Source organism: Hyla sarda, chromosome 3 (assembly GCF_029499605.1).
Source record: "Hyla sarda isolate aHylSar1 chromosome 3, aHylSar1.hap1, whole genome shotgun sequence".
NCBI classification, from domain to species: Eukaryota; Metazoa; Chordata; class Amphibia; order Anura; family Hylidae; genus Hyla; species Hyla sarda.
This window is the reverse complement of record NC_079191.1, coordinates 209,840,202-209,984,380: the sequence shown is the minus strand read 5'-3', so window position 1 is coordinate 209,984,380 and position 144,179 is coordinate 209,840,202. Positions and strand designations below refer to the sequence as shown.

General features: G+C 42.5%; 1 protein-coding gene across 2 annotated transcripts; it reads left to right on the top strand.

The window, feature by feature from the left end:
• The first annotated feature begins 36,014 nt into the window (after positions 1 to 36,014).
• IBTK (inhibitor of Bruton tyrosine kinase) lies at positions 36,015 to 137,021 on the top strand. 2 transcript variants are annotated; one of them, XM_056565959.1, is made up of 29 exons: positions 36,015 to 36,316; positions 45,387 to 45,993; positions 53,302 to 53,398; positions 63,210 to 63,334; positions 63,469 to 63,579; positions 64,184 to 64,354; positions 65,713 to 65,830; positions 65,912 to 66,092; positions 67,994 to 68,117; positions 68,265 to 68,430; positions 72,140 to 72,293; positions 72,580 to 73,191; positions 74,734 to 74,820; positions 79,637 to 79,719; positions 79,806 to 79,843; positions 90,123 to 90,219; positions 90,722 to 90,823; positions 99,517 to 99,634; positions 99,840 to 99,900; positions 100,240 to 100,367; positions 101,232 to 101,344; positions 102,068 to 102,216; positions 109,387 to 109,547; positions 111,442 to 111,534; positions 113,190 to 113,324; positions 118,040 to 118,186; positions 131,461 to 131,529; positions 131,968 to 132,100; positions 136,390 to 137,021. In XM_056565959.1, exons 2-29 carry the CDS (start codon positions 45,673 to 45,675, stop codon positions 136,513 to 136,515), a joined length of 4,020 nt encoding a protein of 1,339 aa, XP_056421934.1. In that variant the 5' UTR covers positions 36,015 to 36,316; positions 45,387 to 45,672; the 3' UTR covers positions 136,516 to 137,021. The 2 variants fall into 2 exon arrangements, with proteins under 2 accessions (XP_056421934.1, XP_056421935.1); XM_056565960.1 differs by lacking the exon at positions 45,387 to 45,993 and having other exon boundaries at positions 36,016 to 36,316; positions 136,390 to 137,020.
• Positions 137,022 to 144,179: the final 7,158 nt, after the last annotated feature.

Here is a 144,179-nt window from a genome sequence, read left to right as displayed (position 1 = left end):
TGATCCTGAGATTGTTTCTTCGTGACATATTTTACTTTAACATAATGGTAAATTTTCTTCGATACTTGCATAATCTCTTGGTGAAAAATTCCAAAATTTCATGAAATATAAGAAAATGTAGCATTTTTCTAACTTTGAAGCTCTCTGCTTGTAAGGAAAATAGACATACCAAGTCAATTATATATTGATTTACATAAAAAATATGTCTACTTTATGTTTACATCATAAAGTTGACTTTTTTTTACTTTAGGAAGACATCAGAGGGCTTCAAAGTTCAGCAGCAATTTTCAAATTTTTCACAAAATTTTCAAAATCTTAATTTTTCAGAGACCAGTCCAGTTTTGAAGTGGATTTGAGGGGCTTTCATATTAGAAATACCCCATAAATGACCCCATTATAAAAACTGCACCCCTCAAAGTATTCAAAATGACATGCAGAAAGTTTGTTAACCCTTTAGGTGTTTCACAGGAATGGCAGCAAAGTGAAGGAGAAAATTCAAAATCTATTTTTTTCACTAACATGTTCTTGTAGACCCAGTTTTTGAATTTTTACAAGGGGTAAAACGAGAAAAATCCGCCCAAAATGTGTAACCCAATTTCTCTCTAGTAAGGAAATAACTCATATGTGAACGTAAAGTGCTCTGCGGTTGCACTAGAGGGCTCAGATGGGAAGGAGCGACAATGGGATTTTGGAAAGTGAATTTTGCTGAAATGGTTTTTGGGGGGCATGTCGCATTTAGGAAGCCCCCATGGTGCCAGAACAGCAAAAAAAAAAAAAAAACACATGGCATACTATTTTGGAAACTACACCCCTCTTGCCACGTAACAAGGGGTACAGTGAGCCTTAACACCTCACAGGTGTTTGATGACTTTTCGGTAAAGTCGGATGTGTAAATGACATTTTTTTTTTCACTATAATGCTGTTTTTTTCCCAAATTTACAATTTTTACAAAAGGTAATAGCAGAAAATGACCCCCAAAATTTGTAACCTTATTTCTTCTGAGTATGGAAATACCCCATGTGTGGACGTCAAGTGCTTTGCGGGCACACTACAATGCTCAGAAGAGAAGGAGCCACATCTGGCTTTTAGAAAGCAAATTTTGCTGAAATGGTTTTTGGGGGGAATGTCGCATTTAGGAAGCCCCTATGGTGCTAGAACAGCAAAAAAAGCCCCACATGGCACACTATTTGGGAAACACCCCTCAAGGCACGTAACAAGGAGTACTGTGAGCCTTTACACTACACAGGTGTTTGACAAATTTCCGTTAAATTTGGACGTGAAATTGAAAAATTTAATTTTTTTCACTAAAATGCAGGTGTTACCCCAAATTTTTCATTTTCACAAGGGAAATAGGAGAAAAAGCCTCCCAAAATTTTAACCCTGTTTCTTCGAGTATGAAAATACCCCATATGTGGATGTAAAGTGCTTTGCCGGTGAACTACAATGCTCAGAAGAGGAGGAGCGCCATTGAGCTTTTGGAGAGAGAATTTGTTTGGAATGGAAGTTGGGGGCCATGTGCATTTACAAAGCCCCCATGGTGCCAGAACAGTGGACCCCCCACATGTGACCCCATTTTGTAAACTACACCCCTCACGGAATGTAATAAGGGGTGCATTGAGCTTTTACACCCCACTGGCTTTTGACAGATCTTTGGAACAGTGGGCGGTGGAAATGAAAAATGTTATTTCATTTCAATGGATGACTGTTCAAAAAATCTGTCAGACGCCTGTGGGGTGTAAATGCTCACTCCACCCCTTGTTACATTTAATGAGGAGTGTAGTTTCCAAAATGGGGTCACATGTGGGGGGGGGGGGTCCACTGTTCTGGCACCATGGGGGCTTTGTAAACGCACATTGCCTTCAATTCCAGACACATTCTCTCTCCAAAAGCCCAATGGCGCTCCTTCTCTTCTGAGCATTGTAGTTGGCCCGCAGAGCACTTTACATCCACATATGGGGTATTTATATACTCAGAAGAAATGGAGTTACACATTTTGGGGGGCTTTTTTCCTATTACCCCTTGTAAAAATGAAAAATTTGGGATAACACCAGCATTTTAGTGAAAAAATTAAAAAAAATAATTTTCACGTCCAATTTTAACGAAAATTCTTCAAGCACCCGTGGGGTGTTCAGGCTCACTATACCCCTTGGTATGTTCGATGAGTGGTGTAGTTTCCAAAATGGGGTCACATGTGTTTTTTTTTTTTTTTGCGTTTATGTCAGAACCGCTTTAACAATCAGCCACCCCTGTTGAAATCACCTCAAATGTACATGGCACTCTCACTCCTGAGCCGCCTTGTGCGCCCGCAGAGCATTTTATGTCTACATATGGGGTATTTCCATTTGCGTTACAAATTTTGCGGGTCTTTATTTACTTTTACCTAAAATAAAATAAAAAAAATAAAAAGTATGGGGCATCACCAGCATGTTAGTGTAAAAAAATAATTTTTTTACAATAACATGCTGGAGTAGACCCCAACTTTACCTTTTCATAAGGGGTAAAAGGAGAACAAGCCCTCCAAAATGTGTTAGGCAGGTTCTCCCAAGTACAGAAATACCCCATATGTGGCACTAAACTGTTGCATTGAAATACGACAGGGCTCTGAAGTGAGAGAGCACCATGCGCATTTGAGGACTAAATAAGGGGTTTGCAATAGGGACAGACCCAGATGCAAGAATAAGATTTGCCTCTGATACCAAAATTATCCTACGGCAGTGTTTCCAAAACAGGGTGCCTCCAGCTGTTGCAAAACTCCCAGCATGCCTGGACAGCCAATGGCTGTCCGGCAATACTGGGAGTTGTTTTGAAACAGCTGGAGGCTCTGTTTTGGTCTTACAAGACTTTTTTTTTTTTGGGGGGAGGGGGGGGGCTGTGTAGGGGTATATGTATATGTAATGTTTTATGTCAGGGGGCAAAACAAAGATCACTCACATGATATAGATACAGATTATATATATATATATATATATATATATATATATATATATATATATATATAACTGTATCTATAACAAGAGGGCATCCTCCAAGAGCAGGGAGACTATGGAACTCTCTCCCAGAGGAAGTTGCCATGGTAAACTCAATAAAAGTTTCAAAATGGGCCTGGATTTCTGGAAAGTAATAACATGATAATACAGGTTATAGTCACTAGAGTTTAGAGAAGGATTGTTGATCTTCAGATTTATTCTTATCACCACTTGTGGCTCTTTTAAGTCAGGAAGGATTTTTCTCCCCTAAAATGAGGAAACTTGACTTGTACTTTGCATTTCTCTGGATCAACACTATAGGGTTATAGGCTGAACTAGATGGATGGATTTTTTTTTCCAGCCTTACAACTATATAACTGTGTAACTACAGTACAGACCAAAAGTTTGGACACACCTTCTCATTTATTTTCTTTATTTTCATGACTATGAAAATTGTAGATTCACACTGAAGGCATCAAAACTATGAATTAACACATGTGGAATTATAGACATAACAAAAAAGTGTGAAAATATGTCATATTCTAGGTTCTAGCCACATTTTGCTTTGATTACTGGTTTGCACACTCTTGGCATTCTCTTGATGAGATTCAAGAGGTAGTCACCTGAAATGGTCTTCCAACAGTCTTGAAGGAGTTCCCAGAGATGCTTAGCACTTTTTGGCCCTTTTTGCCTTCACTCTGCGGTCCAGCTCACCCCAAACCATCTCGATTGGGTTCAGGTCCGGTGACTGTGGAGGCCAGGTCATCTGGTGCAGCCCCCCATCACTCTCCTTCTTGGTCAAATAGCCCTTACACAGCCTGGAGGTGTGTTTGGGGTCATTGTCCTGTTGAAAAATAAATGATGGTCCAACTAAACGCAAACCGGATGGAATAGCATGCCGCTGCAAGATGCTGTGGTAGCCATGCTGGTTCAGTATGCCTTCAATTTTGAATAAATCCCCAACAGTGTCACCAGCAAAGCCCCCCCACACCATCACACCTCCTCCACCACACCAGCACACCTGTGAAGTGAAAACCATTTCAGGTGACTACCTCTTGAATCTCAACAAGAGAATGCCAAGAGTGTGCAAAGCAGTAATCAAAGCAAAAGGTGTCAAGAACCTAGAACATGACATATTTTCACACTTTTTTGTTTTGAATATAATTCCACATGCCAAGTTGATTCATAGTTTTGATGCCTTCAGTGTGAATTTACAATTTTCATAGTCATGAAAATAAAGAAAACTCTGAACGAGAAGGTGTGTCCAAACTTTTGGTCTGTACTGTATATGACAGCTGAGCAGTATTTCACTTACAGAATAGTCAATTTAAAGAAACTTACAGTCATGAATCCTTAACTTTAGGGAAAGTAACGTCACCATGACACTGCTTTCCCTTGATGTCTGGAATGCACAGCAGGCTTATAAGGTTTAAAGGGAAGAGTATTGTGAACATAAATATGGAATATGCAAATAATAAAGTGTTTCTTGTATCAGACCAAATTTGCTTTTGTCATCTGTTCTGTGTTCCCAATTGTATAAATAAAGTCAATGATCTTCCTACACTTCCTTTTGCCACTGGTTTGTATTGTATATGAGAAGCTTTGCCTCTACGGTGCAAATGAAAAAGACATATTGTGATGCTGCACTTTAGACGTTTTTTTCCAAACAGCAAATAAGAAAAAAAGAAAACATTTTCATGCCAAAAGCTATGACATAGCACACATGGAGGTGAATGTAGGATTGTACAATGCCTGTCCCCAGATTGATTCAGGTTAATAGGTTATACATGACTCAGACACAAGGGCAGACATGCAAATATAAAGAAATGAGAGGAAGGGGGTAGACATGCAAAACCTAACAACCATGCAGAGATAGCTTTAAATAGCAAATGGCAAACAAATCACATACAAGTGCAAACTCCCACTACGACTCAGGAATATGTGGATTATTTTATAGGCATTAACACTGTAAAATTAGGGTATCTGTAGCAGTAAACATGAAAGGTTCTAGTTTACAATAATGCATATGCTGGCATATACTGTATACTCATATATGGACATTTATCAACGGGTTTAGTCAGGTTTTCTTTACTATAATTGTCGCAAAATTGTCGCAACTGCGACTACGCGATTTTTCGTGCGACATTTTGACTGAAAAGCGAGAAAAGCACGTTTTCCAAAAATTAACTACGTAGTAATAATTTTAAAATGGACTACGGGTAGTCAGGTATTTATTAACTGCGACAGTTGCAACTGCGCAAAAAAAATTCGCAACAGGGTTAAAAATTGACTAAATTTACTCCAGCTCAGACATGGAGCAGAAAAAGCTACTACCAAAGTAAAAAAGGAAAAATTGCTTACGTGAAAGAAAATTATCAACAGGCTGAAAGCAGTTGATAAATAAGTCACACATAAGCAAAAAACAAAAGTAAGGAAAAAATTACTAAAAAAAAGAATACATAAGCAAACATTGATAAATGTCCCTAATAGTGAATGCTGATCAAGGAAAAATAAGTCAAAATATTTTGATACGTGGAGTTTGGCTGATTATATATTCTATAAAAATGTTGCAAATTTATGTGCATACATCATCAAAAAGTCACAAAACTAGTGTACCTGCACAAAATGTATTAAATGCCCTGCGACTATTTAGTAAATTTGGTGAACCTACACATTACCAGCACACAAAAAAAGGTGTAAAAAAATCCTTCACTTACACCTACAATGCTAAATGTCCTTTCATTTCCGCTCTACTCAGCTAAAGCAAGCGGTATATGATTGCTAAGGTCCCATAGACTTGCATAGAAACTTCAGCTGAGCGAAATAAGCTAAAGTTTCTATGAGCGACATGATGCCTGGAGTAATGTTCTTCCTGTATTCTTTGTACAGACAAGATAAAAGTGAATGTGAATCAATTGACAGAGAAGTTTCATAGACTATGATAATCTCCAGCAAACATTAGATACCAGAGAGGGACAGGAAGATTCATACAGAGCCTTATGTGTGTGTGTGCGTGCTGTTGCTATCCTGCCTTATCTAGTTCTCCAGCAGTACAACAGAGCTGGCATTAAAGGGGTGCTCCGCCCCTAGACATCTTATCCCCTATCCAAAGGAAAGGGGATAAGATGTCTGATCGCGGGGGGCTCGCCGCTGGGTCCCCCTGCGATCCCCCCTGCAGCAGCCCGGTACCTCAGCAGCCCGGAGCTAAGTTTTCTCCGAGGCTGATGACGGGCAGGCACCATGCCCCCTCCCATAGACTTGTATTGAGGGGGCGGGGCATGATGTCATGAGGGGCGGGTCATGATGTCACAATGCCCCGTCCCCTGCATCTCCCGTCATCAGCCTCGGAGAAGGCGTAGCTCTGGGCTGCTGAGGTACCGGGCTGTTGCAGGGGGGGATCGTGGCGGTTCCCAGCGACAGGCCCCCCACGATCAAACATCTTATCCCCTATCTTTTGGATAGGGGATAAGATGTATAACAGCGGAGAAGCCCTTTAAGCCCTTATGGACACAGCTTATTTTGGCCTTAAGGACACATCATTTTCATTTCTGCATTTCACCTTTTAAGAGATATTACTCTTTTGTTTTCCATCCACAGACCCATATGAGGGCTTGTTTTTTGCATGACCAATTGAAATGACTCCTTTAATGTTTTCATGCAATGCACTATATGGTAAAAAATATATGTTTATTTTATTCTGATGGTCAGTGTGATTAAAGCGATATCCGATTTATACAGTTGTTCTATTACTGTATTACTTTAAAATAAAGTACCCCTGTAACCCCTATAACTTTTCATGGTTCCCTACTTAGGTTTGTATGGGGGATAATTTTTTTCACGCCAAAATCTGTAGTTTTTATTGGCACCTTTTTTGTTTTAATGTGACTTTTATGCTGTTCAGCGTGTGGGATCAGAAAAAATATATTTTATTAGTTTGGATAATTATTCATGTGGCGATACCAAATATATTAATTATTATTAATTTTCTTTGTAAAATAGGAAAAGATGGGTGATTTAATTTTTTGAGAGAATGGACCTTTATATAATTTTAGTTATATATATATATTTTTACACTTTTTAAGTCCACATAGGTGACTTTTATATGCAATTATTAGATTGTATTCAATGTATAATGCTCTGCCTATTGTGCAGTATGATCGGTACCACACTGATACAGCCTGGTTAACCTCTTCAGGACATAGGGCGTATCCATACGCCCGTGGGAATTCCGGCCCCCACCGCTAGCCGGTTGGGGACCGGAGCCGGATGCCTGCTGAAATCGTTCAGCAGGCATCCCGGCATATCGCCCAGGGGGGTCATTATGCCCCCCCATGTCGGCGATCGCCGCAGATCGCTGGACAATTCAGTCCAGCGATCTGCGGCGATTCCGGGTCAATCGGGTCTCCAGTGACCCGGTGACCCGGAATTACTGGCTGTTCGGGGCCGTCTCTGACGGCCCCGAACAGCCAGAGCCTGCAGGGGTGAGGTGGCACTGGTGCCACCTCACGATCGCCCTGATTCGTCGGCCGGATTACCGGCCGACCAATCAGGGCGCCTGCTGCGGGTGTCACTCCCGCACCCGCTCCGCCCCTCTTCTGGAGGACGTGAGCGGGTGCGGGACGTGCACCCCGGGTGCTGGGGACCCCGATCCCCGGCGCCCCTGTTGGGATCGGGGCCCCAGGAGCAGCTGCGGCGGCGGGACTGACCTGCAGCGTCTGGATCGTTGGAGGTGAGTGACAGCCTCCTGCTGTTGCATAGCAACAGCTCCCAGCATGCAAAAAGGGCATGCTGGGAACTGTAGTTATGCAACAGCAGGAGGCAGACCACCACAACTCCCAGCATTCCCTTATGGGCATGCTGGGATTTATGGTTTTTCAACAGCTGGAGGCACATTCTTTCTATGGAAAAGTGTACCTTCAGCTGTTGTCTAACTACAACTCCCAGCTTGCACAAACAGCTAAAGTGCATGCTGGGAGTTGTAGTGGTGCATCTGCTGGTTGCATAACTACAACTCCCAGCATGCCCATTGGCTGTCGGTGACTGCTGAGAGTTGTAGTTTTGCAACAGCTGAAGGCACACTGGTTGTGAAACTCAGAGTTTTTTTTTACCTAACTCAGTGTTTCACGACCGGTGTGCCTCCAGCTGTTGCAAACTACAACTCTCAGCAGTCACCTTACACCATGCACCGTACATGCTGGGAGTTGTAGTTTTGCAACAGCTGGAGGCACACTGGTTGTGAAACACTGAGTTAGGTCACAAACTCAGTGATACATAACCAGTGTGCCTACAGTTGTTGCAAAACTGCAACTCTCAGCAGTCACCGACAGCCAACGGGCATGCTGGGAGTTGTAGTTATGCAACAGCTGGATGTCCCCCCCAATGTGAACGTACAGGGTACACTCACATGGGCGGAGGATTACAGGAAGTATCTGGCTGCAAATTTGAGCTGCCGCAAACTTTCTGCTGCAGCTCAAATTGCCAGCGAGAAACTACTGTGAACCCCCGCCCGTGCGACTGTACCCTAAAAACACTACACTACCACAAAAAATAAAATAAAAAGTAAAAAACACTACATATACACATACCCCTACACAGCCCCCCTCCCCTCCCCAATAAAAATGAAAAACGTCTGGTACGCCACTGTTTCCAGAACGGAGCCTCCAGCTGTTGCAAAACAACTCCCAGTATTGTCGGACAGCCGTTGACTGTCCAGGCATGCTGGGAGTTTTGCAACAGCTGGAGGCACCCTGTTTGGGAATCACTGGCGTAGAATACCCCTATGTCCACCCCTATGCAATCCCTAATTTAGGCCTCAAATGCGCATGGCGCTCTCACTTTGGAGCCCTGTCGTATTTCAAGGCAACAGTTTAGGGTCACATATGGGGTATCGCCGTACTCGGGAGAAATTGTGTTACAAATTTTGGGGGGTATTTTCTGCTTTTACCCTTTTTAAAAATGTTAAATTTTTGGGAAAACAAGCATTTTAGGTAAAAAAAAAAATTTTTTTTTACATATGCAAAAGTCGTGAAACACCTGTGGGGTATAAAGGTTCACTTAACCCCTTGTTACGTTCCCCGAGGGGTCTAGTTTCCAAAATGGTATGCCATGTGGGTTTTTTTTTGCTATCCTGGCACCATAGGGGCTTCCTAAATGCGGCATGCCCCCAGAGAAAAATTTGCGTTCAAAAAGCCAAATGTGACTCCTTCTCTTCCGAGACCTGTAGTGCGCCAGCAGAGCACTTTTCACCCCCATATGGGGTGTTTTCTGAATCGGGAGAAATTGGGCTTCAAATTTTTAGGGGTATTTTCTGCTATTACCCTTTTTAAAAATAAAAAAAATTTGGGAAAACAAGCATTTTAGGTAAAAATTTTTTTTTTTTTTTTACATTTGCAAAAGTCGTGAAACACCTGTGGGGTATTAAGGTTCACTTTATCCCATGTTACATTCCCCGAGGGGTCTAGTTTCCAAAATGGTATGCCATGTGTTTTTTTTTTGCTGTTCTGGCACCATAAGGGCTTCCTAAAGGTAACATGCCCCCCAAAAACCATTTCAGAAAAACGTACTCTCCAAAATCCCCTTGTCGCTCCTTCCCATCTGAGCCCTCTACTGCGCCCGCCGAACACTTTACATAGACATATGAGGTATGTCCTCACTCGAGAAAAATTGGGCTACAAATACAAGTAAAAATTTTGTCCTTTTACCCCTTATAAAAATTAAAAAATTGGGTCTACAAGAACATGTGAGTGTAAAAAATGAAGATTGTGAATTTTCTCCTTCACTTTGCTGCTATTCGTGTGAAACACCTAAAGGGTTAAAACGCTGACTGAATGTCATTTTGAATACTTTGGGGGGTGTAGTTTTTATAATGGGGTCATTTATGGGGTATTTCTAATATGAAGACCCTTCAAATCCACTTCAAACCTGAACTGGTCCCTGAAAAATACTGAGTTTGAAAATTTTGTGAAAAATCTGAAAATTGCTGCTGACCGTTGAAGCCCTCTGGTGTCTTCCAAAAGTAAAAACACGTCAATTTTATGATGCAAACATAAAGTAGACATATTGTATATGTGAACCAAAAAAAAATATATTCGTAATATCCATTTTCCTTACAAGCAGAGAGCTTCAAAGTTAGAAAAATGCAAAATTTTCAAATTTTTCATCAAATTTACGGATTTTTCACCAAGAAAGGATGCAAGTATCGACAAAAATTTACCACTATGTTAAAGTAGAATATGTCACGAAAAAACAATCTCGGAATCAGAATGATAACTAAAAGCATTTCAGAGTTATTAATGTTTAAAGTGACAGTGGTCAGATGTGCAAAAAATGCTCCGGTCCTTAAGGCCAAAATGGGCTCCGTCCTGAAGGGGTTAATCCAGGCTGCATTCTTGGATCGGTGATCTGGTGGCCAGAGGCAGTTAAGGGGACCCTCTTATGCCATTATAGCTCATGTGACCCCCCGCAATATTATCCCGGGTGTCCAATGAGCTTCCTGAACTGCCTGCATGTGGTAATGCTTTATACCCCGTTATTGACATTGATCATGGCATCTAGAGGGGTTAATGAAGGGCAGTGGCAGGATCACCACTGCTTGTCGTTAGTGGTGAATGTCATTTTAATCGTATTAACCCACAGAATAAAGAGAACAAGAGAAAGTTTATTGACTTTTCTCCTTTATTTTTTTGGTGAGCATTAGTATGATCTGCTTCAGTTCAGCGTTCTTTAATCATGAAAAACAGCAACAAAAAGTGTAAAGTGCATTAAATGGATGGGACAGACATACAAACAGTGGCGATAATTCCTGCAGCAACGGTGCCGTTTCACGCCTCAGCGCTTCAACAGGCCAGTTGAAGCACTGCAGCGCGAAACGGCACCAATGCCTGAGGAATTATCCCCATTGTTTGTATGTCTGTCCCATCCATTTAATGCACTTTACACTATCTGTTGCTGTTTTTCATGAATAAAGAACGCTGAACTGAAGCAAATGAAGCCTGGTGAGTGCCCTTAACATTCCTTTCTTCTTGGATTTATTGTTATTGGACAGTAAACCACCATTGGAGATAAGGCTTTTTCATCAAGGGAAGCGTGTTTTGAACTGTGGGCAGTCTTTTATGTGCCTACAGCAGTGCCGAGGCATCTCCTCCTAGAAGTCAATATCAACTAGTATGATGATGTTGCGGGTTATGATGAGGGTAGTTGTCCCTGATGTTTGTATCATGTAGCTGAGAAGAACAATCTTTTCTCTAAATAAAGCCGATCCTGCATACAAAGCCTAGGAAGCACATCTAAAGCCATGGTTCTGGTAACTTTACTGAATGACTCTTTTGCAAATGCAGTGAAATACAAAAACTTAAGTACAAGTTTGGATAGTACGGCTTAGGAGGCAAAAGAATGTAGATTTGGTCACTGTCCCTTTAACTGCAGAAATAAACATGAAAGGTCCTTATTTGCAAACATTGATATCCTGGCATATATATCATATATATATATATATATATATATATATATATATATATATATATATATATATATATACACACATACACACACAGTTGCAAGAAAAAGTATGTGAGCCCTTTGGAATTATATTGATTTCTGCACAAATTGTTCATCTAAGTCACAACAATAGATAATCACAATCTGCTTAAACTAATAACACACAAAGAATTAAATGCTACCATGTTTTTATTGAACACACCATGTAAACATTCACAGTGCAGGTGAAAAAAGTATGTGAACCCCTAGACTAATGACATCTCCAAGAGCTAATTGGAGTGAGGTGTCATCCAACTGAAGTCCAATCAATGAGATGAGATTGGAGGTGTTGGTTACACCTATAAAAACACCCATCAGTTCTGGGTTTGCTTTTCACAAGAAGCATTGCCTGATGTGAGTGATGCCTTGCACAAAATTGCTCTCAGAAGACCTACAATTAAGAATTGTTGACTTGCATAAAGATGGAAAGGGTTATAAAATTATCTCCAAAAGCCTTGCTGTTCATCAGTCCACAGTAAGACAAATTGTCTATAAATGGAGAAAGTTCAGCACTGCTGCCAATCTCCCTAGGAGTGGCCATTCTGTAAAGATGACTGCAAGAGCACAGCGCAGACTGCTCAATGAGGTGAAGAAGAATCCTAGAGTGTCTGCTAAAGACATACAAAAGTCTCTGGCATACGATACATAAAACACTAAACAAGAATGGATTTCATGGGAGGATACCACAGAGGAAGCCACTGCTGTCCCAAAAAAAAAAAAACATTGCTGCACGTTTACAGTTTGCACAATAGCACCTGGATGTTCCATAGCAGTACTGGCAAAATATTCTGTGGGCAGATGAAACCATAGTTGAGTTGTTTGGAAGAAACACACAACACTATGTGTGGAGAAAAAGAGGCACAGCACACCAACATCACAACCTCATACCAACTGTGAAGTATGGTGGTGAGGGCATCATGATTTGGGGCAGCTTTGCTGCATCAGGGCCTGGACGGATTGCTATCATCGAAGGAAAAATGAATTCCCAAGTTTATCAAGACATTTTGCTGGAGAACTTAAGGCCATCTGTACACTAGCTGAAGCTCAACAGAAAATGGGTGTTGCAACAGGACAACATCCCAAAGCATATAAGTAAATCAATAACAGAATGGCTTAAACAGAAGAAAATATGCCTTCTGGATTGGCCCAGTCAGAGTCCTGACCTCAACCTAGATTGAAATGCTGTGGCATGATCTCAAGAAAGTGATTCACACCAGACATCCCAAGAATATTGCTGAACTAAAACTGTTCTATAAAGCGGAATGGTCAAGAATTACTCCTGACCATTGTCTGATCTGCAACCACAGGAAACGTTTGGTTGAAGTTATTGCTGCCAAAGGAGGTTCAACCAGTTATTAAATCAATGGGTTCACATACTTTTTCCACCTGCACTGTGAATGTTTACATTGTGTGTTCAATAAAAACATGGTAAGATTAAATTTTTTGTGTTTTATTAGTTTAAGCAGACTGTGATTGTCTATTGTCGTGATCAGATCACATTTTATGCCCAATTTGTGCAGAAATCCATATAATTCCAAAGGGTTCACATACTTTTTCTTGCAACTGTATATATATATATATATATATATATATATATATATATATATACACACTCACAATGCCACTGAAGTTGATCAAGGAAACTGGAGGCTTGAATAAAGTCATGCTTTTTGATGAAGATGAAGTTTTGTTTATTACATATTCTACTAATATGACAATTCACAGACTTGTAAGGTTTCGTTCACACGGACGTTGTCCCCCATTCATATTTTCTCTGTTAATGCCTCCTAAATGGACCATTCTAATAACGGATGCAAACTGATGCAAAGGGATGCCATTTAGTGGCATCCGTTTGCATCAGTTTTTCATCTGTTAGTATCAGCCGCCTCCCATCATGGAACAGACTCCATTCCAGCGTGGAAGTAGTGGTTCCCTGGCTGCGGGAGTCTGCAGGCGGCTGGGGAGGCTACATTAGTGTTTGTACTACTACCCCCATCATGGCCATGTTGGGGGTAGTAGTACAGGGGCTGAGGGATTGATGGCACCAGAGTTCACTTCTGAGACCCGATGCGATCAGCAGTTATAAAGCAGGGGAGCGGGCGGCATGCTCCACTCCTCTGCGATGTATATACTGTGTAAACTTTCATTTTGAAATCCCCCGCCGGGAGCCCTGAATGGCTGGCACCGAGGAGCCATTCAGGGCTCCCGGCAGGGTTTTTAAACTACTACTGTGACCCCAAAATGTATGCCCCCATGCATATTTATAATAATTTATTGGCCCCAGTGGGCATATCCTTATTCCCCCCCAGTGTCCGTATTACCCTTCCTGCTGCCTGCTCCTCATCTTCTTGGAGCAGGTCAGCAGCGGGACATGTCGGGTATCGGCGGCAGTGAATGAATGAAGCTGACATGCCCCGCATGTAGGCTTTATTCATTCATCCACCGCCGCCACCTGATATGTCCCGTTGCTGCCCTGCTCCTAGCACAATCAGAGTGCACCACCGGGACATGTCTATTCTCTGCTGCTCATCTATGGAGATGAGCAGCAGAGAATAGACATGTCCCGGTGATGCACTCTGAATGTCCCGCATGTAGGCTTCATTCATTCACCCCCGCCACCTGAAATGTCCCTGCTGCTGCCCTGCTCCTAGCACAATCAGAGCACACTGCCGGGACATGTCTATTCTCTTCTGCTCATCTCCATAGATGAGCAGCAGAGAATAGACATGTCCCGGTGGTGCACTCTGATTGTGCTAGGAGCAGGGCAGCAACGGGACATATCAGGTGGCGGCGGTGGATGAATAAATAAAGCCTACATGCGGGGCATGTCAGCTTCATTCATTCACTGCCGCCGATACCCGACATGTCCCGCTGCTGACCTGCTCCAAGAAGATGAGGAGCAGGCAGCAGGAAGGGTAATACGGACACTGGGGGGGAATAAGGATATGCCCACTGGGGCCAATAAATTATTATAAATATGCATGGAGACATAAATTTGGGGGTCACAGCAGTAGTGTACAAACCCCACCAGGAGCCCTGAATGGCTCCTCGGTGCCGACCATTCAGGGCTCCCGGCGGGGGATTTCAAAATGAAAGTTTACACAGTATATACATTGCAGGGGTTCCCGCTCCCCTGCTTTATAACTGCTGATCGCATTGGGTCTCAGAAGATATATTTAAATCAGTTGTCATATTATACGTGTGCTGTCAGTTTTACAGATGACCATAGGTAAGTTTTTTTAGTCATTTTAAGTTAAAGGAGTACTCCGGTGGAATTTTTTTTTTTTAAATCAACTGAGGCTAGAAAGTTAAACAGATTTGTAAATTACTTTTATTTAAAAATCTTAATCCTTCCAGTACTCATCAACTGCTGTATACTACAGAGTAAGTTGAGTTGTTCTTTTCTATCTGACTACAGTGCTATCTGCTGACACCTCTGTAAATTGTCAGGAACTGTCCAGAGCAGGAGAGTTTTTGTATGGGGATTTTCTCCTGCTCTGGACAGTTCCTGACATGGACAGCAGAGAGCTCTGTGGTCAGACAGAAAAGAACTTCACAAATTCCTCTGGAGCATACAGCAGGTGATTAGTACTGGAAGGATTACGTTTTTTTATATAGAAGTAATATACAAATCTGTTTAACTTTCTGGCACCAGTTGATTTAAAAAAAAAAATTCCCACCGTCGTACCCCTTTAAACCACTCCCGAATGGGAACGGTTTGAAACACAGATTGGTTGACTCGGTGATGTAGTGGTGTTTAACATGTTTCTAATGTATACCAAATAAAGCAATGTTTTTGAATGGAGAGCTGAAAGTTTTCTTCTTTCATGGCAACTGCAGCTCAACCCCATATACCTGAATAATACTGAAACACTGTTTTCTGCACACCAATCAGATAGGAGCCGAGCTTTTAAAATGCCAGTAGGGTTTTCACCTTTTCAGCCTGATCAGCATATTTTAGCTTTGAGAAAGTTCAGCATAGTATAAATGTTTTTGGCTCTCTCTCTTAATGAGAAATAAATACGTTTAATATTTAATGTAAGATGGCTAAACCCTTTAGGCTAAAAAAAAATCCTATCCCAAAGGCAATGCAGAGAAAGTGATCAAGCTTTATTTTCTATGGATTCTTGTTGAGCAGTCCTGGAGATTAACAGCAGAACTTTATGAGAATATGTAATTTGACATTTGCTTATTATGTTTTATAAATGCCTTTACACAGAGCAGCCCTATAAACCTGCCAGGATGATGCATGCCAAAAGGTTTAGCTGTGAAAACATGAACATATACTGATTTATATGCAGTGTGATAGTTCTCCGGTCATGTGGATAGCCCATGGAGATGTTAATATGCATTTAATTGGTTTCTTACACTTCTTTACACCTTTAGATTCATATGGAATAAAACTATTCCATGTTTAGGATTGATAACAGGCACCACTTTACTCCACTTGAAACACTCGTAATGTAGTTTAGGTGGCTGGTCGCCCTCTATTATTCAGAGCCAAGTTTTAAACAGGAGTTCTTCTTCTGGCGAATGTAATGCATCTGAGTATGGTATGGGCCAACCATTGATTTCAGTGGTACCATGTACTTCTTACGTGGCATCATGGAAACTATTTGTTTTGTGTACTATTTTGAAGTTAAGTTTCTGACATTCTGCCTTCTGATTGTAATGGTTAGTATTATTGGGCAACAACTCAATGTTCGCAAGTCACTACTGCTTGGCATACAACAAAAATAGAGAAACACAGCCGCACATCCACCATTTGTATTTTGATCTACTTGCTTCTTAGCGTGATTTCAAAAACGTACAGGTTGTTAGTATACATTTTGATCAAAAAGTACAAGCCCACTCACCACGTCAAGGCCACCCAGTCCGAGTGGGTCCGTAACCTGACACTGGCGTAGTGCCGGGCAGCGACCACTGCCTCAGAGACACCAAGCCCACTGGGGGAATGACCCAGTGGCCAGGCAGCCCCACTGCTGCCCGACAAGCCCCTGGCTCTGTGCCACACCACCCCGCAGACAAAGCATCACAGAAACAATGGCTGCCACAAAGAACCATACCAGTGTAAACACTTACCATGTGCTCCCTACCAGAGGGCTAGAAGAATTAAGGAGGAGACCCTTATGCAGTCTCCTGCTAATTAAATACGCCCGGGCCGAATGGGTGGAGTGGAGTGCTGGCCATGGAAGAAAGGAGAGACTATAAATGTACAACAAACTTGATCGGCATTCACATTGATGTGAAACAGCTTACAATTGCGTGGTCTGCAATGGCAAGAGATACTCAACCCCAAGTGCAGTTGTGCACCTATATTGGGGTGGAGCTCCTGCACTTGTGGTCCGTTGCTATGGGCAATCCCCAGCATAAAATATGCATACAATGGAGGATGCCTGCAAACGGTCACAAGTACCACAAGGTCATCCTACACATGATAAACGTGTGGATGCATGACATTCAAACATTAGACAAATTCACCGATGTGGTCTAAAATGGCAGATAATCCTCAACCCCAAGTGCAGTTGTGCACTGTAAGCTGGGATAGAGGTTCTGCATTTATGGACCACAATATAGGTTCACTACTGTGGTAGATGTAACAATGACATTAATTCACCCTCAAAACTGATGTTAAAATTGAGACATTAGCCAGTATATCCTTATATTAAGGACATACCTGAGCCCGCACACCAACGCCAAGGTTTCTCAGATGGTACGGGTCCTAACAACTAACCTACCTGTGCATGATAGGCAAAACCAGGAACCAAATTACAGCAGTATTAGGCCTAGGCTTGTAGACTGCTCCCAGGTTAGCTCCAGTGTGACTAGTCACACATACAATGGGAGAGGGAGGGACAGGCTACAAGCCCCACCCTGGTTGGCTAGATATAGTGCCGGCCTCACAGGTGAAACCTTAATGCTACCCAGTATGATGAAAAGGGTGCATTAGTATAAACTTTAGACATGAAACAGCTTACAATTGCGTGGTCTGCAATGGCAAGAGATACTCAACCCCAAGTGCAGTTGTGCACCTATATTGGGGTGGAGCTCCTGCACTTGTGGTCCGTTGCTATGGGCGATCCCCAGCATAAAATATGCATACAATGGAGGATGCCTGCAAACGGTCACAAGTACCACAAGGGCATCCTACACATGATAAACGTGTGGATGCATGACATTCAAACATTAGACAAATTCACCGATGTGGTCTAAAATGGCACTGCGGCGGTCATTGTTACTGTGATGTTTTGTCTGTGAGGTGGTGTGGCCCAGAGCAAGGGGCTTGGTCGGGCAGCAGTGGGGCTGTCTGGCCATTGGGTCACTCCCCCTGTGGGCATGGTGTTGCGGTGGTGGTGGCCGCCACCTGGCGATACGCCAATGTTGGGCTAGGGACCAACTCTAAATAGGTGGCCTTGACGTGGTGAATGGGCTTGTACTTTTTTTTATCAAAATGTATACGAACAACCTGTTATTGTTTGAATTTATTCTGAGAAGCAAGTAGATCAAAATGCAAATTGTGGATGTGCGGCTGTGTTTCTTTTTCTCTATTTTTGTACTACTGCATGACAATGATTCTCTGCAAGTAGTGTAGTACAATAGTAAACTTCAGGTAATGGTTTTAAAAGGTTACTGCTTAGCCCTCAGCACTTTCTCTTTTGTGTTATTTTCCATCTTTAGTTTAATCCAGTACAGATGCACCAAATATGCTTTAATTAAAGGTAAAATTTACATTTGCAACCAATCTTTTTATTGTTTATGTGCATGCAAAATGAAAAAAAAAATTAAGCATGTTTGGCAATATTGGTCTTAATAGCAAATTGCTATTGTTTTATTTCAACAGCTTCTATGGAGATGTATGTATCACTATGGCAACAGACAACAAACTGTGTGTAACAGCTGGCTCTGGCCATGCACGAAAAGTTAAATTATTAGTTGAACTGGAGCTGCTTGGCGCTCACCTGTGTCGTCTCGGTGATGTTCTCAGCTCTGCTACCAATCAGGAAGGTGTATCCCTGATCACTTGCCTATATACGCTAGGAGCAGTGATCAGTTCATTGTCTGTGAAAGGTTATACCTTAGCTGACACCTCCTGTTTACTGGATACCAGTTTGTTTATTGATCTTCGGCTTTTCCCTTGACTCTTCTCTTGCTCTGCGTTCCAGTACTCCGCTATTTCCTGGTACCGACCTCGGCTAGACTGACATTGACATTTGTCGTCGTGGTTGTTGATCCATTACTTAGGGCGGATAGGCAATAAGTAGGGACAGTGGCTGTGGATGAGTTAGGGCTTCCCTGTTCCCTGCCTGCACGTGACACTGTGTAGTCTGATCCTGCAGTCAAATTACTTTTCATCTGTCTATTACTTCTTGTTAATCTACTAAATGTATGTTATTAAGAAGTATGGGACACATGGTGCCGTAGACATGCAATTTTTTTTAGACTCTGGGCAAAGTTGCTGCAACCTTCAACAATATAAAAAATGATTATGAAGATAGACATTACTTTAACCCCACCAGGACACAGGTACGCCCTCATGTCCTGGGACTTAAGGGTGTACCTGTACACCCTGGACATTTGTTCAGCAGGCATCCTGTGCCAACGCCTGGCGAGGCCTGTGACCTCAATTTAGACAAGTCTCCAGTGACCCGTGGTCATACGGGTCTCCGGTGACCCGGATAATTAGCGTGATCGGTGCTGTCCGAGACAGCACCTATCACCCTGAAGGGATAGGAGTGAGGTGGCAGGGGTGCCACCCCTCCTATTCCTGCGATTGATCGATCAGAAGCGACCGACCAATTCCAGAAGGGGGGCGGGGGAGGGGGGGTTAAAGTTTTGTTCCTTCACTCTGCCCCCCCCCCCCCCCCCCCATGGGTGTCCGGGCAGAGTGTGGGAACGGTAGGAGCAGCGGGTGATGATGGCTTACGCGGTCCAGGCGGCAGAGTAATGCAGCAGCGGAGTAATACGGTGGCGGTGATCGGGTGAGTGGCCTAAAAGATTCGGAGGAACATAGTTTGGAGACTACTGTGCAGTGGTCTCTAAACTGTGGCCCTCCAGATCTTGCATAACTACAACTCCCAGCATGCATGAACAGCAAACTGCATGCTGGGAGTCGTAGTTGCGTGCCTCCAGCTGTTACATAACTACAACTCCCAGCATACCTTTCGGCTATCAGTGCATGGGTACATTCACACAGGTGGGGGTTTACAGTGAGTTTCCCGCAGCAAGTTTGAGCTGGGGCAAATTTTCCGCCACAGCTCAAACTCCCAGCAGTTTTGCAGTAGTCGGGAATTTATCAAGTGCTAAAGTCGCACGTAAGCAAAAAAAAGTCGCAAACCCCATACAAAAAGTCGCAAGTGTAAGCCAGGTCAGACCTGGCTTACAAACTTGCCTTTGACAGCAGTTTTTAAAAAGTCACATAAAAAGTCATAACTGCAACTTTTGTGCGACTTTTGCGCAGCTCCACATGACTACAAAACCCAGCATGCCCTTACAGTAAGGACATTCTGGGAGTTGTAGTCGTGCGGCGCGAACAGGTGGGCGGAAGATGTGCAGGCAGGTGACAAGTTTGTCACCCGCCTGCCCATCTCCCGCCTGTGCCGCATGACTACAATTCCCAGCATGCCCTTACTGCAAGGGTATGCTGGGAGTTGTAGTTGTGCGGCGCGTTCAGCAGATGTGCGAGCGGGTGACAAGCTTCTCTGGCTTGCTTGTCACCTGTCATCGCATAACTACAACTCCCAGCATGCCCTTACAGTGAGGACATGCTGGGAGTTGTAGTCACAGCCTGGGCGGGAGATGTGCGGGCAGGTAACGATAAATGTACTAACCTATTTTTCTTCTCATTTCAGATCTGTGCATTCTGTTGACTACTTCAGATTCAGTGGACTACATCGATGACCAGCATTTTTTTGTTTATTGTTAATAAAATGATTAATGTGGACATGTGGGAGTGTTTTTTTTTTTTTTTATAAAATATTTTTTTATGTGTTTTTTTATTTTTTTATTTACATCATAGGCTTAGTAGAGGAAACTGTCTTATAAATGGAGTCCATTACTAAGCCAGGGCTTAGACTAAGCCACAAAAACAGCAATAGCCCCCAATTATTACCCCCGTAATCACTGCCACAGGGGTGTCGGGAAGAGCCGGTAGCAACAGGCAGGCATTATTTAGGCTGGGGACGACCGGTAACAATGGTCCTCGTCCACCCTGTTAACGTCAGGCTGTTGCTACTTGGTTGGTATCTGGCTGAGAATAAAAATAGGGGAACACTCTATGTGTATTTTTTTATATTTAATTACTTATGCAAAAAATGTGTGGGGTTCCCCATATTTTTATTCTCAGCCAGATGTTACCAGGGTGGGTGAGGACCATTGTTACTGGCCCTCCCCAGCCTAGACAACGCCAGCCTGTTACCGCCAAGGCCCAGGAGTGCCATTTTTGACACTCTGGGCCTGTTGGTACGAGCTCATCCCGGCACAATTGTGGCGGTGGGTACCGGGGTAATATTTGGGGGTTAGTCCTAGCAGTTTTGAGTCTAACGCTAAGCCCCAGCTTAGTAATGAACTCCATCTATAAGACGGCTTCCACTTCTGAGACTGTAAAGTAAAAAAAAAAAAAAACTAAATAATAAACATACAGTCATGGCCGTAAATGTTGGCATTTTTCAAGAAAATTAAGTATTTCTTACAGAGAAGGAATGCTTATCCATCACCCGGACTATTCTGCGTTGACACCTTTCATCAATTTTTCTCTTCCGTCCATGCCCAGGGAGATTAGCTACAATGCCATGGGTTGCAAACTTCTTGATAATGTTGCACACTGTGGACAAAGGCAAATTTAGATCTCTGGAGATGGACTTGCAACCTCGAGATAGTTGATATTTTTCCACAATTTTGGTTCTCAAGTCCTCAGACAGTTATCTTCTCCTCTTTCTGTTGTCCATGCTTAGTGTGGCACACACAGACACACAATGCAAAGACTAAGTGAACTTCTCTCCTTTTTATCTGCTTTCAGGGGTGATTTGTATATTGCCCACACCTGTTACTTGCCCCAGGTGAGTTTTGGGTCTTCCAGCAGGACAATGATCCCAAACATACGTCAAAAAGCACCCAGAAATAGATGGCAACAAAGCGCTGGAGAGTTCTGAAGTGGCCAGCAATGAGTCCAGATCTAAATCCCATTGAATACCTGTGGAGAGATCTTAAAATTGCTGTTGGGAAAAGGCGTCCTTCTAATAAGAGAGACCTGAAGCAGTTTGCAAAGGAAGAGTGGTCCAACATTTCGGCTGAGAGGTGTAAGAAGCTTATTGATGGTTATAGGAAGCGACTGATTTCAGTTATTTTTCCAAAGGGTGTGCAACCAAATATTAAGTTAACCCCTTGATGACCCGGGATTTTTCTGCTTTTGCACTTTCATTTTTCCTCCTTACCTTTAAAAAACCATAACTCTTTCAATTTTGAACCTAAAAATCCATACGATGGCTTATTTTTTGCTTATTTATTACTTTGTAATAACATCAGTCATCAGTCATCGAGTAAGGAAATATCTCATATGTGTATGTCAAGTGCTCTGTGGGTGCACTAGAGGCCTCAGAAGGGAAGGAGCGACAATGGGATTTTGGAGAGTGAGTTTTTCTGAATTGGCCCATTTAGGAAGCACCTATGGTGCTAGAACAACAAAAAACACCCAACATGGCATACCATTTTGGAAACTACACCACTCAAGGAACATAACAAGGGGTACAGTGAGCCTTAACACCCCACAGGTGTTTGACGACTTTTTGTTAAAGTTGGATGTGTAAATGAATTTTTTCTTTTTCACTAAAATGCCTGTTTTTCCCCAAATTTTAAATTTTTACAAGGGGTAATAGGAGAAAATGCTCCCCAAAAATTTGTAACTCCATCTCTTCTGAGTATGGAAATACCCCATGTGTGGACGTCAAGTGCACTGCGGGCGCTCTACAATGCTCAGAAGAGAAGAAGTCACTTTTGAAAAGCAAATTTTGCTGAAATGGTTTTTGGGGGGCAGAGAAGCCTCTATGGTGCCAGAACAGAAAAAAAAAACACATGCCATACTATTTTGGAAACTACACCCCTCAAGGAACGTAACAAGGGGTACAGTGAGCTTTAACACCCCACAGGTGCTTGACAAATTTCCGCTAAAGTTGGAAGTGAAAATGAAAAATTAGATTTTTTTCACTAAAATACTGGTTTTACCCCAAATTTTTCATTTTCACAAGGGGTAATTGGAGAAAAAGCCTGCCAAAATTTGTAACCCCATTTCTTCTGAGCATGGAAATACCCCATATATGGATGTAAAGTTTTCTGCAGGCAAACTACAATGCTCAGAAGAGAAGGAGCGCCATTGAGCTTTTGGTGAGAGAATTTGGTTGGTATAGAAGTGGGAGGCCATGTGCATTTACAAAGCCAGAACAGTGGACCCCCCACATGTGACCCCATTTTGGAAATTACACCCCTCACAGAATTTAATAAGGGGTGCAGTGAACATTTACACCCCACTGGCATTTGACAGATCTTTGGAACAGTGGGCTGTGCAAATTAAAAATAAAATTTTTCATTTTCACGGACCATTGTTCCAAAAATCTGTCAGACACCTGTGGGGTGTACATGCTCACTGTACCCCTTATTACAATATGTGAGGGGGGCAGTTTTCAAAATGGGGTCACATGTGGGGGGGGGGGTCCACTGTTCTGGCACTATGGGGGTTTTGTAAACACACGTGGCCTTCAATTTCGGACACATTCTCTCTCCAGAAGCCCAATGGCGCTCCTTCTCTTCTGAGAATTGTAGTTCGCCCACAGAGCACTTTACATCCACATATGGGGTATGTTCTTACTCAGAGGAAATGGGGCTACACATTTTGGGGGGCTTTTTTTCCTATTCTCCCTTGTGAAAATGAAAAATATAGGGTAACACCAGCATTTTACTGAAAATTATTTTTTTTTCATTTTCCCATCCATTTTTAACAGAAATTTGTCAAACACCTGTGGGATGTTAAGGCTCACTATACCCCTTATTACATTACATGAGGGGTGTGGTTTCCAAAATGGGGTCACATCTGGGTATTTATTGTTTTGCGTTTATGTCAGAACCGCTGTAAAATAAGCCACCCCTGTGCAAATCACCAATTTAGACCTCAAATTTACATAGTGTGCTCTCACTCCTGAGCCTTGTTGTGCGTCCGCAGAGCATTTTACACCCACATATGGGGTAGTTCTGTACTCAGGAGAAATTGCATTACAAATTTTGGGAGTTTTTTTTTCCTTTTACCGCTTGTGAAAATTAAAAGTATGGGGCAACATCAGCATGTTAGTGTAAAAATAATTTTTTCCTTTTCATAAGGGGTAAAAGTAGAAAAAGCCCCCCAAAATTTGTAACGCAATTTCTCCCGAGTACGGAGATACCCTATATGTGGCCCTAAACTGTTCTCTTGAAATACGACAGGGCTCCGAAATGAGAGAGCACCATGTGCAGTTGAGGACTAAATTGGGGATTTGAATCCGCCACAAAAATACCCTACGGCAGTGTTTTGCAAACAGGGTGTCTCCAGCTGTTGCAAAACTCCCGGCATGCCTTGACAGTCAGTGGCTATCCGGCAATGCTGGGAGTTGTTGTTTTTCAACAGCTGGAGGCTCCATTTTGGAAATACTGCCATACAATACGTTTTTATTTATTTATTTTTATTGGGGGGGGGGGGGGGGACTGTGTAGGGGTATGTGTATATGTAGTGTTTTACTTTTTATTTTGTGTCGTGTAATGTTTTTAGGGTACATTCACACGGGTGGAGGTTTACAATGTGTTTCTTGCTGGGAGTTTGAGCTGTGGGGGGGAAATTAGCTGCATCTCAAACTTGCAGCAGAACTCGCTGTAAACCTGCCCGTGAGAATGTACCCTGTACATTCACATGGGGGGGGGGGAACCTCTAGCTGTTGCAAAACTACAACTCTCAGCATGCACTGACAGACCATACATGCTGGGAGTTGTAGTTATGCAACAGCTGGGGGCACATTGGTTGCGAAACACAGAGTTTGTTACTTAACTCAGTGTTTTGCAACCAGTGTGCCTCCAGCTGTTGCAAAACTAGAACTCCCAGAATGTACAGTCTCTCAGTGCATGCTGGGAGTTGTAGTTTTGCAACAGCTGGAGGCACACTGGTTGCAACACACTGAGTTAGGTAACAAACTCTGTTTCACAACCAATGTGTCTCCAGCTGTTGCAAAACTGCAACAATCAGCATGCATTGACAGTAGAAGGGCATGCTGGGAGTTGTAGTTTTGCAACAGCTGGAGGCACACTGCTACAACTCTCAGCATGCCCTTTGGTAGTCTGTGCATGCTGGGAGTTGTAGTTATGCAACAGCTGGCTGCACACTTTTTCATAGAAAAAATGTGCCTCCAGCTGTTGCATAACTACAACCCCCAGCATGCACAGACTACCAAAGGGCATGCTGGGAGTTGTATTCGGAACTCCAGCTGTTGCAAAACTACAACTCCCTGCATGCCCTTTGGCTGTGCATGCTGCACAGTTGTTGCTAAGCAACAGCAGGAGGTGAACAGGCCTCACCTCCTGCTGTATCCTGCCACTGGCACCGCGCCGCTGCCGCCACCGATCCCGAGGGGACCCCCGCCGGACATGGGCAAGGTAGGAGACCCCCGCCGGCGCCGATCTCTGCCGTCCCGATCGCCACCCAACAGGGTCGTGATTGGTCGGTCGTTCCGACCGATCAATCACGTGATTATGAGGCGGCACCCGTGCCACCTCACTACTGCTGGGTAAGGGTGAATGGGGCTGTCTCAGACAGCCCCATTCACCCTTTTTTTCCGGGTCACCGGGTCATCGAGCAGACCAGAGGAGAAGAAGACCGATAACACTGATCAGTGCTATGTCCTATACATAGCACTGAACAGTATTAGCAATCGAATGATTGCTATAAATAGTCCCCTATGGGGACTATTAAAGTGTAAAAATAAAAGTTAAAAAAGTAAAAAGAATTAAGTAAAAAAAAATTGAAAAACCCCCTCCCCCCAATAAAAACGTCAATTGTCCCAGTTTCCCTATTTAAAAAAAAACTATATTTTAAATAAATATTTTAAATACATATTTGGTATCGCCGCGTGCGTAAATATCTGAAATATTAAAATAAAATGTTAATGATCCCGTACGGTGAACGGCGTGAACGTAAAAAAAAAAGTCCAAAATTTTTTTTATAACTTTTTATTCCAAAAAAAATTATAAAAAATGTATTAAAAGTTTTATATAAGCAAATATGGTATCAATAAAAAGTACAGATCATGGTGCAAAAAAATGAGCCCTCATATCGCCGCTTATACTGAAAAATGAAAAAGTTATAGGTCTTCAAAATAGGGGATCTTAAACATACTAATTTGGTTAAAAAGTTTGATTTTTTTTTTAAGCGCAACAGTAATAGAAAAGTATATAATAATGGGTATCATTTTAATTGTATTGACCCAAAGAATATAGAACACATGTCATTTTCACTGTAAATTGTACAGCGTGAAAACGAAACCTTCCAAAATTTGCAAAATTGCAGTTTTCTTTTTAATTTCCCCACACAAATAGTAATTTTTTTGGTTGCGCCATACATTTTATGGTAAAGTGAGTGATGGCATTACAACGGACAACTGGTCGTGCAAAAAACAAGCTCTCATACTAGTCTGTGGATGAAAATATAAAGGAGTTATGATTTTTAGAAGGTAAGGAGGAAAAAACGAAAACATAAAAATAAAATTGTCCTTAACCAATTCCCGACCAATGACATACCTGTACGTCATGGGTGGCAAGGTGTTCCCGACCCATGACATACAGGTACGTCATGAACATTTTTGCCGCTACTCGCGGCATCCCGCAGCGCCCCCCCCCCAGCGATCGCTGCTATCAGCTGGTCAAATCTAACTAGCTGATAGCAGCGTTTCGCTATCAGAATACTTAGCAGCGCGGTGTGTGAGTCCCGATCACGGGGATCGGGACACACACCGCTCTGCTAAGTGTCCCTGACCCGTCCCCCGGTGTCACTTACCCGTCCATGCGGCGTCCCGAGCGGTCCCGGTGGTCCCGGCGGCGCTGCGTCCCGGAGGTGAGTTTCTGGCAGCAGTGAGATCGCCATAAAGCGATCTCACTGCTGCCTCTGGGAGTTTCAAAACTGCAACTCCCAGCATGCCCAGATAGCCTTTGGCTTTCTGGGCATGCTGGGAGTTGTAGTTTTGCAACATCTGGAGGTCCACAGTTTGGAGACCACTGTACAATGGTCTCCAATCTGTGCTCTTCCAGATGTTGCAAAACTACAACTCCCAGCATGCTCAGTCTGTCCAGGCATGCTGGCAGTTGTAGTTCTCTAACATCTGAAAGAGCACAGATTGGAGACCATTATACAGTGGTCTCCAAACTGTGGACCTCCAGATGTTGCAAAACTACAACTCCCAGCATGCCCAGACTGCCCAAGCATGTTGGAAGTTGTAGTTTGGCAACATCTGATCCTTCAGATATTGCCGAACTACAACTTCCAGCATGCCTGGGCAGTCTGGGCATGCTGGGAGTTGTAGTTTTGCAACAACTGGAGGTACACTAGTTGTGAAACATTGTCCGTTTCCTACCTCAGTGCCTCCAGCTGTTGCAATTGTTGCAAAACTATAACTCCCAGCATGCACTGACAGACCATGCATGCTGGGAGTTGTAGTTTTGCAACAGCTGGAGGCACACTGGTTTGGAAACACTAAGTTTGTTTGCAAAACACTTGAAAGTTTATTACTTAACTTAGTGTTTCCAAACCAGTGTGCCTCCAGCTGTTGCAAAACTACAACTCCCAGCATGCACGGACAGCCAAAGGGCATGCTCGGAGTTTGCAACAGCTGGATGTTTGCCCCCTCCCCCCAATGTGAATGTACAGGGTACACTCACATGGGCGGAGGTTCACAGTGAGTGCTGCAAGTTTGAGATGGAGCAAATTTTGCGCTGCAGCTCAAACTCCCAGCTGCAAACTTGCTGTGAACCTCTGCCCATGTGACTGTACCCTAAAAACACTACACTACACTTACACTAACCTAAAATAAAAAGTAAAAAACACTACATATACACATATCCCTACACAGCCCCCCCTCCCCCCCAAAAAATGAAAAACGTCTGGTACGCTACTGTTTCCAAAATGGAGCCTCCAGCTGTTGCAAAATAATAACTCCCAGTATTGCCGGACAGCCATTGACTGTCCAGGCATGCTGGGAGTTTTGCAACAGCTGGAGGCACCCTGTTTGGGAATCATTGGCATAGAATACCCCTATGTCCACCCCTATGCAAATCCCTAATTCAGGCCTCAAATGCGCATGGCGCTCTCTCACTTTGGAGCCCTGTCGTATTTCAGGGCAACAGTTTTGGGACACATATGGGGTATCGCCGTACTCGGAAGAAATTGCCTTACAAATTTTGGGGGGCTTTTTCTTCTTTAACCCCTTATGAAAAGGTGAAGTTGGGGTCCACACCAGCATGTTAGTGTAAAAAAATAAATTTTTTACACTGACATGCTGGTGTTGCCCTATACTTTTCATTTTCACAAGAGGTAAAAGGGAAAAAAGACCCTCTAAATTTGTAATGCAATTTCTCCCGAGTACGGAGATACCCCATATGTGGGCGCAAAGTGCTCTGGGGGCGCACAACAAGGCCCAGAAGGGAGAGTGCACCATGTACATTTGAGGTGATTTGCAGAGGGGTGGCTGATTGTTACAGCAGTTCTGACAAACGCAAAACAATAAATATCCATATGTGACCCCATTTTGGAAACTACACCCCTCACGGAATGTAATAAGGGGTGCAGTGAGCATTTACACCCCACTGGCGTATGACAGATTTTTGGAACAGTGGTCTGTGAAAATGAAAAATAAAATTTTTCATTTGCACAGTCCACCGTTTCAAATATCTGTCAAACGCCAGTGGGGTGTATATGCTCACTGCACCCCTTATTAAATTCCATGAGGGGTATAGTTTCCAAAATGGGGTCAAATGTGGGGGGGTCCACTGTTCTGGCACCATAGGGGCTTCCTAAATGGGACATGCCCCCCAAAAACCCTTTCAGAAAAACTCACTCTCCAAAATCCCATTGTCGCTCCTTCCCTTCTGAGCCCTCTACTGCGCCCGCCGAACACTTTACATACGCATATGAGGTATTTCCTTACTCGAGAGAAATTGGGTTACAAATTTTAGGGTGATTTCTCTCCTTTTACCCCTTGTAAAAATTAAAAAATTGGGTCTACAAGAAAATGCGAGTGTAAAAAATGAAGATTTAGAATTTTCTCCTTCACTTTGCTGCTATTCCTGTGAAACACCTAAAGGGTTAAAACACTTACTGAATGTCATTTTGAATACTTTGGGGGGTGCAGTTTTTATAATGGGGTCATTTATGGGGTATTTCTAATATGAAGACCCTTAAAATCCACTTCCAACCTGAACTGGGCCCTGAAAAATTACGATTTTGAAAATCTTGAGAAAAATGTGAAAATTGCTGCGGAACTTTGAAGCCCTCTGGTGTCTTCCAAAAGTAAAAACTTGTCAATTTTTTTTATGCAAACACAAAGTAGACATATTGTATATGTGAATCAATATGTCATTTATTTGGAATATCCACTTTCCTTTCAAGCACAGACTTTCAAAGTTAGAAAAATGCTACATTTTCAAAATTTTCATGAAATTTTTAGATTTTTTTACCAAGAAAGGATGCAAATATCAGTGAAATTTTACCAATAACATAAAGTAGAATATGTCACGAAAACACAATCTCGGAATCAGAATGATAAGTAAAAGCATTCCAAAGTTATTAATGTTTAAAGTGACAGTGGTCAGATTTTCAAAAAATGCCCAGGTCCTGAAGGTGAAAATGGGCTGGGTCATGAAGGGGTTAAAGGGGTACTCCGGTGAAAAACTTTTTTTTTTTTTTTAAATCAACTGGTGCCAGAAAGTTAAACAGATTTGTAAATTACTTCTATTAAAAAAATCTTAATCCTTCCTGTACTTATTAGCTGCTGAATACTACAGCGGAAATTCTTTTCTTTTTGAAACACAGAACTGTCTGCTAACATCACGAGCACAGTGCTCTCTGCTGACACCTCTGTCCATTTTATGAACAGCATATGTTTGCTATGGGGATTTCCTTTTACCCTGGACAGTTCCTAAACATGGACAGAGATGTCAGCAGAGAGCACTGTGCTCATGATGTCAGCAGAGAGCTCTGTGTTTCAAACGGAAAAGAATTTCCACTGTAGTATTCAGCAGCTAATAAGTACAGGAAGGATTAAGATTTTTTAATAGAAGTAATTTACAAATCTGTTTAACTTTCTGGCACCAGTTGATTAAAAAAAAAAAAAGTTTTTCACCGGAGTACCCCTTTAACCCCTTAAGGACCAAGGACGTACCGGTACGTCCTTGGTCCTGCTCTTCTGATATAACGCGGGGTTACACAGTAACCCCGCGTCATATCATGGCGGGCCCGGCGTCATAGTGAAGCCGGGACCCCCCTCTAATAGCGCGCAGCGCCGATCGCGGCGCCGCGCGCTATTAACCCTTTAGCCGCGCGCTCAAAGCTGAGCCGCGCGGCTAAAAGTGAAAGTGAAAGTTCCCGGCTAGCTCAGTCGGGCTGTTCGGGATAGCCGCGGCTAATCGCGGCATCCCGAACAGCTGACAGGACAGCGGGAGGGTCCCTTCCTGCCTCCTCGCTGTCCGATCGCAGAATGACTGCTCAGTGCCTGAGATCCAGGCATGAGCAGTCATGCGGCAGAATCGTTGATCACTGGTTTCTTATGAGAAACCAGTGATCAACATAGAAGATCAGTGTGTGCAGTGTTATAGGTCCCTATGGGACCTATAACACTGCAAAAAAAAAGTGAAAACAAAAGTGAATAAAGATCATTTAACTCCTCCCCTATTAAAAGTTTGAATCACCCCCCTTTTCCAATAAAAAAAAAAACACAGTGTAAATAAAAATAAAAATAAACATATGTGGTATCACCGCGTGCGGAAATGTCCGAATTATAAAAATATATCATTAATTAAACCGCTCGGTCAATGGCGTGCGCGCAAAAAAATTCCAAAGTCCAAAATAGTGCATTTTTGGTCACTTTTTATATCATTTAAAATTTATATCATTTTAAAAAGTGATCAATAAGTCCTATCAATGCAAAAATGGTACCGTTAAAAACTTCAGATCACGGCGCAAAAAATGAGCCCTCATACCTCCCCATACACGGAAAAATAAAAAAGTTATAGGGGTCAGAAGATGACAATTTTAAACGTATTAATTTTCCTGCATGTAGTTATGATTTTTTCCAGAAGTCCGACAAAATCAAACCTATATAAGTAGGGTATCATTTTAATCGTATGGACCTACAGAATACAAATCAGGTGTCATTTTTACTGAAAAATGTACTACGTAGAAACGGAAGCCCCCAAAAGTTACAAAACAGCGTTTTTTTTTTCAATTTTGTCGCACAATGATTTTTTTTCCTGCTTCACCATAGATTTTTGGGCAAAATGACTGACGTCATTACAAAGTAGAATTGGTGGCGCAAAAAATAAGCCATCATATGGATTTTTAGGTGTAAATTTAAAAGAGTTATGATTTTTTAAAGGCAAGGAGCAAAAAACGAAAATGCAAAAACGGAAAAACCTCCGGTCCTTAAGGGGTTAAGCTCTTAACCTCTTCAGGACATAGGGCGTATGGATACGCCCTGCATTCCGAGTCCTTAAGGACCGAGGGCGTATCCATACGCCCGTGGGAATTCCGGTCCCCACCGCTAGCCGGTTGGGGACCGGAGCCGGATGCCTGCTGAAATCGTTCAGCAGTTATCCCGGCATATCGCCCAGGGAGGTCATTATGCCACAATTCAGTCCAGCGATCTGCGGCGATTCCGGGTCAATCGGGTCTCCAGTGACCCGGTGACCCGGAATCACTGGCTGTTCGGGGCCGTCTCTGACAGCCCCGAACAGCCAGAGCCTGCAGGGGTGAGGTGGCACTGGTGCCACCTCACGATCGCCCTGATTCGTCGGCCAGATTACCGGCCGACCAATCAGGGCGCCTGCTGCAGGTGTCACTCCCGGACCCGCTCCGCCCCTCTTCCGGAGGACGTGAGTGGGTGCGGGACGTGAACTCCGGGTGCTGGGGACCCCGATCCCCGGCGTCAATGTTGGGATCGGGGCCCCAGGAGCAGCGGCGGCGACGACGAGGGACTGACCTCATGCGGCGTGGATCGTTGGAGGTGAGTGATAGCCTCCTGCTGTTGCTTAGCAACACCTCCCAACATGCAAAAAGGGCATGCTGGATGCTGTAGTTATGCAACAGCAGGAGGCAGACCACCACAACTCCCAGCATTCCCTTATGGGCATGCTGGGACTTATGGTTTTGCAACAGCTGGAGGCACATTTTTTCTATGGAAAAGTGTACCTTCAGCTGTTGTATAACTACAACTCCCAGCTTGCACAAACAGCTAAAGTGCATGCTGGGGGTTGTAGTGATGCATCTGCTGGTTGCATAACTACAACTCCCAGCATGCCCGTTGGCTGTCGGTGACTGCTGAGAGTTGTAGTTTTGCAACAGCTGAAGGCACACTGGTTGTGAAACTTAAAGTTTTTTTTTTTTTTACCTAGCTCAGTGTTTCACGACCGGTGCGCCTCCAGCTGTTGCAAACTCCAACTCTCAGCAGTCAATGTACACCATGCACCGTACATGCTGGGAGTTGTAGTTTTGCAACAGCTGGAGGCACACTGGTTTTGAAACACTGAGTTAGGTCACAAACTCAGTGATACATAACCAGTGTGCCTACAGCTGTTGCAAAACTAAAACTCTCAGCATGTACAGTCTGTCAGCGCATGCTGGAAGTTGTAGTTTTACAACAGCTGGATGTCCATCCCCCCCCCCCCCCCCAATGTGAATGTACAGGGTACACTCACATGGGCGGAGGATTACAGTAAGTATCTGGCTGCAAGTTTGAGCTGCCGCAAATTTTCTGCCGCAGCTCAAACTGCCAGCGAGAAACTACTGTGAACCCCCGCCTGTGCGACTGTACCCTAAAAACACTACACTACACTAACACAAAAAATAAAATAAAAAGTAAAAAACACTACATATACACATACCGCTACACATCCCCCCTCCCCTCCCCAATAAAAATGAAAACGTCTGGTACGCCACTGTTTTCAAAACGGAGCCTCCAGCTGTTGCAAAACAACAACTCCCAGTATTGTCGGACAGCCGTTGACTTTCCAGGCATGCTGGGAGTTTTGCAACAGCTGGAGGCACCTTGTTTGGGAATCACTGGAGTAGAATCCCCCTATGTCCACCCCTATGCAAGTCCCTAATTTAGGCCTCAAATGCGCATGGTGCTCTCACTTTGGAGCCCTGTCGTATTTCAAGGCAACAGTTTAGGGTCACATATGGGGTATCGCCGTACTCGGGAGAAATTGTGTTACAAATTTTTTGGGGGTATTTTCTGCTTTTACCCTTTTTAAAAATGTAAAATTTTTGGGAAAACAAGCATTTTAATTTTTTTGTACATATGCAAAAGTCGTGAAACACCTGTAGGGTATAAAGGTTCACTTAACCCCTTGTTACGTTCCCCAAGGGGTCTAGTTTCCAAAATGGTATGCCATGTAGGTTTTTTTTTTTTGCTGTCCTGGCACCATAGGGGCTTCCTAAATGCGGCATGCCCCCAGAGCAAAATTTGCTTTCAAAAAGCCAAATGTGACTCCTTCTCTTCCAAGACCTGTAGTGCGCCAGCAGAGCACTTTCCACCCCCATATGGGGTGTTTTCTGAATCGGGAGAAATTGGGCTTCAAATTTTTAGGGGTATTTTCTGCTATTACCCTTTTTAAAAATGTAAAATTTTTGGGAAAACAAGCATTTTAGGTAAAATGTTTTTTTTTTTTTTTTTTTACATTTGCAAAAGTCGTGAAACACCTGTGTAGTATTAAGGTTCACTTTATCCCATGTTACATTCCCCGAGGGGTCTAGTTTCCAAAATAGTATGCCATGTGTTTTTTTTTTGCTGTTCTGGCACCATAGGGGCTTCCTAAATGCAACATGCCCCCCAAAAACCATTTCAGAAAAACGTACTCTCCAAAATCCCCTTGTCGCTCCTTCCCTTCTGAGCCCTCTACTGCGCCCGCCGAACACTTTACATAGACATATGAGGTATGTGCTTACTCGAGAGAAATTGGGCTACAAATACAAGTAAAAATTTTGTCCTTTTACCCCTTGTAAAAATTCAAAAATTGGGTCTACAAGAACATGTGAGTGTAAAAAATTAAGGTTGTGAATTTTCTCCTTCACTTTGCTGCTATTCGTGTGAAACACCTAAAGGGTTAAAACGCTGACTGAATGTCATTTTGAATACTTTGGGGGGTGTAGTTTTTATAATGAGGGTCATTTATGGGGTATTTCTAATATGAAGACCCTTCAAATCCACTTCAAACCTGAACTGGTCCCTGAAAAATACCGAGTTTGAAAATTTTGTGAAAAATCAGAAAATTGCTGCTGAACTTTGAAGCCCTCTGGTGTCTTCCAAAAGTAAAAACTCGTCAACTTTATGATGGAAACATAAAGTAGACATATTGTATATGTGAACCAAAAAAAAATGTATTCGTAATATCCATTTTCCTTACAAGCAGAAAGCTTCAAAGTTAGAAAAATGCAAAATTTTCAAATTTTTCATCAAATTTACGGATTTTTCACCAAGAAAGGAGGCAAGTATCGACAAAAATTTACCACTATGTTAAAGTAGAATATGTCACGAAAAAACAATCTCGGAATCAGAATGATAACTAAAAGCATTCCAGAGTTATTAATGTTTAAAATGACAGTGGTCAGATGTGCAAAAAACGCTCCGGTCCTTAAGGCCAAAATGGGCTCCGTCCTGAAGGGGTTAAGGACCCAGGACGTATGGGTACGTCCTGGGTCTCGGTCCTGCGATATAACGCAGGGTTACACAGTGACCCCGCATCATATCGCGGCGGTCCCGGCATCATAGTGCAGCTAGGACCCGTCTCTAATAGCGTGCGGCACTGATCGCGGTGCCGCACGCTATTAACCCTTTAGCCGTGCGCTCAAAGCTGAGCCGTGCGGCTAAAAACGAAAGTAAAAGTGCCCGGCATCCCGAACAGCTGTAGCACAGGAGGAGGTCTTCTTACCTTCCTTCCTGCAGTCCGATCGCTGATTGAATGCTTCAAGACTGAGATCCAGGCTTGAGCATTCAATCGCCGAAAACACTGATTGATCCATTCCTATGGAGATGCATCAATCAGTGTAAAAGATCAGTAAATGCAATGTTATAGCCCCCTATAGGACCTATAATATTGCATAAGAAAAGTGTAAAAAAATCATTAACCCTTTCAATTATCCCTTCCCCTAATAAAAGTTTGAATCACCCGGCATTTCTTAAACCGCTTTTTAAACCGCTCGTTCAATGGCGTACGCGCAAAAAAATTCCAAAGTCCAAAATAGCGCATTTTTGATCACTTTTTATACCACAAAAAAGTGAATAAAAAGTGATCAAAAAGTCTGATCAGAACAAAAATGGTACCGCTAAAACCTACATATCACGGCGCAAAAAATTAGCCCTCATAGCGCCCTGAACACAGAAAAATAAAAAGTTATAGGGGTCAGAAGATGACATTTTTAACGTATAAATTTTCCTGCATGTAGTTATGATTTTTTCCAGAAGTGCGACAAAATCAAACCTATATAAGTAGGGTATCATTTTAACCGTATGGAAGAGAATGTGTCATTTTTACCGAAAAATGTACTGTGTAGAAACGGAAGCTTCCAAAAGTTACAAAATAGTGTTTTTTTCATCAATTTTGTCGCACATTGATTTCTTTTCCCGTTTCACCGTAGATTTTTGGGTAAAATGACTGATGTCATTACAAAGTAGAATTAGTGACACAAAAAATAAGCCATCAGACAGAATTTTAGGTGAAAATTTTAAAGGGTTATGATTTTTTTAAATTAAAGAGGAAAATTTGAAAATGAAAAAACCGAAAAAGCCAGGGTCCTTAAAGGGTTAAGAAACAAATGGGCTGAGTCCTTGAGGGGTTAAGGGATAAAAAAAAAAAAAAGCCTCTGAAGAAACTCTCTGATTGGTTGCTATGGACAACTTGTCAACTTTTCCTCCGCACAGTTTTTGATAAATCCCTTGCCTAAAGCGTAAACAAAACCCAGTTTACTGTACGGGTGTATTACACTAACACTACCACTAGATGGTTCAGTAACCAACCTAAATATCGGTGTACGAGCGCCTCCTTGTGGGTGAAACCTGAACTAATACATCCCAACAGCCTACTGTAAGACGCCCGTAAAGCGAGCTCACTGTCCCGCCCTATATAGCACGCATGATCACATTTAGCCAATCAGATTTCGTATCCATATTTGACGACGTCATCACGTTCTGTCATTATCATTACAGTACAGAGCTCTGGGCGATGGGAGGGGGTTGAATTCCGCAATCAGCGGTTCTTGTTTTGATTGACACATCAGTGGACCAATCAGGGAGGAGATAGTAAGACGTCTCCACCAATAATTGAACGAGTGACATTCACGACCCACGCTATTGGCTCCTCCGAGCTCAGACATGTAGTTGTAGTGTGTGGCAGCAGCCAATGGGATGGCCGCTTACTGCCTGTGATCCTCCAGTGCCGTGGCTGCCGGCTGCTGTCCTGTGTGTCTGCTGTGTGTCACCATCATGAAGAGCGTACAGTGTGTCATGTCCCCGTGTGCCCTCACAGCTTCAGTCTTCAACTAGCAACCGGTGAGAGGCGCCACCCACACCGCAGCCCTGTCATCATTGTGCTGCACAGGGGAACAGCTGTCTGCCCTATACATGTCAGGGGAGTGTGTGAGGGGGCATACAGCAATGGCCGGACCTGGGGGCATAGTCTGTACATCACATAGGACAGTGTTTCCCAACCAGGGTGCCTCCAGCTGTTGCAAAACCACAACTCCCAGCATGCCCGGACAGCCTTTGGCTGTCCGGGCATGCTGGGAGTTGTAGTTTTGCAACAGCTGGAGGCACCCTGGTTGGGAAACACTGACCTAGGAGGTCTCCTGTGTGATTCTCCAGCCTACAACTCCCATCATTCCCTGACTGCATGTTACTGGAAGTTGTAGTTTCTGAACAGCTGGAGAGCCACAGGTTGGTGAACAGTGATGTGTGTATACAGGGATCCCCTCTATTAGAGATGAGCAAATTTACAGTAAATTCGATTCGTCACGAACTTCTCGGCTCGGCAGTTGGACTTATCCTGCATAAATTAGTTCAGCTTTCAGGTGCTCCGGTGGGCTGGAAAAGGTGGATACAGTCCTAGGAAAGAGTCTCCTAGGACTGTATCCACCTTTTCCAGCCCACCGGAGCACCTGAAAGCTGAACTAATTTATGCAGGATAAGTCATCAACTGCCGAGCCGAGAAGTTCGTGACGAATCGAATTTACTGTAAATTCGCTCATCTCTACCCTCTATAATACACTGGCATGAAGTAAAGGCTCCCAGGATTGGGGGAACAGTAAGGTCACCTTTAGTAATATGCTGGGGTGTGTAGGCCGAGCCTGTGACCAGGGATGGGGTGCAAAGGGAATGGCCACTTTTAGTGTCACAGAGGGGGACACCCATATGTTATAGTGATATAGGGTGTGCGCTGTGACCCCTGCAGCTTCTACATACATCATGTAAGGCCTCATTCACATGGCCGTATTGTGATGTCTGAATAATTAAGCTATTACCTACAGTTAGGGCTTCCACCTGGCCGCTATTTTGGCCACCCTGTTGGCATTTTTATATAAAAAATACCGGCAATGGCATGGCGGGTATTTATCCAACCAATCCTCCAACTTCCGGAATGTTGCACCATATACTATACCAGTGTTTCCCAACCAGGGTGCCTCCAGCTGTTGCAAAACTCCAACTCCCAGCATGTCCGGACAGCCAACGGCTGTCCGGGCATGCTGGGAGTTGTAGTTTTGCAACAGCCTGAGGCACACTTGGTTGGAAAACACTGACCTGTACTGTATACTACTATATAGTCCAACATGCTGGGAGTTGTAGTTTTCATTTGGAACAGGCTGTATCCGGGCATGCTGGGAGTTGTAGTTAGTAATTAACTGCAACTCCTGAATTTAATAATAATAATATAATAATAATAATAATAATAATAATAATAATAATAATAATAATAATAATAATAATAATAATAATAATGATGATTAATGATCAAAAATTCACATTAAAACAAAAATGGTACTGTTAAAAACTACAGATCAGGGCACAAAAAAATGAGCCCTCACACGTTATAGGGGTCAGGATAGGACATTTCCCTTGCATATGTGTATCCTGTGATGTCACGCATATAATTATTTATGCAAATTAGCATGGCCAGTATTTTATTTTTTTTGCTGGCCACATGAGGCCATCTCCTCCACATAGGAGGCTTTTATAGGATTGCAGCGTCCTAGAATATTAGAGGCCTTTGACATGTCTCAGGCAGCAGACACACTGTGAAGTGCGAGTCGCAGTGTATCCGCACATCCAGCACATCGCGGCCGCTCCCCCGGCTCCCTGAGCTACACAGAGAGCGGCCGCGATGTGTGCGAGTACACTGCAGGGTAACTCGCACATCGCAGTGTTTCTGCTGGTAGCGGCGGATTGCCGCTATTAGCAGGCACAAAGAGGGCAGCACTTTAGGGGCCTTTGTCAGCAGATCCGCAGCTGCGGATCCGCTGACAAATACGCCCGTGTGAATGCACCCTCGGGTGCATTCCCACCTAGCGTATTTTGCTGCGTATTTGCTGCGTATTTGCTAGAAAATACGCAGCAGCAAATATGCAGCAAAATACGCCAGGTGGGAATGCACCCTAAAGAGAGAGCTATCACTACTACATGTCAGTCACTGAGGCTATGTTCACACTATGTTAAGGATCTTCATTTGTCAGATGTGCTAAGTAAAGCTCCCGACATATACATTAAGGGTGCGTTCACACGTACAGGATCCTGTGAAGGATTTGTAACTGCTGATTAGAAGCTGTGCTCAGTCATTTAGGTTACATTAAAATCTGCAGCAGAAAATCCTGCGCATCAAATCTGCGTATGTGTGAACGTTCCCTAAACAGGTTGTGACGGATACCTTATACTGTTACCAAGAATTTCCAGCCCGGCAGCTTCTCTTATGAACTTCCAGCTTTATTGCAATATAAATAATCCAACACACAGGACAGGAGAATGGTGACGCGTTTCGGTCTCTCCACCAGACCTTAGTTACACAGCAATGGATTAACCAGAACCCTATATAGGGAGAGGAAGCTGGCTTGATTCCAAACATCTGTGGAACCCGGTCAGCTTAACCCCTTAAGGACCAGGCCATTTTACACCTTAGGACCAGAGCGTTTTTTGCACATCTGACCACTGTCACTTTAAACATTAATAACTCTGGAATGCTTTTAGTTATCAATCTGATTCCGAGATTGTTTTTTCGTGACATATTCTACTTTAACATAGTGGTAAAATTTTGTGGTAACTTAGCATTTTTCTAACTTTGAAGCTCTCTGCTTGTAAGGAAAATGGATATTCCAAATATTTATTTTATTTTATTCACATTTCCAATATGTCTACTTTGTTTGCATCATAAAATTGACGTGTTTTTACTTTTGGAAGACACCAGAGGGCTTCAAAGTTCAGCAGCAATTTTCCAATTTTTCACAAAATTTTGAACCTCGCTTTTTTTCAGAGACCAGTTCAGGTTTGAAGTGGATTTGAAGGGTCTTCCCATTAGAAATACCCCACAAATGACCCCATTATAAAAACTACACCCCCCAAAGTATTCAAAATGACAATCAGTAAGTGTTTTAACCCTTTAGGTGTTTCACAGGAATAGCAGCAAAGTGAAGGAGAAAATTCACAATCTTTATTTTTTACACTCACATGTTCTTGTAAACCCAATTTTTGAATTTTTACAAGGGGTAAAAGGAGAAAATGTATACTTATATTTGTAGCCCAATTTCTCTCGAGTAAGCACATACCTCATATGTCTATGTAAATTGTTCGGCGGGCGCAGTAGAGGGCTCAGAAGCGAAGGAGCGACAAGGGGATTTTGGAGAGTACGTTTTTCAGAAATGGTTTTTGGGGGGCATGTTGCATTTAGGAAGCCCCTATGGTGCCAGAACAGCAAAAATAACCCACATGGCATACCATTTTGGAAACTAGACCCCTTGGGGAACGTAACAAGGAATAAAGTGAGCCTTAATACCCCACAGGTGTTTCACGACTTTTGCATATGTAAAAAAAATATTTTTTTTTTCCACTAAAATGTGTTTCCCCCCAAATTTCACATTTTTGCAAGGGTTAACAGCAGAAAATACCCCCCAAAATTTGTAACCCCATCTCTTCTGAGTATGGAGGTACCCCATAAGTTGGCATGAAGTGCATTACGGGCAAACTACAATGCTCCGAAGAGAAGGAGTGATATTTGACTTTTTGAGAGCAAATTTTGCTCAGGGGGCATGTCGCATTTAGGAAGCCCCTATGGTGCCAGAACAGCAAAAAAAAAAACACATGGCATACCATTTTGGAAACTAGACCCCTTGAGGAAAGTAACAAGGAATAAAGTGAGCCTTAATACCCCACACGGGTTTCACGACTTTTGCATATGTAAAAAAATATATATATTTTTTTCACTAAAATATGCATTTCCCCCCAAATTTCAAATTTTTGCAAGGGTTAATAGCAGAAAATACCCCCCAAAATTTGTAACCCCATCTCTTCTGAGTATGGAGGTACCCCATAAGTGGACCTGAAGTGCACTACGTGCGAACTACAATGCTCAGAAGAGGAGGAGCACCATTGAGCTTTTGGAAAGAGAATTCGTTTGGAATGGTAGTCAGGGGCCATGTGCATTTACAAAGCCCCCCATGGTGCCAGAACAGTGGACCCCCCCACATGTGACCCCATTTTGGAAACTACACCCCTCACAGAATTTAATAAGTGGTGCAGTGAGCATTTACACCCCACTGGCGTTTGACAGATCTTTGGGACAGTGGGCTGTGCAAATGGAAAATTACATTTTTCATTTTCACGGATCACTGTTCCAAAAATCTGTCAGACACCTGTGGGGCGTAAATGCTCATTGTACCCCTTATTACATTACATGAGGGGTGTAGTTTCCAAAATGGGGTCACATATGGGGGGGTCCATTGTTCTGGTACCATGGGGGCTTTGTAAACACAAGTGGCCTTCAATTCCGGACAAATTTTCTCTTCAAAATCCCAATGGCGCTCCTTCTCTTCTGAGCATTGTAGTGCACCCATAGAGCACTTTACATCCACATATGGGGTATGCTCTTACTCAGAAGAAATTGGGTTACAAATTTTGGGGGGCCTTTTTTTATTTTCCCTTGTGAAAATAAAAAATTTAGGGTGACACCAGCATTTTAGTGAAAAAAAAAATTTTTTTTTCACTTTCCCATCCAACTTTAATGAAAATTTGTGGGGTGTTCAGGCTCACTATACCCCTAGTTACGTTCCGTGAGGGGTGTCGTTTCCAAAATGGGGTCACATGTCTGTATTTATTGTTTTGTGTTTATGTCAGAACCACTGTAAAATCAGCCACCCCTGTGCAAATCACCAATTTAGGCCTCAAATGTACATGGTGCGCTCTCACTCCTGAGCCTTGTTGTGCGTCCGCAGAGCATTTTACGCCCACATATGGGGTATTTCCGTACTCAGGAGAAATTGCGTTACAAATTTTGGTGGTCTTTTTTTCCTTTTACCTCCCGTGAAAATAAAAAGTAAAGGACAACACCAGCATGTTAGTGTAAAAAAAAATTTTTTTTTACACTAACAGGCTGGTGTAGACCCCAACTTTTCTTTTTCATAAGGGGTAAAAGAAAAAAAAGCCCCCAAAATTAGTAACGCAATTTCTCCCGAGTACGGAGATACCACATATGTGGCACTAAACTGTTTCCTTGAAATACGACAGGGCTCCGAAGTGAGAGAGCGCCATGCGCATTTGAGGACTAAATTAGGGATTGCACAGGGGTGGACATAGGGGTATTCTACGCCAGTGATTCCCAAACAGGGTGCCTCCAGCTGTTGCTAAACTCCCAGCATGCCTGGACAGTCAGTGGCTGTCCGGAAATGCTGGGAGTTGTTGTTTTGCAACAGCTGGAGGCTCTGTTTTGGAAACACTGCCGTACAATACGTTTTTTATTTTTTATTAGGGGGACAGTGTAAGGGGGTGTATATGTTGTGTTTTACTCTTTATTATGTGTAGTGTAGTGTTTTTAGGGTACATTCACACTGGCGGGCGTTTACAGTGAATTTACGGCTAGGAGTTTGCGCTGCGGTGAAAAATTTGCCACAGCCCAAACTTGAAGCAGAAAACTTACTGTAAACCCGCCAGTGTGAATGTACCCTGTACGTTCACATGGGGGGGGGGGGGGGGGGGGGCAAACCTCCAGCTGTTTCAAAACTACAACTCCCAGCATGTACTGACAGACCGTGCATGCTGGGAGTTGTACTTTTGCAACAGCTGGAGGTACACTGGTTGGAAAACCTTCAGTTAGGTTCTGTTACCTAACTCAGTATTTTCCAACCAGTGTGCCTCCAGCTGTTGCAAAACTTCAACTCCCAGCATGTACTGATCGCTGAAAGGCATGCTGGGAGATGTAGTTATGCAACAGCTGAAGGGATCGCAACTACAACTCCCAGCATGCAGAGACAGCTGTTTGCTGTTTAGGCTTTCTGGGAGTTGCAGTTTTGCAACATCTGTAGAGCTATAGTTTAGAGACCACTGCATAGTGGTCTCCAAACTGTGGACCTCCAGATGTTGCAAAACTACAACTCCCAGCATACCCAGACAGCAAACTGCTGTCTGGGCATGCTGGGAGTTGTAGTTTTGCAAGATCTGGAGGTGCACAGTATAGAGATCACTTTGCAGTGGTCTTAAACTGTAGACCTCCAGCTGTTGCAAAACTGCAACTCCCAGCAAGCCTAAACAGCTCTCTGGGCATGCTGGGAGTTGTAGTTTTGCAACATCTGGAGGGTTACAGTTTAGAGACCACTATAGTGGTCTCAGACTGTAGCCCTCCAGATGTTGCTAAGTAACTCACCGGCTTCTGCTGGATCCAGGGAGCTGCGTCGCGGTCCTTTTCTTCCGCTGATCGTCGCCGCTGCCGTCGCCGATGGGTAAGTGGACTCCGGCGCCGGTCCCTGTCGGTTTCCCCGTCCTGCCCCGCCTATTGTGGGAGGGCAGGACGGGGAAACCGAAAGTAAACCCCTCCGCCCCCGATCTGCTATTGGTGGTCGCGTCTAGACCACCAATAGCAGAGATAGGAGGGGTGGCAACCCTGCCACCTCACTCCTATCGCTACAGGGGGATCGTGGGTGTCTAGGACACCCGCGATCCCCCTTCTATTCCGGGTCACCATAGACCCGTATGACCCGGAATCGGCGCAAATCGCAAGTGTGAATTCACTTGCGATTTGCGCCGATCCCCGACATGGGGGGGTCTAATGACCCCCCTGGGCATTTGCGCGGGGTGCCTGCTGATAGATATCAGCAGTCACCCCGGCGCGATCCCCGCCAGGCGCGCGGCGGGGACCGAAATTCCCACGGGCGTACAGGTACGCCCTTGGTCCTTAAGTACCAGGGAGCAAAGGCGTACCTGTACGCCCTTGGTCCTTAAGGGGTTAAAGGAGATCTGTAGTGCAATATAACTAGGTATAGGGTATAAGTTATAGATCGCGGGGGGTCCGAGCGCTGGGGTCCCCTGGGATCTCCTGGACAGGGCCGCAGCAGTATGCTGAAAAGGGGGCGTTCCGTCCCCGCATGACACGGCGGCCGACACGCCCTCTCCATGTACCCCATAGAGATACATGGAGGGGGCGTGTCTCTGCCGCCCATGAGATCCCGGGGGGGGGCCCCAGCGCTCGGACCCCCCGCGATCTATAGCTTATCCCGTATCCTTTGGATGGGGGATAAATTATTTTGCTCTGGAATAATCCTTTAACTCTTTACATACTCAATACACAGTGAGTTAAAATCATTCATGTTTTATAAACATAAATAAGGTGTCATTTTAAAAATCACAGGGCAATATATAAGAACACAAATGTAAATGTATAAATGTGTAATGCCCTAGACATATAGCGGGAATATGGAGAGAGACTCACAAATAAACCGCATCAAATCTGTCTGGTGCGAATTGGTGTCAACATCCCATATAAAAGATGATGAGTGACAACCACACACTATGCATGGATGGAAGTGAGACGTCAGGATCGCACATTTATACTGCAAGAAAGAAAAAAGCTGTATATAAGACAGGAAAAACAAAAATAATGCCTTATACTGATCAACTGTAGATTATGTTGGCGAGTGTATAACCTATATGTCATGATGCGTCCAGGGATTCATATGGTGGGTGGATGCCTCTGGCTCCCGTTACCTATCTTTTTATGATGTTTATGATAAATCGATGCCTCTCACATACATTGACATTCATCATCCAAAGATAATGGCAGCCATTTAAAGGATAGGTTTTTAGTATATGATATAGTATACTTTACTTCACCATCACATGCTCAATTTTTGTGGTATACTGACAAATCCCGGCCAATAGGATAATAGGACATCATTAGGCTAATATAACCATGTAGACAAAGTACAGTATCCTTCTGTATTTTTTTCTTTTTTAATTGTCGCACATAAAATAGCAAAGAGCTCGAATGGAAAAAAACTTGTATTTCTTAAGATGATAGGTTGTTACCAATATAAAGTGTATGTTTATGGACTTTAATACTCATGGTCACCATCTTTTTACATCAGTTCTTACAGAACATTCAAGGAGTCTGTGCTTCTAATGTGGGGAACCACATGGTGGACCAGGGGACCACATCACCATCTGTTTATAAACAAAAAATGGTTAACGTGTTACTTTTGTTCAGGGAATCTTGTTTCTATACTATAAATCTGGTCATAAACTTAGAATGATGTCCAACCTGTGAAATTGTCATTTTAGCTGTGAGGCCACTTATTATGTCGAAAACTATAGCGAGAAACTGGTTAAAATCCATCTTCATGCCCTTTTATACACACAAAATTGTTGTCAGATCCCATAGACCCCTGCTCTGTCCAGTGCACAAACTGGTCAGAATGCAGTTGCCATACGAGAAGGCATGTGGGTAGACCCAGTGCTAAGTAAGTGTGGCCTATTTTTACATGCATTCACTTATGTAAACTAAAAGGCATTTGCCTCGGGATACCCTGCACATGCTGGCTCCTTGCATGAACGGTATATGGCAATGGTGATCAGGCACCATCCATTTGATTAGGAACCTGGGGATACCCTGCACATGCTGGCTCCTTGCATGAACGGTATATGGCAATGGTGATCAGGCACCATCCATTTGATTAGGAAAGCTTTACTGGATCCCATACAGTCATTGGCATTTGCCTCGGGATACCCTGCACATGCTGGCTCCTTGCATGAACAGTATATGGCAATGGTGATCAGGCACCATCCATTTGATTAGGAACCTGGGGATACCCTGCACATGCTGGCTCCTTGCATGAACAGTATATGGCAATGGTGATCAGGCACCATCCATTTGATTAGGAAAGCTTTACTGGATCCCATACAGTCATTGGCATTTGCCTCGGGATACCCTGCACATGCTGGCTCCTTGCATGAACAGTATATGGCAATGGTGATCAGGCACCATCCATTTGATTAGGAAAGCTTTACTGGATCCCATACAGTCATTGGCACTAGGTGTACAGCCATCTTCTATCTTTGTGATCTTTCTAATTCTTTTGTTCTTTTTTTTCCCGTACAGGGGGACCGCGCAATTATGGAAGTTTAAAAGAAGGCGAGGTTCCCGGCGTGGGGGGGGGAGACCCCCTCCCTCTGCCCGATCTGTTCTCTTGTTGCTTGACTTATGGCAGGAACTAAATAAAGGACTATATCATAGAGATCTATTTTTCTATACGTTTGTACAAATATTTATAATTGTTGTACAGTGCCAACGGAATTTCCAGTGCTTAGGAAGGAACCTTTTTTGTTCTCCCTTTGAGCCTTACTTTTTTCGGTATATTGTGAAGGATTTCTCAGCAGTGAAGAGAATGGATGTGGTATGGCCAGAGTGTACTGTGCGCTGCCGCTCACTACAGCATGCACTGGATGTCATATCTGCAGTGACCAGGGGAAGCGAACAGCAGATCAAGGCCTTTCTCTCTTCTTATTGTTGCAATGCCACCACCCTCAAGGATGATTTGGGGCGCAATGTTGTTCATATTTCGGCATCCTGTGGTAAAAAAGGTGTACTGGATTGGTTAGCGGCCAAAGGTATTGACCTGACTGTCAAAGACAAAGAATCTGGATGGACAGCTTTACATAGAAGCATCTTCTATGGCCATATAGACTGTGCTCTGACATTGTTAAAGGTAGGTCTATAAAAGCATCATAAAAGGGGTATTACTGGCACAAACATGGATCACTCATGCACTAAATAGGGAATAAGTGGGTAGAATATTTGGCTGTTTTTAACATCTTTGTATTATCCCAGAGGATCAATTTACATGGAGTGTTCAATATCTCTGCAAATACTTTTGGGGAGAATTTATCATCCTTCTTTGCTTGGGTAGGGGCGTAGAAAAGTTGCAAATTTTTATGCCAACATTTTTTGGTAACTTGCATTTTTTATTTTTTTACACCAGCAGTGTTTGTTGTTTGTGGCTTATTAGAAAGCAGGGGTGGCCTCTCACACCTGCTAGATTTACTAAAACAGGCTTATGTTGTTGCCGAATTTAGACAGAGGTGCACGAGGTAGCCACTGATATTCTGGGAAAGGCCACGTTCTCATGTGCAGAACGTATGTGCGAAAAATACAGGCGGACATTCCACACATTTGAATGTTCCAATGGGCACTAGAACCAGAAATGCGCAGGATCGGAAATGCGCTGTCTCATACTTGACTATTTATTTTACGAGAAGACATGTCTATTCTTACTGTGGATATCTCAATATAGGAGAATCTCATTTAAATCAATCGGACTCTGCTACAGCGGAATAATCTCATAAAATTCCACTTGAAAATTCTGCCATGTGAAAGTAGCCAAAGGTTGTCTGTCACTAGCGCTGTGTACGCTGCAAGGCGAGCAGCGATTGCATAGTAATAGCCGATCGCTCTGTCACAGGGCTGCAGTGTACACCGCGCTAGTAAGAGCGCCTTCCACAGTGTAATGCCCAGCTAAAATACATTAGAATTCTCAATACACTAGGGGAGGTTCTCTGTCACTAGTGCTGTGTGCACTGTAGGGACCAAGGCATGAGAAGCCCTGTAGTTCCCAACGCAGACTTTGGTGGCAGCAGAGAGCCAATTATAGCTCTTACTGCTGCTTTAATAATGTTTATATTAGAGAATAATAAAACCTTCTTAAAGCAATGTTTTAAAAATATAACCCCCTAGACCAGTTTTTCCCAAACAGGGTGTCTCCAGCTGTCCTGGCATGCTGGGAATTGTATTTTTGCGTCGGCTGGAGACACCCTGGTTTGGAAATACTGGTCTAGACAGCAGGGCTCCCTCTGTCTCTAGATTTCCATTGCAACTTGAGATTCAGCAACGACTCGCAATAGTACACTGCAATACAGGAGAAGATCACACAGTAAAGACGCATAATAGAGTGAATGAGAAAAAAAATATAAGTTAATAAAATTATTTTTCCTGGTTAAAAAAAAAAATAAAAAATATCCCTCTTTTATGCAACCTGTATTATTATTATTAATTATTTATTAATAACTAGCTGAGTACCCAGCGTTGCCCGGTTTTTCCTTCCTAATCCTTGTTGGGGAGGAAAATAAACAGAGGAGGAAGCTTTTGACTTCATATCCCGTCCTCATATATTGTTGTCATATCCCGACCTCCTATCCCGTCCCCATACCCCGACTTCCTATCTTGACCTCCTATCCTGACCCGGTAATATGTGTACCAGGTATTGAAATATCTCCAGCCGTACGGAAGTTATGTGGGAACATACATTTCCCATTGATTTGCATGGGACTTTAAACAAACCCCGACCCTCACAAATGGGGGTAGTTAATTATTAAATTAACTATCCTATATTTTAAGTGGGCATATAAGTAACATGTGACCAAGTATTATCAAAATATCTCCAGCCGTTTGGAAGTTATGCAGTAACATATATTTCCCATTGACTTGCATGGGACTTTAAACAAAGACCACGCCCCTGGCAAATGGGGTTGAGTAAGGGTTAAATTACCTATCCTATGTTTGTTGTTTACATATAAGTAACATGTGTGCCAAGTTTCATGTTAATATTTTTAGCGGTTTGGACGTGATGCTGGAACATACACACATACATACATACATACATACATACACACATATATACTCGCATATACACACACACACTGAGTTTTATATATATAGATAATTATTAAAAAGGGAATGTTCAGTTGATGATGAAGTTAAATTGGTATTCCAGGAAAAAACTTTTTTATATATATCAACTGGCTCCAGAAAGTTAAACAGATTTGTAAATTACTTCTATAAAATTTTTTTTAAAGGAAAACTGTCACATGTTTGCTCCCGCACTATCCACAGGTACTAATGGATAGTGCGCTAGACGCTGATCCCTATGATCACTACCTCGGCCGGATCCGCCCGGCCGTTCGCCCGTAATATTAGTTTTATTATATCTGGAAATATAGCTGTAACTGGCATGGGCGGAGTTTCTGTAGCTTAACTGGCACTGACGTCACCGCTGCCCGTCCGCAGCGCCACCTGCTTATGAATATTCATCCCCCCCCTCCCTCCAACTCTCCCTCTCTTTGCTGTACCTAACTGGACTTCACTGCGCATGTCAGGAAGTGGTGCATGCACCATGAAGACCAGTTAGGAGCGGTGAAGAAAGGGAGAGCTGGAGGGAGGGGGGGATGAATATTCATAAGCAGGCGGCGCTGCGGACGGACGTCGGTGCCAGATAAGCTACAGAAACCCCGCCCGTGCCAGTTACAGCCAGATTTCCAGGTATAATAAAACTAAGATTACGGGTGAACGGCTGGGCGGATCCGGCCTAGGTAGGGATCGTAGGAATCGGCGTCTCCTGCACTATCCATCAGTACCTGTGGTTAGTGCGTGAGCAAATATGTGACAGTTTTCCTTTAATCCTATTAGTAGTTATGAGTTGCTGAAGTTGAGTTGTTCTTTTCTGTGTAAGTGCTCTCTGATGACATGTGTCTCGGGAACTGTCCAGAATTGAAGTAAATATCCATAGCAAGCCTATTCTGCTTGGTGCAGTTCCCGAGACAGACAGAGATGTCAGCAGAGAGCACTGTTGTCAGACAGAAAAGAACAACTCAACTTCAGAAGCTGATAATTATTAAAAGGATTAAAAAATTTTAATAGAAGTAATTTACAAATCTGTTTAACTTTCTGGAGCCAGATGATATATAAAATATTTTTTTTCCTGGAATCCCCCTTTAAAGCATGTTATCCAGACTTGTTTAGATTGCAGAGGGTGTCAGTCATGCCGTGCGCCTTCCCCAGTCTGAGATCCTGTGCGATCTAAACGTTTGACAAGTTTGGATGACATGTTAAAAGTTTCTGTTAATGACAGTAACGCTTTAAAATATTATTTTATACTACATTGTGCATTCCACAAAGAAATCACAGAAAACAATGGCAGTATTGCTGTTTTTTTCCTATTAATCAAACCTAAAAATGAATAATTTTTTTTTTTACAAGCATTCATACATATGTCAACAAAAAATGGCTCTTTGAATATGGCAAAAAAAACAAAACAAAGAAAAACAACCCTTTGCATTATAAAATATGCAGGGTGCTGAAGGGGTTCATAACATGTCATGTTATTTAGTGTTCAGACAGACTGCTCAGTGCATTGTGGGTGATCGGTTACAGCTGAGCTATACACACTAGATGTAGTACCTGCGGGGTGCAGATAAGCTGCCTACACTTTACAGACCAGCAGGACATTTACTTTCACTACATTGTAAATAAACTATTAAGTTACTTTTACAAAGTTCTATAAGTTTTTTCCAAAGTAGATTTTATCACTGAATTGTTGAAAGTTCTTTATGGAATAACTGTTTGTTCTATCACTTTACCTTTTGTGAACCCCATTCACACAAGACAGTTATATGTACATAAGGCTCTGTTCAGACCTCTTCTTTTCTGTATATGTTAGGAAATGCTCCCCTATATGACCACGAACCTATTCAGTTGTAGTCCATTAGGATGTATATGTTGCCCATTGACTTTTAATGTTGACTTTTCCTATAAAACATATATATATGCCAAAATGGCTGTTCTGTCATGTATCCAGCCTGTTATAGCATATGGACCAGAAGTGTTCTGAACACAAACTAGGGCCTTTATATGAAGCTGAATGGCGGGAAAGAATTAATATTAGTAGCTGCTTTTACAATAATGGGTCCAGCAGTAAGGACCAAAATAATAATGTGAACAAAACTCCCAAAGAAAATAGTGAGAAGACAGGTCTTGCACTAATAATAAGGCAAGAATGGGGAGAGACTAAAACTTAGCTTTTACTGATTATAGATAAACAATCAAATAACAAAACCAAGTGTAACCAAGTGTATAGACCAAAGTCTAAAATGGCCGAGTATATTCAAAAGAAGGCTATAACAGTCCTTCCATGGATATAATTAGTGGACAATGGTTATCCGGAGGCTATAAATCCAGCCTCACCATTGATAACTCTAAAGAATAGTATCAAGAATTATAAACTTCAACATAAGGATGCCCAACGCGTTTCTGTCATAATGTAGTGACGTCATCAGGGGTAAAGCTTATGTAGTGGCCGAACTTAGTGTGGTGCTATAATGCAAAAAGCCGCACGCTTATGTTCGGTCCAAGAACTCAGTATTACATGTGAAAAATACTACTCAATCATAGCATATCCAAGGGGGATGGCAGCCCATGATATCAGGCATGCCTTTTTAAATCTAAGTAAAAAACCCAGCCAGATGGATATATGTTTCAGCCGCGAGACCACAGGAACCTATAGAGGAGAAAAAGAAAGGATACACATATTGTATATGCTCTTCATAATACTCGTTCCTGCAAAAGAAAATCCTCCCCATATTTTATGCATTTACTCACAGCCTTCCATGGGCATGTCAGATTACCTAAAAGGAAAAAATGCAAAAAAGATCCCATTCAGCCAATTGATCCTACTGTAGGAGAGGCAAGGCTAGGGATGGGGGGGAAAACCGCTCAGCGGGGTACTCACGGTCTCTATCTTTCGGCACATATGCGGTGCAGCGCGTACCTGCATTAGCAGGGAGCCGGACTGTTCGGCTTCAGAGCGCTGTCAACTCGTGTCAGCGGCGTCTGACGTAATATCCACTTCCCTTGCTGTGCCGCGTCAGAGCGGTCACACCCCCGTCTGACGTCAGTAAGGAGGGGCGTGGCCCTGTGCTCCGAGTCGCAATCGGTACAGCAAGAGAAGATGCAAAGTAAAACAGTGATTTCTGGCACTCAGTACATAGAGTCCCGTCACTGGAAACACCCATAGCATATCTAATTGTATCAGAGCACCGAACCCACAGTCATAAACATAATGGTAAGTGGATAGGGTGTTAGAAAAATTATTAATTGTATTAATTGTATATATGATGATTTATACAGATTGTAAAGAAAAAAAAAAAAGTTCCTCTTTGCTACCTAATTATTATTATTATTATTAATTTTTTTTTTCCAATCTGAATAAATCATCATATATACAATTAATACAATTAATAATTTTTCTAACACCCTATCCACTTACCATTATGTTTATGACTGTGGGTTCGGTGCTCTGATACAATTAGATATGCTATGGGTGTTTCCAGTGACGGGACTCTATGTACTGAGTGCCAGAAATCACTGTTTTACTTTGCATCTTCTCTTGCTGTACCGAGTGCGGCTCGGAGCACAGGGCCACGCCCCTCCCTTACTGACGTCAGACGGGGGTGTGACTGCTCTGACGCGGCACAGCAAGGGAAGTGGATATTACGTCAGACGCCGCTGACACGAGTTGACAGCGCTCTGAAGCCGAACAGTCCGGCTCCCTGCTAATGCAGGTACGCGCTGCACCGCATATGTGCCGAAAGATAGAGACCGTGAGTACCCCGCTGAGCGGTTTTCCCCCCCATCCCTAGCCTTGCCTCCCCTACAGTAGGATCAATTGGCTGAATTGGATTTTTTTTGCATTTTTTCCTTTTAGGTAATCTGACATGCCCATGGAAGGCTGTGAGTAAATGCATAAAATATGGGGAGGATTTTCTTTTGCAGGAACGAGTATTATGAAGTGCATATACAATATGTGTATCCTTTCTTTTTCTCCTCTATAGGTTCCTGTGGTCTCGCGGCTGAAACATATATCCATCTGGCTGGGTTTTTTACTTAGATTTAAAAAGGCATGCCTGATATCATGGGCTGCCATCCCCCTTGGATATGCTATGATTGAGTAGTATTTTTCACATGTAATACTGAGTTCTTCGACCGAACATAAGTGTGCGGCTTTTTGTATTATAGCACCACACTAAGTTCGGCCACTACATAAGCTTTACCCCCTGATGACGTCACTACATTGTCACAGAAACGCGTTGGGCATCCTTATGTTGAAGTTCATAATTCTTGATACTATTCTTTAGAGTTATCAATGGTGAGGCTGGATTTATAGCCTCCGGATAACCATTGTCCACTAATTATATCCATGGAAGGACTGTTATAGTCTTCTTTTGAATATACTCGGCCATTTTAGACTTTGGTCTATACACTTGGTTACACTTGGTTTTGTTATTTGATTTTTTATCTATAATCAGTAAAAGCTAAGTTTTAGTCTCTCCCCATTCTTGCCTTATTATTAGTGCAAGACCTGTCTTCTCGGGAAAGAATTAAGCCTGTCTTTAAACCATAATTATGTGATGGAAATAGCCCTTTAAGAAAGAATCCCTGCACTGTTGTCTTCAGTAGTCACTTAGAGTATGAATGGTGTGGTACTTGGTCCTCATAAATAGAGGGGAGGGGGACACATTTGAGTGAATAAATCCTTCTAAAAGGGTTGTCTGATTTGGACAGCACATAGAGAATGAATGGAGCCTTACTGCTCCATTCATTCGGGGGACATTTAGACCTTCAAATCATTGGGTGTCCTATCAGTGAGACCCCTAATGATCCATGAGTTATCCCCTATCCTGTTTATCTTGGGATAACCCCTTTAACACACTAGATCCCTCGGCCATGAGCTGGTTGGAGCCATCACCTTATTAATGTGAGTTTGATAGTTGTCACTGGGTTTATTGGGGCATCTGTGTAACACACAATTGCTATTTCCAGAAGGTCGATCTGGTTTATAGACAGAACTTTCCTGTAAGAAAAATCTCTGAATATTCCACATGCAAACATAATCATTCCCTTTTCAGGAAATGTGTAGGATTCCTTGTATTCCTTATGCGATATATTAGAAATGCTGATTTATTTCATACTTTCTGAGGCCACTCTATCATCTGTGTAGTATTGTGTATTCCTTAGCCCGCCCTGAATGTCTTGCCCACATATGCAGGCTGGCATACGTAATAAAGTACCGACTAGCTTAGGAGGAATGATGTGTGCTATATCTTCCCCCTTTTCTATGCCTTGTGTAATGTTCTCTTTGTGTTGCTGTATGCTATAAGAGTTGTCATGTTGTGTTGTTGTCTTCCAGCATGGCAGTAGTCTTTACACTCAGGATGAAGATGGATTCTCTGCACTGGACCTTGTAATGGGGGACCGCCCATCTCATATCGTGTTCCAAGCTAGTGGTAAGGGCCGAATTACATAGGTACAATCTCGACATTTTCACACTGTATTTCCCGGTAATTCACTTAAGTGGAAAGAAGGTTCTTTTTACGGTACGTTCACAAATCTGATGCGGATTTCTACATGTGATAAGAAGGATACTACAGCTTTATAGTAGTATAGTGCACTGCAGGGAATCTTAAAGAGAACTTTTCAGGAGGATTTACCTTATTGACCCGGATTTATACTGTGTCTTCTGTATTGTATTAACACAGCTAAAATTCCAGAATTCATAGTTTCTCTATCGGCTCCATTGTGGGACACAGACCGTGGGTATATGCAGCTGCCTCCTAGTGGCAGTAGCATATACCCATGGTCTGTGTCCCCCAATGGATCCTCCAAGAGAAAGATTTTACGGTAAGCATAAAAATCTCTTTTTCTCTATCTGCTCCATTGGGGGGACACAGACCATGGGTATATGCTGCTGCCACTAGGAGCTTTAAGTAGTCATCAGGCAGGGACCAGGGGGCATGCTGTGATTGACAGGCAAAAGGGCTGTGACATCACATGCTTGCTGGAATCTCACATAAGTGATGATTGCTCCAGGCATGTGCAGAGAATCCTGTACTCTTTGCATTGGTTTTAGTGCAACTGCATCATAGCCTCAAAAAAAGAGGATTGCTGTAGGACGTTCATCTAGATCCTGTATCCTATAGTCATTCCAGGCAGCAGACAAATGTCCTGCGGCAATACAAACGTGCATGCAACAATAAAACTGTATTTTAGCCTTGTGAAACCATACAGAAGACTTGGTATGAATACTTATTTTGGCAGTAATGCCATACCTTCAGTTTAAAGGGTTTACTCCGCCCCTAGACATCTCATCCCCTATCCAAAGGACTCCCTGCACCTGGCGTTAGTTTAGAGAAGCCGGGTGCAGCACCGGAGGCTAGTGATGTCGCAGCGGCTCCCTGCTCGTGATGTCATGGCCACGCCCCCTCAATGCAAGTCTATGGGAGGGGTTGTGACTGCCTACTTAATGCTCATTTTCTATATGACAGGCACAATAAAACTATGAATTCTGGAATTTTAGCTACGTTAATGCAATACGGAAGACAAAGTATGAATCTGGTTCAGTAATGTAAATTATCCTGAAACATGGCCGCTCATCTGGCCGCTTCCCGCTCGTGATGTCACGGCCACGCCCCTTCTCAATGCAAGTTTATGGGGTGGTTGCCAAACTTAGAAAACCATCTTTTATTTCTCAGCAAAGTGTCAAGGAGGTGGGGCCAAACTGCTGCCACAGCCTGACATCCTCATCTCCTATATCCTTCATGACTGACATATAGAGCCCTGTATGTCAGTCAAGGAGAGGCTGGGAAGTGAGCGTGGCGAGCAAGGAGATTTTATGAGTTTGGTAACAGCCATCAGCTCCAAGAAAGGTACAGTTTTCGTTTATATCCGAGCTAGCCAACGGTGCCTACTGCTCTTAGCAGCTAACGGTTTCCCTTTGAATGGGCACTATCATTAAAATTAATGTATGCTATTGCACTCCTTATGGTAAATAAAAAATCTTTAATGTACTTTGTTAAAAAAATGAAGTTTTCTATGTTTTATTTGTGTTTAAAAAAAGCTGCCATTAGGTGTCACCCTACTTGTCCAGAGCAAATTCCCCCACCCATCTCTTGCACAGACTTTGGACTCCTGCTGGACTGGCAGAAGTCCAAAATTAGGAAAAGAAGTCTAGAGTGCTGAGGGGGGGCAGCCTTATCCAATCATAGCTCATCTCACACTGAACTGCTCTGGGCTGTGTGTAGCAGAGTAAGGAAGGAAGTTCTCCCCTGTATGGCTTCAGATGATATCACACCTGCTGGGGAACGCCTCTTCCTATTCTGTGAATCTGACTGAGACTGAGCAGAAAATACAGAGCTATATCAAGGTAGAAAACTAACAAATAATAAAAATAAAGGCAGGGGGTGGTTTATCATGATGGGGGCAGTGAACTGGGAGGATTATAACATTTAAAGGGGTATTCCATTAAAACATTTTTCTTCATATCAACTGGAACCAGAAAATTGAACAGATTTGTAAATTGCTTCTATAAAATAAATCTTAATCCTTCCAGCTGCTGAAGTTGAGTTGTTCTTGTCTGACCACTGTTCTCTCTGCTGACACCTCTGTCTGTCTCAGGAACTGTCCAGAGCAGGAGAGGTTTTTCTATGGGGATTTGCTGCTACTCTGGACAGTTCCTGAGACAGACGGAGGTGTCAGCAGAGAGCGCTGGTGTCTGACAGAAAAGAACAACTAAGTTTCAGCAGCTGATAAGTACTGGTAGGATTAAGATTTTTTTTTAATAGAAGTAATTTTCAAATCTGTTCAACTTTCTGGAGCCAGTTGATATTAATGGACATCTGCAGCGGAAAACACTTATCCCCTATCCACAGGATAGGGGATAAGTGTTTGACCGCGGGGGGTCCAAACTCTGGGACCCCCCTCGATCTCCTGCACGGGGCCACGGCTCTCCTGTGCAGGAGGCGTGCCGACCATAGCATGACGTGGTGGCCGATTACTCCTCCTCCATTTAACTCTATGGGAGAGGAAGGGAGGCAACGTTTGTTCCTCCCCGCCTATACCATGGAACTGTAGGGAGGGGGTGTAAACATTGACCTCTCAGGTCCACGCTCCGTACATTAACGCTCACACTGCGAGCCTGTGGATAGGGGATAAGTGTTTTCCGCTGCAGTTGTCCTTTAAGAAAAATGTTTTTTCATGGAATACCCCTTTAGCAAGAACATGAGAGTTACTATTTTTAACCCCTTAAGGACGCAGGAGGTAAATGTACGTCCTGGTGCGGTGGTACTTAACGCACCAGGACGTACATTTACGTCCTGTGCATAACCGCGGGCATCGGAGCGATGCCCGTGTCATGCGCAGCTGATCCCGGCTGCTGATCGCAGCCAGGGACCCGCCGACAATGATCTCGCGGGCGTCCGCCATTAACCCCTCAAGTGCCGGGATCAATACAGATCCCGGCATCTGCGGCAGTGAGCGATTTCAATGAATGATCGGATCGCCCGCAGCGCTGCTGCGGGGATCCGATCATTCAGAAAGCCGCACGAAGGTCCCCTCACCTGCCTCCTTCCGGCGTCTCCTGCTCTGGTCTGAGATCGAGCAGACCAGAGAAGAAGATAGCCGATAACACTGATCTGTTCTATGTCCTATACATAGAACAGATCAGTATTAGCAATCATGGTAATTTTTTTCCTATTTTACCCCCAAAAAGGGTAAAGTCATTTTTTTCCTATTTTACCCCCAAAAAGCGTAAAAAATAAATATAAAAGACATATTTGGTATCGCCGAGTGCGTAAATGTCCGAACTATTAAATTCAAATGTTACGGTGAACGGCGTGAACGTAAAAAAAAAAAAGTCCAAAATTGCTACTTTTTTAATACATTTTATTAAAAAAAAAATTATAAAAAATTTCAAAGTTTTTTATATGCAAATATGGTATAAAAAAAAGTACAGATCATGGCGCAAAAAATGAGCCCTCATACCGCCGCTTATACGGAAAAATAAAAAAGTTAGAGGTCATCAAAATAAAGGGATTATAAACGTACTAATTTGGTTAAAAAGTTTATGATTTTTTTTAAGCGCAACAATAATAGAAAAGTATGTAATAATGGGTATCATTTTAATCGTATTGACCCTCAGAATAAAGGACACATGTCATTTTTACCGTAAATTGTACGGCGTGAAAACGAAACCTTCCAAAATTAGCAAAATTGCAGTTTTTTCTTTTTAATTTCCCCACAAAAAATTTGTTTTTTGGTTGCGCCATACATTTTATGATATAATGAGTGATGTCATTACAAAGGACAACTGGTCGCGCAAAAAACAAGCCCTCATACTAGTCTGTGGATGAAAATATAAGAGTTATGATTTTTAGAAGGCGAGGAGGAAAAAATGAAAATGTAAAAATTAAATTGTCTGAGTCCTTAAGGCCAAAATGGGCTGAGTCCTTAAGGGGTTAAAGGGAATTCTTTATTTTTTATTTTTGATTCTGGTATCTGGATGGCCCTTTTTAAATAACACTTGTCTGCCCTGCAGATACATCCCTGCTTAGTTTATGAGTGCCTTCTGTCAGTAGACACTGCTGACTGTTGTGCACCTACCTGTGCTTGTATAAGGATCTGCTGGGTGGCCACAAAAAGATCCAGTACTCTTTGTCAAGCTGAAGGCAATATTCTGATCACATTGGGGGGCATTTACTAATCTTTTACTATGTAGTCTGGTTTTTACCCTGTTTTTTTCTACTTCATTTTTGACTATGTGCGACAAATTTACTAAATTGTTGCACGGCATTAATAAATTTGGCACACATAGGCAAAAGTGGTAAATTTACTTTATGTAGTAGAAAAAATAGTCTTCCTTTTTCCTGCTGTCTGAATAGGTTTGGCTGCTGGTTTCCTTCTGGATCTTTTGTTTTTGAGTTTTTTTTTTTAGCTTTTTCACCACATCTAAATAATTCAATAACTACAGTGGTCCCTCAAGTTACAATATTAATTGGTTCCAGGAAAACCATTGTAAGTTGAAACCATTGTATGTTGAGACCATAACTCTATGGAAACAGGGTAATTGGTTCTAAAGGCACCAAAATGTCATCCAAAAATAGGAAAAAGTGACAAAGAAAAATAAGTAGATAACTGATATAGATAAAGCAAATCCCTACATATAAAAGTAATAAAGATCTGCTGGGAGCTGTAAATCACTGTCTATGTCAGTGTTTCCCAAGCAGGGAGCCTCCAGCTGTTGCAAAACTATAACTCCCAGCATGCCTGGACAGCCAAAGGCTGTCCGGGCATGCTGGGAGTTGTAGTTTTGCAAAAAATGGGGCCACCCTGCTTGGCAAACACTGGTCTATGTAGAGGACAGGAGCTTCTTCAGGGGTCCTGTACAGTACAGGCAATGTCCAAAACAAGTAATGGAGTTGCCCTCACCTGGTGTCCAAAAGAGCAGCTAACCCTGATACAGGTAAAGAGTACAGAACATGTAATACCAGACACCAGTCAGTGCATACACTTCAGTAATACAGGGGTTTTACCAGTGAATGCCCATTTTGATTGGTTGGTTCTTCCAGCCATTGACACGTTTTACAGATCTGGACTGTCTGTAGCATTGTATGTTGAGTCTGGTTTCAACTTACGATGGTCCAGAAAAGACCATTGTTTGTTGAAACTATTGTATGTTGAGGCCATTGTAAGTTGAGGGATCACTGTAAATTGTAGTCATGGCTCAGAAGTGGTAAACGGCGTTTAGTGTGTGTGTGTGTGTTTATTACATTTTTTTAACACAGTTTTTTTCTCCCTAAATGTACTTACACTTTTTTTTTTTTTTGGTTACTTCTTCTACAGATCTGTGTATCCTGTGGACTCCTTCGGATTCGGTGGACTACTTCGATGACCAGCGTTTTTCTTTGCTTGATGTTAATAAAATGGTTAACGAGGGCTTGTGGGGGAGTGTTTTTTGTAATAATTTTTTTTTAAAACCTGTTGTGTTTTATTTTTATTTTACTTTACTAGACAGGCTTAGTAGTGGAAGCTGTCTTATAGACTGAGTCCATTACTAACCTGGGCTTAGCGTTAGCCACAAAAACAGCTAGCGCTAACCCCCAATTATTACCCCGGTACCCAACACCACAGGGGTGCCGGGAAGAGCCGGTACCAACAGGCCCGGAGCGTCAAAAATGGCGCTCCTGGGCCTAGGCGGTAACAGGCTGGCGTTATTTAGGTTGGGGAGGGCCAGTAACAATGGTCCTTGCCCACCCTGGTAACGTCAGGCTGTTACTGTTTGGTTGGTATTTGGTTGAGAATAAAAATAGGGGGACCCTATGCGTTTTTTTAATATAATTAATTATTTATTTAAAAAAAAAAAACGCATAGGGTCCCCCCTATTTTCATTCTCAGCCAAATACCAACCAAACAGTAACAGCCTGACGTTCCCAGGGTGGGCGAGGACCATTGTTACTGGCCCTCCCCAGCCTAAATAACGCCAGCCTGTTACCGCCTAGGCCCAGGAGCGCCATTTTTGACGCTCCAGGCCTGTTGGTACCGGCTCTTCCCGGCACCCCTGTGGCGGTGGGTACCGGGGTAATAATAGGGGGTTAGCACTAGCTGTTTTTGTGGCTAACGCTAAGCCCAGGTTAGTAATGGACTCTGTCTATAAGACAGCTTCCACTACTAAGCCTGTCTAGTAAAGTAAGAAAAAAACACAACAGGTTTTAAAAAATTTTTATTACAAAAAACACTCCCCCACAAGCCCTCGTTAACCATTTTATTAAAATCAAACAAAGAAAAACGCTGGTCATCGAAGTAGTCCACCGAATCCGAAGGAGTCCACAGGATAAACGGATCTGAAATGAGAAGAAAACAAAAAAATGGGTTAGTACATTTATTATCACCTGCTCACACATCTCCCGCCCCGCACGACTACAACTGCCAGCATGCCCTTACAGTAAGGACATGCTGGGAGTTGTAGTTGTGTGGTGCAGGAGATGTGTGAGCAGGTGATAATAAATGTGACAAGCTTGTCCCCTGCCCCCAGCTGCAGGACTACAACTCCCAGCATGCCCTTACAGTAAGGTGGGGCGGAGGCCGGGCACAGTGTTTCCCAACCTGGGACTTGTAGTTTTGCAACATCTGGAGGCACCCTGGTTGGGAAACACTGTTTTAGGCCAGTGTTTCCCAACCAGGGTGCCTCCAGATGTTGCAAAACTACAAGTCCCAGCATGCCTGGACATTCAAAGGCTGTCTAGGCATGCTGGGAGTTGTAGTTTTGCAACATCTGGAGGCAACCTGGCTGGGAAACACTGGCCTAAAACAGTGTTTCCCAACCAGGGTGCCTCCAGATGTTGCAAAACTACAAGTCCCAGCATGCCTGGACATTCAAAGGCTGTCTAGGCATGCTGGGAGTTGTAGTTTTGCAACATCTGGAGGCAACCTGGCTGGGAAACACTGGCCTAAAACAGTGTTTCCCAACCAGGGTGCCTCCAGATGTTGCAAAACTACAAGTCCCAGCATGCCTGGACATTCAAAGGCTGTCTAGGCATGCTGGGAGTTGTAGTTTTGCAACATCTGGAGGCAACCTGGCTGGGAAACACTGGCCTAAAACAGTGTTTCCCAACCAGGGTGCCTCCAGATGTTGCAAAACTACAAGTCCCAGCATGCCTGGACATTCAAAGGCTGTCTAGGCATGCTGGGAGTTGTAGTTTTGCAACATCTGGAGGCAACCTGGCTGGGAAACACTGGCCTAAAACAGTGTTTCCCAACCAGGGTGCCTCCAGATGTTGCAAAACTACAAGCCCCAGCATGCCTGGACAGTCAAAGGCTGTCTAGGCATGCTGGGAGTTGTAGTTTTGCAACATCTGGAGGCAACCTGGCTGGGAAACACTGGAATAAAACAGTGTTTCCCAACCAAGGTGCCTCCAGATGTTGCAAAACTACAAGTCCCAGCATGCCTGGACAGTCAAAGGCTGTCTAGGCATGCTGGGAGTTGTAGTTTTGCAACATCTGGAGGCAACCTGGCTGGGAAACACTGGCCTAAAACAGTGTTTCCCAACCAGGGTGCCTCCAGATGTTGCAAAACTACAAGCCCCAGCATGCCTGGACAGTCAAAGGCTGTCCAGGCATGCTGGGAGTTGTAGTCTTGCAACAACTGGAGGCACCCTGGTTGGGAAGCCTGCGCAACTTACCGGCTTCCGTAGGATCCAGCGCTGCACGACACTGCCGCGCGACGATCTCCGACAGCGATCGTCGCTGGAGCCTCGGAAGGGTAAGTGAACCTCTTCGCCGGTCCCCTTCAGCTGTTTAGTTTTGCAACAGCTGGAGGACTACAGTTTACAGACCACAAACCAGGGGTCTGCAAACTGTGGCCCTCCAGCTGTTGCAAAACTACAACTCCCAGCATGCCTGGACAGCCAATGGCTGTCCAGGCATGCTGGGAGTTGTAGTCTTGCAACATCTGGAGGCACCCTGGTTGGGAAACACTGTTTTAGGACAGTGTTTCCCAACAAGGGTGCCTCCAGCTGTTGCAAAACTACAACTCCCAGCATGCCCGGACAGCCAATGGCTGTCCAGGCATGCTGGGAGTTGTAGTCTTGCAACATCTGGAGGCACCCTGGTTGGGAAACACTGTTTTAAGCCAGTGTTTCCCAGCAAGGGTGCCTCCAGCTGTTGCAAAACTACAACTCCCAGCATGCCCGGACAGCCAAAGGGTGTCCAGGCATGCTGGGAGTTGTAGTCTTGCAACATTTGGAGGCACCCTGGTTGGGAAGCTTGCGCAACTTACCGGCTTCCGTAGGATCCAGCGCTGCACGACACTGCCGCGCGACGATCTCCGTCAGCGATCGTCGCTGGAGCCTCGGAAGGGTAAGTGAACTTCTTCGCCGGTCCCCTTCAGCTGTTTAGTTTTGCAACAGCTGGAGGACTACAGTTTACAGACCACACACCAGTGGTCTGCAAACTGTGGCCCTCCAGCTGTTGCAAAACTACAACACCCAGCATGCCCTGACAGCCAAAGCCTATGGCTCTCAGGGCAGGAGCCCGGGCTGACATTACAGTGCAGCCGCCCGGGCTCCTCATACGGTCTCCCCGCTACCCCCCTTGTCTCCCGCCCGGGCTCCTCATACGGCCTCCCCGCTACCCCCCCCCCCCCTTGTCTCCCGCCCGCGCCGCTCAGCTCCCGCTGCTACAAGACTACAACTCCCAGCGTGTCCTCACTGTAAGGCCATGCTGGGACTTGTAGTCTTGCAACAGTAGACAGATGGGAGTTGTGTGGCGCTGGCAGGTGAGAGGGGGGGGGGATATAAATCACTGTAGTGTCCCGGTAGCGCAGTGAGGGTAGCGGGGAGAAAGTATTTCGGAGCCCGGGCGGCAGTAGCTTTTCCTGCTCCATGTTGGAGCTGGAGTAAATTTAGTCAATTTTTATGGCCGTTGCGACAGTTTATTGCGCAACTGCGACTGTCTCAGTTAATAAATTCCTGACCACAAATTAAGCGGGAAAAAAAAATTTGACTTTCTAGCTCTTGCTAGGGAAAGTCGCACAATTTATAGGGTAGGCGCAATTGCGACAATTTTGCGCCAAAAATAGTCAGAAAAAACTGACTAAACCCCTTAGTAAATGCCCCCCATTGTACGTAACAATTGTTAGATTGAGAGATTCCTCCATCATCATTTAGAAGTGTTATCTCATTAAGCGGGTTCCTAGACATCACAGAGAGGCATCTCCCGCTTGGGATCTGTCTATAAGCCAAAGAAAAGAGTTGTTAAGTAAGAGTTGCTTCTGCTCTACTCAGTTTTAGTGAAAAATTGCGCCAGCTCGGAGCTGGCATACATTTCTGAGGCTGCCGTGTAGGACTTGATTTAGGGCTGACTTTATCAAGAGTTGTGTGATCGTATGGAGGCTTACTTACAAATCATAGGTGCTTTCTAAAACAGCACCACTTTTTGTCCTTATTTTGTTTTTGGTATTGCAGCTCTGTTCCATTGAAGTAAATGGTGCACAGCTGTAATACCACTCACATCCTGCTGGGGTGCTGTTTTAGAAGAAAGTAGCTATGGTTTATTCAACCTTTAAGGACCTGTGTGTGAAATGCAGGTTTAGAGGTTATGTAGAGGCTATTACATTATAAGCTGATAAGTTCTACCTGTATGTGACCTCTCATCTTCGCACCATAGGGAGATATGTACAGTTTTGTTGCTATAAATATTATCTTCACTATTATCTTTACAGGGGCTTTTTATACTAGTATCTGCCTTTTTTTTTTTTTTTTTTTTCAGATCCTACAGAACTTTACACTTGGGGAAATAATATAAATTTTACCTTAGGGCATGGCAACCAACAAAGTAAGCATCATCCTGAGCTGGTTGATATGTTTCCTCGCTGTGGCATATATATCAAACAGGTAAAATGACAGCTTGTAATCGGATTTTATTTTTACAATTGATATTTTACAGCCCTTTGAATACTATTAGTCACTTATTTCTCTTATTCTGCAGTAAATTGATGATTTTTAATTCTTATTTTTGTTTAATATAGATGGTACTGTGTAAATTTCACTCAGTCTTCCTGTCTCAGAAAGGCCAGGTCTACACCTGTGGTCATGGTCAGGGGGGCCGACTTGGTCATGGAGATGAGCTAACATGTCTGGTATGTTTATGCACCATCTTATCACATAAGGTTGTCATTTGCAGGTGATCAGTTTTTGTAACACTTAAATAGGACATAGCCTTCTAAATGTATTTGGTTGCTTATAGTAAATGTATTTGTGTGTGTGTGTGTGTGGGGGGGGGGGGGGGGGGATGAGTGTCAGCTAAAATGTGGTGTACTACAGTAGTCAATGACTTTTCACTATAGAATGGGCCATCAGTATGTTATAGCACCCTACCCATCAGCTGTTTGTCAGAGCTACGGCACCCGCATAAACAGAGAAGAGCTGGAAATAAACAGGTCCATACATGTGTAGTGGCCGTGATGAGTTACTGCAGCTCAGCTCCTTTTACATAAAACTGAGTTGAGCTGCACTGGCCCACCAGAGCCAATACACAATGTACAGATCTGTATGCTTCCTGCTCCAATCTCTGTATGTATGGACGCCACTGCTCCTGCACACATCTGATCAAAAGGGGAATGGGAGTACAGTTTGATTTTATACCCTAACAGCAAATACAGCTGACAGCATACCTTTAAAGAGGGATCATTATATGACTGTAAAGGGGTGCTTACTTTTATGGATTTTTGTTTTATTTCAAAGGTACCAAGATTGGTAGAAGGTTTGACCACCCAATCAATCAGTCAAGTAGCGGCGGCCAAGGACCATACTGTGGTACTAACAGAAGATGGATATGTTTACTCCTTTGGCTTAAACACATTTCATCAGCTGGGTATTCTACCTCCTCCTTCAAATTGTAATTTCCCAAGACAGGTATGCCTGAATGGTCATGTATATAATGTATTGTGCCTAAAACTACTGCTACTTCTAACACAACAAATAAACAGTGATGCGTTGTATAGCATGATCTGTCAAATACTGACAATTACAGTTTACTGTCCTTACTAGCGATGTCCTGATACTGAGCATTTGCACGAGTACTTGTACCCATCCTGATAACAGCAGACCATAAAAGTAATAAAAGTCACTCTCACCTCTCCTCTGTTCCTACAATGAGGCCTCTTCATCATTCGTTTTGTTATCCGAAATGGTGCATGACACGCTGGGTGGAATGGCATCATTTCATTGCGTGGTAGGACCTTCATCACTCTTTATAGGGAGAGAAGAGGAAGGTCCTTTACTACTAACAGAGTGGATGATGCAGAGGCCTCAGCGTGGGAATATAGGGAAGATGAGTGGGATCTTTGTTTTTTACTTTTGGGGGAAACTACTTAATGGGGACATCCTAATAGAAGTTTCTTACCTATCTAACTACCTTCCTATTTGGGGTTTCAACCTAATAGGGGGATTTCCCTATTTATCAATCTTCTGGAAGTTTCATCCTGAAACAGGAAGATTCCCTACCTACTGGGGCTTCAACCTATAATGGGGGTTCCCCACTTGCCCAAGGCTTTACTAAGTGTAGAGCCACCTCTGCTGTCAGATGATATAAATAATAATTTAGTAATTGATATGGGTGAGTACTAGAGATGAGCAAACTTACAGTAAATTCGATTCGTCACGAACTTCTCGGCTCGGCGGTTGCTGACTTTTCCTGCATAAATTAGTTCAGCTTTCAGGTGCTCCTGTGGGCTGGAAAAGGTGGATACAGTCCTAGGAGACTCTTTCCAAGGACTGTATCCACCTTTTCCAGCCCACCAGAGCACCGGAAAGCTGAACTAATTTATGCAGGAAAAGTCAGCAACCGCCGAGCTGAGAAGTTCGTGACGAATCGAATTTACTGCAAGTTCGCTCATCTCTAGTGAGTACTTCAGAAGAAGTATCAGTACTCGTACTCAAAAAAAAAATATATTAACTCAATATAAAAATTAACACTCAATAAATAAAAAAATGTAAGTATAATCCAATTACGCTCCAACGGCAGGATATCTTTTTGCAGCACCTTTGTAGCCTGAAATTGCAGCGATCGGGATATGAATTTGGGACTTCTACCAAAGTCTATAGGACTTCCACCAAATTGATATCCTGATCGCTGTAGTCTGGGGCTACTAAGGTGCGCTAAGAATTTTAAGATATCCTGCCGCTGATGCGTAACTGGAGTTACTCTTTAAATATAAAGTGTAATTAATACGGTACCTAAGATTTATAAAACTTTTTTTCTTCCTGTACAGGTTCAGGCCAAAACTTTGAAAGGTAAATCTGTGATAGGGGTTTCTGCTGGAAGGTTTCACACGGTACTTTGGACTAAGGATGCAGTTTATACAATGGGACTCAATGGTGGTCAGTTAGGTAGGTGTCATGATAGTAGTCTTTCCATAGGCCCACAAAGATCCATTATAATTCTACATCCATTATAATTTTTTTGTTTAGGGTATTTGCTTGATCCTAATGGAGAGAAACATGTCAGCTGTCCTCGACAAGTCTCTGCTCTGCATCATAAAGACATCGGTATATCTCTTGTATCTGCAAGTGACGGAGCTACAGTTTGTGTCACTGAACGTGGAGATGTTTACCTTCTGACTGAGTACCAGTGCAAGAAGCTAGCATCAAAGTAAGGTTAACATATTGGCCCTCATTTACTATTGCCAGAATGTGCCAGAATGTGCGTCAGAATAGAAAAAAACCCGACTAAGGCTGGGTTCACACTACGTTTTTGCCATACTGTTTTCAATCCGTTTTTCTAAAGAAAACCGTGGCAAAAAAAACGGATGGAACAGTATGGAAAAAAGTAAACCGTATGCGTTTTTAAACAGTATACTGTTTTTAAAAGTGCATACAGTTCCGTCAGTTTTTATAGAAAAAAACCCATACGTTTTAGAAAATTTTGTCCATTTTTAATGGGAGGGGTCTTGGGTGGGGACTTTTTCTATAAAAACTGACGGAACTGTATGCACTTTTAAAAACAGTATACTGTTTAAAAACGCATATGGTTTACTTTTTTCCATACTGTTCCATCCGTTTTTTTGCCATACGGTTTTCTTTAGAAAAACGGATTGAAAACAGTATGGCAAAAATGTAGTGTGAACCCAGCCTAACTCTCCATTTTTCCAAGAAAACCCGAAAAAGGCGTGTGGCCATCGGGTATAGGGGGCGTGGTCACAGAAAAGGGGCGTGTTCCTGACTTTCACAAAATCCCAACATATTTACTTTCCACAGAAAATGTGGTGGATTTCAGCTGAGGAAAGCCCTACAGATCAAAAAAAAAAATGTAAAATTGTAGGGAATTAAAACCCACAAAAAAACCTACACTCCACTCTTATTGGCCTCTTACAGACGCAGGGCGTACGCTGTGACCCCGTGTCATACCGGGTCGGTCCCGGCGGTCCCCAGCCGGGACCCTGGGCTAATAGTGCGCGGCACAGATCGTTGTGCCGCGTGCTATTAACCCTTCAGACGCGGTGATCAAAGTTGATCGCCTCATCTAAAACGAAAGCTTCCCGGCAGCTCAGACGGGCTGATCAGGACTATTGCGATAAAATCGCGATGTCTCGATCAGCTAGGACGCGAGCGGAGACCCCCGTACATTGCTCCGTCGTGTCCGATCGGCGTTTGATTGCTCCAAGCCTGAGCTACAGGTTTGAGCAATCAACCCACTATTACGCTGATCCATGCAAAGCTATGGCATTACAGGGATCAGGGTAAAAGATCAGTGTGTGCAGTGTTATAGGTCCCTATGGGAGCTATTACAATGCAAAAAAAAGTTTGAATCACTCCCCTTTTCCCATAAAAAAAAAAAAAAAACTAAAAAAAAAACTGTTAATAAAAATAAACATGTGGTATCGCCGCGTGCGTAAATGTCTGAAATGTAAAAATATATAGTTAATTAAACCGCATGGTCAATGGCTTATGCGCAAAAAAATTCCAACGTCCAAAATAGCGTATTTTTGGTCACTTTTTATATCGTGAAAAAATGAATAAAAAGCGATCAGTAAGTCCGATCAATCCATAAATGGTACCGATAAAAACTTCAGAACACGGTGCTAAAAATTTGCCCTCATACCGGCCCGTACGCGGAAAAATAAAAAAGTTATAGGGGTCAGAAGATGAGAATTTTTAACGTATACATTTTCCAGCATGTAGTTATGTTTTTTTCAGAAGTGCGACAAAATCAAACCTATATAAGTAGGGTATCATTTTAACCGTATGGACCTACAGAATAATGATAAGGTGTCATTTTTACCGAAAAATGCACTGCGTAGAAACGGAATCCCCCAAAAGTTACTAAATTATTATTTTTTTCTTCAATTTTGTCGTACAATGAATTTTTTTCACTTTCGCCGTGGATATTTTGGTAAAATGTTAATGTCACTGCAAAGTAGAATTGGTGGCGAAAAAAATAAGCCATCATATGGAATTTTATGTGCAAAATTGAAAGCGTTATGATTTTTAGAAGGTGATGAGGAAAAAATGAAAATGGAAAAACGTCCTTAAGGTTTTTTTTTTCTCATTTAGGCAACTAAACTTAAAGAAGGTCCTTGTGTCTGGTGGATTTCTAGATTACAAGGCAGATCCCCAAAGCCTGAAAGAAAATGGTGGCCAGCCTGTTCGATTTCTTGCCTTGGATCAAGCTGGAAGAGTATGTTTGCCTTTTTAGATAAACATTATAATCTGATTAAAATATGGCATTTAAATCACTTTTAGATGTCCTAGTAATATAGAAGTAGATTTAATAATGTACTGACTGCAATAAAAGTAGTTTCATTTTTCTTTTTCTTATTTTAAGGTATTTTGGTGGAAGTCTACCATGAAACAGTGCCGTTGGGTGTATGGACGTCAAGTTATTATGTCTGATATTGCTCTAAATAAGAATGCAATGCTGTTTATCACACGTGACGGGGAAGGATTTAGTGGAAACATGTCTGAAAAGAAATTCTCTTTAGATAAAAAAGGTATTTTCTTTTATCGTCTTTACTATGCACAGGTCATGAGAATATTTTTTTTTCTTTATCATATAAAAGTCCAGCTTAAGGTTCAAATGGGATGGATTTATTGTAGATTTTTGGTGCAGATTTCACGGATGAATCTTTTAAATTTTAGTGTACGCTGAAAGGTATCAGCACCTTGCGCCATAATTTGCCAAAACTGGCAGCCGATTTCACTCTTTAACATGCAAAGGTTAACCTTCTGAGGACAAAGAGCATTCCTGTATGCCCATCATTTAACCCCTTAGATGTGAAACAGCTCTGTCCCGATCAGCTGAGAGGATGGTGTGAGGGCCTTACCTGCCTCCTTGCCATTAAAAAAAAATAAAAAAAATAAAAAGTTAGTGATTTTAACCTCTTCCCTATTAAAACTTTGAATCACCCCCTTTTCCCATTTAAAAGAAAAAACTACAGACCACGGCACAAATATTGAGCCTTTACATGTTCCCATATACTGAGAAAAAAAAAAAGTTACAGGGGTCGGAAGAGGACATTTTTAACCACTTAACGACACAGGACGTAAATGTACGCCCTGGTAATTAATGCACAAGGACGTACATTTACTAGTGGTGCTCGTGTCAGCTTTCAGCAGCCAGGGACCCGCTGGTAATGGTGGATATCAGTGCCATTAACCCCTCAGATGCAGTGAGCAATGCAGGGATCCGATCATCCATAATGGCGGACGGAGGTCCCCTCACCTGCCTCCGTCCGTCTCCAAAGCTCTTCTGCTCTGGTCTGCTCATTCTCAGACCAGAGAAGATCATCGATAACACTGATCAGTGCTATGCCCTATGCATAGCACTGAACAGTATTAGCAATCAAATGATTGATATGGGGACTATTAAAAATCCACTCCCCCAATAAAAATGGAAATTATCCCTTTTTTCCCATTTTAAGTGTAAAAAAAAAAAAAAATTTGATAAACATATTTGGTATTGCCGTGTGCTTAAATGTCCGAACTATCAAAATATAATGTTATTGATCCCTTACGGTGAACAGTGTAACCGTAAAAGAAAAAAAATGTCCAAAATAGCATCTTGTTTGTCACATATTCCCAAAATTTTGAAAAGTTTTATATATGCATATGTGGTATCAATAAAAAGTACAGATCACGACGCAAAAAAAGGAGCCTTCATACCGCCGTTTATACGGAAAAATAAAAAAGTCATCAAAATAGAGGGATTTTAAATGCACTAATTTGGTTAAAAAGTTTGAGATTTATTTAAAGCGGTACAATAATAGTAAAGCATATATCATGGGTATCATTTTAATTGTATTGAGCCACAGAATAAGGAAAACATGTAAATTTTACAGTAAATTGTACAGCGTGAAAACGAAACCTTCCAAAATTTACAAGGTTGCGGTTTTCTTCCCAATTTTCCCACGCCAATAGTATTCTATAAATTTCGCCATACATTTTATGGAAAAAAACAAGCCCTCATACTTGTCTGTGGATGAAAATATAAAAGAGTTAGGATTTTTAGAAGGCGAGGAGGAAAAAACTAAAATGCAAAAATAAAATTGACTGCTTCCTTTAACCCCTTAAGGACCAAGGACGAACTGGTACGTCCTTGGTCCTGCTCCCGTGATATAATGCAGGGTTACACGGTAACCCCGCGTCATATCACGGCGGGCCCGACGTCATAGTGAATCCGGGACCCGCCGCTAATAGCGCGCAGCTGAGCAGAGCTGAGCCGCGCGGCTAAAACCGAAAGTGAAAGCTGCCGGTTAACTCAGTGGGCTGTTCGGGATAGCCTCGGCGAAATCGCGGCATCCCGAACAGCTTACAGGACAGCGGGAGGGCCCCTACCTGCCTCCTCGCTGTCCGATCGCCGAATGACAGTCGCTCAGTGCCTGAGATCCAGGCATGAGCAGTCATGCGGCAGAATCGTCAATCACTGGTTTCCTATGAGAAACCAGTGATCAATGATGAAGATCAGTGTGTGCAGTGTTATAGGTCCCTATGGGAGCTATAACACTGCAAAAGAAAAGTGAAAAAAAAGTGAATGAATATCATTTAACCCCTTCCCTAATAAAAGTTTGAATCACCCCCCTTTTCCCGTAAAAAAAAAAACTGTGTAAATAAAAATAAACATATATGGTATCACCGCGTGCGGAAATGTCCGAATTATAAAAATATATAATTAATTAAACCGCTCGGTCAATGGCGTGCGCGCAAAAAAATTCCAAAGTCCAAAATAGTGCATTTTTGGTCACTTTTTATATCATTTAAAAATGATCAATAAGTCCTATCAATGCAAAAATGGTACCGTTAAAAACTTCAGATCACGGCGCAAATAATGAGCCCTCATACCGCCCCATACACGGAAAAATAAAAAAGTTATAGGGGTCAGAAGATGACAATTTTAAACGTATTCATTTTCCTGCACGTAGTTATGATTTTTTCCAGAAGTGCGACAAAATCAAACCTATATAAGTAGGGTATCATTTTAATCGTATGGACCTAGAGAATAAAGATAAGGTGTAATTTTTACCGAAAAATGTACTACGTAGAAAAGGAAGCCCCCAAAAGTTACAAAACTGCGTTTTTTTTTCAATTTTGTCGCACAATGATTTTTTTTTTTCCGTTTCACCTTAGATTTTTGGGCAAAATGACTGACGTCATTACAAAGTAGAATTGGTGGCGCAAAAAATAAGCCATCATATGGATTTTTAGGTGCAAAATTGAAAGAGTTATGATTTTTTAAAGGCAAGGAGCAAAAAACGAAAATGCAAAAACGGAAAAAACCCCGGTCCTTAAGGGGTTAAGGTCAAAATGGGCTGTGTCCTTAAGTGGGGAGCTGACCGGAGGCAAACGGTGACTCTGGTTGGCTCATTTTTGACCCGTATCCGGTTTCCTAACCGGGCCTAAAACCATAGTATACTACGGTTTTAGGTCCGGTCACAAAAACGGATACGGGTCAAAAATGAGCCAACCGGAGTCCCTATTTAAATCCGGTCAGCTCATTAAAGTAAATGGATTTCAGCGCCAGTCCGACTGGGGTACAGGATCGCCCAGTTTTCCCCTCCCCCAGCCGGATCCGGCAACCGTAGGCTGAACTCGAGGTGTGTATGCAGTGACAATGCTCTATCCTTTGTGTTAGGCTAAGTTCAGACTGCTGTTATGCTCCAAATGGATCCTGTTGACTTGAATGAAGTCTGTCAGAGATGTGTTATTTCACTGGAGTTGGGGGAAAAAAAAAATGTAGTACATTCACAATTTTTTTTTTTCTTCCACTCAACTCCCGTCATTCCCTTTAGAATGTTACGTATTATCTGCAAAAATGTATACTTTTCTGTGCAATCCCCATGATGAAATTGAAAGTGTCCCTGTCATTATAAAAATAAAAAATCAACAGCTATGTTTAGAGTTTGTTGGGCCTTAACACTCAGACCCCGACTGATCAAAACTTTTCACATGTCTCTGCAACAAGTCAAAAGTTTTTATATTTTTATATAATGGCAGGACCATTTTATTTTGTACCTTCATGTATCCCTTGATCATAGTCATATACCCATAACGGAGCACTTTAGTGCATTTTAGTATTTTGCCAACATATATTTATGTATATCACAAAACATCTTTTGCTTACAAAAGCTGTAAGTGTTACCACTGTTTGTGTATATTTTCCATTTTTCATTTCGTCATGGAGTTCTTTTTTTTCTCTCCCTTCAGAACCCTCAGTATCCGATTCTGTTCTCTCGGATACTAGTAGTGTGTATGAAAGGATTTGTCTACAGAAGCTTTCTACTGTCCACAGGGCAGTTAGTGTCACAACAGATCCTAATGGATGTAATTTTGCAGTGTTGCAGTCAGATCCCAAAACCAGGTAATAAGGAAAATAATTATTTTTTTTGTTTTTTTTTAATAAAAAAATATGCATATTTTGTATTTGTATTATTTTTTTATTTTTGTAAATGTTATGAGTTAATATGTAGGGTGCTTTGCAGTGGTCGTGCCATACCACATCAGAATTGAGCTATTGACCTATACATTGAAGTAGAAATGTTATTTTAATTTTTTCATATTTAAAATATTTTGTATTAATGAAATGTTCACTCTTCTGTGTGAAAATCAATGCTTTGTTTTAATACTTGCCTTTTTCTGTCTGATAGCCTTTTTGAAATCCCAGTTGTGTCTTCATCGATTTTTGTTGAAGATTTTGAGAAACTACTGAAGCAAGTAGATGAGATGGACTCCATCCATGATGTGTCATTTTTAATAGGTTCCCAAACCTTTCCAGCACATAAGTACATGCTGTCCATGAAATGCGACTTCTTCCAAAAGCTATTTTTCCTGGCAGACAGCAACAAAGTGGACTTTCCAGACATTTACCTAAATGGGGAGGATTCATCTGGATGTGACCTATTTACCATTGAAAAAGTCTCTCCTGTGCTATTCTCCTACATCTTGCAATTTATCTACACCGACACATGTGATATGTTAGTCCATGGCCACAAGCCAAGAAACATTCAAAATGATAAAATAGAAGGAAATCAAGATACAATTATTTCCGATTTTCAGAAAATTTGTTTTCGCGAAGATGTTAAAGGTAAATCTGCCTATGAGGTCTATAGGAACAACCAGATCTGTGCAGACAATGAAAAGAAAAAAGGCAAAGGCACAAAACTATCAAAGAAAAGCAAATATGTGAACGAAGAAAGTAGCCCTGTTAAAATGCTGCAAAATTTGGCCAAGAAATTTGGGATGAGTAATCTATGTTCAAGGTTTGCTACATTCTAATTTTCCCTTTGTGCTCGATTAATATTTTTTTATTTAAGGTCACAGAGACATGAGACATTGGGTTATGAATCCATCACCAGTCACTAAAACATATCACTCATATCACTGTCACCAAGTGAAGTCAATACAAGTCATTCAATTTTAGTGTACATATTATGGCCCCAAGCCCAATAAAGTGCACCAAACTGCGTGCAAGTCAACATCTATGCTTTATTTGAACCAGGAAGGAGGGTATGTGTATTGCAGAGGTATGTTTACTTCACGTAGAAACTTAGTTACTCAACATCAAGCTCTAAGCATCACCCACCATTATCAGAAAGAATCTTGGTGACTGTACCTACATAGAACATAGACATTTGTACATAACCATGTTTACACTGGGTGATGGCTTTACAGCGCTTAAGCTCAATTTCATAACTAAAGCCGTTGCAAATGTGGGCTAAAAAATCGGACTATGGTGCATTACATTGTTTTCAAATCCCTACAAACGTTTGCACTTTGGCATTGATTTCTTTTTACCTGCAGTTGAAGCGATTTATAACGGGATATTCAGTTTTTAGACATTTATGGCTTATCATGTGTCTTTTTTGTTAAAGGGGTATTCTGGCTGCCATCACACCCCCTCCCATAGACATGAATGGAGGAGGCATGGTGTGACATCACTAGGAGGCGTGGCTGTGACATCACGTCCCAGTCTCGGAGGCAGCGACTGGCACAGAATGCCGGGGGCTGCACCGAGATCATGGGGGTCCCCAGTGGTGAGAGACCCCTGCGATCATACATCTTATCCCCTATCCTTTTGGATAGGGGATAAGATGTATAAAGCCAGAATACCCCTTTTAATTCTATCTACTTACTGGACCTCTTAATCCCTTATGTTGGTTCCAGTTATATTTAAAGAATTTATTATTTGCACCTTTTGTGTGATATATATAATTTTTTATTTTTTTTTATTCCCCATAACCTATAATTTTGCTTACCTGTAGTAAGTTGAAGTTATTTAGCTTACATTGCAGTATCAAATAGATCTAACTGGATGGACTTTTTTTTTTTTTTTTTAACCTTACAGACTGTTACTATGTATTCAATACTGTCAAATTTGGTGAAGCAAAATCTTTAGATAAAGATTTCTGTAAGATCATTCTTTATTAGTAAAACAAAATGCCACATCTGAAATCCACACCAATTTTGATTCAAGTAGTTTTTGATGCAGATTTTTATTTTTTTAAATAAGTAATAGCCATGTAGAAATGCACCCAAAAGTGTCACGTTCATTTTTCAGCACCTGAAATTTCTGTGTTGCTGTTTTTAAGAGTGCTCAAAAAATCTACATTGTGTGCATGGTCAAAATTCTGTCTCAATCGAAATCAATTAGGTGCAGTTTGCATGGAAAAGTTTCTGGTTTGGATGTTGCATAGGTACATCTTAGGACAGAGGGCTGAGTTTTTTTTCCATTAGAAATGGTAGTTAATATGGTTATCCCAGGTTTACCTTTTTTAATTGTATTCCCATGTGTTTTGCGTTAGGCTGGATGGAGTCAGATATGAAAATGGAGCAGTTAATGTTGTTCACAATAAAAGTGGAAACGGACCCGGGTTCACCTTGAAAAAATGGTACGTACAATGAGTTTGTGTTCTTTGTTCATCCACAAGATACGTACACTTGTGCCTGATTTTTATTCATGTATTGTAAGCATTGAACTGAAGAATTCTAAAGCTTGGCCAATATTATAGTTTTTTTTTTAAGGATCTTTCAATCAGTCTGTTATATCTTCGTTTTACAGATATCTAGCCTTTTATATAGACAAAGAATAAGTCAGCCAGCACTTTAGTTGATACCAAACTATTATATGGACCTGGCCTACAGGTGCACGCTACTAGGCTAGATATACAGCAACAGAAGAATGCAGCAGCACACTGCCAGCACAAAGATATAGGTGCAACATGAATATGCAGTTAAAACATGGAGAGCTATACAGCTATGGTGTAATAGATACAAATGTGAAACTATGAAATAGTGAGGCACTTAGCTCGCAAATTTGTCTCCGCCGGCGGTCAAATAGCTTGGACCGTCCCACCGCGATAAGGTAGCCTCCTGGGACGGACCCTACACTGTGAATATGCCTCTGTGTGAACAGTTCAGTAAGCATGGCAGGATCTGGAACATCCAAGCCACCTTATATACACACCTGATAGAGGTGGGTGGGGTGCAAGGCCAACATGGAGGTAGCCACTCCCCCGTATGTGCAATACAGACAAAGAATAAGTCAGCCAGCACTTCAGTTGATACCAAACTATTATATGGACCTGGCCTACAGGTGCACGCTACTAGGCTAGATATACAGCAACAGAAGAATGCAGGAGCACACTGCCAGCACAAAGATATAGGTGCAACATGAATATGCAGTTAAAACATGGAGAGCTATACAGCTATGGTGTAATAGATGCAAATGTGAAACTATGAAATAGTGAGGCACTTAGCTCGCAAATTTGTCTCCGCCGGCGGTCAAATAGCTTGGACCGTCCAAGCTATTTGACCGCCGGCGGAGACAAATTTGCGAGCTAAGTGCCTCACTATTTCATAGTTTCACATTTGCATCTATTACACCATAGCTGTATAGCTCTCCATGTTTTAACTGCATATTCATGTTGCACCTATATCTTTGTGCTGGCAGTGTGCTGCTGCATTCTTCTGTAGCCTTTTATATATATACCTTATTTTCCGACGTATAAGATGACTTTTTAACCCAGGAAAATGTTCTCAAAAGTCGGGTGTCATCTTAAATGCCGGGGATCGTCTTGTAGGTTGCATTCAGGACATCCCTGTGTCCTAGAAGATCTTTTCGAGACACAAGGATGTCCCTGACCAGAGGAGCGGTGGTCTGAGCACTGAAGTGGGGCAGTACACAAACATACAGCCTCCAGCCATACAGCCATATAACTATACTGCCAACCTAATGTAGGAGGAACTATACTGCCAACCTAATGTAGGAGGAACTATACTGACAACCTAATGTAGGGGAACTATACTGCCAACTTAATGTGGGGGAAACTATGCTGACAATCTAATGTGGGTCGTACTATACTGCCAACCTAATGTAGGGGGAACTATGCTGACAACCTAATGTGGGGGGAACTATGCGGACAACCTAATGTAGAGGAACTATACTGCCACCCTAATGTAGGGGAAACTATGCTGACAACCTAATGTGGGTGGTACTATACTGCCAACCTAATGTAGGGGGAACTATACTGCCAACCTAATGTAGGGGGAACTATGCTGACAACCTTATGTAGGGGGAACTATGCTGACAACCTAATGTAGGGGGAACTATGCGGACAACCTAATCTGGGGGAACTATACTGCCAACCTAATGTGGGGAAACTATGCTGACAACCTAATGTGGGTGGTACTATACTGCCAACCTAATGTAGGGGGAACTATACTGCCAACCTAATGTAGGGGGAACTATGCTGACAACCTAATGTGGGGGAACTATGCTGACAACCTAATGTAGGTGGTGCTATACTGACAACTGCCAACCTAATGTAGGGGGAACTATGCTGATAACCTAATGTAGGGGGAACTATGCTGAAAACCTAATGTAGGGCGAACTATGCTGAAAACCTAATGTAGGGGGAACTATGCTGAAAACCTAATGGAGGGGGAACTATGCTGAAAACCTAATGGAGGGGGAACTATGCTGACAACCTTATGTAGGGGGAACTATGCTGACAACCTTATGTAGGGGGAACTATGCTGACAACCTTATGTAGGGGGAACTATGCTGACAACCTTATGTAGGGGGAACTATGCTGACAACCTTATGTTGGGGGAACTATGCTGACAACCTTATGTTGGGGGAACTATGCTGACAACGTTATGTCGGGGGAATTATGCTGACAACCTTATGTAGGGGGAACTATGCTGACAACCTTATGTAGGGGGAACTATGCTGACAACCTTATGTATATATCCCAAACTCTCTATATTTTAACTGTAAAAGTTGGGGGTCGTCTTATACACCGGAAAATACGGTACTTATTTATACACATTTTTAGCCAACATCTTTGCTGAGATAGGTAATCCATTTCTGATGGTAAAAAATATTTAACTTTAAAATGGCCCAAGAAAAAAAAAGACCTTTTCTCAAGTGGATTGATATGCTTTTAGAATAAGGGGCACAAGGCACGGAGCAGATCTCTTATGGCAGCCTTCAACTGTGAACTTATATTCCTAGTTGCAAACTGACATTGAGAATGGGTGTCTGGTACTTAGTTGTAGATGTTAGACCCTAGGAAGAATCAAGGGCAGAAAACTTGGCTGTACATGTGTAGACACACTCCATTATATTCTATGACAGGGCTTGTCAGCTTTTTTTTTGCTAGGGGCCTTATCAGCCAGAATGTAAAGATGTTTGTGCCATTTGTTGTAGCCCAAGTTTCTTAAATTTAAAATAAGCAAAAACTGAGTCCATGTTATTATACTAGCGGTCGATGCCACCATGTGCATGCTGGGCCTCTCCGGAAGCTAAAAAGGGCTTCATCATTAAAGAAGTACTTTGGTGCGTTTTTTTTTAACCCTCTGTGCCTGGGCTGCCAAGTGAAACAAAACAAAATGTAACTCACCTTCCTACGTTCCCCCCCATTGCGCAGATATCGATGTCCTGTTCTCCGGTAGCTGACTTCTTCTGCTTCCTGTAAGTCGAAGAGTCATGTGATGCTCAGCGGATCACTGGCTACAGGGGGACACTGCTGCTGCCGGTGATATGCTGAGCGTCACGTGACTTACAGGAAGCGGAAGAAGTCGGGGACAGGAGAATATCAGTGCCACGGGGAAACGTAGGAAGGTGAGTTACATTTTGTTTTGTTTCGCTTGGCAGCCCGGGCACAGAGGGTTAAAAATAAATAAATAAACCACAAATTTAAGACCCACCTCCTTAGTTTAAGAATCACTGGTCTGTGGTATATGGAAAATCCCAGTTATACAGTTCTTTGTTTTAGATTCTTAGTGTGGATTTACACAGCAAATACACTGCAATGTGTGAACAGGACCTTATCAGTCAGACAGGATATGTGTACAGCAGAAGTCTTATGTATCCCTCTAAGTAGGTTGGCTTGCTAAATGAGCCACTCCTACGGAAGTGAGATCCTAGGCTGGGGCTTGAAGGAGTTTGCTTGTGAGTAAAATTACCCTTAGCTCCATGAGCGTAAGATAGTGTGGTGTCTGATGGTATCAGAGATCTAAACATAGCAAGGGATTTGCAGTTGATAAAATAAACACCTATTAAACTTGGGAAAAAATTGCATCGTTGTGCTTAGCAACAGTAGACTAAAAGGGCCATTCATGAGGAAAAGTTACTTAGTACGAAAGAATGTGGGCACCATATTTTCTTTTCATTTTTTGCCTGTTTTATAATGTAAAATCGGTAAAATAGCTCTCTTCCTGAAGGAGAAAATGTTCTGTAAGTAAATGTCCAACTCACTAAAGACATTTGAAGTATAACTTAGGGTATTGGCCAAGCCAGAGACATTGATCTGTAGGCAGCACCGCATTGTTGTTGTTGATCCTTGATCATACAGATTTTCTTTGGTTCTGTGTTAAGTCATGTTGCTATCCATTTAGCACACATGGCAAATGTATGGATACAAAAAAGTGGAAGATGCTAAGGACTTTGGCCTGTAATTGTTTTGAAATGCTGTTAATTAATGGTGTGTGTGTGTGTATGTGTGTATATGTATGTATATATATATATATATATATATATATATATATATATATATATATATATATATATTATATATTTGCAGTCTCAGGTATTTTTGAATAATTTTTACAGTACATACAGGATTACTGCATGAGATTGTACAGAGTTCTCTGTGTAGGCAATAGAACTCTGTGACGAGTTTATTCTCTAAATTTTGCCAGGGGGTAGAACTGAAAGTTATCAAATACTCTTGGTATTGCAGTCGAGTCACTCCCTAAAGCATCAAAAGAATATTGCGCAACTATAATTTTCACTTACTCAGGTGATCCCTTTAACCTGATTGCCTGTGTAGGTACATATATTATGCCCTATATCATAATGAAAATAACATTTGGCTATAAAATATGTATTTGTCTATGCTAAAAGTCACACATCATCTCAACTGTGATAAAAATTAGCATTATTGTAAACCTACAGTTTCTAGAAAACTTTTTTGGGAGGGGAAGGAGGGAGAGGGTAAAATGAATGCAGAAAAATACAACAAAATTTTTTTTGTTTGAAAACCTGCTGCAGTCTGCAAGAGAAATACTAACGAAGAGTTATTCTGTAGGACAATGTCTACAGAGAGAGATTAATGCAGTATGTTATTACTTTTATCATAATATTTTTTTATAATTTTATGTTTTATATAATTTATATAATTTTGTTATCTTTCTTTTAAGCTCTTACCTTTGCGATGTAACCATCAGATCTGAAGATGGAAAAGAACTCGACTGCCATAAATGTGTCTTGTGTGCAAGACTGGGTATGTGTTTTTAGACATTTGGTACTTTTTATTTTCAGTTTATTTTTCCATCCTATTTTACAATTTTTTTTTTCTCTGTGTTGTAGAATATTTTCGCATCATGCTAAGTAGCACTTGGATAGAGGTAAGCCACAATTTTGAAGCTGTCAGTCTCTAATACAAATGTTATAGCTGGAGGTGGCGGCACTGGAAATGTAGCTGTGCTGGTGGATGCCAGTATTCAAATGAAGAAAGGAAGAGATCCCGGCACCAGCTTAGCTTTTCAAATGCTCTTTAAATCCTTATTTCAACATAGCAGTTCGCAAGACGCGTTTCGGCTAATCACCTTTTTCAATTGCATAAGGTTACAGGTCACTGAACAGTATATATACACGTCACATCGTAGGTTGAATTAGAATAACACCTGATAATAAATCCTGATTGACATGTACAACATCATGGTGACCGGGAAAAAGAGACAACATAAACAAATACACGTGGGTCACATAGTAAACAGTGCAATGAATGAATGAGCAGAACATAAAGAAAGACACGTGTATACTCAGCGCGATCCCCGCTGTTCAGTTCTGTGATGGCTATGTCTTATGGATCTATATGGAGAGGAAAGGTATAAGTCAATAAATGTCAATCAAATATATGGAAACACGAAAATGAGAAAAATAATTGTGATAAACTGAAGATTTGTGTGATGTTTAGGGTATGCGAAAATTGAACGTAGCATTTATGATAGAAAGCTGGTTAACTCAGTCCTTTAAGACCTCTTGGCTCAATTGTGTTTAACTTGTGAATCCAGAAGGCTTCTCTTTAGCGTAATAACTTTTCAATACCCCCCCCCCCCCCCTTCTTTAAAGGGTCACCTCTTCTATGACCTGAAATTTTAGTTGGGAGATGACATGACCTCTTTCTTTGAAGTTAAAAGGAATGGGGAAGAACAGATTCTGACACCTAATTGTGGATTTGTCTATTTATGCAGTCTCCTTTACGCTGGCAAGTTCGGCTGAGACCAACACTCTTCTCTGAAAACAGGATCTATTGTGACAGATTTGAACAAATCTATATATATAAAACTCAATGTGTGTGTATGTATGTTCCACAATCACGTCCAAACGGCTAAAGATATTAACATGAAACTTGGCCACATGTTACTTATATGTCAACAACAAACATAGGATAGGTAATTTAACCCTTACTCACCCCCATTTGCCAGGGTCGGGGTTTTTGTTTAAAGTCCTATACAAATCAATGGGAAATGTATGTTCCCACGTAACTTCCGTACGGCTGGAGATATTTCAATACCTGGTACACATATTACAGGTCGGCTTAGGAGGACGGGGTATGAGGACGGGATATGGGGTTAGGATATGACAACAAAAATGAGGACGGGATAGGAAGTCAAAAGCTGATTTTCCTCCACAACAAGGATTAGGAAAGAAAAACTGGGCAACGCCGGGTATTCAGCTAGTTATCAATAAATGTTCCATGGACTTTATTTTATTAACCCTTGAATGTTTAAACCAAGCTACTACTGACATAAAGACAGAGATTGATTCCATTGAACAGCAACTCAGAGACTCTCTGAAATCAGAGGAGTTTGATACATTTAAGGGTAATCCAGTAAAAAAAACTTTTTTTTTCATATCATCTGGCTCCAGAAAGTAAATTACTTCTACTAAAAAATCTTAATCCTACGAGTATTTTTAGCTGCTGAATTTAAATTGTTCTCTTCTGTCTGACAACAGTGCTCTCTGCTGACACCTCTGTCTGCCTCAGGAACTGTCCGGAGTAGGGGCAAATCCCCATAGCAAACCTCTCCTGCTCTGGACAGTTCCTCAGACAGACAGAGGTGTCAGCAGAGAGCACTGTTGTCAGACAGAAAAGAACAATTCAACCTCAGCAGCTGATAAGTACTGGTAGGGTTAAGATTTTTTAAGTAATTTACAAATCTAGTAGAAAAAAGCTGATCAGCTCACCTGAGCCTCCAGTGCTCGGCAATCCTCAGGACAAGCAGCACAATAGACGAATGAAGCCAGCACATTAAAATCGGGAGTTTATTGATATCTTGTTAAAAGTTCCCTAGAGGCAGGTCGGGAATGGGAGGACCCATTTTCCAAGCTGTCTACTGTATGTGATATTATCTGATGCACTTCCCTACCTGCCTCTATGGAACTTTTAACAAGATATCAATAAACTCCGGAATTTAATGTGCTGGCTTCATTCGTCTATTGTGCTAATTTACAAATCTGTTTAACTTTCTGGAGCCAGTTGATATGAAAAAACAAATTTTACTGGAATACCCATTTATGAGACATTGAAAGGATCTTGAACAACAGAAACGGAAAAAGTATTTGAGGGATACAGAGGACTGTTTACAAAATAAAGTTTATAAATGTCGGGACCCTAACTTCAAGAGGGACTCCAGATCTTATCCAAGAGGGGATTATGGATCATAAAGCTCAGGCAGCGACTATGCACCATCCTATTCAAATACCTACCGTGGATCGCGCCCTTTTTTCCCGCAGGCACCCCAGACACGGAATAGGAGGCGAGGGGGGGGGGGGCGTAATTGGCGACGCCGCAGGGAACAGTCTGTCTTGATCACAGGTACCGAACCCCCCCCTCCTTGATTATCAATATTTCATTGAAATGTTTGACCTCTCCTGAAATGAACGTACGGTATTGCAAAAAGGACTGTCGTTTGGTCCAACTAATAGACTGAATACATTTGAAGTAGATATTGCCTTAAAACACTTAAAGAACATCTATTTAAAAACATATTTCTCTGATAAAGATTTAGTTCCTTCTACCGAGAGAGATGATGATGTAGCGGGCATGTTAAAATTGAATGATTTGGGGCTAAGAATTAAAAGCAAGTTTAACCCTCCGAAGTCACCGCACCCTGTAGAGACTTTTGTTAACTTGGTAAAAATAGATGTTGAAGAAATGGTTAAACATGTGACTAGTGATTACGTAAAAATGTATCACAAACTATCCACAACCAAGAGAGAGGCACTGCGTGATCTCATTTCAGACCATATGATAACCATTAAACCGGCCGACAAAGGCGGAAGAATTGTCATAATGGACATGACTAAATACAAAAAATAAATGTTTTGCCAATTGTCTGATAGAGACACGTATGAGCCTCTCTCCACAGATCCATTACCGGGTATTAAATCACGATTGTCAGACATTATCACAAAATATTTTTCAGAAGGGACAATAGACACCAAAATGAGAGATTACTTGATGAATTTATCACCTATTACTACGGTCATATATATCCTACCAAAGGTAAATAAGAATTTAGAAAATCCTCCAGGTCGTCCTATTGTGGCTTCTGTTGATTCTATTTTATCTGCACCATCCATTGGCCTAGAAAAAGCATTGACCCCATTGACAAAGAAGACTACAGCCTTTTTTGCTAGATACCAGTGATTTTTTTTAGAGGCCTTGGCTAATATCAATGAAGTTGGTGAGGATACATGGCTTGTCACAATTGATGTGACAAGCCTGTATACCTCGATTGAATATTGTAAGGGTATTGAGGCTGTCAAATGGTTACTTGAAACAAGTGATTACACTGAATCCTAGAGGGCTTTCTTTATAAATCTACTACATCTAGTTTTGTTTGACAATAATTTTCTTTTTGAGGATCAGTTTTTCCTCTAAAAATGAGGATTGGCAATGGGGGTGAACGTGCACCCCCCCCCCCCCCCCCCAAATACGCTAATAGCTACATGGCATTTTTTAAAGATAATTTTGTATACACCAATGGATTATTTAAAAAAACATGCCCGTGTCTGGAAGAGACTCATAGATGATATTTATTTGCTTATGGGAGCGGCCATCCAAACATTTTTTGTGCAACTGAATTCCATTTGTCCAGAACTTAAATTTACGATGAACGAGAGTAGAGAGAGTGTAAGTTTTCTAGACGTTGTTGTTGTTCTGAACAGCGCAGGGGGGACAAACAATTTATTACGCTACTCTAGTTGCCACCCACCATCTGCAAAAAGGCCATACCCCGGTCACAGAGCAAAATGATATCAAGAATAGTCACTGACCAGACTACACACACACAAAGATTAGAAGAACTTGATAACAATTCCTGGAGAGAGGCTATCCCATGAGAGTATTAGAGATGCCAAAAAGAGGATAGTAGACCCAAGATTAAAAATAAATGAATTCCATTTGTTAGACCCTTCCAGTACAAGTTTGATAACATAATAGAGGACCATTGGTTGATCCTAAATAAATCATTTCCCAACATTGAGGAGTTTAAAGAACCTCCCTTGATCTGCAACTTGTGGGACAGATTAATAAAAGCAGATGTGGGCACTCAAAAAAGACCTCCTTATGAGTAAAAAAGATGGTCATTTTCCTTGTTTACAAGTGTGCACAGTGCACCAATATCATTAGGGGGGCACAACATTTTTAACCACACACAGGACAGTCAATACCAGTGAAAGGTTTTTTCACCTGCAAAAGTAGAAATGTTATATACCTCATTAAGTGTCCGTGTGGTATGTTGGTGAAACTTGCCAGTGTATAGGAGACCACATAAATAGACACAAATCCACAATTAGGCCTCAGAATCTGTTCTTCCACATTCCTTTTCACTTCAAAAGAAACCGGTCATGCCATCTCCCAACTAAAATGGCAGGTAATAGAAGAGGTGACCCTTCCCAGGAGGGGGGGGGGGTGGTATTAAAAAGTTATTACGCCAAAGAGAAGCCTTCTGGATTCACAAGATAAACACAATTGAGCCAAGAGGTCTTAATCGTCACTATGAGTTTGATGGGAAACATTATTTTTTTTTTTAAATCAACTGGTGCCAGAAAGTTAAACAGATTTGTAAATTACTTTTATTTAAAACAAATTGTAATCCTTCCAGTACTTATCAGCTGCTGTTATGATGCATAGGAAGTTCTTTTATTTTCAACTTTTCTTTCTGCCTGACCACAGTGCTCTCTGACACCTCTGTCCATTTTGGGAACTGTCCGGAGCAGGAGAGGTTTTCTATGGGGATTTGCTCCTACTCTGGACAGTTCCTAAAATGGACAGAGGTGTCAGCAGAGAGCACTGTGGTCAGGCAGAAAGGAAATTCAAGAAGAAAAGAACTTCCTCTGGAACATACAGCCGCTGATAAGTACTGGAAGGATTAAGATTTTTTTAAATAAAAGTAATTTACAAATCTGTTTAACTTTCTGGCCCAGTTAATTTAAACAAAAATATTTTCCAGTGGAGTACCCATTTAACTGGTTAACGACCAAGGACGTGTATACACATCAATGTGCCGTTAACTGGGTATGACGCAGGCTTCCGACTCGAGCCCGCGTCATACCGGCCGGCCCTCAGCTGGTTCTTGTAGCTGAGGGCCGGTGTTAACAGCCGACATGCGGCTATCGCCGCGGCCAACTACTAACACTTTAGATAGCTGCTGTCAGCTTTGTCTAAAGGTACCTCTAACTGCTCCCTGGTGGTCCGCCGCATCCAACCCACCCCCGCTTCGCAATCGCGGGGACGGGGACGTCCACTGCTGGCGTAGCCAGAGGACTTACCTCTCCATCTGTGTTTGCTGCTGCGCTGTGAATATTAAAGCCTGGCTGGACCAGGCTTTATCAATCGAGTGCAGAGCACACAGATCACCACATTGATCTGTATGAGGAATCAAGTGATTCCTCCTAAAATTCTCCTAAGGGGACTAAAAGTGTGTAAAAAAATAAATAAATTAAAAGTTTAAAAACACACATTAAAGTTTGAATAACCCACCTTTTCCCAAATTCCATATAAAAAAATATATAACCATATGTGGTATCGCCACGTGCGTAAATGTCCGTACTATAAAAATATAAGGTTAATCAAACCGCACTGTCAATGGCGTAGACGTAAAAAAATGGTTTATACGTAAAAAAAAGGCCAAAATTGCGTATTTTTGGTTGCTTTGTATACCCTAAAAAATTTATAAAAAGTGATCAAAAAATCAGATCAAAGCAATCATGGTACCGATAAAAACTTCAGATCACGGCCCAAAAAATGACCCACATACCACCCCGTATACGGAAAAATAAAGTTTTTATTTTGGTGCATGTAGTTATAATTTTTTTTTAAGTAGTAAAATAAAGAAAAATTATATAAATTGGGTATCATTGTAACTGTATGAACCTACAGAATAAATATATGGTGTCATTTGTACCCAAAAGTGCACTGTGTAGAATCGGAAGCCCCCAAAATTTACAAAATGGCGTTTTGTTTTTTTCAATTTTGCCCCACAAATATTTTTTTTTTCTGGGTTCCCTGTAAATTTGGGGTTGAAATGATTGATGTCATTACAAAGTACAACTGGTGATGCAAAAAATAAGCCCTCATGAGTCTGTAGGTTCAAAATTGAAAGCGTTAATATTTTTAGAAGGTGATGAGGAAAAAATGAAAGTGCAATAACGGAAAAACCTGTGGACCTTAAGGGGTTAACCAGCTTTCTATCATGAATGTCACGTTCAATTTTCACATACTCCAAACATCACACAAATCTTCGGTTTATCACAATTATTTTTCTCATTTTCATGTTTCCATATATTTGATTGACATTTATTGACTTATACCTTTCCTCTCCATATAGATCCATAACACATAGCCATCACAGAAAACAGTGGAGATCGTGCTGATGAGTATACACGGGTCTTTGTTTTAGTTTATGTTCTGCTCATTCATTCATTGCACTGTTTACATCAGTGCACATACTTATCCCCAAAAGCATTTAACCCCTAGGGAATGTAGGGTATACAGGTACGCCCTGAGCGCCTGGAAGTTGGTGCACAAGGACATACATATACTTCCCGAGTCCCATCCCGGCTGTGCCCGCATTAGAGACTACAAGTTCTTGCTGCTATCAGCATTCAGGAACTCTGTAATGGTGGACATCACTGATCAAAATTATGTGTGTCATTGACCCCTCAGATGCCGTGATCAATACAGGGGGCGTACAGAGGACTGAGCTGACCACCCGCAGCAAAATCACAGTTGGTCTGATCAGTATAAATTTTCGGTTATATTAACCTGTTAGGGACAAAGGGCGTATGCATACGCCCTTGCGTCCTGGTACTTAATGACGAAGGGCGTATCCATACACCCGTGAGAATTTCGGTCCACGCTGCGCGCCGGGCAGGGACCGGACCGTGGTGACTGCTGATATCAATCAGCAGGCACCACCTTGTGCAAATGCCGAGGGGGGTCATTAGACCCCCCCATGTCGGTGATCGGCGCAAATCGCAAGTGAATTCACACTTCAGATTTGCGCCGATTCCGGGTCATTATGGGTCTATGGTGACCCGGAATATAACGGGGATCGAGGTTGTCTAAGACACCTACGATCCCCCTGAAGGGATAGGAGTGAGGTGGCAGGGGTGCCACCCCTCCTATCCCTGCTATTGGTGGTCTAGATGCGACCACCAATAGCAGATCGGGGGCGGGGGGGTTAACTTTAGTTTTCCCCATCCTGCCCACCCACAATAGGCGGGGAAGAACGGGGAAACCGGCGGGGACCGGCTCCGAAAATCCACTTACCGATCCGGAGGCTGCGGGCGACAGTGATTGGCGGGCGGCGATGACGTGCAGCAGAAGAGTACGGCTTCCTGGATCCTACAGAAGCCGATAAGTTGACCATTATACAGTGGTCTCTAACCTGTAGCCCTCCAGATGTTGCAAAAACTACAACTCCCAGCATGCCCAGACAGCTGTTTGGGCATGCTGGAATATGTTGTTTTGCAACAGCTGGAGGGCTACAGTTTGAGACCATTATACAGTGGTCTCTAAACTGTAACCCTCCAGATCTTGCAAAACTACTACTCCTAGCATGCCTAAACACTGTCAGGTACATATACACCCCCTTTCACTAAAATGCTGGTGTTACCCTAAATTTTTCATGTTCACAAGGGAAAATAGGAAAAAAGCCCCCCAACATTTGTAACCCCATTTCTTCTGAGTAAGAATATACCCCATATCTGGATGTAAAGTGCTCTGCTGGCACACTACAATGCTCGGAAGAGAAGGAGCGCCATTGGGATTTTGAAGAGAAAATTTGTCCGGAATTGAGGGCCACGTGTGTTTACAAAACCACCATAGTGCCAGAACAATGGACCCCCTCCCCCACATGTGACCCCATTTTGGAAACTACACCCCTCACGTAATGTAATAAGGGGTACAGTGAGCATTTACACCTCACAGGTATCTGACAGATTTTTGGAACAGTGGTCCGTGAAAATGAAAAATTTAATTTTTCATTTTCACAGCCCACTGTTCCAAAGATCTGTCAAACGCCAGTGGGGTGTAAATACTAACTGCACTCCTTATTAAATTCTGTGAGGGGTGTATTTTCCCAAATGGGGGTCACATGTGGGGGGGTCCACTGTTCTGGCACCACGGGGGGCTTTGTAAACACACACTGCCTTTGACTACCATTCCAAACAAATTCTCTTTCCAAAAGCTCAATGGCTCTCCTTCTTCTCTTCTGAGCATTGTAGTTCGCCCGCAGAGCATTTTACATCCTAACATGGGGTATTTCCATACTCAGAAGAGATGGGGTTACAAATTTTGGGGGGTATTTTCTCCCATTACCCTTTGTAAAAATGGTAAATTTGGGGGGGAAAACTGCACTTTAGTGAAAAATTTTTTCATTTACACATCCGATTTTAATGAAAAGTCGTCAAACACCTGTGGGGTGTTAAGGCCAACTGGACCCCTTGTTACGTGCCTTGAGGGGTGTAGATTCCAAAATGGTATGCCATGTGGGGGTTTTCTGCTGTTCTGGCACCATAAGGGCTTTCTAAATGTGACATGCCCCCCAAAAACCATTTCAGCAAAATTCACTTTCCAAAATCCCATTGTCGCGCCTTCCCTTCTGAGCCCTCTACTGCGCCTGCCGAACACTTGACATACACATATGAGGTGTTTCCTTACTCGAGAGAAATTGGGTTACAAATTATGGGGGCTTTTTCTCCTATTACCACTTGTAAAAATTCAAAAACTGAGTCTACATGCGAGTGTAAAAAATAGAAGATTTTGAATTTTCTCCTTCATTTTGCTGCTATTCCTGTGAAACGCCTAAAGGGTTAACACAGTTACTGAATGTCATTTTGGATACTTTGAGGGGTGCAGTTTTTATAATGGTCATTTGTGGGGTATTTCTAATATGAAGGCCCTTCAAATCCACTTCAAAACTGAACTGGTCCCTGAAAAATGTCTATTTTGAAAATTTTGTGAAAAATTGGAAAATTGCTGCTGAGCTTTGAATCCCTCTGATGTCTTCCAAAAGTAAAAACATGTCAACTTTATGATGCAAATATAAAGTAGACATATTGTATATGTGAATCAATATACAATTTATTTGGAATATCCATTTTCCTTACAAGCAGAGAGCTTCAAAGTTAGAAAAATGCAAAATTGTAAAATTTTTCATTACATTTTTGAATTTTTCACCAAGAAATTATGCAAGTGTCGACGAAAATTTACCACTAACATGAAGTGGAATATGTCCCGAAAAAACAATCTCGGAATCAAATTTATAAGTAAAAGCATCCCAGAGTTGTTAATGCTTAAAGTGACAGTGGTCAGATTTGCAAAAAATGCTCCCGTCCTTAGGGTCATAATGGGCTCCGTCCCCAATAATAATAATAATTAATAAAAAGATAAATAAATACGAGAAGTACAGATTAATACCGGCTATATCTCTGGAACAGTGGTACTGATCTTGGTAAGTTATACATCATTTAAAGATGGGGGATAAGTGTTTGATCGCAGGGTGTCCGACCGCTGGGACCCCCCCGCACGATCTCCCTAACGGGGCGCCGCCATTAGCGCTCATAGTGAGCGCTAAGGCGCGTAGCGTCGACCTAGAGGTTGACGTTGATGCCCTGTCTCCTCCTCGTCTCAATACAGTTCTATTGGGGGAGGCACGAACGCTGCCTCCCCGCCTCTCCCATAGAGATGTATGGAGGAGGCGTGCCGGGCGCAACGTCATGCTGCGGCCGGCATGCTCCCTGCACGGGACAGCCGCGGCCCCATACAGGAGATCACTGGGAGTCCCAGCGGTTGGAACCCCCGTGATCAAACACTTATCCCCTATCCTGTGGAAAGGGGATAAGTGTTAATCACGCTGCAGATGTCCTTTAAATCCAGTTCACCCACACTAATTCTGTGTATTGGGTTTAGTGCAGGTGAACCAGCTGTCAGTTTCCCTTAAATTCTTTTGGGGAACTTTATGTGCACCTATCCTTGCAGTTTCAGGACAGCAAAAATGGCTTGATAATATGGGGCTAAGACTGGCACATACAGCAGAAGTGTACTGTAGATAAGATTCCAAAAGGAAATAGAAAACCTGGGTGACTGAAAATCTTTCTTTCTTGTAGGCCAGCTGCTGTTCTGCTTTAGAAATGCCTGTTCACTCAGAAGTCTTACAAGTTATTATTGATTATATCTACACAGATGAGGCTCCTGCTGTAAAGGGTAGGTGTTCTTTCTCCTAGATGAAGGGTTAAACTTTGGCCAGGAAACTATAAGGCATGCACTTGTATGAAGACCTTTTATGCTCTTTTGTCAGTTACCTATAAGCTGTGAACACCCTTCTTACTCCTTCTATGATTCAGATTTTCCAACATAACGCTCCTAAAAGTTGGAAAAACACTTATTTACCCATCCAAAGCTAGTTTATATACTGATAAAATCTTGGTTCTTTGTTCTGTCTATTGTGAAAATAAGGAGCCATGTATCAAATTCTTATATTTATTTCGTGGTTTGTAATATGTAGTGTTTTCTGCTTCGCTGAATATAAAAATGACCATGTTGCATGTCTCTAGTGATGTAAGAAGTTTTGGCTAAAATCCTGACTTGTTTTTATGAATGTTGGCTTATGAAATAATTTTGTTCTCCCTATTGATAGATAAATCATGATCTCACTTCTATAGGGGCATTGTGAGCCGTTATATTAATTCTCTCTTTGTTGTGTCAGAGTCTGCGAATGTGGAATTCATTTGTAATGTCCTGGTGATGGCAGATCAGCTCCTCATTGTTCGATTGAAGGAGATGTGTGAGGTCACACTTACCGAAAGCCGTGAGTAGTAGAGCAAGTATTTCTCAGAATATGTTATGTGCCCATTTCTGTTTTTATCAGAGAACAGTTTATGGAGAAGGAAAGTTGTGTGTGTAGATAGTCTCACATCTGTGATCCATTACAACATAATTCATGTATGAATATGTTCATTCTTTTGGCAGAATTGTGCATGCACTGCATTGCCGTCAATGGTGACTGTGCAGGGCCACAGGGTCCTACTGCTGAACGATTTTGCTGCTGTCCACCAGGTCGAATCTCCATTCAACTTAGACCGCAATGGAGCTCAGGTTACAGCTAAATTATTATGCAGAGTAGGCAGCATACTGTGCCTGTCATTATGTTCTTTCAGCACTGTGTAAATGATCAGTCATTTCCAACAAAAATATCTCACGCTCTGTATTTAGAGCAGGGTTTACATGTTTGTTTATTTATTAACTTATTTTTTTCATAGTATAAATCCTTGTGATCTAAACTATTTTTAATTGTTGCAATAAAAATTTTTTGTTTCTTAAATATTTTATTTTCAATTTTCAACATTTAAATAACACAAAAGGCATACAAAACACTGGGGGGGGGCCAGCCTGGTACAACGCTACCTTTCTTAGCTCATACTAATCCACTCTTCCATAGTACAAATTCTTTTACTCTTTTTTTATTTATTTTTAATTTTTTCCACAGAAATATAACTCCTCAAATGTTTCCATTCTCTTCTTCCTGGTGCTACAGGTGTAATCCAGTTTCTTAATATATTAATATTCCCCAAACATAATAATCTCAGGATTAATTAATTATATACCCCGTTTCTTATATTTAGACCCATTATCGCTGTCTTAATTTTTATACGGGATCCTTAACTTATAATCCAACTCTCTTCTTATAAACCTCTCCCCAAAATTCTTAGATTTTTGGGTAGTTCCATAGCATATGTGTCACTCCTGCTTCTTCATTATATTTAGGGCAACTTGAGTTTGTCCTAATCCCCATCATTTTTAACCTAACTGGCATGCAGTGCAAACAGTGAATGATTCTAAATTGAGAAATTCTATGGTTTATTATTTATTTTTTAACCTTTTGATAGACCATATTCCATTCCTCTTCTTCCAACTCACCTATGTCCCTATTCCAGCCTTTCTCACTTTTAAAGACTTGAATCGCCTGTCTTTCTTTAACAATTAATTTATATATTTTACCCAAGCTCTTTTTCCCTCCTTGCTGACCTAGCAAAAATTCTATAACCTCGTGATTTTCTATTTTCAGGCTCTCATTACCTTCTTCCTAAGTGCATTCCATAATTGACTATATCCAAAATAGTGTTTCCCTTTATCTAAAGAAAACTCTTGAACCTATTTTCACTATTATTCCCTAACTACTTGTTGCAACATTTTTACACCTTTCTCTTCCCAGTTAATATAACTTGTTATTTTTTTTAATTTCAGGTAAAAAAGCATCCCATAATGGGGTGAAAGAAAAACTCCCTTTACATCCTATAATCCTCCTTAATTTATTCTATATGTGATTTAAAGTTTGTAATGTTAAATTTACTTTTACATTTAGTATTTTTTAATCGACCGCTTTCAAAAATGTCAATTGTGCTCATCCCTTATTTCCTTACTCCTTATCAATTCTAGCACCATATCATGTTCTTGTGTTATATACCGTATATACTCGAGTATAAGCCAAGTTTTTCAGCACGATTTTTCGTGCTGAAAACACCCCCCTCGGCTTATACTCGAGTGAACTCTCGACCCGCAGTGGTCTTCAACCTGCGAACCTCCAGAGGTTTCAAAACTACAACTCCCAGCAAGCCCGGGCAGCCATCGGCTGTCCGGGCTTGCTGGGAGTTGTAGTTTTGAAACCTCCGGAGGTCCGCAGGTTGAAGACCACTGCGGCCTTCGACATCATCCAGCCCCCTCTCACCCCCTTTAGTTCTGTACAGTACTCACCTCCGCTCGGCGCTGGTCCGGTGCTGCAGGACTGTCCGGTGAGGAGGTCGTCGGGTGGGATAGTGGTTCCGGGCTGCTATCTTCACCGGGGAGGCCTCTTCTAAGCGCTTCGGGCCCGGCCCCAGAATAGTCACGTTGCCTTGACAACGACGCAGAGGTACGTTCATTGCCAACGTACTTCTGCGTCATTGTCAAGGCAACGCCTCTATTTCGGGCCGGAAGCGCGGAGAAGAGGCGCCCCCAGTGAAGATAGCAGCCCGGAACCACTATCCCACCGGACGACCTCCTCTCCGGACAGTCCTGCAGCACCGGACCAGCGCCGAGCGGAGGTGAGTACTGTACAGAACTAAAGGGGGTGAGAGGGGGCTGGATGATGTCGAAGGCCGCAGTGGTCTTCAACCTGCGGACCTCCGGAGGTTTCAAAACTACAACTCCCAGCAATCCCGGACAGCCGATGGCTGCCCGGGCTTGCTGGAAGTTGTAGTTTTTAAACCTCTGGAGGTCCGCAGGTTGAAGACCACTGAGGGCGGATGATGTGAAGAGGATGATGAAGGGGGGGTGTGGGATGATGACAAGAGGATGATGAAGGGGGGGTGTGGGATGATGAAGGGGGTGGGGATGATGACAAGGGGATGATGAAGGGGGGGGGGTGTGGGATGATTACAAGGGGATGATGAAGGGGGTGGGTATGATGACAAGGGGATGATGAAGGGGGGTGGGGATGATTACAAGGGGATGATGAAGGGGGGTGGGGATGATGACAAGGGGATGATGAAGGGGGGTGGGGATGATGACAAGGGGATGATGAAGGGGGGTGGGGATGATGACAAGGGGATGATGAAGGGGGGATGTGTGGGATGATGACAAGGGGATGATGACAGGTGATGATGATGATGAGGGTCTGGATGATGACAGGGGGGGGATGATGTATTTCCCACCCTAGGCTTATACTCGAGTCAATAACTTTTCCTGGGATTTTGGGTTGAAATTAGGGGTCTCGGCTTATACTCGGGTCGGCTTATACTCGAGTATATACGGTATGTCAATTGTGCTGCTATATAGTAACAATACAAATTTGGTAAGCCCAACTCACCCCTTTCCATCGGTGGGTTCAAATAACAACTCTTTATCCTCACATGTTTTCTTCCCCACATGAGCTTGTTTATTTTTTTTCTCCAAACCCCCAAATTTTTTTTAAATTAATCAAGAGTTACGATACCCTTAAAAAAATGTAGAGACATAGGTAGGATTACTGATTTAATAAGCACTAACCTATCGGCCATATCCAAACCCATCCCTCCCTAAATTTTACACTTATTCCCAATTTTTTCCCCCATGGGTTTGAGGTTTAAATTCTCATATTCTTTCACTTTCCTGGACACTACTATACCCAGATATTTAAAATTTTCAGTGGTTTTTAAGATTTTAACACTGCCAATTTGACCCTCTATCTCCTCATCTAGGGCCAATAAACATTATTTTCCCCAGTTTATTTTAAGACCTGAGAAATCTCCGTATTTTTCTACCATTTGGACTGCCTTTTTCTTTTGGGTAAACAATAGACAGGAGGATGTCATCCGCATATAGTAATATCCTTTCTTTTTCCCCATTTATCCTGAATCCCCTACATTTATCTGTGATTTTAATTAAGTTTTCAGTTAGTTTCTTAAGAGAAAGGTTAACAAAATGATCTAATGTTTCAATCAACTCTTTACATTAAATGTGTTTAAAACGTTCTATCACTATCTCTTTAAATTACATGCAGGATTATAGTGACAGGCATTATAAGATCAGAGGCAGATATCACAGGATCGGTCATTCACAATACATGATGGACACTCCTCCCACTGTTTGTACAGTGACCCCTTCGCAGGTCTTAGAGCATGCACACAACACCATCCCGAAAAAAAAATCAGTGAATCATCTCTTGACCTATAGGCCACATATATTCATGTTGCTTCAATAAAGCAAATCTCTGAACTCCTGTCCTCAGAAACTTTTCTCCCATAGTCATGTACAAAAACCCTTTTCTAAATGGGGGAAAAAAAATTCTCTCTTAGGAGGAAAAATACAAATGCAAAGATTAAAATTATCTGCACCCTAAAAGGGGTTAATCGGTGCATTTTAGGAAGAAAGTATCACTTAATATTTTTGTTTACCAATATAAATGGAATCTGATTGGTAGTGCAGAATCCTGTGCAATAATTGTATCGCTAGTTGGATCTTCACAGAATCCTACCGTACCACCATACCCTTGGCTGTAGTGCAGTGGTGTCCAAACTATGGCCCTCCAGATGTTACAAAACTACAACTCCCAACATGCCCGGATAGCCTTTGACTGTCCGGAAATGCTGGGAGTTGTAGTTTTGCAACATCTGGAGGGCCATAGTTTGGACACCACTGCTGTAGAGGCTTCTATAAGAACACCCTCCCTCCTTCTCACTGCTGTGCACTGATCAGCTGGGAGGAAACGTGAACAAAGATGACTTTTGTGCTGTTTGTTTACTGTGTAATGCTCAACAAATAGAGGTACTCCAAGAGCCACATAACTAAGCCATATGTAAACGGAGTTCTATTTGCCATCTTCATGACATTTACAGTAAGGGAGAAAAAAACATGTTGTGTGATTACAGAGGCACACAATACATATATTGAAATAGGCTTCTGACTGCTATGGGATCACTTGTGAGTCCAGATTATAGTGCCCAAGTAGTTAAAGGGGTACTCTGGTGGAAAACTTTTTTTTAAATCAACTGGTGCCAGAAAGTTAAACAGATTTGTAAATTAATTCTATTAAAAAAATCTTTACCCTTCCAGTAGTTATTAGCAGCTGTATGCTACAGAGGAAATTCTTTCCTTTATGAATTTCTTTTCTGTCTTGCCTACAGTGCTCCCTGCTGACACCTGATGCCCGTATCAGAAACTGTCCAGAGCAGGAGAAAATCCCCATAGCAAACCTATGCTGCTCTGGACAGTTCCTGACACGGACAGAGGTGTCAGCAGAGAGCACTGTGGACAAGACAAAAAAGAAATTCAAAAAGAAAAGAACTTCCTCTGTAGCATACAGCTGCTAATAAATAATGAAAGGATTAGGATTTTGAAATAGAACTAATCGACAAGTCTGTTTAACTTTCTGGCACCAGTTCATTTAAAAAAAAAATGTTTTCTACTGGAGTACCCCTTTAATGTAAAGGTGTCCGCCCAATTTAACAGAATGTACATAGGAAGTAATGGAGATGTCAGTAGAATTTTTTTAACTGTTATGTTGTGTATTGTATGCCACAAAATGTATTTCTAAAACTGTACTTCACAGGTGTACTTGACTCTAAATCGACTTTTCACAGACACAGATTTCTGATCAGTCTAATTTTTGGTTCCTGAAAGACTAGTGCGAGATTAGACTTTAAGCCATACACATGAGACTACTGTTGGATGAACAATCAAACCTTTCCAATAAACATGCATGCTTGGCCTGGCTGATTGTGCATGTTTATTTTATCTAGGAATGGCGAATAAGCTGCTGTCAGATACCTTTGGCATCATTTTTTTTTCTTTTCATGGGGCAGAAAGATTGGGTATGTTTAAATCCAACCTGCTCAATCCTTCTGTCCCCAGTTACTCCTGTTCTGAGGCCCACAAACAATTAAGATTTTTAGCTGATCCCATCAAAATCAGGGAATTGTAATCGGGATTAAGGGACAGCATTTGAATATATTTAAGAGGCTGCTTTGTGGATTTGACTGCATGATAACATTTCTGCACTTGCATCTCATTGAGAACTGCTTACAGCACTATGTAGAGGGCAGGGAAAGCAGTGAAAACATACCTTTGGATAGGGTCATTAAAGTGGTAAAATTTGTAAAGCCCTAGCTTCCGCTATCACAAGTACTAAAATGGTGGACCCTTTATGTTAAATGGTATATCATAGAGACTTTTCAGAATTTGAGATCGGTGGGGGTCTGGCTGCTGCATCCACCACTGGAACAAAGGGACACAAATGCTTACCTCCTGTGTCCCTATGTTTCTGCTTGGTTTTTCTTTCCATGGAAAGCGGAGCAAAAATGAAGGGACACAACGCTTAGGCAAGTGCCTCTGTCTCTTCATTCTAGAGATTTGTGGGATTCTCAGCAGCCCTAGACCCCACCGATCACAACTCATGTGAATGTTTAGGTTCACTTTAAAGGAGTTCTCCAACTGAAATCTTTTATCCCCCGCTGTGCCTGGGCTGTAAAACTATACATAATAAACTTTCACTTACCTGCCTACGATCCCCCGTTGTTCCGATATCGCCGCCCGTACTCTGGTCCCTGTCAGTTTCCTCTTCCTGCGGGTTGGTGACTTCACTCTGCGCTCAGCCTATCAGCAGCCGCAGCAATGTCCCGTCACAACTGCTGATAGGCTGAGTGCAGGGTGAAGTCACCAACCTGTCGACCCACAGGAAGTGGAAGAGATCGGGACCGGAGAACGGGACGGCGATATCGGAACAACGGGGGATCGTAGGCAGGTAAGTGAAAGTTTATTATGTATAGTTTTACAACCCAGGCACAGCGGGGGTTAAAAGTTTTAGCTCAGAGAACTCCTTTAAGTGGTCACAGCTCTCTGCATGGAGCATTAGTACCTATGCTTTACTCTGAGCGACAGCTCTCATGTCCAATCAGAAGCCTGCTAGAGAAGTCACAAAAAGAAAAGATAAGAGGAGAGACCAGGGAAGCATTCAGTGCAGAAAGCTTTGTGCTACCTCCTGGATACCTGCTGGAATGGTAGCAAAAACCTTTAGGGTCTATTCACACGTACAGTATCCTGTGCAGATTTGATGCGCAGGATTTTATGTTGCAGATTGCAATGTTAACTAGATGACTGAATACAGCTTCAAATCCTGCACATCAAATCTGCGCAGGATACTGTACATGTGAATAGACCCTTAGGGTGTATTCACATCTACTACAGTACCCTGCACATATTTGATGCAGAGGATTGGAAGCTGTGTTAAGTCATTTAGTTTACATTAAAATCTGCACCTTCAAATCCTTCACATCAAATATGCGCAGGATACTGTACCCTAAAACATGCATCCTTCATGGCTGTAACCCAAGTATATTTTTTTCACTGCTCTTTCTCTATAAAAGGCTTACACATTGTCATGCCTATTTTTGCAGACCATGCAATGTAAATGTTATTTGTTCTGAATCTATTCCTTAGAAATGCATAATGGAGATGCAGGATAACAATAAGATACATTGAATAAGGATAATCTGTGTCCGTCACTGCAGTTAAAAATTTGGTACAAAGTGTCAGAATATGTGGCACGCTTTTTCTTTTAGCTTTGGGGACCTGAGTACCCCAGGGCAGCCTCAGCTTGGAGTTTGTATGTTCCTCACATGTCCATATGTTTTTAGACTGTGGGAGTAAATCAAAACCACATATGTATAGGTTAAGTGGTATCCAATGAACTTGTCCCTGTCAGATTGACTAGAAAACCAGATTGCATTGATTAATGTGAGTAAAGTTTAAGGAAATATATTAACAGTAGATAAGCAATAAGATACATGAGGCTACCTGCAGAATTTTTTTTTTTATGTACAGTATTGCTCAGCATATTTTTCCCCTTAAATAAACACCTTATATACACTAAGGCTGCCAAAAGTTTTTAAGGGCTCACAGCTGCTGTAAAACAGCCTTTAATTAAAGGTTTTCATACACCTTAAAGGGGTTGTGCGCTGCCCTGCCTTTCGGAGGTGTGCACGCAGCGTCCGGAAGTTCATTACTCCAAACGCTGTGTGCGGGCTTCCGTGTTCGTGGCCGGGCGTGACGTCATGCCCGGCGGCCGCGAACACGGAAGCCCGCACACAGCGTTCGGAGTAATGAACTTCCAGACGCTGCGTGCGGAGCTCCGAAAGGCAGGGCAGCGCACATTCCCTTTAAACTTTGACTATGTTCACATGGGGAAAATGTCCAAGTGGAAAATCTCGGTGGGGGCAGAACATGCCAGCGCTAGGACCACGTGTAAATGCGCATCTCATAGACTGCAGTGCATTACCATGCGGAGTCTACAGAAAGAATATGCATGTCTGCGGACACCGGAATTTGAATTTCTGTGCCAGTTATTTCTGGTGTGGAAATTTATGCTATATGAACAGCACAGCAGAATCCCATTTAAGGGAATGTTCACACGTATGCAGATTTGGTGCACAGGATTTTCTGCAGCAGATTTCAGTGTAAACTAAATGACTGAGCACAGCTTCTAATCTGCAGTTACAAATCCTGCGCAGGATCCTGTACAGGTGAACGTACCCTAAATCTATGGGACTCTGCTGCCGCGGAATCTCTGTGCTGAATTCTGCATGGAAATTCCATTGTGTGAACGTAGCCTTATTAAGTTGGCCAAACCACCCGCAGACTCTATGGCGACCTCCTGAATCTCCATCAGATGATGTTGTGGAGAGAGGAGTTGAGCATGTTGGATTTTACCTCCTGACCCTATTGTTTTGGGAGGCATAAACTGGCACCAGAGCTGTCTGGCTGTTGTTTACCCCTCCCCATAGTGGAAACCTGAATCTTTTGCTGTGCTGAATGAACAGTGGCCACTTTCACAGATGTCATCATAGGGCAGGACAGCTAGGAGAATGTCCCTAGACATGTGGTTACCATGGCAAACAAATAAAAATCCTTATTTCCTTATCTACGCAATGTATTGGCTTGTCTTGAGGGCTCTTCAAAAGACTAATTATTTTATTATTTGTTCTGTTCTAGTTACTTTGAAAAATGCTGCAGAATTACTGGAATTTGCTGCTTTATATAATGCCGACCAGTTAAAGGTTTCCTGCTTCCAGTTCATAGGGATAAATATGGCAGCTTTATTGGAAGCGAGGTATGTAGATGGTATTGTACTGTATTCTCTGTTCAGTTATTGTCTTTTTTATAGAGTAGCGATGCCTTGAATTTATTCTTTGACATTAGGGTGAAGGTTTCTGCTGCAAACCTGAATCAAGTTACATCTATTTCTTATAAGGCAAATCAACCTTCCTTTCTTCTATTTCTCCTTCATTATTCTGCTTTCTATCTCTATTTTTTAGGTCTTTGGATGTGTTGAGTGAGGATGTGCTGAAGGAACTGGCAAATTATTATAGAAAAATGGTAAGAATAGTTATGGAGGAGAAAATGTGTATGTAAAGTGTCACTTGGGATATAGTGAAAATAGCAGTATGAATAAATCTTGTGTGATGTCAAGCATATTGTATATCTGTCTATTTAGTTATTGACTGTATCACAGCTAATGGCTATGAAGGTTTACATGTGGGCTGGGGAACTCAAGGGCTGTTTCCATTTAAAGCATTTGTGGCATGTCCCCTACTGATGAAGCATTTATTGCATGCTTTAGTTATATGCCATACATGCGACAAATAAGTATGTCCCATCAATGCCTATAAGAAGTTACATGAATATATTTATTTCTACTTTATAAATAAATTACAGATTCCTGCAATGGACAAAAGGCTGATCACTCCTTATTTGGATGGACCAGACATCAGCACTTTGAAGTATGAAGATGGAGAAAGTTTCATGTCTACTAAAGAGGACATCTTTTCTGAACAATCAACTCCGTAAGGAAATGCTGCACTTCCTATATGTTCACATCCATTTAAAATTGTAATAGCAATAAATGTATTACTGTAATGTGCTTTTTAGAGCATTTTATAAGGGAATTCCCTACTTCCCTGACTTTTATATGTCTGATAGATGGAGGGCCCATCACTGTGTTCCCTACCTGTGTGGAAAATGAAGGCCCCTCAATCCACATCCTGCCTGGTGAGCATGCTTAGCTGACTCTGTAACTTCCATAGAAGGGGATAGAGAGAGCCATGCACGGCAGTGTCACTAAACAATAGTCACATGACCCCCCATTCACCATGTAGGTCTGTATTCTAGGTGCGGGCCTGCATCTTCCACACATAAGACATAAGCTATGTTGGGAATATCCCTCTTGTAACAGTATTATTGCCAAGAGTTTATAACAAAATAAATTAAATATATTTTTTTATTTAGCCTTTAGCACGGTTTTTCTTTTAGCTTTGGGGACCTGAGTACCCCAGGGCAGCCTCAGCTTGGAGTGTATGTTCCTCACATGTCCATATGTTTTTAGACTGTGGGAGTAAATCAAAACCACATATGTATAGGTTAAGTGGTATCCAATGAACTTGTCCCTGTCAGATTGACTAGAAAACCAGATTGCATTGATTGATGGGAGTAAAGTTTAAGGAAATATATTAACAGTAGATAAGCAATAAGATTCAAAATAAATATAACTTGATGCCCAAAAGATAAGGTGGCTTCATGCATAGACCTACTGTAACTGTTAAGTTGTTAGTGCCTATTCTAGTGGCATTAGTTGTCATGGCATTGTTTAGTACTTAAGTTACTTTGACGTGACATGTATACGTTATAATTATTGGAGTCCTTATTTCTAGAGAAGCGCTGTTCAAGAAAGCCAAAACTAAAGCAAAAAGGAAGCCAAGAAAACGGTCAGACAGCTCTGGAGGCTACAACCTTTCTGACCTCATTCAGAGCCCGCCATCAACAGGTGTGTGATGTATTTAATTCTCTCCTATTAAATTATTGTTTCTTATGGAGGTGACTATTAAAGGGGTATTCCGGGATCCAGAGGATAGGGGATAAAATGTCTGATCGCAAGGGGCCCGGCCCTGGGACCCCCGCGATCTCCCTGCAGCACCCACATTGTATGCGGGGCTGCGTCTTCAGTGTCGGAAACGTCCGGGTTTCCGAAACTGGAGACGTAACGTCATGCCATGTCCCCTCCATTCATGTCTATGGGAGGGGGCATAACAGCCGTTACGCCCCCTCCCATAGACATGAATGGAGGGGGCTTGGTGTGGTGTAGCGTGACATTATGTCACGTCTCCAGTCTCGGAAACCCGAACGTTCAGACACTGGAGACGCAGCCGTACATACAATGCGGATGCTGCAGGGAGATCCCCTGGATAAGGTATAAAAGCTTAGATCCCGGAATACCCCTTTAACTTGGATGTTGTATACAGCAGAATAGAAGTACTGTAAAAGTTATGTTGGGTTAAATTTCAGTGCAAGAGTGTAAAGGTATTGGGGAGGCTTACTAGCACACACTCGTTCAGTCACCTATAACCAAGGTGAAACAAAAAGCAATTATTTTATTTAAAAAAAATAATACTGGTACTCTAGGCCTTACTGAATATGGATAAAAGTTGTTCAGAATACCAATTGTACAACAATATTTTTGCTGCAAAAATGTTCTCTCTTTTAATTATAGGATTTTTCAAATCTGAAAAAAATAATTCTGTTGAGTCACTCCAAGACTTGTTGACGTCCGACTCAGAAGGAAGCTTTGTAGGGGCAAGTAGCCCAAGAGATTTGCAGTCACCTGACTTCACTTCAGTTTTCAGTCCCCCAAAAATTGAGGTTAGTTAATATTTCTGAAGCCATGCTAAAACATGAAGGTCTTTGACAGGTTCATCCACATTGGTTCTGCTTTTTGCTATGATACTTCCCATGGTCATTTTGTAATAATCTGGCATCCACAGATGTTTATGCCTTATGTTTTAAGCTTGTGAGTGTAGTTGTATATTTAGAGTGGATCACTTGTCCCTCCCTGCTGCTGTGCTGTTCTGCTGCATTCTCTGGGTGAACTATTAAATGCAGCTATCTGCATTGCAACCTTTTCGTTTAGAAATAGATTCATTCTCAGTAGAATGTCATCGCTCCTATGGTGGGATATGTTGCCAGCTCCCAGAAGAGAAGCCATGCTGACATTTTATTGATAGCACTGTCCATGTATGGATAATTTGGAAAAGCTAACTCCCCATAAATGGACAGTAGATTGTCTTACTTCCCAGGAAGCATGGTAGTTTGCTTCTGTAGTGACCACGCTCCTTCTCCTGATTATTCCCCGCTGAGCAATGGCACTGCAAAATGCGTGTTGGGTGGTGAGCTGCAGTATAAATGCAGTGACGGTGTTCGGAAATGGAGAGTCACATTGCTGGAGTCTCCTGAGGTATCTTTTTAAATGGATGGATGTAACAATCCCATGCTTTGGGATCTCTCACCTATAGACGAATATGGTATCCTTTAAATGGATACGTTTTTTTAAGGATTCTGTTGGAATAGTAGTAGCAGGCAGTAACTCTCATTGGGAACTGTTTAGGCCCCACTGTGGGTTTCAGTAACCTCAGAACTTAAAGCACATATCAGTATGGAGCCTACACGTATTCTTTAAGAAGAAGTCCCACGTGAAACAACCTCCTCCTCCTTAAATGTTTGACTTATTTACATACTTGTATAGAACCATTAGAATTACTGTAAAATATGTCTTGAGAGGACTGTCTCTGATTTGTGTTTGTGGTCCTTATACTTTGGTCCTTTTCTTTACTGAGTCACTATTTTCTCGAGCGCTTCATTGGGGGACACAGGACCATGGGTATATGCTGCTTGCCACTAGGAGGCTGACACTAGACAAAAAAACAAAAGAGGGCTGGCTCCTCCCAGCAGTATATACCCGCCTCCTGGCTCTGAGCAACTCAGTTTTAGCTTAGTGTCAGAGGAGGCTAGACGCAGGTCTGGAGCTCTCCAGACCTGGTCTTCATTCTTTTTTTTTTTTTCCTAGTTTCAGAGTATAATTAGATTTTCTCTCCCTTTTTTATTTTATCTAGCGTGGGGTGACAGGAGCATGTTGCCGACTGTTCCCCCACATGCGAGCTAGGGGCACGGTGCATTATGGATGGGCTGTCAACCCCTCCTCGCCAACGGCCAGCTCCTGGTGGTGTACCTATGGTCCCGGTCCCCCAATCGCCCCTGTTCGCCATGTCAGCTTAAGGCAGGTGGCACTAGCTAGCTGAAGCCTTCAGAGGTAAGTTGTGGAGGCCCTTTTTGGTAAGTATGGAGGTCCCCTTTTTTTCTGGTAAGTATTCCCCCCCCCCCCCCCCCCACCCCCCGAATCCCCCTTCTTTGACATCCTCCCCCCCCCCCCCCCCCCCCATTTCTTGCCTGGGCAGGGGGTCTCTAAGGGGTTACTGGGTCATTAGGGGTTAATGGGGTTAGGGGTTCTCATGGGGGCCGTCTCCTGGAGGGACTGGGGCGGCGTGCTCCTTCAGCGTGCCGCTCTTCTCCTTGCGCATATGGCTTGGGCGGCGCAACTGCATACACGCCGCCCGACTTCAGTGCAGGCAGTCCCTCTGTCCTCAGCAGGTCCGGAGCTGCGGGCAAGTGGTTAATTTAGCCCGCGACTCGGGGCCTGCGCTTAGCTCCGCCCACTCGCAGAGCAGTGTGAGTGGTCACCCTGTCTTTCGGCAGGTCCGGAGCTGCGGGCTGGCAGCTAATTGAGCCCGCGGCTTGGACCTGCGCGTAGCTCCGCCCACTTCTCGGAGCAGCGCGTCCCTGGCCACCCTCCTAATCCTCCGGCCAGTCTTTTTACAGCACGCGCTCCGTCCTCCTATCTCCTGGGAGCGCACGTGAGCGATGGGGCTGAACTTTTGAGTCACCCTATGAGGCGTCCTCGCGCGCTCTGTGGGATCCAGTGGCTCATCCCCTTCTCCGGCTCTCCCCAGCGTGGACGTGCTCGAGCTTCGCTCAGCTGCTAGTCTCTTCTCCCTGCTGGCCCACCGCGGTTCCTCCAGCTGTTTCCAGGACCCTCGCAGGACACAGGCCCCTGGGTGAGCTCGCTCCTTGTCTGTGACTGTCTCTGGTTGTCTGACTTACTAGTGCTCCTAATGTCTGACCCCAGCTTTTGCAGCCACCTGGGTATCCAAAGCCCTGTCCAACTGGGCCGGTCAGCTGCGCCAAGGGATCTTAGCGGGTGCCTCCTCCAGCGACCTGGCAGCGCTGGCGCAACAAGTCGCCCATGCGGGTGACTACCTCTGTTGGGCTTCCTTGGAGTCGGGCCGCTGTGCAGCCTTCGCCTCGGGTAACTTGGTGGCCCTCAGACGCTCCGTGGGGCTTAAGGCTTGGAATGCCGATGCGGCCTCTAAGCGCTCCCTCATGGAACTTCCGTTTCAGGGATCTCTGTTGTTCGGCAAGCGCCTTGACGAGATCATCTCGGAGGCCACGGGGGGCAAAAGTTCAGTTTTGCCTCAAAATCGGCCGCGCCGTTTGGATCCGCGGCGGAGGACTTTTTCCATCCGACCCTTCCGTTTCTCGGGCCGCACGAACCGGCCTCAGGCCTCTCAGGAGAAGAGGGCTCCCTCCTTCAAGGCTCGACCCTCCTGGAAGTCGGGCCCTCGTTCCAACCGCCCCTCTTCCAAGTCGGGGACCCGCAAGCCCCCGAAGGCATGAGGGTGCGCCCCATCCGAGTTTTTCCCTCGGGGGGGGGGGGGGGGTCACCTGTCTCTCTTTTTGGACGTTTGGCTGGCGCATGTCCAGGACGCTTGGGTTCAGGAGGTCGTTTCCCAGGGTTATCACATAGAATTTGCTTCTATGCCCCGGGATCATTTTTTCCGGTCCCGCCCTCCCCGTTCCCCTGCTCTGGCTGCAGCCTTTCAGGTGGACCTCCACTCTCTACTTTCCCAGGGCGTGATTGTGCCGGTTCCTTTTCAGGACCGCTTCTCGGGGTTCTACTCGGACCTCTTCGTGGTCCCCAAGAAGGACGGCTCGGTTCGCCCGATCCTGGACCTGAAGCTCCCGAACCGACACCTGCGCCTCAGGCACTTTCGCATGGAGTCTTTGAAGTCCGTTGTCGCCTCCATGGATCAGGGGGACATCCGGGATGCTTACTTACACATCCCTATCTTTCCGGCCCACCAGCGCTTCCTCAGATTTGCTGTCCGCGAGGGACATTTCCAGTTTGTCGCCCTACCTTTCGGGTTGGCTACCGCACCCCAGGTCTTTACCAAGACGTTGGCAGCGGTGGTGGCGCTTCTCCATTCTCGGGGCATCTCGGTTCTTCCATACTTGGTACTTGGACGACCTGCTCATCAAGGCGCCCTCCTTGGAGCAGAATCGGGCCAGCCTCCGCATCACCCTCCAGACACTCTCCAGTTTCGGTTGGATCATCAACCACGTGAAGTCCAATCTGTCCCCGTCCCAGTCCTTGGATTTTCTGGGGCTCCACTTCGACACAGCGGCTGCTCGTGTCTCCCTGCCGGCGGACAAACTCCGGGAGCTCCTGTCGGGGATCCGCTCCCTTCGGGCACCGGGTCCATTTCCCATCCGCACCTGAATGTCCGTTTTGGGGAAGATGGTAGCCACCATGGAAGCCGTTCCCTTCACTCCGATGCTGTCCTCTCCAATGGGCCAAGTCCCCCTTGTCTCTCCACCGCATGATTCGTCTCTCTCCCCAGGTGTGCCTCTTCCTCTTTTGGTGGCTCCGGTCCCCCCCTTCCCCGAGGGGGGTCGTTCCTTCCTGCCCCTCCGTTGGCACTTCCTGACCACGGACGCGAGCCTCCTCGGCTGGGGAGGGGTCTTCCGGGACCGGACGGTCCAGGGTCGCTGGACTGCGTCGGAGTCCAAACCCTCCATCAATGTTCTGGAGCTTCGGGCGATCCTCCTGTGGCACTGGAGCCTCCTTCGGCACTGGAGCCGCCTTCTCCGGGGCCTCCCAGTCCGGGTACAGACGGACAACGCCACGGCCGTGGCGTACATCAATCACCAGGGAGGCGCCCGCAGCTCGGCGGCCATGAGGGAGGTCACGAAGACCCTCAGGTGGGCGGAACTTCAGGTTCCGGCCCTCTCAGCCGTGCACATTCCCGGAATCGAAAACTGGGAGGCCGACTTCCTAAGTCGCACCATTGCGGATCCGGGTGAATGGTCCCTTCACCCAGAGGTCTTCGATCAGATCTGCCGTCGGTGGGGAACTCCAGACGTGGACCTGTTTGCGTCATGTCAGAACAGGAAAGTCACTCTCTTCGTGTCCAGGTCTCGGGATCCCCTGGCGCTCGCAGTGGATGCCCTGGTGGTCCCAGGGACCTCTTTCGCCCTTCCCTACCTCTTTCCCCCACTTCTTCCCCGGGTTGTCCGAAAGCTCAAGGCGGGGGGGGTCTCGACCATTGTAGTGGCTCCGGACTGGCCCCGTCTTGTGTGGTATGCAGACACGGTCAGTCTCGTGGCAGACATTCCCTTCCATCTTCCGGACCGTCCCGACCTTCTCTCCCAAGAGCCCCTCTGCCACCCCAATTCACTTCCGCTGCATTTGACGGCGTGGCGGTTGAAACCGCGGTTTTGAGGGCTCGGAGGTTTTCCTCCCATAATCCCTCGTCTGCCAGGATTTACCACCGCACCTGGCGGGCGTATTTCCGTTGGTGCGTGAGGTCTGTTCATTTTTCTCCCACCCCCTTCTCTCTGCCGAATATTCTGTCCTTCTTGCAGTCTGGACTGGAGACGCGCCTTGCCCTCAGTTCCCTTAAGGGGCAGGTTTCGGCCCTGTCGGTCCTTTTCCAGAGCCCACTGGCTTCCGACCTTCATATTCGCACCTTTTTGCAGGGCGTGGCCCATGAGGCCCCTCCTCTTCGGTCCCCCACTGCGCCTTGGGACCTTAACCTTGTTTTGAATGCCCTTCAGGGCACTCAGTTTGAGCCTCTGGCTCGGGTTTCTCTCCAGTTCCTCTCTTGGAAGGTGGCCTTTCTGGTCACGATCACCTCCCTTCGCCGTGTATCGGAATTAGCCACCCTCTCCTGCCGCCCTCTCTTTCTCGTGATTAACCAGGACATGGTGGTTCTTCGGCCGGTGCCCTCTTTCCAGCCTAAGGTGGTGTCTCCCTTCCACCTGAACGAGGACATTGTGTTGCCCTCCTTTTGTCCGTCCCCCTCCCATCCAAGTGAGCGCCGGCTTCATAAGCGGACTTGGTCCGGGCTGTGCGGAACTATTTGTCAGTCACCTCCTCCTTTCGGCGTAGTGACTCTCCGTTTGTGCTCCCCGAAGGGAAGCGCAGGGGACTCCCGGCCACAAAGTCCACGATCTTCCGGTGGATTCGTTCCGCCATTTCAGAGGCGTACCGCTGTAAGGGTCAGGTGCCTCCCTTCCGCGTGACGGCTCACTCCACCCGAGCGATGGGGGCCTCCTGGGCGGTCTGTCACGGGGCCTCGGCCCTGCAGGTTTGCAAGGCTGCGACTTGGTTGTCCCTGCATACCTTTACCAAGTTTTACAGGGTGCATACTTTTGCGTCCTCCGACGCATGCCTGGGCCGCAAGGTTTTACAGGCAGCAGTTCGAGATTCTGCCTGAGCCTTCTTCTGTCGGGGTTGGTTTGCCCTCCCCATGGACTGCTTTAGGACGTCCTATGGTCCTGTGTCCCCCAATGAAGCGCTCAAGAAAAGTAGAATTTTGGACTTACCGTAAATTCTCTTTCTCTGAGCTTCTATTGGGGGACACGGCACCAGCCCATTATTTTGTTTGTGGACAACTGGTTTCTGCCCTTCCGGGGTGGGGGTGTTCTCCCTTTTTGGTTGGTTTTCCCTTTTCTTGGTGTTGTGTTCGACTGTTTTTTTCTGGGTTGGCTCTCCTTCTGTTTTGGGACTAAAACTGAGTTGCTCAGAGCCAGGAGGCGGGTATATCCTGCCAGAAGGAGCCAGCCTTCTTTTGTGTTTTTGCCTAGTGTCAGCCTCCTAGTGGCAAGCAGCATATACCCATGGTCCTGTGTCCCCCAATAGAAGCTCTGAGAAACAGAATTTACGGTAAGTCCAAAATTCTACTTTTCCCTTTCAATATTTTATTCACCGGCAATGAGATCACATACATGGGTTCTTGTCCAGTCTTCTGTATTATGGGAAGATATTCATCAATAAAGTAGTGCTCCATTTTCACCCATATGATGCCAACTCCACACCAGATTTCTAGAAGTGTAATTTGTTTCAGCCCAGCTAAGCTGCATTAATTTCCTTATTGCAGCTGGGTCATGTGATCCCCTGTCTTGACTACCAGTAAATTACATCCTCTTATGTGTAAACAATAAAATAGTCTCTCCTGTGTGACGGACTTCCTATGAATTGCATGATTTGCAATATTAGCCAATACACCCCTCCTGGCAGCTTTATAATCCCTCCCCACCAAGTTCTGCTTTCCATCTGTATGTGTCCCATCCAGAGAGTTCTGCCAAAGATATCATTTTTACTCTATCTTAGAAACCGGAAGAGCAGTGATAAGGTAGCAGTGTCTATACAGAAATTAGCTGCAGAATTGTACAACTCCCCTGACTCACACTGCCTGTCTCATCTGTGTGCAGATTCCCCAGTGTACCCTATGAGATGCCTCTTCCCTGCCTCCTGATTTTAAGAGCTGAGGAACCCCTCAAGAGTACACAGGCTGCATCTGTTTCTCATAAGATACTCTATAGTGTGAGTTATGGGACAGAAGTTCTATGTCACCGATCACTTGCTGTTCTTTAGGACTTCAGGAATATAGGCTGTAAAAAGAGAGCAACATCAGAGAAGAAGTATAAATCAAGATGACAGGCAACCCATGCATGCCACATAAACTATAATAGATACACACAAGCTTTCTATTTTGTAATTTAATGCTTGTCTATAGTGCACTATATAAGCAAATACAAGTTCCTGGATTGTTTTCGTTTTTACATTACATTATTACTTACAAACACAATAAAAAAAAATTTTTTTTATGGTTTTTGTTTTTTCCTTTTATGCAATAGGAAAAAAATAAGGTTTATGATGCAAGCTGTATCAACTCACCACCAGCACTTTCTAGGTCGACTGGTATAAAAATGCCACAGCACCCGGTTTCTTCTCCCAAAGTTATACCAAATGCAAGAGATCCTCCTGCTTCTCAAAACTGGGTTGCTCTGGCATTCAGGTAAGGATGTTTATTTACTATGTCATATTGCATAATGGATTTTACTTTGTAAATCATAAAATAGTTCTAGCAATCCTATTCAATAGTTAAAGCATCCTGTTCACTAGTTCTACCTTTAAATCCTGTGTAAGGCTATGTCTGTGGAATACTACCGCTAGTCTTAAATGACTTACACTGCTCAAAAAAATAAAGAGAACATTTAAACAACACAATGTAACTCCAAGTCAATCACACTTATGTGAAATCACACTGTCCACTCAGGAAGCAACACTGATTGACAATCAATTTCACATGCTGTTGTGCAAATGGAACAGACAGCAGGTGGAAATTATAGGCAATTAGCAAGACACCCCTCAATAAAGGAATGGTTCTGCAGGTGGTGACCACAGACCACTTCTCAGTTCCTATGCTTCCTGGATGATGTTTTGTTCACTTTTGAATGCTGGCGGTGCTTTCACTCTAGTGGTAGCATGAGACGGAGTCTACAAAGCACACAAGTGGCTCAGGTAGTGCAGCTCATCCAGGATGGCACATCAATGCGAGCTGTGGCAAGAAGGTTTGCTGTATCTGTCAGTGTAGTGTCCAGAGCATGGAGGCACTACCAGGAGATAGGCCAGTACATCTACATCAGGAGATATGGAGGAGGCTGTAGGAGGGCAACAACCCAGCAGCAGGACCGCTACCTCCACCTTTGTGCAAGGAGGAGCAGTGCCCGAGCCCTGCAAAATGACTTCAAGCAGGCCACAAATGTGCATGTGTCCACTCAAACGGTCAGAAACAGACTCCATGAGGGTGGTATGAGAGCCTGACATCCACAGGTGGGGGTTCTGCTTACAGCCCAACACTGTGCAGGATGTTTGGCATTTGCCAGAGAACACCAAGATTGGCAAATTTGCCACTGGCGCCCTGTGCTCTTCACAGATGAAAGCAGGTTCACACTGAGCACATGTGACAGACTTGACAGAGTCTGGAGACGTCGTGGAGAACGTTCTGCTGCCTGCAACATTCTCCAGCATGACCTGTTTTGGCGGTGGGTCAGTAATGGTGTGGGGTGGAATTTCTTTGAAGGGCCGCACAGCTCTCCATGTGCTTGCCAGAGGTAGCCTGACTGCCATTAGGTACCAAGATGAGATCCTCAGACCCCTTGTGAGACCATATGCTGGTGCGGTTGGCCCTGGGTTCCTCCTAATGCAAGACAGTGCTAGACCTCATGTGGCTGGAGTCTGTCAGCAGTTCCTGCAAGAGGAGGTCATTGATGCTATGGACTGGCCCACCTGTTCCCCAGACCTGAATCCGATTGAGCACATCTGGGACATCATGTCTCGCTCCATCCACAAACGCCACGTCACCACAGACTGTCCGCCACCTAATCAGGAGCATTCCCAGGCATTGTAGGGAGGTCATACGGGCATGTGGAGGCCACACACACACACACACTACTGAGCCTCATTTTGACTTGTTCTAAGGACATTACATCAAAGTTGGATCAGCCTGTAGTGTGGTTTTCCACTTTGATTTTGAGTGTCCATATCATATCCAGACCTCCATGAGTTGATAAATTTAACTTCCATTGATAATTTTTGTGTGATTTTGTTGTTGGGTGAACAATTTATGCTCAAGCGTGGTCTGACGCAGGGCCAAATCTCTCTGCGCCTTTTGTACGTGTGATTTTGTTGTCAGTACATTCAACTATGTAAAGACTAAAGCATTTCATACGATTAGTTCATTAATTCATTCAGATCTAGGATGTGTTATCTTAGTGCTCTCTTTATTTTTTTTTTGAGCAGTGTATTTTATGACCTGTGTTCCATTTAATGGTCCCAGTTTTTTTTAAGCTATATTCACTCTGGAGACTGATGTTTGCTTTGTTTTTTCTCTTTTTCTCCTTTTGCAGCCCAGTTAGTCCTCCTGCTGTGGACCTGAGAACAATCATGGAAACAGAAGAAAATATCCAGAAATGTGGAGCTACACCTAAACTAGTGGCTGGGTTAGTTATCATTACTTTAAATTCTCACAAGGTTTCACTTGAGATCTTACAATACCTTGAAAGCATTTTCTGTCAATGTTTTTATTAGTGGCCAGGGTGGGGTAGAAAAAAAAAAAAAAACTATAGTTGCCTAACACAATCTGCCTCCTTTCCAACAATGCCCAGTCCCTGCAGCTCACTTTGAGGTGGTGGGTCACGGCTGTTGTACAAGAGCATCTAGAAGAGACTAAAGAAATTGAGTGCTCTGTTCTGTGGTTTAAACTTGTAAGGACATTTTGTCCCAGCTTGACTGGGGATCTGATTACCCAAACTGGCAATGGTCAGTTTTTCAAATAAAGTAATATGGGTGTAAAAAATGTGCATATGATACACTCGTGTAAAAGTGGCCTTAGGAAGATTATTTTGAGCTATTGACTGTCATTAGCTTTCTCAACTCTGCATAGTTCTGTAGAGTGCAGCTAAAGGTCAGATACTGATAATGCTCTATTGTTACCTCTCCTCATACTATTATATCGCAAGAACTATGCAGGTGCCGCAAACTGGACTTTGTCTTATTTAATTTCTGACATCTAACTTTACTGGTTTGGAGAACTCTAATCCTGGCCATTTTCCCCTTAGATGCTGCTGACAATGCTGACTACTGCATCTAAGTGGCTAGATAGATGAAGGGGGATTTCTTTGCTGGCTCATTGGTACTAAAAAAAACATTTGCTTTAAAGATCGTAGTTGTGTACATTCTGGTTGAGCAGTTGCTCAATACCACACTGACAATGATAGGACTACATAATTTCTTGTCCTGGGTGAATCATGCTAAAGCAAGTACAATTTCTGATAATGCTATTTTAGTATGGGTTTTTAGGATCTGTACACATTACATTTATCCTGTTTATAATAAAGTAACAATACACAGGCTTTTGTAGAGTACATAGGCCCAGATTTACAAAAAACTGTCTGTTAGAAACAGTAAAATCTTAGACTACACAGCCTAGAATGTGCCAGATTTGTCATACTGACTAAGGCTGTTGGACTAGAAAGTCTAAGAATTGGACAGTTTTTCCAGCCTAACTATTATTTGGTGCACTTGGTGTTGAAGGGAAACTCGGACTGAAATTTTATTCAGGGACCTTAACAGCATGAGGCTAAACAGCTGCCCTGCTCCCTGTGGAAGAATGGTGTAAGTGCCCATAGCAAATAATCAGATCAATTCTTTATCTGTTAAAGAGGTCTCTGAAAAATAAAAGAAACAATCTTATTGGTTGCTATTGGCAACTGTACCACTGTGCCTCTACACAGGTTTTGATAAATCTATTCCTATCAGCATCTAATAGACTTGCATAGATCGACTTTCACAAACCCCTGTTTGAAACGTCTAGTCACAAGGCAGCATGCCAGGACTAATGCCAGGTGAATAGCAAAGGAATGGAGCTACACAGTGAGACTGAGCACAGCGGCTGCTTAGCCTCATGCTGTTTATGTCCCTTATAGAATGGTATTTTCGGCCAGAGTTTCCCTATAAGCTACAACCCTTTATGCCAAGAAAATGTTTTAAACTATTAAGAAATGTGATGCACATTGTGTAAGGCAGTTTCTTCTGGAACAGCTGCAAGTTAATCTGCCTCATAGTATCTAAGGTGGTCATGTGGATTATTTTACAGAACTCAAAAGCCTGCAGCACATGGGATGAAGCTGTCACAAAAGCAAAGGAAAATGATGGCCTTGTCATCTAAAGAGAACAGTGGAAAAGGGGATAGTACAGCAGCTACAAATATCAAGAGCCCACCAAAAACATGGTAAGTAAACCTCTGTATGACATGCTTTTAGAATGGTTATCCAGATAGTAGTTTATAGCCACACAAAGTACTCATGGGAACACTGTATTTGACAGAAGTGAGATGTTTGTGTCTGTAACTTCTTGCAATCATTTCCCAGCATAGTTAAAACTTCCACTGAGACTATGAACGTTTGCTGGGGACCTGAAAAACAGTTTTCTCCTAGCATTGCTAGAGGTATTATTGTCCCCTTCAAATCGAAGTATGCCAGGCAAAAGGATTTTTTTTTTTTTTTACTTACCTGGCCTGCTTTCTTTATCTTGCCACCAAAGTTTGCATGAACTGCACACGTTTGGCTATTAAAATCTAAGGCTTAGTGCACCTTACAAACATGATGTGAACAGGGCCTTACCTCTATAAAAGTGTGTTTGACTATAAAGTGGCCCAACTGATCTGTAGATATGGTACAGTAGCATGCTTCACTCCACAGCTGGCTGCACTAGATGGGCTCCAATAAGTGTCTTTAGAGCCATCCAGGGCAGTTAGGTGGACATTGCGGCCAGCCGGGATGTGATGCGTGCAATGTCTACAAATCGGTCTGTCCCTAAGGCTAAGTTCACACTACCAAATCCTATTGCTAGCAATGGGATTCCACTGCGCAGGGCACACGTTGGAATTTAAGTGGTGGACATTCTGCCTCCAGACAGAATTTTTTTTTTCATCCGGAGCTTCCTAAGTGTGAACCTAGCTTTAACCACTCAGACCGCAAGTGATCAAAACGTTTGACATTTTTAAAACGTCAAACTGACAGGGGCACTTTAAGCTCTATTTCTGGGGAACTGATAACCTGTAGCACCCAACTGTGCTCCTCACAAAGTGATTTCTAGTTTGCTTTAAAAGAAAGGGTAAAAAGGGAGATGGTGTTTAAACGTATTCAGGAGTTATCATATATAAAGAGCCAAGGTTAACAATGTTCTGTAAGAATTTTCTTTCTGATAATGTCATTTATATAGAACTTGCTAGAGTACTTTAGTGCTTTTGTTAGATAGCAATTCTTTGGCCTCTTTGACATTGATGTTAACCATATGAGCCGCATTATGTTTCAATAATGTTTGTTGAATATGAGCAACAATTTTAAAACTGAACAGGGAAAAATAAAGGAGCATTAAACGCCTCTCATTGAAATGGTAATTTCCCAACATCTGAGAACTATCCACCTGTTTCAGATAAAATCTTGGCCCTAGTCAGGCACCATTCCTCCAGCGTTAGAAGTATAATCCATTTGTAAAATGCAGTAGGCTGTACTATTGTGTCAGACAATTATTTAGCCCAACGTTATTTATAAATAGCATTGGATTTGTGTTTTTGTACGGATTACCTGGACTATGTTTTATAGCCACGCATATCCTGTTTTTTTTGGTTGTGCATTAACAATCAATGGATAATTTTGGCAGGGATGTTTGGTTTCCATTCATAACTTAAGTGCTGTGCAACTTGTGAAATCCATTGAAATGAAATACTTGCAATGGAAATCCAGCAGTATTTCTGGCACTGTTCAGTGCCAGAAGGGTGGGAACTTTTCTGGCATCTTACTGTAGATGAGTAAGGACTAAGAATACCTCAGACTTCCCATTCCAGGAGAAACCTCTGTTTTTATTCCATCTTTTAAGCTATGAAATAAATTCTTCTAAAGCTAGTTGGTCAGAGATAAGTCATCTTAGGTGAATCTTTCAAATTTTTGTTTCCGAGGGGGTTACAGGCTATAACTCACAAGATTGAAATGTATTTAAAGGCCTAAAAGGGTTGTCAGTACTAATAAAAGTGCACATATGCACGTGACTTTGCACCAGCTGATAAATCCATAGCTCAGAAGTGTGTGTATATGTGTGTGTATATATAATATATATATATAGCTATAGCTATAAAAATAAAGGGAACACGAAGATAACACATCCTAGATCTGAAATACTTTCGTCTTTACATAGTTGAATGTGCTGACAACAAAATCACACATAAATTATCAATGGAAATCAAATTTATCAACCCATGGAGGTCTGGATATGGAGTCACACTCGAAATCAAAGTGGAAAACCACACTACAGGCTGATCCAACTTTGATGTAATGTCCTTAAAACAAGTCAATATGAGGCTTAGTACTGTGTGTGGCCTCCACGTGCCCGTATGACCTCCCTACAACACCTGGGCATGGGAGGTGGTGGATGGTCTCATGAGTGATGTCCTCCCAGACCTGGACTAAAGCGTCCGCCAACTCCTGGGGAGAGTCTGTGGTGCAACATGGCGTTGGTGGATGGAGCAAGACCCTATGTCCAAGATGTGCTCAATCGGATTCAGGTCTGGAGAACGGGTGGGCCAGTCCATAGCATCAATGCCTTCCTCTTGCAGGAACTGCTGACACACTCCAGCCACATGAGGTCTAGCATTGTCTTGCATTAGGAGGAACCCAGGGCAAACCGTACAGCATTTGATCTCATAAGGGGTCTGAGGATCTCATCTCAGTACCTAATGGCAGTCAGGCTACCTCTGGCAAGCACATGGAGGGCTGTGCAGCCCCCCAAAGAAATGCCACCCCACACTATTACTGACCCACAGCCAAACCAGTCATGCTGGAGGATTTTGCAGGAAGCAGAACATTCTCCACGGCGTCTCCAGACTTTCACATGTGCTCAGTGTGAACCTGCTTTCATCTGTGAAGAGCACAGGGCCTCAGTGGCGAATTTGCCAATCTTGAAGTTCTCTGGCAAATGCCAAACATCCTGCACGGTGTTGGGCTGTAAGCACAACCCCCACCTGTGGACGTCTAGCCCTCATACCACCCTCATGGAGTCTGTTTCTGACCGTTTGAGTGGACACATGCACATTTGTGGCCTGCTGGATGTCATTTTGCAGGGCTCTGGCAGTGCTCCTCCTTGCACAAAGGCGGAGGTAGCGGTCCTGCTGCTGGGTTGTTACCCTCCTACGGCCTCCTCCACGTCTCCAGATGTACTGGTCTGTCTCCTGGTAGTGCTTTCATGCTCTGGACACTATACTGACAGACACAGCAAACCTTCTTGCCACAGCTCGCATTGATGTGCCATCCTGGATAAGCTGCACTACCTGAGCCACTTGTGTGCTTTGTAGACTCAGTCTCATGCTACCACTAGAGTGAAAGCACCGCCAGCATTCAAAAGTGACCAAAACATCAGCCAGGAAGCATAGGAACTGAGAAGTGGTCTGTGGTCACCACCTGCAGAGCCACTACCTTATTGGGGGTTTCTTGCTAATTGCCTATAATTTCCACCTGTTGTCTGTTCCATTTGCACAACAGCATGTGAAATTGATTGTCAATCAGTGTTGCTTCCTGAGTGGACAGTGTGATTGACGTGGAGTTACATTGTGTTGTTTAAATGTTCCCTATATTATTTTACCCAATTCTTTATGGAACTTTTTATTTTGATGTTGCCAGGGCAGGCTGTGGGAAGGATTGCCTTGTAAAGTTCCTACTACTACAGTTCCATGATTACTCTCCTCTCTAACAGACATTGCCACTATTTACAGCTTCAGTCATGCCCCTCTACTATGAAGGTGTAAAATTCTCTTTACACACAACACTTTTGCTACTAGACACAGCTCTGCTGTTCTAGTGCTCACCAGAGCTGCTGCCCAGCATATCAACCCTGCTCTGCACTGATGAGGAGCAAAAACTCAGAAACAGGCTGTCTGCAGATGGGTTAAATCTTTCCTTCTGGAGAGATGTCTAGCTTGGCATAATCCTGGTCAGGTAGCCTGACTCCACAGTAAATAGATACTCTAATTCCAAGGGAATGCCACCAGGATTGGTGGCATGTTGATGAGCTGTTTTGCATATTGCCCAGAATTTGAAACACAATTCTTTCTAAGATGGTAAGTTAAAACAAGAAACAGTGGAGAAAAGGAATGTCTTGAAATGGCCCATAATACAATTAAGACAGGAGATTCTGTGCAGCTAGTGTGCCATACACAAAACATTTAGCACCAGGAACATGGTCATATCAGTGGATTTAAATGGTGCTCCACCCCTAAACATCTTATCCCCTATCCGCGATCTCGGCTGTGGCACCCATGACATCCGATGCATTGAGTGAACTTCGCTCCATGCCGGATGACTGATAATGCGGGGTGGAGATTTGTGACTTCACGGCCACGCTCCCTCAATGCTCGTCTATAGGTGGGGGCCTGATGGGCGTGATGTCACAATGCTCTAAACGAACTCCAGGTGCAGCAGCCGAGATCGCGGGGGTCCCCAGCGGTGGGACCCCGCGATCAAACCCTCATGATCCCATCCAAAGGATAAGATGTCTATGGGCAGAGTACCCCTTTAATATGGTCTAACAGAGACATTTTAGACAGCACATCAGTGAGTGACCAGTCTGTAGGCACGAGCTTATGCAGCAGCTACCTCCTGTGGACATGTATGTTATGTCTTAAAGGGGCTAATGGCAGATATCAAGACTTTATTCAAAACGGCTGGGTGTTTTGTGACAGGTGAAGTTGAGGGTTATAAATAAGTTAGCGGTCAATTATGTATTATCAGTGTGAAGAAATTGTTTGATTGCTGGGAAACAAAGTTTAAAACATTTGGCTAAGGGATTTTTTTTACATTTTTCAGAGAGGTTGAATTCAATGGACAACCTGTTGTTTTTTCAAGCTAAATAACTAAATGACTGTAATGAATTGCTTTACCCACTCTTCTCCTGCAGGGCAAGCTCTTTACATTATGAAGGAGAACCAAAGTCATTCCGGGACCTCCTTCGGGAAGAGCAAAAATATGTTGTTTTGAATACACTGAGAGATACTGAAAAAAAAGTCACCCACATTAAAGAAGTGGACCCTCCAATACCTGCAAGGTAAAAGTACAGGACATACTAGTGAATGCAAGTCTGTCAGAGTGTAAATAAGAGTGAAAGCTCCGGAACTGATGGTGACAATCTCTGGTCGATGCAGAATATTAACCATTTAGATGCCACTATAAACACTGATTGCAGCATTTAAATTTCCTTTATTTGCATCATTGATGGTAGTGTGTTTCGGATTGCTTCCACATTACACGTTTGCGGGGAGGCGATCCATTGTTATGGCAGATCAAGGCCTCTGCAAGTTCTGGGACTCTGCTTTTGTTAGACCCTTCCTATGGCTTCCTATATGGCACAGAAGTAATGGATCAGTTATGTAAGAGATGAATCCAGCTCCCATAAAAAATTACATTTTTATTACAAAAATGAGCAAAATTGCAAATTGTGGACCTTATCAAAAAAACATAATCCATATTAAAAATGCTCACAAAACTTTGGCTTTTCAATCTGTTAACAGATCTTTATCATGGCACAAACTGAACAACGTAGCCCATAGAATATATACTAGTTGTCTCACTCGTATGCAGATAAGACATGTCCCATTGTACATAATCAGTCAGGTTCCGTAAAGCATTCATTGGGTTAAACCGGCATTTAAACAATATTATACATAGTCACATAATTCTTACCTCATTATATATCAATTAACCATATGAAATCAATAAATGTACGACAAATCATTACAGACATTTGATATGGTTAATTGATACAATTATTGTGATAAGAATTATGTCACTATGTATAATATTGTCTAAATTCCGGTTTAACCCAATGAATGCTTTACGGAACCGGACTGATGACATTCAGTGGGGCGTGTCTTATCAGCTGCATACATGTGAGACAACTAGTATATATTCTATGTGCTATGGTGTTCAGTTTGTGCCATGAAAAAGATCTGTTAACAGATCGAAACGCCAATGGTGAGCGGTTTTGATAAGGTCCACAATATGTGAGTTTATTCATTTTTTACTTTTTTTTTAAATAAAAATTAAATATTTCACGGTAGCTGGATTCATCTCTTACATTGTGGATTTTCTACACTGAGACATGGCTAGGCGGTTACTGTTCAAAGCTTCCAAAGGAAATACTTGTGTCCTATGGCTTACATATGAAGACCTCATTTGGGGGTGAGCTGACCCTATCCTTTGTTACGTTTTTTGCAATGGATCAATGCAGTACATATGTAGATGTGCAATCATAAGATTGCTCGCACTAGTCCCCTAAGGGGACGAAAAAGTTGTAAAAACCTGCATGGTGAATGAGAAATACCATATCCCAGAATTGTGAGGTTTTTTTTTTTTTTTTGTTATACTCTATAAAAAATAAAATTAAAAGCAATTAAAAAGTTTGATCTATGTCAAATTGGTACAGATAAAAACTACAGATCAGGGTGCAAAAAATGACACCCAACAGCTCTAAGAAAAATAAATGTTTTTATAGTGATCAGAGCAGGAACATTTTTTAAGCATACCAAATATTTTGTAAAAAGTTTCTATTTGTTAAAACTAGGAAATTATACAAGAAATATATAAATTAGGCATCGCTGTATTTGTTCTGACTGGAAGATTTAAGATCATGTCAGTTTGACCGTATAATGAACGGTATAAAAGAGAAACCCCCACAAATGAGCAAAATTCCGCTTTTTTTTTTTTCCACCACCTCTCAAATATTTTCGTTTTTAAAGTATATTTAATGGAATAACTAAAGATATCATTATATAACTGTTGGCCCTGCAAAAAACGAGCCCTCCTACTTATCTGTAAAAGCATACGTGTTGTGGCTATTAAAAGGCAAAGAGAAAAAAACTTTTTAAAAAGGTTAATATTTTAATTTCCTAGGTCATTGAAGGGTTAATCTGTGATTGTTTTTAGAGGTAACAATGTTGTTGTGTTGCACCCAAAGGGAGAGGTTTATGGATGGCTGTCCTTCAGCTGTCCTTTTATTTTCATCTAATTGCAGCTTTCTTTGTTTTTATAACTTTCCCCAGAATGTGTACTTAGTCTAGCAGAACCAATAACATTGCTCTTTTACTGCTTTGATACACCCATGTTGAGCTGTATGTTAAGCAGGAATTGAAGCCTTTGTATGTGTGAACTGCAATAAGTCATCAAGACCTCTTATAGTGTTCCTTGCTTGTATAGAGTTAATGTTCCTACATTCTGAAAGGGATTGAGTACTTGTTTGTGAAGGTTTCTATTCAGCACCATTTCCATGTCCTTGTATGCAGAATATATGAAAATAGAAATTTACCTAAAATGTTCCTTTTCTGGATGCCCATAGGCAGCACACAATGGTAATTATTCTAAAGCAGAAGACTTATTAGTGATATAAAAACAATTAACACTAACCAATTTATCAAATAAGACACAATATAAAAGTAGATCTAAAGGAAAGGAGAATGTATAGAACAGTATAATAGAATTCTGCATGAATTTATAGCCAATACACTTCAATGGAATTCTGCTGTCCCATTCACACATCAGAATTTCTGCTGCAGGAATTCCATTAAAGGTGAATTGGCTGTAAATTAATGCAGAAATCAGTGCAGAAATTCTGACGTTTGAAACCGACCTTACTGTCCGCATAATCTTTTCCTAGCAAAGTAGAACAGTCTCTGATAATTCCTCAAATCCATCGAGAAAGAGAAGTCTTGCTTTCTATATTAGGACCACTAACCTGAAGAAAAAGGGATTCATTGTTCCTAAATACCGTATTTTTCGCCGTATAAGACGCACTTTTTCTTCCCCAAAACTGGGGGGGAAAAGTTGGTGCGTCTTATACGGCAAATAAACATTAAAACCCTGTCATATTGCGGCGGTCCCTGCGGCCATCAACGGCCAGGACCCGCGGCTAATACAGGACATCACCGATCGCGGTGATGCCCTGTATTAACCCTTCAGACGCGGCGATCAAAGCTGACCGCCGCGTCTGAAGCGAAAGTGACAGTAACCCAGCTGCTCATTTGGGCTGTTCGGGACCACCGCGGTGAAATCGCGGCATCTCGAACAGCTTACAGGACACCGGGAGGGACCTTACCTGCCTCCTCGGTGTCCGATCGGCAAAGGACTGCTCCGTGCCGGGATCCCCTGCATGGCCGGCGCTCTCCTTCGTCGTCATTGCGCAAGTCGTCCCGTCATCCAATAGGAGCGGCGTGATGGCGGCGACTGAGACCGAGGATACCGGGCAGCAGAGACGTTCCGGAGCGACGGGGACACCCCGGGGACGCGGCGACAGCGATGGAGGGCGACATCCAGGGCAGCGGTGACAGGTCTGGAGCGGCAGGGACACGCGAGTACTCCCTCCTATACCAGTGGTCTTCAACCTGCGGACCTCCAGATGTTGCAAAACTACAACTCCTTGCATGCCCGGACAGCCAATGGCTGTCCGGGCATGCTGGGAGTTGTAGTTTTGCAACATCTGGTGATCCGCAGGTTGAAGACCACTCCTTTAAAATTGGGTGTGTCTTATATGCCGGAGCGTCGTATATGGTGAAAAATACGGTAATTAGGGTCTCTGTAAATACAAGACTGCTGTCTGCTTAATATCCAAGAAAAGCTCGGTCAGATGGCTCTAACGGAGATGACACAAGGCAATTCAGGAATAAGGCAAGATGCCAAGCGGAAACTGGCGGGTAAAATGCTGGTCTCAAGTTTTTTACTGCTTAGAAGAATTTACTATTTAATGCAGCTGCAGAATAAGTACTCTGCAGGTATGGTCAAATGGCGGAATGTCCGTGCGTAATTCTGCCACAATATTCCGCACAGACATTCTGCTGCAGAAGAGTCTTATTGATTTTAATGGGATTCTTCTGTACTGTTTACAAGGTGGAATGTCTGCGGCAGATGTTTCTACTGCAGAAATCCGGGTTCCGTTGTCCATAAAAAAGATTAGACTTGTGGATTTCTATGAGACGGCGCATTTCCGAGCAATCCTAGCACCCGCCAGCTTATTCAAATGTACAGAACGTCCGTCCGTGTTTTCCAGGCGAATATTCTGCACATTTTACACCCTGTGAACATGGCCTTAGACAGGAGAGCGGAATCCTTTCTTAAAGGGGTACTCAGCTGCTCAGTGTTTGGAACAAACTGTTCCGAATGCTGGAGCCGGCAGCTCGTGACGTCATAGTCACGCCCCCTCATGATGTCACACCCTGCCCCCTCAATGCAAGTCTATGGGAGTGGGCGTGGCAGCCATCACACCCCCTCCCATAGACTTGCATTGAGGGGGCGGGTGTTTGTTCCAAACGCTGAGTAGCGGAGTACCCCTTTAATGGATCACTCAACAGGGATGACAGATTTCAGGTGGCACTTCCAAGCAGAAACATCCTGAGTCTGTACAGATTCTTGAACCTAGGCTTCAAATCTTGTTTCTGGTTTGGTTTCTGCTATTCATTTCTCATGCACTCCAGATGAAGCTGATTCCCTGGAAAAGGAAAAACCGTTCCTTTGTTTGAAGGGAGACAAAACAAATGATCCTTAGTTGATTTTCTCTCTCCGTATCTCAAGACTCCAGTGTGCGCTTATCCACCTCAAGCAGAGAAGAAATCTTAGCGTTCTGAAACAAATCTTTAAAGGGATCTATTAACTGAGACTTCAAAGAGGCCGGGAATGAATGAGCTTGAGAATGCACATGAGAATTTAATTCAGTAGGCACACATCCCGCACAGACCTATCCATTACATTCCACAGGTGGAGGCTGCTGACATATGCATGCTTTGTGTTCGCTCTTGTGCTTTCTCTTTGTAACAGACATCTGCAGAACAAGAACCACAGTAAGAAACACGCACACTCATACCTATTACCTGTGCAGTGCAGATGGTTCAGGAACTCTGCAGAGTCTGCTGCCGGACTGAACAGCTTGGACTTATGACAGAAGTGCCAAAACCTTGCAATACCACTCTACTTCCTCCCTGGCGGTCCCACCCACTGGGGGATACGTCACAGAAGCAAGATGGTTGCATGTTACTAAGGACAATTGCGCACCAAGCAGTTACCACTGTACTGTAGACCTGGAGACTCATTGTGTGTGGCCCAAAACCATGCCGTCTGAAACTCTGTATGGATATAAACATAAGGGACAGTGGCCCAAAGCAATGTAGTCCTAGAGGCAAGTATTCACTTGTGGTGTGCAGGCTATTGTGGCAGATACTGGGAACAGAGACACAAAGTATATACAGGACCCCTATATAGACACGTGTCTTCTATGCTAGGAAGCAACAAAAAAAATTGGTGTAAGTGTCATTTGTAAGAACCTGTTGTCCAGACATGTCAATAGTTTAGACCGCACCAGGTCTCATTCAATTGAATCCTTAGTTATAGCCCATTGAATAGACGATAATGGAGCCTGTCTTCTCCAATGAGTCAGATGGGACGACCAGCCAGAGAGTAAGGCGTGTGACCTGCACAGGTTTTAGGGCACAGCGGCTTAAGGGACACAAACAAAATGTTATATCATGTGATTCTATAGCGATTTGCTACACACAGTAAAATAACATCCTGGTAACAGGCTCTCTTTAATTTTAGTTTTATTGTAATGACTGAATCGCCCTTCACACCGTCACATCTTATCATGCGGGAATAATAAATGACACCTATTGGTATACCTTTGGGAACCTCTGAAGTAACTAGTGTTGAGTTTCTCAGGTTGAAAGTTCTAAGTAATTTAATCACTTCCTGTTAATTAATGCTGCGCAAAACTTCATTAATTCATCGCACTCATTTCATATGACCACTAGGGTGCACTGTTGTACCAGTCTGTGTTCTTATCCTCTTGAGAATCCTGCAGTATAACAAGTGCAATTTATCCATTGTCACTGCTAACAGTTTCCCTATACCTGCTATCAATAACGTTGTCATTCGGTTGGTATTAAATCAGTGACATATACAGATGAAGGCAATAACAATACTAGTAATAGTTGTATTAGCACTAAATAGTATAAAACAAGACAATAACCCTTTGGCAAATCCCATTTTGTTAAAACCTTCCTTAATAATAAGCTAATAAGTGTATTCAGAAGCTTCTTTTTAGTTTTTCTGAATGGGTAAACCACGTATACTAACTTGGAGATCCCTAATACAGCGTTTGAAAACAAAATTCTAAACCAGACAAGCATTTTAAGCTATGCAGCAGAGCATGTAGTTGTATCTATTTCAGCTGGATATTAACCACAGCTATTTAATGGATCTAGACCACCCCCTGTTTTGTCTGCCTGTAGTAAATTGCTATTTGCCAAAGATTTTGAAATGTATAAAATACTCTCAACACTTACAGCTCTGGTTCTTAAGAGCCCTCTGGAGCACGGGTAGGATCCTTCAATCTATTATCAAAGGGATCCCCTGCTCTGAGTGGATTACTGTGTTTCCCAGTGACCCCATCAGACAACAAAAAATGCTCCACAGTCTGCCCTGGAGACCTAGAAAGGACCCGAGGGCTGTCTTTGGTGTGCATGCTGCTAGGAAAAAGTAAATGTGTCATATAGAGTATGCTTTCTATGAAATAATATTTTTTTTTTTTTTTTAAATAATTCCTTATTGGGATAAATAAAAAGTCATTTAAAAAAAAAATGCTTAGAAAATGATTTTGTGAAAAAAAAAAAAAACCCAATCTGTACAGACAGAGAGAGAGAGAGAGAGACAGAGACACACTGAGAGACTGACTCATCAACGCCCAGCCTAAACCCTTGGACCTAGAAAGCTGAATTTTTTTCACAGGTGTTGTTTTTAAGACGTAGACACTTAAGGTGGGGGGGGGGGGAGGGGTTAAAAGTTTGTATGAAAAAATTTTTTGAAGCTAGAAGCAGGTATACCCGGCACTGCGGCACGGGACGGTTATGAAGCGAGCTCAAAAGCTGAGCTCGCATCATACCCGCATGGTCCCGGCTGCTATCGGCAGCCAGGACCCGTGGCTAATGCCGGACATGGCCGTTCCGGAAGCTGTCCAGCATTAACTCTTTAGAAGCGGCGACCAAAGTTGAAAGAATTCGGGTTGTTTGGATGCCCGTAGACTTTACCCAGAGCGGCCTCATTACTATAGGATCGTAAAAAGAAGATCTATGTTACCCCAAATTTAATGCGAGCAAAGCCGCGGGCAAAAGCTAGTAAAACATAATGACCCGAAGAATTAAAGTCACAGGTTATTTAATGTGAAAACAGAACTGTAATAATAATCATAATAATAAAAAAATAAACTATGCCAGAAACACCTTTCCCCATGTTGTTGCATCAAAGAAAGAAAATAAGTTTATAAATTGCACATTAATTTATATGTACTGCCAAACTACACAAAAAATAGTTTTGGGTATGACTACCTGATATGTATGTACGCAGTACAGACTACGTAGCGAATGACATCTATCTCTAGTATTAGATACCGACTGTGCCTTAGGCACATGCTCCAGAAATGCCTTGCGCACCGCTCTATACTAGCAACCTGTCCTCCTTATTATAACGACGGTTGATTGCCTACTGTCTCTACATAATGGTGTCTTCCTATATTGGAAGGCTGACATACAGAATGTTTTACTTTTATGCTTCTTACTACTGTTTAGTTTACTTACGTACATATGTACTTCATGCAGATATATGTTTGTAATGCTGTTTTTGGTACACCATTGTTGAAAAACTTCAATAAAACTTTGAATATGAAAAAAAATATATATAGTTTTGGCTTCTAGAAATGCATAAATGGGAAAAAATAGCTAGTCATTAAAGGGGTACTCCGGTGGAAAACTAAATTTTTTTTTTTTTAATGAACTGATGCCAGAAAGTTAAACAGATTTGTAAATTACTTCTATTAAAGGACAACTGTAGTGGAACACTTTTATATATGCCCGGGCCTCAAAAATAAACAAAATAAACTCATACATACCTTCCTACGATCCCCCGTTGGTCCGGCATAGGCCTCAGGGTCCGGCAGTGCTGACGTCATTCGACTTCCTGGGGACGGGGACGCCGCAGAGCTGTTGGTGTATCACCGGCCCTAGCGATGTCCCGCCCTGGCCTGTGATAGGCTGAGCCCACTGTCATGTAAGAAGCCGGCCAGAGCTCCTTACATGACAGTGGGCTCAGCCTATCACAGGCCGGGGCGGGACATCGCTACGGCCGGTGATACGCCGACGGCTCTGCGGCGTCCCCGTCCCCAGGAAGTCGAATGACGTCAGCACTGCCGGACCCTGAGGCCTATGCCGGACCAACGGGGGCTCGTAGGAAGGTATGTATGACTTTATTTTGTTTATTTTTGAGGCACGGGCATATATAAATGTGTACCACTGCAGTTGTCCTTTAAAAAATCTTAATCCTTCTAGTACTTATTAAATGCTGAATACTACAGAGGAAATTATTTTCTTTTTGGAACACAGAGCTCTCTGCTGACATCACGAGCACAGTGCTCTCTGCTGACATCTCTGTCCATTTTAGGAACTGTCCAGGGCAGCATATGTTTGCTATGGGGATTTTCTATTACTCTGGACAGTTCTTAAAATGGACAGAGATGTCAGCAGAGAGCACTGTGCTCGTGATGTCAGCAGAGAGCTCTGTGTTCCAAAAAGAAAATAATTTCCTCTGTAGTATTCAGCAGCTAATTAGTACTGGAAGGATCAAGATTTTTTTAATAGAAGTAATTCACAAATCTGTTTAACTTTCTGTTTAACCAGTTGATTTAAAAAAAAAAAAAAGTTTTCCACCGGAGTACCCCTTTTAAGGCCTTTTTTTAGGTCTGGTCATTAAGGAGTTAAGGTAGTGTTTCCCAACCAGGGCACCTCCAGCTGTTGCAAAACTACAACTCCCAGCATGCCCGGACAGCCAAGGGCTGTCCGTGCAGGCTGGGAGTTGTAGATTTGCAACAGCTGGAGGCACCCTGGTTGGGAAACACTGGGTTAAGGAATGCTTTTCAGACTGTGCAGTTTACAAAACACTTGCCCAAATATGTTGCTGAGAAATTGACAGTGTGGCACAAATTTGTGTGTATGCTTATGTAGAGTGTATCCCCCACATTGACAGCAAAAGCTGCCAGTGCTTAGTAACTCACACTGCTGGCACATCCCGTCCAGCAGAGAAGAGGAGCGAGAGGGACACTGCCACCCATTGCTGAACAAGGGTCTCTTGGATTGAGACGAATACAGGTTTCTTTATATGTGAAATCACTGAATCTAACATTTGTTCTTATGAAAATGATTAATCACTATGAGGCCTACTAGATAGGCCAAAAATAGACACTAAGGAAACTTGCAGTTCCCACAGGGGTTGTCACCTAGCTCTTCCAGATTCCTGAATGCCAAAAACTGCCTGTGATTGAAGCCTTGCTCATTTCACAGGATACCTTATCAGGGTTAGAAGAGCTGGTTTCTAGAATCCTTGTCCATTACAGAAATGACTACATAAGGATGGTGGTAGTCAATAGCTCATCCACATTCTGCCACATTTTGCTCCAAATGTGTGTCACTACTTGTAAGGGATACTTGGCACTAATCCCCCTCAAAGCTTTCTGCTTGCCTTCTTTTTAGCACAGCTACATTCAAACAGAACGGTGATCTGTGACTATTTCTTGGCTGCAGTGCCTCCTGGGAGACTAAGGCTGGAAACTGTCAAAGAAAAAAAAAAAATGCTGTTTAAATATGCCATACTTGCCTTAAGTTACGTGAGCTGGGCTTCAGTAGGGACATTTGAAATACCAGACCTACGGTTTTATTTTTGGTGTATTTTTATTTTTTCAAGAAATTGTGACATTTTTATCCCATAGACTTCTATAGGTGGAAAAAATCCTTTAATACAAATCCTTGAGTTACATGATAACATTTTAACATGACATGCTAAGAGAATAATGCAGGGGGAAAAAACACATAAAATTACTTATACAAACACAATTTTGGAAAAGACAGAGGGGCATTTTTTTTTTTTTTTTTTGTGGTGGTTATTTTTTTTATTGAAAGAGCTTTACTGATCATTCAGTCGTCATTACAAGTCATACAATAAATTACAATCACATAGGGCTGGGCGGTATGACCAAAAATGCATATCATGGTATTTTTGTAAGTTATGGCGGTTCCACGGTATTTAACGGTATCCCCCCCCCCCCCCCCCCCCCCCCCCCGATGCTGGGGAACTAAACATATGTGACTGCTTCTTCTCTGCTTCTCATTTCCAGTGCTGCGGCACACAATTCATTCATTTAAAGCGCCGGCGGCTCACAGGAGGACGGGGGGAGCAGCACCCGCAGGTCACATATGATTAGTTCCCCGATGTGGGGACAACGCTGCTGCTGATAATTCATTCATTCAAAGGGGGGAGGGGGCCGACTGGTATTGCGGGGGGGGAGGGGCCCGACTGGTATTGCGGTATAAGAAAAATTAATATCATACAGAATAGAAAAAAACTGTGTTTTCTACTCTCAAAGTTTTTATTTCATTTCCGTAAAACATCAGTACTGCAAACCAACGCATTTCCGATGCTGCCAGCATCTTTGTAGATGGGTGAAACATACCTGTAAACCAAGTCCCCAGCACAACAACTTAGTGGTGGTTACGCTCGGCGGGATCTATTATTATCCTGTATGGGACTTACAGTATGTGGTTTACACATGTTGCTAGCAGCATCTGAAATGTGCTGATTTTCTGTACAAACTTTGTATGGAAATGAAATATAACATCAAAGTGTTTCCAATGGAGGTGGAAGTCCTCAGTGTTTTCTACTCATAGTGAAGTATGGCCTGTGATCTAGAGGCTCCTTTCATGTTACTATTAGTGTTATGTGAATGCTCTTATGAAATACGTCTACAGCAGTTAGGGTGATAGGGTTTATACTACCAGGATATGTATACCTGTATTAGCATTTTGCATTTGCATCCAGTCTATCCTTGTAGAAATAAAGATTTCTCTTTTGGAAGAATCCGAGTCTATTCCACATCTAATTGGTGCTGTTAGATATATTAGGGAGTGTATGTCTGACCTGAGCTGTCATTGCACACAGTTAAATAGCTTGAAGCTTAACAGCCCTTTTTGTTGGAAACTACTGTTTTTTTGATGGCTGATTTAGGAAGAAATGTTAAAAATGTTTCATCAGATTGTGAAGATTATTTTGAGTGTAATGATTCCAAACCACAGTCAGCCTGGCCTCATCACATAACCTTTTCTACAAAGGAGAGGGAAGATTATGCCTGAACTGTTAAAAGGATATTGCACACGAATGAGAGCAAAAATGTGTGATATCTAAAAGTATTTCACAATAAAAACTGCCTGCCCAGTAACCTTAAAACTGCCTGCCCATGTGAATACAACCCTATATCGTCTTGGTTAGTCTGCAGTCCAAAGCTAAATCTACTGCAGCCCATGAAACGGAACGCACTTATGGTGCATTCACACCATAATTTGCTGACACATGCACCTACAGTACATCGGCATCCTGTCAAAATTGGATGATGATAAACGGGTGCCTCTGACCCTAAAGCTTATTCTGCTGTGCTTTAGGGTCCAAGCCTTGTATACACTCTGAAATTGACCAGAATTGAGCCACTAGCTGACTACGTTCAAGCCATTAAAATCAAAGGAGTCCATGCATGTGTATGTCAGCATCTCAATTATTCAGGATGCTGTTGTCTACGTGTAACGTGTCGACAAATGATTTAAAGGGGTTTACCTGAACGGTACTATTAAAGGCCTGTTTTTAGAATAGGTAATTTATTTATTATTGTGGGTGGAGATTGGGCTTCTCTCTGAAGCCCCCTTATGCAGCTAAAGGCACATGAATCCGATCTTGATAGCCTATGCTAAGGATAAGCCACCAATAGCACATCACTAGAAAATCCATTTAACAATGAAGTCATTCTAGTTTGTTTTTCCAGATTAGTATATTAAATAGTTATACTGTGGGGGAACAGGAGTCCAACGAGGGGTCTATTACTTAAATATGTTCAGTAGGTCCTGAGATATGTCCCCCAGAACATCCTCTGCTGAATTCAGTGAATTGCACACATGATACGGGGCTCCGCCCACTCAATTTACTAGGGATATACCGATACTAGCCATTTCCATGGTATCAGGGACTCGTTGAATGTCCCCCATACCAAATCCGATACCTGCTGCCGCTCCACTTTCCCATTCTCCCGTCCGCATCATGACGTTCCATGGAGGAGCATTTGACACACACATCCCTAAACCTCCTCCACTGCGCCCAGCATAACTATACGGAGGAAGCAAAGTGACGTGCATGTCACATGCTCCTCCATAGAACGCCTTGATGGGGACGGGAGCAGCAGCACCCTTCAGAGGACAGCCACAGGTGAGCTGTCTACAAGGGGGAGAGCTGCAGTCTACAGGGGCCCTGATACTAATGTCTAAAGGGGGGGGGGCTGCTAATGTCTAAAGGGGGGGTGCCCTGCTAATGTTAAAGGGGGGGCGCTGTCTACAAGGGGGCGCTGTCTACAAGGGGGGTGCTGTTAAAGGGGGATGCTGTCTACAAGGGGGGGTTCTACAGGGGGGCTGCTGCTAATGTCTGCAAGGGGATACTACCTACTATTAAAGGCAATCTTACAGCAGAGTCACCTGCACTAACTTGAATTTATAGGTAGGTGACCGGGTTTCTACCGCTGCTCACCATGTGAACATTGGTCATCGGTGTCGCCGCCAATGGAAATTCCCTGTTCTGCCCAATGGAGAAGAGAGAAATCTTGGCTCATACTACAGCAGCTGCCTCCATTGTACACAGCAAGGAACCCACATATCAGCACAGTAAGCAGCACCTGAGACAGGGTCACCCTGGTGTCAGATTCCCTTTTAAAATAAAAGTACTCGTAATTGGTATCGACTGTACTAGAATTAAAGTATCAGTACTTGTACTCATTCTTTAAAAAAATGGTATCGGGACATCCCTACAATTTACATATTTATTGTCTGTGACTCCACTTCACTAGGATGTGGAGTCACAAACAATGAATATGTAAATTGAGCCAGCGAAGCCCTGCCCCCTGCGCACGATTCACTAAATTCAGCAGAGGATCTTCTGGGACACATCTAAGGACCTACTGGACATATTTAAGTAAGTGACCCCTCGTTGGACTCCTGTTCACCCGCACTATAACACATTATATTGGGTTTAGTGTGGATGAACAGGCAGACAGTTTCCCTTTAATATATAATCCACCTCCTTATGCAAGCGTTGTTTGTATTCTGATATATTTTATTTTACTGGGATAACTACTAGCATTTTGCTTTAAAATTAACTAAGTGTATATTTAACTTTTTTAATATAATGTCATCTTTTTACTTTTTGACTTATCAGAAGACCATCTGAAACCATGGCCCCTGAATCCAACAGGAAGAGTAACATGCCACATCCAGAGTCTTCCAAGTAATGATTTTATTATGTGACACTTAGTAAATGTATGTTTATGTAGTAGAATAAAGATAACCTGGTCACCTGCTCTTCTATGACATATAACAAATAACACATCCTTACAATTCGGGTTGTTACATGGTAATCTCAGCTCTGCAGCAACTAGATTAATATGTTTATTACATTTACTTTTGGAGGGCTAAATGTATATATTTAAACAGGTTTTAGATTTATTTTCAAGTGATCTGATGCTAGCTATATAATTGTATGTATACCAGTGCAAAGTGGTTGGATGTCTCTGGTTGCATAGAGAAGCCCATTCTTTGAATGAAAATCTTTTAATTTTTTATTTTTTTTTATGTATGCCTTTTGACATTTGCTTTCGATCTTCCTGGTTGGACTTGATGGACGTATGTCTTTTTTCAACCATACTAACTATGTAATCTTTTGCAGCCCATGGCTTGTGTCCTCAAATAATATCAAGTCATCAGCGGTGCCAGTCACTTTTACTACAATTGTTGAAGAAGAAAAGAAGCAAGAGGCTGCCCTCATCAGGAGTAGGGAGAAGCCTCTAGCACTCATCCAGGTACCAGTAAAACTAATACATAGAAAATATATGGCCATTAAGTCTTACGTACATGGTGTGTGTTGTTATTTCTGATTTAGCCGAAGGGTTCGGTCACATGTACGGATCTTGCTACAGTTTTTCTACAGCTGATTTTACTACCTAGTGCAAAATTTTCATGCGTCAACACACCCTTACACAATATTATGCTGATATCACATTTGAAACTTTATTAAAGATAAAACTCACCATCACCTTCAGTAACGTTTAATCCGCTTTAACAAACACTATCCTTACTGACATGTTTTGGATATATTTTGTCCTTAATAATGGCTTGAATGTACAATCTGTAAACATATTGGGGACGACACATGTATACTCTTTTTTTTTTTTTTTTTTATTATTTATTTTTTTTTTTGCAACATAATAGACTACAGAACCATAAATATATGCAATATTAAATAAAAATACAATATCAGTATATAACGAAACATAATTATTCGAGAAAAAAAAAAAAAAATTAAACAAAGGTATTTAGGTACTACAATATCCACTGGCCTAAAAAAAAAAACCCCTCTTATACAGAAACTAAATTACATTAGTGTCTTATAATCCACCTATTCCAAATCGCACTAAATTTGTCTGCTAGTCCTCTCTTTAAGTAAATCGCTTTCTCCCAAGCGACCACCTGCTCCATCTTTTTAAGAAATTGTTTTTTGCTGGGAGGAGATGAATCTTTCCACAATTGTGCTATTAGTTTCCTAGCATTGTACAAAAGTCTCCCAATAGCCAACTTTATATGAGCTGGAATGTCTAAATTATCTAGGTACCCTAGTATACAAGTTTTGAGATCCAGAGGCAGGTCAATATCCCATACAGCACCTATATATCCAATAATTTCTTCCCAGTACCGCCTGATATCTAAGCAGCTCCAAAACATATGTATAATGTCCGCGGAATCTTGGAGACACCGAGGGCATTTTGAATCTTTACTGTAACCTATTTTATGAAGAAGGGCCGGGGTTCTATATGCTCTATACACAATATATAATTGAGATAATCTCGCCCCTTCTCCAAGGGCCTGACTGGGAATATTATTGAGTACTGTTTTCCATTGTTCGTTACTGATATCCGCATCCCTCTGCCATTTCATAAAGGCTGGTACCGAGTGCATCGGCCTGCCACTCGCGATAAGAAATTTATATATTTTCGAGATAAAACCCTTCTGTTTCTTCTCTTTTAGTATTACATCAAAGACTAAGTCTTTTTTTGCGATTAAAGAGAAACATTTTTGTTGTTCCCTGGCCGCATGGCGCAGCTGTAGATATTGAAAGAATGCATTAGCGGGAACATTGAAATCCTCCTGGAACTCTCTGAAAGAGCGGAGGTTGCCAGCTTTAAACAGATCTTTTAGCCATACTACCCCTAGTCTCTTCCAGTTGTCAAAGCCTTGTAATTTTTTAATTTCTAAAAGCTGTGGATTATCCCATAAGGGAGTATACTCATTGACTCTCCCCAACCCTCTCATATCTTTTACTTTATTCCAGACTCTATGTATTAAATTAAAGGTTGGGAGAGCTGAGTTTTTACTTTTCTTAAATTCATCTGCTTCTAGGGCTATTAATAAATTATTACGTATCAAAGTACTTGTTATCATAGACATGCTAGGATTAGAAGGCTCCAAATTGTCCCATCCCCTAAGGTGTTGGCACTGTGCTGCCAGGAAGTATATCCAGGGGTTAGACAAAGCCAATCCGCCCTCCTGTTTTAAGCAATAAAGATATTCTAATTTTAATTTGGGCTTACGCCCATTCCAGATCAACTCACGAAATTGAATATTAATTCGCTGAAAGAGACTGAAATTTATCCAAACAGGAGAATTATGTAAAAAATAAAGGAGTTGTGGCATAACTGTCATCTTAATAAGATTCACCCTACCAACTGGGGAGAGATTTAATTTCCGCCATGCAGCACTTTTCATCTTAATACGATTGAGCAAGGGTACTAAATTTAACTTTGCGTAGTCATGTACAGAGGATGATATTTCTATACCGAGATATTTGATTTGGGTCGCACATTCTAGACTTACTTTCTCGTCCACCTTTATATAAGATACCCATCTATCCAGAGGCATATCCCAGTTTATGATAATTCCGGAAAATTTACTAAAACAAGTAAATATTTCTATTGCCTTTTTAAGAGAGCGGCCCATATCATTCAGATATAGTAGAGTGTCATCTGCGTATAAAGAGATTTTATTTATATAGTTTCCATACTGAAACCCTTTTATCTCGGGCGTAGCTCGAATAAATTCTGCAAGAGGCTCCATTACAATAGCGAACAATAACGGGGAAAGAGGACAACCCTGTCTCGATCCGCGATGCAATGGAAAGCTGCGAGAATGTATACTCTTAGTAGTGTTTATTCATTTTGACACCGAAGGCTTTTATTCTGTCCCAATGTTTATAGGGATTGTACATACAAACCACAATTAAAGGGGTTAACCACCATAAGGTGATTTTAGTACATATTTGCCAGGCTATCTCTTTGTGAACTTAGAATTTCCTGTTGGAGTTTGGTCTCTTAAACTACACATCCCATAGTTCTATGCTAGGCTTGTAAGTGTGAAGTTACTTTTCTTCCTCCCACACATCAGCCACCCCACCCATTACAGCACAAATGAGCTGCATCCATTCAAAAGACCAGTGTTTTCTAACCAGGGTGCCTACAGCTGTTGCAAAATGATCTCTCTTCCACCCAGCAGTCGCCCATTGAAGCAGAACTGGCTCCCTTTGCATAACGAACTAGTGATGTCACTTCTCGACGCACTGCAACCTGGGAAAAATCTGAGACAGTCATTTTGTATGCTGTTGAAAATAAAAATTAGGGTGAAAAATCACATAAGAATTGGGAGACCACACGGTCGATGGCGTACACGTAAAAAAAAAACAAAGTTCAAAATTGTGCATTTTTGGTCACTTCATACACCATAAAAATATTAATAAAAAGTGATCCAAAAGTCCCATCAAAACAAAAATGGTACCGATAAAAACTACAGATGACGGCGCAAAAAAATGAGCCCTCATACCACCCTGTACATGGAAAAATAAAGTTATAGGGGTCATAAGGGGCCAATTTTAAACATACTAATTTTGGTGCATGCAGTTTATAATTTTTTTAAAGTATTAAAATAAAATAAAACCTATATAAATTGGATAACCTTATGGACCTACAGAATAAAGATAAGGTGTAATTTTTACCAAATATTGCACTGCGTAGAAACGGGAGCCCCCAAAAATTTCAAAATGTTTTTTAAATATATGTTATACATATTTTTTGTTTCGCCGCAGGTTATATTATAAAATAAGTTAAGTCATTGTAAAGTAGAATTGGTGATGCAAAAAACAAGCCCTTATATGGGTCTGTAGGTGCAAAATTGAAAGTGTTATGATTTTTAAAAAGGAAGGAGGAAAAAGCGAAAATGCAAAAATGAAAATTTGCTGAGTCCTTTAATGGGCACTGTCAAATACAAAAACTTTTGATATGTTGTAAAGCATGCAAAGCCAATAGGTTTTGCAATCACTTTCATTAGAAAATTTTTAGTATTTCATACTGAAAAAGCCAGTCAAACAACTGTCCCCCCTGTCTGCTTGGACACATACTAGTCCTGCTGTGTCCATGCATCATCACCTATGTCATGGACACACTTCTTTGATTGACAGGTATGAGCGCAGGGCTCACAGGTGGAGGAAAAATCCTCCCACTGTCAGCTTGTGTCCCGCTACTGTCAGTGAGGACAAGCTGGGAGTTGTAGTTTTGCTAATGCTAGGGGAGATGTGAGCAGACAGCATACTGAGGGAGGGGGCGGAGATCTACAGTGAGGCCACGCCCCCTCCCTTTTGAGAGGAATTCAGACTAGTGAGCTAAATTAAAAGTGTAATAAAAAAAGAAATAAAGAAACATAAAAATTATATGTACATTGTCAGGATTAGGTACTGAGTGATATATTTAAAAAAAATTATAATTGTTGGATCTGACAGGTACACTTTAAGGTGAAAATAGGCTGAGTCCCTAAGGGGTTAAGGACAACATACTTTCAAAACGAGTGTGGATTCAATAAAGTCATAAATTTTACTGGAGCTGGTGGTGAGTTTTATATTGGATAAAATGTACCATTACCCAAGGATCCATACCTTTTCTGAATTATTAGGAGAGGAACATTTCTATAAGGGGTTGGTGCTAAATGTGTGTGGATGTTTTATTTACATTTGAGAGCCAAAAATGACTAACGCACAGTTTTTGTTTCTTAGATTGAAGAATGTGCAATTCAGGATCTGCTGATTCATTACCAAGCAGTAGACAACCCAGAGGAATATATAACAGTTGAGCGATCAGCACAAGGGCCCATGGCAACACCAATGTGGAACAAGCATTGACTATGACATGATTGTATTCTGGATCCTATAAACGTGATTATGTTGTTGTTGTTGTGTAGGTAGTATTATTGCAGCTGAAAAGGCATGACTTGTAGGTTTTGGTCTGAATACGCTAATCGTTGGTAAATGCACTAATTTCACCTTGCCGGCCATATACACATACATACTGCTTTTGACGAATTTAATAATGATACATTATTGTCTGCTATAGAATATTTAATATGGGAGGCAGTTTTCTGTTGACAGTGTAATGAATTTCTACTGCAAATAAAAGTGTGCCGTTACAATGTTTAAATTTCATTTTTAATTTCGACTTTGCTATCATGTAAATGCAAGAATTCAGCATTTCTTGTTAACCCCTAAAAGCTATGGACAACTGTCACATGGGAAAAACTATTGATTTTACATATGCTAAAGGTTACTTTTTTGTTTTCATGAAAACAAAAAAAATGACCGTACTACCTTTTTAAGAAATATAACATTAAAAAATGTGAAGAGTACTAGTATTAATAATCGTAATAGTACAAAAGAATAAAGATAATGTTCTCTCTAAACCCATTCTATTATTTTATTTTATTTTTTTAAGATCATTAAGAGCCAGACATTGCTACGGAAAAGTCTAGAAAGGTTTGTGTGTACTTAATATAGCTTTTCTGTTGGACGCATCACCCATAACTTGCTCTTTGTTAAATATTATCCAATGTGATATTTTTCAATATATATTATCAAAGATTTAAGGTTATAAGGTTATTGAGATACCATAGTGCTAGATAAACATATATTTAGAATCCACTGACCTAGTACAATATACAATACTATTTCAATACACATAGGGCATGTAAGGGAAAATATAACGCCTAAAGAGATCAGGTTACTGTTTAAGCCCACCTATTGTTTTATTGATACGACTTTTATGGCAGACTGGAAGATATAAACGATGAAATCTTCTAAGGGAATGATGCATAGACTTAGGGTCTATTCACACGGCAGAATTTCTGCTTGCGGAATTCCACCTCAAATTAAAGCCCATAGACTTCTACGGGATTCCGCACTCCCATTCACACTTCTGAATTTCTGCAAGTGGAAATTCAGAAGTGTGAATGGGAGTGTGGAATCCCATAGAAGTCTGTGGGCTTTAATTAGTGGCGGAATTCCGCAAGCAGAAATTCTGCCGTGTGAATGGACCCTTATAGACAAGAGCACCAGACAAATGATAAAGTTGATAAAGTGATCAATCAACACCTGATTTATTTCTCCCTCCAAAGTCTGGTAAAAAGGAATATATATGCTGTTGAAAAAGATCTAGTGAGCAAAAAAATCAGAAAAGCTAAAGTGTGAAAGGGAGGACTATAGGTACCAACAGTTTACACCCAGAAGAAGAAAAAAAATTAGCCTCACATATACAAATGGATCTCAGGCCAGCAAGGGAAATGTGAATAAGAGACCACATACGGTAACTGTATTAAGCCTAGTGTGATTAAAAGGGGGTCACCCAAAAGGAAACCATTTACAACTGGGTGTACTGTATTACACGGGTCCCTATTTTTACATACACAGCACAATCATTGGTTACCTGTCCACTTGGCTCCGGAGTACTAATAGGATGTACAGTATGTCCTTCCCAAACCCAAATCTTCCCACTTAAATAGAGGTTAACATCAGTACTAACTCTCAATATGTGAGGTACAAAGAATTTATTGACCCTAATACCTTAGTTGAAGAATCCCTTCTCACATTACATAACATACAGCTGAGTAAATCTACCATGTCCATCTTAAATATCAGAACAGATAATCTGAGTACCCCCTTAACTGTGATACCTCTGTAACCTGTAGAGTCCTCTGACCTCCACAAATAATACAGTAACCCTGGTCCCTAATTCTTCCAGCCTGGAGATTTTGAAAGTTATCCACTCTGACTGTAGATGTTCTTTTTTTAGACACTTCTCCTCTGATGAGGGGTATTTTTTTAAGAACAAGTGGGATCAAAGAAGACAACTGTAAATAACACCAAAAAATATTTTACTACCCTCTGAACCCCTCTAAAAAAAAAAAAAAAAATATGAGTAAGAGACAATTAATCAGGCTGTGCAGTGTACATCATTCACCTATCTGCTGCCTTAGGTTATCAGCTTGAGCGGGCAGCAGCACAGCCAGTCATGAAAAGGAGTGCAGACTGTACAGCAGCAAAATGGTAGATACTTAGGCCCAGATTTATCAAACTGTGAAAGAAGAAATAGTGATTTTCCCCCAGCAACCAATCACAGCTCAGCTAAAAAGCTGTGGTAAAATGAAAGCTGAGCTGTGATTGGTTGCTGTGAGAAAATCACTATTTTTTTCTCTCACACAGTTTGCTACATTTAGGCCTTAATGTTTACATATCTTTATATGCTCAGGAGAAGTAACTAGACCAAAGTTAATATATTCTTCAGTAAATAAATGTGAACTGCACATATTCTCTTTTATTTTTAGTGGAAAATGAAAACATCCTCTAAATGTGACAAATGGAGGGCATATATATATTCCCTGGTATTTAGTGTAAAAAAAAAAATCAACCTCCGTCCAACATCCCCTGGAGAATGACAATAACCTGCTGCTGATCTTTTCTTCTGCTGACACTTGCAGTTTCCCTCTTCCTTTACTGTAGACACACAGAATAGGGATGTGAGACTTTTCATGCTGTGCCCTGACTTCAAACAAGTGAATATTGCACTAACTGGAAGATATGGACATTATGTGGGTAAACATATAGTAAATACATATATTTACATACAGTTACAGGGAGCCAACCTGTTGGGTCTCCTGTAAACAGAATCAAGCTGTCTGTCTTAGGCTAGGCAGCAGAGTTTCTAACGCAGCTGAATGAGTGAAGTGCAGAAGCAATAAAGCGAAGAATCTACAAATTTACTTTCGGCATAAGTTTAAATAGAATAATGTGGAAAGCTTTCCTTCCTGTGGAATCTTCTTAGTAAGTTTAGTGTGCAGTCCTGCACTCTTTCAGGAGGAAAGCAAAATGTTCAGTTCTTATTACTAGAACATATTTCAAGGGCAGACAGACAGACAAATGTTAAAGGGGTACTCTGCTGCAAAACATTTTATTTTTCAAATCAACTGGTGCCAGAAAGTTAAACAGATTTGTAAATTACTTCTATTTAAAAATCTTAATCCTTCCAGTACTTGTCAGCTGCTGTATGCTGCAGAGGAAGTTGAGTTGTTCTTTTCTGTCTGACCACAGTGCTCTCTGCTAACACCTCTGTCCATGTCAGGAACTGTCCAGAGCAAGATAGGTTTGCTATGGAGATTTGCTCCTCCTCTGGGCAGTTCCTAAAATGGACAGTGGTGTCAGCAGAGTGCACTGTGGTCAGACAGAAAGTAAATTCAAAAAGAAAAGAACTTCCTGTGGAGCATAAGCAGCTGATAGGTACTGGAAGTACTGGAATTTAAATATAAATGATTAACAAACCTGTTTAACTTTCTATCTAATATTTTTTTTTTTCCCAGCAGAGTACCCCTTTAATAAGGGCAATCTATGAAAATGGACTCATGATTTGCCATATGTGTATCTGCCTGTTATTTATTTTCATATATGCTAGCTTATGTACATAAAAATTACCAGTGCATAGAAGTATGATCTAAACCTATTTCCTTTAGAAAGCTACTCAAATGTGTTTGAAATATAAGATTTTTTTTTTTTTTTTTAAGTTAGTAGTTTTCTCTACTGCCATAGCTTATATGACTGACTGCAAAATTTTAAAGAACCCAGATTCAAGGGGTTTTCCCATAATGATAACTTATCACCTTTTCACATAATCACAGGTGATCGATTTGGGGTCTGACTGCTGGGACCCCGTCCAACCTGAGAACAGGGTTTCTGAGTGCCCCTGTTTGAATGGAGCTGAGGTTAGGTATATGCACCGCTGTTTTATCCTTTATGGGGCTGCTACAGATAGCCAAGTACAGCGCTTTACTGTGTTTGGCAGTATTATAGAGTTAAAATGAAGCAACAGTATAGCAAGTTTAGAAACAATGTGCTGTAGACTATATTGTACACTATTCTGTATATTGCTGGTTTAAGTTGTTGCACATGCTTGGCAAAATGGCGAAGCTCAGCCCAGGACATCCCAGGTTATTGGTAGTCCCCTTATTCATGGACTGCTAGTTGTGACCTGAACTCTAAGACTACTATTTGGGCTGTGAGAGAAATGGTATAAAGGTAGTGACAATGCCTACCAGCGTTAAAGACATCACTGGAAAGACAGCCGAGGCCAGAGACCTCCTGTAGGAGACAGAAGTGTGACATTGAGTACCATCAATGACAGTGATGGAGTCTCTGCGTTACCTCAATGTCACTTTGGGCTGAGAAATGTTGACCCTGAAGTGAGTCCTACAGTAAGAGACTCTGTGAGGTTAGTCCATGATGTTAGGGGTTTCTATTGCACACATCACACATTTGGCTCTAGCTGGTGTTGTGTGCAGCCATAACCCTTGGCTCAGGGGACAGAGACTGAGATTAGAAATTTTGCCTCACAAATCTGAAATCTTTTGGTATCACTGCAATTTTTCAGGTACATCCATGCTGCTGTGAAAATTTTAATTCCAGACTCCGAACATTTTCATTCTTTCAGCATTTTCTTTTCATCTCGGAAATATATTGCCGTCTATAGAGAGAGCGCATTTCCTAATGGTCCTAGTGTGCCGTTGCCTTGCACAGAATGTATATTCCGGATATTCTGCAATTATTACTGCACCATTCCACCAGTGATGAGGTTACCATGCCACATTACCAATAGCCTAAAACATTGTCATCACAGAGCGGATAGGCCATTACTAGATAAGTTCAGTCCCCCTTCCTCCTACATGCACATTGATGAATAATTCAGCTTAATCCCCAAAAACAAGGAAATACAGCCGAGTGAACTGAGGCAGGATATGCACAGCAATCATACAGAAGATACTGTGCATTCTAAATATAGTTGTAAAGAAATATAATCGTTGGAAAGTTTTGCATGCAATTATGTAATAGAACAGATGGAACTTTTGTTTCAGCTCGAGTTTACCTTCTACAATGAGTAAAATAGGTTGGCATTTGTTTGAGCATACTTGTGTAAATATGTAAGTATATAAGGCAATCAAAACATAGATTTATTGGGATCATATGCCAGACCCTGATCTAGATTATCAAGAAAGTTCCCAGCAATATCAAATAATAAAGAAAAAAAAGGGGGGAAGTGCCGAAAACATAGCTATTTATTGATATGCATTAAAAGCCACCATAAAAACAGGGAAGTATACCCTCTGTGATATGGCGCCATCCCGAGCATACCTGACCCGGTGTCCTGCCACTGCAGGACCGTAGGATAGGATCGAGATATCCTGGCGGCACGTAAACTTTACCCTCATGCAATATTCCGATGAACCACATGGTCTATGTCGTTAACTGTGGGGACGGACTACTTATTTTGCATCTGGCTTTTCTTATATCTACTGATCACTAATTTTTATGCTTACTGAATATTGAATGGAACTGCTGTACATACCACTTGGAGGCTTTTGCTCAAATATCCACATTACATTGTATTTATGTGCTTATGGTTCCCCTGAGGATGTCCCGGTGTGCATTTAACTATCCTTAGGGACAGAAATGTGCGTTAGGAACGGTGTCAGGTGATTTACCTGTGCCCTTGCAACATGATATTTGATATATGATGTGTGTATGTTACAACTACATTATCTACCAGTGGGGTCTGTTTTTGTTACTCTATGGTAAATTTTTGGACAGTGATCATTATTGTGAGTTATCGGCATTGCTGATCATTGTGTGGGCACATCCCATGTGTATATGATATATTAGTATTATCCCTTTATTTCTGAGAGGGTAAACTTCCCTGCATATATGGTGGCTTTTAATGCATATCACTAAATATGTTTTAGGCACCCCCCCCCTTTTTTTTCTTTATAATATGTAAGTATACTAATAAATTATATAGGACTTACTGATAGCCTGCATATACTCCTTAAACAATTATGGGTTACAAAAAATATATATATATAATATTCTGTATATACTTTTTCTCAGCTGAAATATATACAACCAACTATATGACCAGATGAAATGTGAACAGAGCATAGTGCTTGACAGTTGCTTTTTCCCTTGTTCCCTTCTGTCAGCACAGTGCAAACAGATCTGGCAGAGAAGATGGGTGATTTAAGAGACTGGTTGCTGGGAATATACAGTCTTTTATATGGGTCTGTCAGAGTGCACTCTTCTAGCAAATAGTCTATCTCAGATTACTCAAGGCAGATTCTGCACTGATCCGGGATCAGTGAAGCTTGGCAGCGCTCAAAGCAGGGTTTTCTCTGTTACTGTGATTTGTAACATTTATAGTTCCTTATAGTTGAGCAATTTTGTAAATAGTTTATTCCTGTTGCTTAGATAGCACCAGTATATTTTGCAGTACTGTATTACTTATTGTGTACTGATCCTAACTTACAGCTTAGTGCAGTCAACAGCTGCACTCACAGTTATAAGGCTTCCGAGCTAAAATCTCAAAGATTTCTCTGCTCCAACCCCTGGTGAAAATGCTAAAATGGGCACTGCCAGATTCAAAACCTTTTTAGATGTTAGAAAAGTTAATGTTTTGCAAAAATGTACAATATACTTCATTAAGAAAATGTTATCTCCTTTTATATAAGAAAAAAATGCTCATAAAAAAACCCACTGGGGTTCCCATACCATCCAAAACATGGTGTCTGGCTACAGCATCATCTTTATCCCAGCTGAAGCACGGGATGGACAAAGTCTAGTAAGTGAGGGTGGAAATAGCACTCCTCTGTGCTCACTCCTGTCCTGTCTGAAAAAATAGAGCAGGGGGTTACAAAGCAGCTTGCATTGATTGGAAGAAGAGACCTAGCATAGCACAGCAGACTCAGGGAGGAAGTGAACGCTTGGTGAGTGAGGGTTAGTACTTGCCTCGGACAGGCCCCTTCCTGACCTGTGGATGTCAGAATGACTGAGCATCAGAACAGAGCAATTGATGAGCCAAATACAAAGCTAGACAGATAAAGATATATGTAAAGCATCTGCATGACCTAGTGAGTAACATATAGAAGCTTTATCTAATAGGTTGTTAGTATACATTTTGATAAAAAAGTACAAGCCCACTCGCCACGTCAAGGCCACCTAGTTTGAGTGGGTCCCTAACCTAACACTGGCATAGCGCCGGGCGGCGACCACTGCCTCCGAGACACCACCCCTGGTTTGGGCTGCACCACCCCACAGAGAAAGCATCACAGAAACAATGGCTGCCACAGAGAACCATACTAGTGTGAACATTTACCATCTGCTCCCTACCAGAGGGCTGGGAGAATGTAAGGAGGAAACCCTTATGCAGTCTCCTGCTAATTAAAAACGCCTGGGCCGAATGGGTGGAGTCCTGGCCATGGAAGAAGGGAGAGACTACATATATACATGAAAATATAGAAACATAGCTGCACATCCACCATTTGTATTTTGATCTACTTGCTTCTCAGCATAATAAAAAAAAACTAACAGGTTGTTAGTATACATTTTGATCAAATATTATGCTGAGAAGCAAGTAGATCAAAATACAAATGGTGGATGTGCGGCTATATTTTTCTTTGTGTTGTACATTTGTAGTCTCTCCC

Bases quoted from the DNA above. Each gene is read 5' to 3' on its own strand.
- IBTK (XM_056565959.1), top strand. From the start codon at position 45,673: ATGGATGTGGTATGGCCAGAGTGTACTGTGCGCTGCCGCTCACTACAG. The intron at 73,192-74,733 runs GTTTGCTACATT...GTTTTGCGTTAG, and splicing joins ATGAGTAATCTATGTTCAAG to GCTGGATGGAGTCAGATATG. The intron at 79,844-90,122 runs GTAAGCCACAAT...TCTTTCTTGTAG, and splicing joins TAAGTAGCACTTGGATAGAG to GCCAGCTGCTGTTCTGCTTT.